Genomic DNA, 144179 nt, shown 5'->3' on the forward strand with positions numbered 1-144179 from the left:
GCGACCTTGGAGGGCTGATTGCAGTGTCAGAAAGAGGGATAACAGGTTCTCATCTAAGCAAGGGAAACACATCTAGAGCAAAACAAACGCAAAGAGAAAAGCAGGCAAAAAGTATCAACAGTTCAGTTCCTAATGATGGCTGCAGGATGTCCTCTGTGGCAAAGGCATGACTTCTGTGGTAAAGGCATGGAAAAGGTTTGACGGGATGATTTCTGAAAATCATCTTCACATCTCTCATGGCAGGAAGACTGTCAATCTGGAAAATATTAAAATCTGGCACACAGCAAAAGATTAAGGTAATGATTAAAGTGAAATTTTTACTTTTTAACCTTGGAGAATCAATTTTACTATACAATTTAATAAAATCAATTTGGATTTGCAAGAAAAAAGCTTGGGAGGGGTTGCCCCAGATGTACCCACCTCTATCAGTAAAAAAAATAAAAGTTCAGAATTCTGTATAAAATTTAGAAAAAGAAATAAAACTGAAGTTTCCTTAAGACAGGAGGGCCGTAGACCTGAAAGGTAAAAACTAGTATACAACAGAATTATTAAAATAACAAATATTGTACAACTGGTAGAATAGCATAGTGCCTCCTAGTGGATGCACTATCATCACTTTATAGATTGCAACCTGGAACAATAAATTCAATCAATAATACTCTGAGCTTAAATTCAATGTGCAATACTAAATAATCAGAATAATGAGAACTTAAATATGCTCCGTTTAAACAAAAGTAACTCTTTTCTCCCTTTTTTTTTTCTTTCTGTTCACTCAGCACTGAACTGACAGAAGCACTTCTCTAAAAGCAGTGCTCTGCCTGCTACCACACGCTATAAAATGTCCTTTCAGATTTTAGTAGCTCAGATTCTAAATTTTTACACTAGTAAATGTCTTTGTCAGTAACCTCAGTTCAGTATTAAAGAAGTTTGAAAGTATTAATGTAATAAAAGTTCAGCATTGGTACCGTATAACATTAACTTACTTAAACTAAAAATCCTTATACTAACAATGTGCCAGCAAATGATAACATAACTAGATGACGTCAACCAGAAACGATAAGACTGGCAAGGATTTGCTGGTCTCTGGTAAACAGATTCTATCTTAACCTACTTTGTTCTAAAACGAATACTGCAGTAAAAATGCAAATTATGTGCACTGGCAATCCAAGCAATAGCTACAAAAATAAATCTCAGAGTAACGGAGTCATCCTAAATCTGGTCCTATTGAGCTTTGTCAAGGAATAGGAATCGTAACTTTTTCAATGGCTCTCTGTACTTTCAAAAAATCTCAATTCTTTGTCTTAAAAAAACTTCTTCAACTCCGCACTTCCTGTACTGGCAAGACACAGAATTTTAATTCACTGTACATGAAATTAACTTTCTTGCTAAATTATTGCTATGGCTATTAAGATTCTTAATATCTTTAAATTCTTCAGAAATCAGTTTCTAAACTTAAAGGATTAATTCATTGAATGGAGTTCTTTCCTCTGTTTATTTGAGAAACGCTGTTCCGCATTCCGGGGAAGGGAGAACTTTTGAAAAAAAAAAAAAACCTGATACTTGGTACTGCTTATAACTTTCTTGTATCTGTGATATAATAAATTTAAATGTAGAATGCTTTATGAAAAAACAATTTACCAACTTAAAACTAACAGCCAGTAATGAAACAAGAATTCTGCGAAACGGAAATGAAAAAAAATAATAAAGGACAGATTACACATGCATATAAAATAAGTATCTCAATTATTGAATTGCGTCATTCATGCAAGCGTTACATTTGCTTCATGCTTTAACTCTACATATAAAATAAGTATCTCAATTATTGAATTGCGTCATTAATGCAAGCGTTACGTTTGCTTCATGCTTTACATAAACTGCCTGTTCTGTTTAAATCAAACGAAACTTAAATTTTTTTTTCTTTCAGCTTACTAGAGAAAGCACTTCTCAGCATTTACCCACACTGGATCGACCCCCCCATTCTCTGATCTTCTGCTGTTAACCCTTAACTGACTTAGCATGTTCAAGTTCCAAACTTTTAACACTAGTAAGTACTTTGTCAATATCAAACAATGCCTGAAATCAAATCTAATTGTTCTTACAATTCCATAGTAGGAAGAAAGCAAAACAGGAACACTAAACAAAATAGGAATAAAGTAGAAAAATTAAAAAGAAATTAACTCATTTCAGAACTCTGCCAAACATCCACTCCATTCAAAAAGAAAGACACTCAGAAATTAAATCTAAACATGGCAAACAAACTAGTATCACTTCTGAATAAACATTCATTAAGTATGCTGAACAATTTGAAAACGAAAATCTTTTACTTCTATAAGAGACAGGCTTCCTTGTGCTAAAGCTTATGCAAGGGTTAAATTCTGAGTCTTGACTCCCCTAAGGAGGATGGGAGCGTAGGACTGATACTGCCGCTTGGGAATCTGATCCTGTACTCATCTCATGCTTTCGTGTGTTATTATAAAATAATGCAAATATTATGTTGGAGATTTTCCTGTCTTTTCATGCTTAACAAACTGTTGTGATTGTTGTATAACTGAAGCTGAAAAAAACTTCCGTTCTCATACCAGCTTGTAAACACATTCCGCTCTGCCCACACAATTCATTCATGCATAAATACTTCACAAATTAATATAAAGGCACTCGCTTCTAATACTGAGCTTATATCACTAAGGCTTGTCTCTTGGGCAGTCATTAGGTCTAATAAAACTGCATCATCAACTTGAAAATCCAAACAATGGCATCTGCAAAAAGGCATATTGATTCGGTATATATGACAATCAATTATCACATGAAAGGTACATACAATCAAGAAAAACTGCATCTGGGTAAGGCATAACAAAACACAAATACAAAGAGAAAATCAGACAAAAGGAGTAAGGATATTATGTTCATTATCAGAGCGCTGCGATACTTTGAGATTTCAAAGGTATCATTACCTGCTTTTTGCAGGGAGTTCAAATCATTATCTGTGGACTGCACGCTCACAGAGAATTCAAAGAAGGCCGGCAGTTAACCTTAATTTACTATAGAAAACACTCGCAGTCTTTATACTTCTCAAGAATACTCTTTATTATAGGAAAGCAAAGGAAAAGTCAGAAGAAGAGTTTCAGGAAAGATAGTTTGCCTAGGAGTTACTTTCTGCTCTGTAATACATTCTGCTTCTAGTTTTTTGTTTTTTTTCTTCTACTACAGAGATAATGGTATTCCTAGGGGCGGGGAATCTTGCTCACCCAGCGTCCCTGTGCATGCAAGAATCGGTTCCTTTGTATGCTTCCCTTCCTGGGGCATTGCATTGTTGTTCAAAATGACCAGGTTGTTTCCAATTGAAACACGTCCCTTTTGCCTTTTGAAATTGACCTGTGTGCAATGCGGCTGCCAGGGCGTCCATTTGGAATGCGTGAGTACCAATGTCCATGCAAGCCGTTAGCATGTCTGCTAAGGTGTAGTTTATTGTATTGACTATGGAATGCAGAGCTGGCCTACAGTCCGCATTTGCATTTTCAAAGACTAATTTCTTTAGTAGGTCAGTGCTAGCCTCTGGGTTGTCTACCTGACGCTGAATGGCTTCTTGCAGCCGATCTATAAATTGTATGTAAGATTCTGTGGCTGCCTGACGGGTCATTGTAAATGATTTTGCAGCTGTACCGGAATCAGGAACAGTCTCAAAGGCCTTGGTCACACAGCGATTGATCGCTGGAAAGGCAGCAGCGGGTGTCCCCACTGCTTGCTGTTCCAGCGTTGCAAATTGTCCCACCCCATAAAGTTGGTCAGGTATATATGCACCCCCCCCCCGAGGCATTCCCAGCTATGAGGGCTTCCCTTTGATATGCTGAATCCCAGATCACATCCTGAGCAGGGTTAAGGATCATACGTGCCAGAGCAATTCCCTGTAACAGCCCTGAAGTATAGGTGGAATGAATGTCTGTGTCTGTGATGTTCTTGCGAAGTTCCCGTAAAATAGTATAAGGCAGTGCTGACCACTGATACTGAATCCCACCCTGGGCATTAGGTACCTCCGTGATGGGAAATGCTTGAAGACCCTCCAATAATTCCTCCCCTGTGAGATTTTCTTTCACCTGTTCTTGTTGAAAGCCCATGCAGACCGCACTATATAAATCATTACTGGGAGCGGTGTTTTGAGATGGTAATTTATCTGGACAAGTCGGAGATGCAGAATCAACGACTGTTGCAGGCAATGGCAGCTGAGGATACAGGGAGGTTGCGGGTGGTGAGGGGGTTGGAGGGGAAGGCGGAGGGAAGTTAGTTTCTTGGATTTCAGGCTCTTTGGTGTCCTGTGATTCTTCCCCCGAGGCAGACTCAGAGGATGCCACTGGAGCCTCAGGTGGGGACGGTGCCTTGTGAGTGTGTGGCCCTAGATATTCTATCGCTTCTGTGCATTTTTGCCAAAGTAATAGATGTTTTATTGAGGCACGCGGGGATGTGTGCAAGGCATTCCCTAGCTTGATCCAGTCCTGGATATCCAAAGTACCAGCCTCCGGATACCACGGGCATCGGCTTGCTATTTCTTTCAACATATGTTTTATATCTCCTAGTCTGACATTAATAGCCTCTCCTTTGGTAATCAAGAAATGATTTCTTACTATTTGCGCCAACTCTTGTGCATGACACATCTGCTGAGCTGACAGTCCCCCCCCCATACTCACGAATGTGAGCAAACTCGCTGAAATATACTTACATCTGTGGGAGCGAGTTTGCTGAGGCGGTGCACCTGAGCTATTCCAACTCGAGTGAGTAGGGGTCTTCACGTCTCAGGGTCACCAGATGTTGCGACGCGGGAGACGCATGGAAAGGAGAGACGTCAGACAGGATTCTAAAGAAGCCAGGAAGCCATCCTGAAGTCACTTCAGACAGGCCTTTTATTGTGCTGCGTTACATATTATTTGTGTATACAATCACATCCTTGATAACAGCAATATTCTCAGAGACATAGCTACTAATTATTATGATTAACTCATGTTACTATCTTTGTGATCGAAAGCAAGCATTCTGTGTTTCTTACTGTGCTAAGAGGCAAGGTCTGTCTGTAAAAACAAGAGCTTGACACAAACAGGCTGTAGATAAGTAAATACTAAGAAGTGTTAATGCAAACAGATTCAGCTTCCGTGGTTTGCCAACAGAAGAGAAAAGTCTTACATCTCCACAGTAATGGGTTAGGAGAAAGATCATTCTGCATGAGGAACTGAACCCTACTTTGTGGCCTAACTTCTAAATACAATATGAGGTAGATTTTAAAAGCTGCACGCGTGCATCCATGTATGCACACTTCCTGGCATGCACACATGGACACACCGATTTTATAGCATGTGCACGCCGGCGTTCACGTTATAAAATCCGTGGGCCACGCGCACATGCGCCAGATTTTATAATCCCTCCAAGTGGGATTTCAGCTCTGTCCCCCTAGCTTTATGAATTTTAGGCATTCCAGAAATAAAGGGGAAGGGAAGAGGAGTAGCAATGGGGGTCATTCAACTGTTGGGTGTACAGATGCAGCTCATTAAACATATGAACAGTGAATACTTGGTAGTAAATTTTGTTTTATTTTGCTGTTGGTATATCATCCTCCTAAGGATCTGAGTGATTGTATCCCAGCACTAATGAATGTGATTGCAGAATTGCTTGTTCAATCTTTGCACTTAAGTTTTGAAGAGATTTTAATTTACATATTGATACAGAAAGAGGAGGGCTTTCAGGGGATTTTATGAAATGCATCTCTGGCTTAGGAACTGGCCATCCACTGGATTGAGTTTTCTCGAGGCAGACTTTTTCCATGACGTTATTGGGGGTGGGGACATTGTAGCTGTGCCATTAGTTTGGACAGATCATTATTTTATTTCCTTTACAGTTGAATGTTGATCAACAAAGACATCTATCCTCCCCCAAGTCAGACAAATTTAATCACAGTTAAAACCCAATTTATTTGCAACGTTGTTTGGAAATTTAATGGCCCAGTTAGAAGACCTGGAATTCTCTGGTTGATACCTGAAACCAAGAAGTAGAAAAGGTTTAGGGAAAAAAGTTGGTAATTCCATTGATTGAGATGGAATGGGGTAACTACTTTTGGTAGGAAGGATGGGTGAGTTCGGAGAACTACCTTCTGGTGATGAAATTGCAAGTATGGAGGATAATGGACCAAAGCCTGTAACTCACTAACTCTTCGTGCTGATGTTACTGCAACCAGGAATACCACTTTCCATGTAAGGTATTTTGTGTGTGCCAAGTCCATGGGTTCAAATGGGAACAGCATGAGCTGTTCCAAGATTATGTTGAGGTTCCATGGAACTGGAGGTTTGGATACCGGAGGACGAATGTGCGTTAACCCCTTCATGAAACGAGTCAGTAATGGGTGATTGGATATAGGGATATCATTGATTGGTCTATGATAGGCGCCTATGGCGCTGAGGTGAACTCTGATGGATGATGTTGCTAGACCAGCTACATATAGTGTATGAAGATAATCAATGAGCAACTCCGGTGAGCAGTCCAATGGTGGTACACCTTTGGAAGTGCACCAGGCAGAGTAACGTTTCCATTTATAGCTATAATTTTTTCTGGTTGAAAGTTTCCTTGATTATAATAAAATGAATTGTGCTGAAGTGGAAACTCCTTGTTCTGTCAGAAGGAGCCTCTCAATCTCCAAGCTGTCAAGTGTAGAGATGAGTGTAGCGGGTGTAGAAGTGTCCCTTGATCTTGGCAGAGAAGATCTTGTCGATTCGGTAATGGAATTGGATCCTTGATGGAAAGTCGAAGCAGGAAACTGTACCATGGTTGCCTTGGCCAGGCCGGGACTATGAGTATCAGTTGAGCTTTGTCCGCTATACACTTCTGAATTGTTCTTTTTATGAGAGGTATGGGAGGAAAGGCATATAGAAGGCCTGTCGTCCACGGAATGAGGAAGGCATCTTGAGCGATCCTGTATTGGCTTGGTCTTATTGAGTAGAATTTGGGAACCTGAGCATTGATCTCTGTTGCAAAGAGATCTATCGAAGGTGTCCCCCACTGCAGAAATATGTCTTGGGCTATTTCTGTATTGAGCGTCCATTCGTGGGGATGAAAGATAAGGCTTAGTCTGTCCGCTCTTGTATTTGCAACTCCCGGTAGGTAAGTTGCTTGCAGATGTATGCAATTTTTGTGAGTGTGTTTGAATATTTGCAGGGTTTCCTTGCAAAGGGACCATGAACTGGACTCTCCTTGTTTGTTGATGTAAAACATCGCTACTTTGTTGTCCGTGTAGATCATGACCCTGCATCCTTTCAGGTGGTCTTGGAATACTCATAATGCATTTCGAATCGCTCTGAGTTCCAATAAATTTATTTGCAGATTCTGTTCCGAGATTGTCCATAACCCTTGTGTTTTGTAAATCTCGAGGTGTGCACCCCAGCCCTTCTGAGATGCATCTGTGGTTAGGACTGCATTGTGAGGAGGGGGCTGAACAATGCTCCTTTGGACAGGGTGTAGTCTAGGAGCCACCATGTTATATCTTTTTTCATTTCGGAGGTCAAGGATACCTTCTGCGTCAATGGTTGTGAATGCTGTTTCCATTGGCGTTTTAGTCCCCACTGTAGGCGCCTCATGTGTAGCCTGGTGTTGGGAACCGTGAAATTCGCTGCCGCCATGTGGCCCAGGACTACCAAGACTTGTCTCGCTGACTGTCTCTGAGTATGGTTCAAGGTATATAGGTGACGGAAGTGTGATATTCTGTCGTCTGGGAGGTATGCTCTGTTGCACGTAGTATCCAGGCATGCTCCAATGAACTGTAACTGTTGTGTTGGTTGTAGGTGTGATTTCTGAAAATTGATCACCAATCCTAGTTCTTGTACACAATGTATCACCCGATGAAGGTGATCCAGTAAGAAGTTTGGAGTTGGTCCGAGTATGAGCCAATCGTCCAGATATGGAATGATGGTTATACCTTGTTTCCAGAGATGAGCCACCACCACTATCATGCATTTGGTGAATACCCTGGGTGCAGCCAATAGTCCAAAGGGAAGAACTTTGTACTGGTAGTGTTGATGTCCGTAGCGAAAACATAGGTAACGCCACGAGGATGGATGGATTGGAATGTGTGTGTAAGCATCCTTCAGGTCGATGGAGCACATCCAATCGTTGGTTTGAATGAGAGGAAGAATTGACTTCAATGACACCATTTTGAATTTCTCCTTGGTGAGAAATTTGTTCAATTCCCTTAGGTCTAGTATGGGGCGAAGGCCCCCCGACTTCTTGGGTATGAGGAAGTACGGGGAATAGAAATGTTAGTGATTTGGAGCCCGGGTGAATTTGTTGAATTGCTTTTTGTTTGCGAAGCAAAGCAATTTCCTCCCCCAGTTGTGGATAGGAATTGTGAATCTTGAGTATGGAAAGAATGAGGCAATATGGGTTTTGTGACAAATTGGAGTTGGTAACTGTGACCTACTATCTCCAAAACCCATTGATCTGATGTTATTCTTTCCCAGGCTTCCAGGCAAGAACGAATTCTGCCTAGAGGAGCTTGATGTGTGGTGGCGGCTGAGTAACTAAAAAGATGAAGTCGCTTTTGTTGCGGTAGTCGGCTGTTGTGCCTGCTGCCTCTGGTTACGTGGTTTACCTCTACGTTGGTTTGACGTATTGTGTTGTGGAGCAGGACGCTGGTAGGAAGGGTATGGTTGGGTACGAAAAGATTGATAAGATCTATAGGGTCTTCTGGCATATGATTGCCTACGAGTAGATCCCATATAATGACGTATAGTCGAATAAGTAGGATGTGATGTTAATGATTGTACTGCTAGAGCTTCTTCTTTCAATTTACTTACTGCATCCTGGAATCTTTCTCCGAACAGGTTATCTCCTGTACATGGGAGGTTTGTTCGTTTCTCGTGCAAGTCTTTACGTATGGAACTTGAACGTAACCATGCTAGTCTGCGGGCTGCAATGGCTGTTGCTGATGCCCTGGGATGATGTTTCATGTGCTTCTTAGATTGACCTCAAAAGGTGTCGAGAGCACTCTTCCATGTCATGAAGAGGCTGAGGTATCTGATCTGCCATTGAGGAATGTATACCCTTCATAGCTTGCATGCACTTATATAGGTATTGTACCATGTAGAATTGATGTTGCATAATTTGTGCAGTCAACATCGAGTTATGGTATATTTTCCTGCCAAACTCATCTAAATATTTGTTGTCTTTCCCTGGTGGGTAAGAGGAATGCGACTTTGTTTTCTTGAATCTCTGCACCGCAGACTCTACTACAATTGAAGCATGAAGTAATTGTGGTAGAGTGTACAGTGATGCTTTTCTCATACGAAATTTTATGTCTGTTTTCCTGGAAACTGCTGGAATTGCATAAGGCGAGTCCCAGGACTTTTGTAAGACTGAATGCAGGATCTCTTGTGGTGGAAGAGATGTTGGTTCCCCTGGAGTATCAAAAATCTTTAGAAGACTAAGGGTTTCTGCTCTAGGGTCTGCTTCTTTTTGGACTCTAGATGCAGTATTGTACCCAATTTTTCTAGGAATTTTGGGTATGTAAGGTCTTCCGGAGGGGAGTACGGTTCCTGAGGTTGTTCCTGCGGATCAGACGGAAATCCTGTAGATGATGATGGGGATGTTTGTATTGAAGGAGAATCAAAAGATGTATCCTGTGTATGAGTTGGCAAGGCTAGTCTGTTTATTATGGGAGATGTCGGCAGTTCTACCGACGGCTTTCTATTAAGCTGTGTTTTGTGTTCCGGAGAACTGTCATCCGCAATATTAGTCATTTTGAATGATGACTGAAGTGTTTCATAAAAACCTGCTAAAGACTGAGACAATTGATAAAATGCCTCTCTTGTATGAGGGGGCATTGTCATATGATCATCTTGTTCTTGTGAGATACCTGCTTTAAGGTGCATTTAGTTATTTTGAGGTGACGTTTTAGGTACCTTTCTGTCTTTTTGTATTTTATTGACTATGTTCCTCGAATCTTCTGAATCTGTAGAAGTGTTAGAGGAAACAACCTGTATTACCTCTCTTTTTGAGAAGGTATTGGAAGGTACTTTATGAGATGATTTAGAAGTAGAAGGACTTATTTCCCATGTAGCACTCCTCTTTGCCAATTTTTTATGGTGAGAGTGTCGTGAGTGCTTATGATAATTGTTAGACGACGAATATGTATGACGTATACGTGATGCAAGTTCTGTGGTATCAGCTCCAGAAGAAGAGCTTTGTGAAGGATAACGTCGTCATTTCAACTCATTCTTTAATACCTGAGGTGAGTAATTATGCCTTTTATGCGCAGATTTAGATCTATGCGCGGATTTATGTTCATGCGCAGATGTAGATGTATGCGCGAGTGTATATTTATGCGCGACTGTATAGTTGTGCGTGGATGTCGATTTATGCGCGGATGTAGATTCTTGTGCATATCTTTCTGATCCTGTGCGCGCAAGGGTTATTGGCGCCGATGTCTTCGGCGCCGTGCGCATAGATTTCACTGGAGTCGGTGCTGTACACGCAGATTTCAACGGCGCCGTGCGCGTATTTGATCTGCGTGGTGGTTTCTTCTGCGCTGTGCGCGCCGGTTCGGTCAGGTTGTGCGCTGATCCCTATCCCGGCGCCGATACTTTTTTATGCGCAGACAGCACTGTAGGTGCAGAAGGTGTCAGCGCCGAGGTTTCTGGCGCCGATATGGTACGTTGCGGCTCTACAGACTCTGTGGATTTCTTAGAATCCATTGGCCTTCGTTTTGCGCTCTCCTTACCTCCAAGAGTGGAGGATTGAGGATCAGACGACAAAGTTCTCTTTTTTGATGGAGCCGATGAAGTTAGTGGGCCAGGTGATGAATGAGCCTCCGATGGGTCTCTTGAGGCAAAATGTTCCTGAAGCCTATAGGCCCTTTGTTTTAGTGCTCTAGGTGACATCTTAGAGCAAAAGCCACAATCTTCTCGATTGTGATCTGGTCCTAGACATCTGTAACATCGGTCGTGTCCGTCCGTGACTGACATTACTTTACCACAACTACAGGGTTTAAACCCCGATTTTGACATTTTAATTTTTTTTTAAAATGCTGAGGAGAAAACAGCTCCGCGTGCGATCCCGCTCGCGGAAAAAACAGACTGAGGAGATTCCGTTACTTTCCAGCGCGGGAACACACACGCAGCCGCAGAGAGCAAAACTCTGTTCTCTGCTTTGACAAGCTACGTCTCCCGGGCCTGATTGACAGATCCCCATGACAGCATGGCTAATTCAGCCCTGCTATCGACGGGAAATATCCCTTACAAGTTATTCTGGACTGTATACCAGTGCTGTAAATATTGTCAATGTTCTAAGAGTCTTCTTGTAGAGTAAAACACTGGCTAGATAGTAAATAGGGGTTGCATTGTACAATTTCTTAAAATTTTGCCTTATAATTATTAATCGTTCTATACATAAGGTTATCACTTAGATTTATCCTCTGTTTGGAACAGGACTTGTATATGAAATAATATTACTTAAGAATCTATAAAAGATGACTATTTATATTCTGATAATATTACTAATGACAAGATCTTTTATTTCCTGTAATTGCAATATTGAAAATTCATAAATGGAGAAATTACTTACCTGATAATTTTATTTTCCTTAGTGTTGACAGATGCACTCAGGACCAATGGGTATAGTGTACTCCTGATAGCAGTTGGAGACTGATCAGATTTCAATCTGACGTCAGCCCTAGTACATATACCCCTGCAGGAAGTGCAGCTCTTCAGTATTCTCCTCGAAAAGCATTGTGGATATATGTATGACTGAATAATTTGAATAACTTAATTAACTTTATAACTTGGATAACTTAATTAATTTGAACCGACTGAATTGGTTATAGCTGGAGACCGCCAGTGCCCTCAACCGAGAAACGTCGACACATGCTAGAATGGGTGTCCTAGCTAGAGGAAAGCATGGCTTACTCATGAATCACTCGTTCTCAGGGATGTCACCCAAGAATTCCATGAGTAACGGCAGCCGTGGGTGGGATGCTGAGTCCATCTGTCTACACTGAGGAAAACGAAATTATCAGGTAAGTAATTTCTCCATTTTCTAGCGTGTAGCAGATGGACTTAGAATCAATGGGATGTATAAAAGCTACTCCCGAACCGGGTGGGAGGCTGCCCGTGACCCAATTAGTACTGCCCTTGCAAATGCTGTATTCCCAAGCCTGAACATCCAGGCGGTAAAACCTGGAGAAGGTGTGGATGGAGGACCATGTCACCACTCGGCAGATCTCGGTGGGTGACAGCATCTTGATTTCTGCCCAGGACACTGCCTGGGCTCTAGTAGAATGGGCCTTGACTTGTAAAGGCGGTGGCTTGCCTGCTTCTACATAAGCCGTCTTGATGACTTATTTGAGCCAGCGGGCTATGGTTGCTCACGAGGCCGCTTCTCCTTGCTTCTTCCCGCTTTGAAGAACGAATAGATGGTCCGTCTTTCGTACGGATTCCAACCTTTCCAGGTATCGGACTAGGAGTCTTATTTATTTATTTATTTATTTAAAATCTCTTTTATACTGATAGCCGTTTGCACATCGTATCGGTTCACATTAAAACAATAACATTAGGGCAGGGCCCTTACAAATAACAATCGAAAAACAAGCAACAAATGAAAAGTATAGGGAAGAGTGAGTTAACAATTTGATATGTAATAGGACTAGGGACTAAATAAATAAATAGGGTATTGTATGTAAATACATTAACAGGAACTATAAGTAATGCTACGAGGCATAACAGAGTAAGACAACTATAATACACGAAAATACAATGTACGAGAGTCAACGTTCTTGATGCATTCTTAATCATAATCGATGGAGGCGGTAACAGGTCAAATACTCAATTTCTACTCGGTTGCTGCTAGGTATTTTAAGGGGGGGGGGGAGGGGAAAGGTGTAGGTTGAGAGACTCTTCCGAATTCTTATGCTCATCTGGTGATGGTAGCAAGATGGTTTGGTTGAGATGGAAGTGAGATACCACTTTGGGGAGGAATGACAAAACTGTGCGTAACTGAATGGTTCCCAGAGTGAGTCTGAGGAACGGCTCCCGGCAAGACAGTTCTTGCAGTTTGGAGATACGACGGGCCGAACAGACTGCCACCAGGAAGGCTGTCTTCAATGTTAATAGTCGGAGAGACAGGCCGCGATGGGTGAGAGGCTATGCTGCCGCTCTTGCTCTTGGTTCCGTAGCACGACAATGCAGCCATCTGTACCTTGATGGAGTTGAGGGACAATCCCTTCTGTAGACCGTTCTGCAGGAATTCCAAAAATCGCAGAAATTTTGACTGAGCGTGGAACGATGTTGCGGTCCTCACACCAGGCTTCGAATATTCTCCAAATCCTTATGTATGTTAGGGATCTGGAGAACTTGCGTGCTCGGAGCAGGGTGTCAATTACTGCCCCCGAGTATTCGCTCTTCCTCAGGTGAGTCCTCTCAATGGCCAGACCATAAGAGAGAATCGAGCTGGATCCTCGTGGAGGATCAGTCCTTGTTGGAGCAGATCCCTGTGTGGAGGTAGCGGGAGGGGGCTCCCTTTCAGCAGCCTTCGCATGTTTGCGTACCACGGTCTTCTTGGCCAGTCCGGGGCCACTAGCAGTACCGGTCACCTGTGGTGTTCTATCTTGTGGATGATTGCGCCCAATAGGGGGAAGGTATATAACAGAGTCTTCTGTGGCCAGATCTGTACCAGGGTATCGATTCCCTGGGACTGGGGTTCCCGCCTGCGGCTTAAGAAGCTGGGCACTTGGGCGTTGGACCGGTTTGCCAGGAGGTCCATGGTTGGTGTTCCCCAATGGTTTACTATCAATTGGAATGCTGTGGTTGACAGCCTCCATTCTCCTGGGTCTAGAGACTTTCTCTGCTGAGGTAATCCGCAGCGACGTTGTCTTTCCCCGCGATGTGGACGGCCAAGATCTCTTGAAGGTTCTCTTACGCCCATGACATTAGGGGGTCTATTTCCAGAGACACCTGTTGGATTCTGGTTCCTCCCTGACGGTTGATGTAGGCCACTGTTGTGGCATTGTCCGACTTGTCTCGGAGTCTGTGATCGAATCGTAAGCAGGTAGTCTGACTGCCCGGGCCTCTAGGCGATTGATGTTCCACTCCGACTCTTCTTCGTTCCATTGCCCCTGAGTGGTTAACTTCTGGCAGTGTGTTCCCCATCCTCGTAGGCTGGCGTCCGTGGTGAGCAGGATCCAGGATGGTGAGGATAGTCTCACTCCTTGGCTCAGATGGCTTTTTTGTAGACACCATCGTAGTTGGGCCTGAACTTTGTCCGTGAGCTGAAGATGTACGGTGTAGTTCTGGGACAGTGGATTCCATCGTGATAGTAGTGAGTGATGTAGGGGTCTCATGTGAGCTCTTGCCCATGGCACCACTTCCAGTGTGGATGCCATGAAGCTGAGGACCTGTAGGTAGTCCCATGCTGTGGGGTGAAGTTCGCTCAACAGGGTTCGCAACTGGGTCATCAATTTTGATCTCCTTGTCTGTGTCAGGATGACCTTGTCTTGTTTGGTGTCGAACCAGACTCCCAAGTATTCTAGAGATTGGGAGGGCTGCAGACTGCTCTTGTTTGTGTTGACCAGTAGAGTTTTGACTCTGTTGGTCGCCTGGTGGCTTTCCTCTGGGGATTTCGCCCTGATCAGCCAATCGTCTCGGTAAGGGTGTATGAGGCTTCCTTCCTTCCTCAGTGTTGCTGCCACTACCACCATGATCTTGGTGAACGTCCGGGGTGCTGGGGCTAACCCAAATGGTAGTGCTTGGAACACTACCATTTGGGTAGTGTTCCAGGCACTACCCAAATGGTAGTGCCTGGAACACAGTGCAGGATCATGAACCATAGAAAATGCTGATGCCCTTGATGGATCGGAATATGTAGGTAGGCTTCCGACAGGTCCAGGGATGTAAGAAACTCTCCCGGTTGTATCGCCCTTATTATCGAGCATAGGGTTTCCATGCGGAAGCAAGGAATCTTCAGGTGGTGGTTGACTGACCTGAGGTCCAGGATGGGCCTGAACGTTCCTTCTTTTTTGGGAACGATAAAATAGATGGAATAATGCCCAGTATTTATTTGTTATGTGGGCACCGGTGTTATAGCCTCTAAGGCTAGCAATCTGGTCAGTGTAGCTTCCACTGCCATCCTCTTGGAAGTGTTGTGGCAGGGGGATTCCACAAACTTGTCCGGAAGGAGATGGTGGAAATCCAGGTAATATCCCTCTCGAATGATGGCTAGGACCCACTTGTCCGAAGTTATCTCGACCCATCTTTGGTAGAATAGGGCAAGTCTGCTCCCTATGGCTTCTTCCTTTGGACAGGTCAGCTGATTTTCATCGTGGGGTGCGGCTAGGGCCTGGGCACGAGCTGGCTCCCCTTTTTTTGTGCTTGTTCCGAAAGGACTGGCTCTGGCCTGCGGGGCGCCATTTGATATGTGCTTCTGTATGGGTGGAAGCGCTGTGATCCTCTGCCCCTGGAAGTTCGGGGGAAGGGTCGCTGGTTTCTCTTATTCCTGTCCTCCGGTAGCCGTGGCAGTGGGGATTCGCCCCATTTGTTGGCTAGTTTCTTTAGTTCGCTTCCGAACAGGAGGGTTCCCTTGAAGGGCATCCTTGTGAGTCTCGATTTGGAAGATGCATCGGCTGACCAGCTTCGGAGCCAGAGTTGTCTTCTAGCTGCCACAGCTGATGACACTGCTCTAGCTGCGGTGCGCACCCTCTCAGAAGCGGTATCCATGAGGAATGATACTGCTGGTTCCAGGGCTTCCCCAGGAGTGTTGTTCCTGGTTTGTGATAAGCAGGCTCGTGTCACCACGGCACAGCAGGCCGCGATCTGTAGAGACATTGCGGAGACGTCAAAAGCCTGTTTGAGGATGGATTCCAGATGTCTGTCTTGAGCATCCTTGAGTGCTGCTCCTTCCTCAACTGGGATAGCAGTGCGCTTCGAGACCACGCAGACCATGGCATCCACTTTCGGACATTTATTTATTTAATGGCTTTTATATACCGACGAACATTGGGAACATCTCATCGGTTTACAGAGAACACAAATTTAGCAACAGGCTTTACAATTAACGCAAGATTATATGAAGAACAGTTAAACCATTAGAACATGCCAGGATTATATGAAGAACAGTTAAACCATTAGGACATGCCAGGAGATCTTTGGCAGCTGGATCCAGAGGGTACATGGCTGCCAGGGCACGCCTCCCTTTGAACGTAGTCTCCTGGACATCCCATTCCAGGTTAATTAGCTGTTGGATGGCTTGTAATAGGGGGAAATGACAGGAGGTCTGACGGAGTCTCTCTAGTAGGGGATTCGTCTTAGGTTCCCTCGAGGTACTTGTGCCCTGTATAGCAAGCTCCTTCAAGCTGTGTGTGACCAGGTCTGGAAGCTCATCCTTGGTGAAGAAGCATCTCATGGTTCGGTGGAGCTCTGTCCCCGGAGGGAGTTCCCCTTCCTCCAGGGGTTCTGAATCCTTATCTGAGTTGTTCGTGTCCCCGAAGGTGGAGCTACTGGGCGGTGGCACCACTTCCCTGGGCATAGAGGGGCCCAGGATGTTGAGGTCCTCTGGTGGAGCTTGTGGCCGTATTATCGGAGGCTCCGGTTGCATGTGGACGAAGGTATGCAGACCTTTGAAGAATTCCACCCAGGAGATAGATGCTGGGTCTAAATTCAGAGGCACTGTGTTCCTGGGGAGCCCCATTTGAGCGAGGGACCCACTGGGAGATACTAGGTCCGGTGTACTGTTTGAGAGGCTGGAACCCAGCAATTGCTGGGGAGGGTCATGGGCTGGATCCCCTAGGGCCTCCTTGTACTGTATACACAGGGCCGTGGTCTCCTCATGCTGTGCAGCTCTAATGTGGCATGCTGGACAAAGGCCCTGAGCTTTGAGTTTCTTTTCCGGTGGGCCATGGTTTGTGCGCGTAGATTTGGTGCGCACTGTTGTGCACACAGATCGAAGTTATGCGTCCGGCACAGTAAGCGCGTGGCTGAGCGTGTCGCTTGTGCACAGGGTACTTGGGCGCATGGCTCGCCTCTGTGCACACGGACTGAAACAGCGGACAGGGTGGCGAACAGATCAAAATGGTGACGGCGACCATGCGGACAATATGGCGATCACCTCGAAGGGTCTCCACGTGGTAGGACCCTCGGATCTAACCGGGGTCTAGCCCTGCTAGGGCAGATCAACCCGGTGGCACTGGTCCCGGTTGGCAACCTGTGCGACTCCTCGAGCTTCGGAGACCGGAGACTTTTAAATAGATTTCTAGCTTACCTTGTCTCGGTGCTTCCGGGTCTCGTTCTGGGCGGTCTCCGGCTGCGGGGGGAGAGGGAAAATACCTTCACCACCAGACCTAGCCCCTCTCCCGATGTCGGGGGCTAGGTCCCCGCTGAGGGTTGGCTGCCGGACCGAGGCTTACCTCAGAGGGATTGCGGAAATCACCTCGGGAATTCTCAACTGGGGGAGGGACCCAATGGGTGTCACCACAGGAGAGCGGGGCTCGTCTGTAGAGGTAAGATTTTTTTCTTATTTCGGTTTTCTTTGGTAAAATTACTCTAACGCTGTGTGAGCGTGCATAGAGTCCCTAACTGCTATGGAGACGGAAAATACTGAAGAGCTGCACTTCCTGCAGGGGTATATATACTAGGGCTGACATCAGATTGAAATCTGATCTGTTTCCAACTGCTATCAGAAGTACACTATACCCATTGGTCCTGAGTTCATCTGCTACATGCTAGGAAATTAAAAAAAAAATAAAAATAGTCAGTTCAGAACTTGTCAGAGCTGTGAACTAGGCAGAGTCCGACTTCTCTTTTGTATACAAAGCTCTTTTTTGCTGTTAATACACTAAGTCTCGTTGGAACTCCTGAAGTGTGAGCCTTGCCTCATAGCAGGGGAGGGGAAAGCAGCCTTGGGATCTGAAGCCCTGCATTAGACAGGAAATCACATCAAGAAGTTCAAATTATCATCAGCAGATGAAGGTTCCACTGGCAGCACTCCCTTTGGACCGAGGTTTACTCTGTTCTTGCTGTGATAGATAGCTAGATAGATCTGTGTGTGTATATATGTGGTGCACTCCCTCACTCATAACCTCCCCCCCATGTTTTCTTGCTTCCTCTCTTTCTCCTTCCCTTCTCTCATCCCTTGCATTCACCCCTTTTACCCCTCCTTATTCCCTTGCGTTCACCCCTTTTACCCCTCCTCTTATTCCCCTCTTGCAACATGTCAGGTTCATGGTATGAGCAAATCAACCCCATCTGCAGTCTCTAATCCAGGGAGAGACGCTTGGATTTAGTATCTCAGTCATAATGAGGAATTCTGCACTCTCCCCTTCCAAAACCTGCATCGTTAGGGAAGGAGGCCCATGCCCTTCCCTCATAGCGGTGGTGTGCTTGGGAGCTACAGCAACCCTCATCCTTACCTGGCTTTTTCTGGCTTGTACCACCCTCAACAGCAAACAAAATCCCCTTATCGCTCTGTTGCAGGCTCTCTCCCAGTCATCGGCCTGAGTGGTTCCACCATCGCAAGCAGCACTAACACCAGCAATGCATAACACAGCCAATCAGTGGTGGCCTTGCACGAGCATGGCCCATCCACATCGCTCTGTCATGCTGCCACTCGTATTTTCAGCTTAAAATATCTGAGCTGGCAGTAGTGGCAGAACGCGCTCCTGCTGTGGTCAGATCAAGCTCCTATCCTTGCTGCTGTAGTCTGGATCAAGCTCCTTCTGTCATAACGACCAGAGCTAGACAAAATTCAGACAAGGGCCATACCAATCCTTGGGCCGTAGTTTAGGGTCAACAACTTCAAACAGAGTTTGGGCTGAGGGAGACAGTCAGATGGATGGGCTTGCTGATCCAGTTCTTTACAGGATTTTCCGTTAGGCTACAAGCTTTACTGTAACTACTACTGTGGAAAGGGTAAGGTCGTGCAGCTCTTCCAAAATGAGGCACTGTAGCACAAAAGAACATGTTTGATGCAATGTCCAGAGTAGCAACTTTTCTGAGGCCAATAATTAAAACAACATACAAAGGATGTTATCAGGCTAAAAGGTAGCTGGATAGGTTTTCAGGGATATTCAGCGGGTTAACCAGCCTGCTGAATATCAAATAAAGTTTTCTGACTATATCGACCCGGATAACTTTCAAACCTAACCAGCTAATTTCGAGCATCGCCAGTTATGATTCAAATTTATCTGGGTACCTGTACTTAGATTACTTCCTCTTTAATTGGCTATATTAAAAAAAATTATAACCAGTGAAGGGCACAGCAGCGTTAAAACAAATTGCACTCAAGTGGGCCTAGATGCCCAATTCCTCACCTGTACATACATGTGCCAAATAATATAGGGCTCGCTGGCCCGATTCTTCCTCCCCTAACCAAGGCTCCCAAAACATTGAATATGTATATATATTTTTTAAAAAAGCAATGGATTGCTTACCCTTCCCCCAACCGTTTAACTATATTGACTTTCCTGTGGCCAGCTCCTCTTCCCTTCTCCCCCCCCTTGCCCCAGCACACCTGAAAATCCTCTGTGGCCCCCGGGATCGCTGTACATTCCTACCGCAATCCTGCTCCCTTCTAATCTTGCTGTGACAGCAATGCTGGAAGCATGAGCTGTTTGTCTGGCCATACATCATAACGTTGCTGGCTGCACTGGGGAAGACGCCAAAGTAACATGACTTCAGTGCCATCCTCCAGGCAGACAGTGCTATTTTTAAAGGACCAGGACCTAGGCAGAAGCAAATGGGCATCACTCCTGCCCTTTTTAACCAGGGCATGGGAAATAGGTAAGTGGAGGCTGGCGTGAGAGCTCCCCAGCTCCGGCATATTTAAATGGAGGGAAGGGGTACAGACAGGCTTCAGCAGCCCGGGGCAGGCTTGATTAGTGTTTTGGGCTAAGAGTAGGAGCCATAGGAGCCCAGGGATGCCAGAGGGCAGGCCCAGGCCCCAGTTCCAATCCCGATAAATTCCATTAGTCCGGACACGCGCAGTGTTTCGAGTGAAGACTCTGCTTCAGGGGATGGTCTTGCAAAAATACCAGAAACATCCATTTAAGCTTAAATGGATTGATGGAATTTATCATACCAACTTTGTTACGAAAAGCATGGAACTGCACAAAAGACATTTAAGATAAGTGGTGCTTTATTTGCACAGAAAAAAATAATAAAAAAAAAATGTTGGAATTTGGAGACCGATGATTAAATATAAAGCAATAAAGGTAGATAGTGCCGGTAGTGCTTAGTATGATGGCCATGTAATAATCACTATCATTTTTTGTTAAGTTTTGGCCAGTTTTTTGTCTACTTGTTCTTTCAACAATTTTTTGTGACTTCATATTATTTATATACACACACACACACACACAATTCCCCTGAAGAAGCCAGAAAGGCGAAACAAGAGCTTTGTTGGGAAAGAGAAATTTGGTATCGGGGCAACACTACAGATGAGGGACTGTGAAAAGACATCCGAGATATTTTTCTGTGATATTGTAGACCACACAATTGTGACATTGTAATGAAGTATTGTTAAATGTATGTATCAAGCATTGGATGAAGGGTAGTGTTTCTCAGTTATTTAAAATCAACAGTGATCAATGTATTGAGTACCAGGTCTCAGGGAGAGATTGAGCTTAGTAAATAGATTAGTGGTAAGGGTCATATGTATTGATGTGAGGAGATATATACGTGTTGAAAAGTTCGTTATGAAGGAAGGGTTTCAATATTTTTAGAAAGGAATGTACATTATGAGTGATTTTATGTAATAAGTTAATACTGGGAAGGGTAGGACGTCTTAAAAGATTTCAAATAAATTTTCTGTTTTTATGTTATAGAAAGACTTGATGTATGATTTTGTTTGCACGATAAAAGTGCTTTTTTCCTTACTCCAAATTGTTGTTTGGAGGTAATTGTGTATAATACATAAGCACAGATCAAGATATATACATTGCCATTTTTTTGGGATATATATATATATATATATATATATATATATATATATATATAAATAATACATTTGCTTTGGCTCATGTGGTGGTCCTATGTTGGTGCTGTTTTGGCAATGGCCACTATAAACTCAATAGGATGCATGGCAAACCAAATTGCACATGCTGAGGTAGATTTTAAAAACATACGCGTGCGCGAACAAAAGTACGCTGGATTTTATAAGATACGCGTGTAGCCGCACGTATCTTATAAAAGCCGGGGTCGGCGCGCGCAAGGGGGTGCACATTTGTGCAACTTGCACGCGCTGAGCCCTGCGCGTGCTGCCCGTTCCCTCCGAGGCCGCTCCGAAATCGGAGCGGCCTCAGAGGGAACTTTTTTCTACCCCCCCCCCGCACCTTCCCTTCCCTTCCCCTACCTAACCCACCCCCCCAGCCCTATCTAGACCCCCCCCTACCTTTATCGGAGAAGTTACTACTGCCTCCGGGCAGTAATAACTTACTCGCGCCGGCGCGGCAGGCCCTGACAGAGGCCGCTGTGTCAGGGCACTCGACCACGCCCCCGGACTGCCCACATGCCTCCCGGACACGCCCCCGATCCCTAACCGCGCCCCCTGGCCACACCCCTGACCGCCCCTTTTTGCAAGGCCCTGGACTTACGCGCATCCCGGGGCTTGCGCGCGCCGCCAAGCCTATGCAAAATAGGCTCGGCGAGCGCAGGGGGAGTTTGGGGTAGGTTTTCGTGGGGTACGCATGTACCCCTTTGAAAATCTACACCACTATTTGTGCATGGCACATGTGGCAGATGTACTGGCCCCTGTGGCTGTAAGGATGCTCAACAATCCAGACACAGCAGCCAGCAGAAGCCAGAAGGAACAGCCCACACGGGCTAGAGAAAGTCGCTATGGTCAGTGGATCGATCTGTGTGGGCTGCCAGTGGGCTAAGCTGACAAACTCACAGGTATGCTAAAGGAAGATAGTGTTGTGGTCAACAAGGGTGAGATGGGGAAGGGGTAGATTAATACATATACTCATTTTGCCACAACTATTTTGCAAGTTGGAACTAATAATACCTCATAACAGCTATTACTGGTTGGGACAAAGGCTTTAGAAAGCAGCCTAAGCACCTTCCACATGCACATAACATCACTCTTTCAAGACTCACATTCAAGAATCACAAAAAGTCATATTCAATGAAGATTTTGCCCACAGGCAGAAAATGGGAGGCACTCTTGAAAACAGGGCATGAAGACTGCAGCCTAGGTTACATTTCTTAATCAGGGTCCATTCAAGAAAGGAGATTTTGCTGGAATATTTCTTATAGCATGATCTACTAAATTTCAAAACTACTACATTTAAAGATGCCCAAGAAAAACGTCAAGATAAATAGTGGAACCGAATGTGAAATGTATTGGGTTATTGTACCAGTAGTGGAAAATGCCCATTGTGTACAACATTTAGAAAAGAGTGTTCTAGCTGTTACTCTATTTATTTAGCAGTGAGAAGATCTGGGCTAGGACATCTCGGCCACTGGTTCCCCATGTCTTCTTAGGAAAGTCAGTGGCAGAGTAGAAGAAAGCATGAGACAAGCACTCTTGGTCATCAGTAATAATTATGATAAGTTCAGTGCTTAGTAACTAGAGGGAGAGGAAGGAATTGTAAAGCTAAGCTGGACACGGGACTAGGCCATATGGTCTTTATCCTCCATCATGTTCTTGTGTTAAGTCATGCTATTAGCCCCTATGTCTCCAATCTTCTAAGCCCATTTGTCTTAAATGGGCTTTCCTAGTCAACAAGTTAAAAAAAAACCCCAAAACTGTTAATTTGCAGAGTTAGAACTTACTAAGGAATTCATACTATTCTTTTATATAAATAAATCTTTAGAGAAAAATGAATACAGCATGGAGCATTTCCACTAAATGAAAACCGTGCTGACATAAGCCAGGAACAGTTTTTTTCCCCCTCTACAGCGCAAACTCTGAAGGAGGAGAGATCGATTAAACAGCTGCAAAGTCACTGCTTTACTGACCACCATCAGAGAAGGACAAAGTAAGCCATGTCCAGCTTTTAACAGGCACTTCTGTTTTCTGTGAAGCCTCAGTGCAAATAATTCAGAGGCTATTGCTGGTGAAAAAGTCCTCATCAGACGGGGGTTTCTCTTTGCTCCCCCTCTAGATCATTTGCAATCCAGGATGCAGGGTGACGGCATAAGCCATCAAGTTTCCATAACCAAATCCTCCCCCCATCCCGTATCATCTTAATTTTTCACAAATATCAATCATAAATAAGCCTGCCTTTTTAGACTGTTTTGTCTCTAATATTATAGTTTCTCATCTAAAAAGCATTTTTATATTATGCAAAGTTCAAGGAAACGAAAATACAGTAATCACCTCACTCTGTAGCCAACTCTGGACGGTGCCAAGTCTCCAACCATCAGTGAATGTGGCTCTATTTACCAATTCCAATTTTGTCTGCTCCATTTCCCCATCCACCTGCTCTCCCGAAGACAACATGGCCACACGTTTTGACAGCATGGCTGATCCACCAGAGAGCAAAATTATCAGCATGTGTTACACAAATCTTACTCTTTAATCCGTGGACCTACAGAGGAGCGGAGGAAGAAAATGTTGAGCGCTCTCAAAAGCGTAACTACTTTTATAATGGATAGCTATTTGACTTGCTCACACCACAAAATGCACACATTATGGATGCTCACGGCGAGCGCAGAGGCAGGGGAACAAATCAGTAAATCACACAGAAAAATACACACTACAAGGATAAAGATATTGCTCACTTCTTGTTTTTATTTGTATTTGTTTTGGACCAGCCATTTAATCCTGCTCCTTTTGTCTTCCCACTTGAAACCTGCCTCTGTTTGGCCTATGGCACCAGAATGCTTATTTACAAATATCTGTGTTTTTCCCTCCCCACACCTCCAATCCTAGCCCAGCCATCGCAGCAACAGTACGCAAGCTTGCAAAGTCTGGCGACGCCGTGCAGAGGGCCACACATCCTGCCGCGGCACCCCCTACCCCGGCCGGCCTGTCGAATTCAGGATTCAGACTGAACACTCCTCACTGGCCGTGCTCCTGTGCCATCGGGTCAGCCGCCGTGGCTCAGTTTTATACAATTTTAAGCTGCGACGGCTGTGATTTGGTCTTCCATTTCATCAATGTTCTGCTCAAGCCACAAGACCCCGCTGCCAAGTCAAGCTGCTTGTTTTCTGCAATCGTTCCTGGAGTTGTTTGTTTGCTTGTTTTTTTTTTGTTTTGTTTTTTTGAGAAGTCAGTAAGCATTAAAATAAAAATTTCACAGGGTTATATTTTTTTTGGTCTAACCAAAGAGGCATTAGTTGATCTATGCTCTGAAATGCTCTTACATTACTGCATACTTTACTTCACGAAGACTTCGTACAAAAAAACAGCTGCTACGGCTGTTAAAACATTTGTTAATAGGTAACAGGTTTACCATGATGCAGCGACAGCGGTGTAGCACATTAGCTCTGCCGCTACGTGTTCCCTCCATGCTACCAACTGCCATGTCAAGATGCTTCTGGGATAAGGCCTTCAGGGCCTTCTTTCAGATAAGCCTGAAATGGGCCAGATCAGACACTTGTTCTATAAATAACTTAACATTTACAATGAGTTTCCATTACGCCGACCCACAAGCTTTCATTTTCCCCAATTCTTAATTTGATTTAATTTAAAAAAAAAATTATCTGCACCACTGGAAAGCAACTTCTGCTAAAATGCAGAGGGGTAGATTTTCAAACCGCGCGAATTGGCGTACTTTTGCTGGCGCATCAGGCGCAAGCAAAAGTACGCGGGATTTTAGTAGATACGCGCATAGCCGCGCGTATCCGCTAAAATCCTGGATCGGCGCGCGCGCAAGGCTATCGATTCTGTATAGCTGGCGCGCGCCGAGCCGCGCAGCCTACCCCCATTCCCTCCGAGGCCGCTCTGAAATCGGAGCGGCCTCGGAGGGAACTTTCTTTTGCCCTCCCCTCACCTTCCCCTCCCTTCCCCTACTTAACCCACCCGCCCGGCCCTGTCTAAACCCCCCCCTTACCTTTGTCGGGGGATTTACGCTTCCCGGAGGGAGATGTAAATCCCCGCGCGCCAGCGGGCCGGGACGCGACCTGGGGGCGGGTACGGAGGGCACGGCCATGCCCCCGGACCGCCCCGGGCCGTAACCATGCCCCCGGGCCCGCCCCCAAAACGCTGCCGACACGCCCCCAAAACGCCGCGCCGACCGGGCCTGCCCCCAACACGCCCCCCTCACCAAACCCCGGGACTTACGCGAGTCCCGGGGTCTGCGCGCGCCGGTAGGCCTATTGAACATAGGCGCACCGGCGCGCAGGGCCCTGCTCGCCTAAATCCGCCCGGATTTAGGCGAGCAGGGCTCTGAAAATCCGCCCCAGAGTGTTTAGAAAGCAAGTGCAGGTTTCAGCTTTAAACACTTGCTATGGCAAATTCATAAACAATAACAAAAATACAAAAACCGCCAATGAAACTGTATTTGATCTCAGAGGTAGGCAAAAAAAGATCCAGCCTCTTTATGTGGAAGAAATTGGTGTACTTGACGTTCCAGAACTTCCTACATTTACCAGTTTGCTAAATTAAGACATCATCCTTTCAGCATGAGGTTATGTATTTTCAAGATGGCAAAACCGTTCAGCCTTGCCATCTGTTTGCTGTCAAGATGGCACGCAAAATATCCCTGTATCACAATAAAAAGGCAAGAGCTTACTTACAAAACACACTGCCCATCGGGAGGAAGGAAAAAAAAAAAAAAGAGTGAGAGCCCCTACTTAACGTGTTGATAACCCAAGAACGTTTGTTCTATCCAGGTGCTAACTTTTCTGCCTTTTTTGGAGTCTTCAAAAGGTATCGCAACGTACAAAAAGGATCAACCGTAAAAACACAGTCACGGCCTGAACTTACGAGAGGACCACTGGTGTTTGCTGGTCCTATAAAAAGGAATCACAGCCTACAAAAAACAAAAAATTCACCAAAACACAACAGCGAGATGGGTAACAGCTAATCATCTCAGAACCTGAACACTATTCCTCGGCGCTGGCTATTTTGTATAACACTGCAGTTAATACTGTTTTGTACAGATACTGGCCTCCACAAAAGCTTTTGATAAAATCAAATGCAATCCAAAGTTGACTGGGTGACAAATATCTCAAAATAAGAGTGACGTCATCTGAAAACAACACTACAGTCAGACATTTTTTTTTTAAACTATGTTTTCCATGCCTTGACATTTCTAGTTGCGAACCGTCCAAGTTCTTTCTCAAGTATTTAATATGAAAAATAACACTCTTGATCATCAGTAATAATTATGATAAGTTCAGTGCTTTGTAACTAGGAGAATTACCATACAGCCACAAAATTAAAAGTGAAAGACCATCCCAACCATGATTTGCTGCAGTGTTAGCTCAGTGCAGCCAAAAGCAACCCAAAGACAGGAAATCTGTAGCCTTGTACCTTTAGATTTGGTCCGATATAGACTGCAATAATTCTTTGGATCAGTTCTGACCTCTGCTTAAGAAACTCTATAAGCAAGTAAAAGCTCCTAGGATTTTAATCCCCAAAAACCCAGTGTATATGAAAAATTCACAGATGTCAGAAAATTAACCTTGATAGAAAAACTGCCACCTTGCAGCTTGTTCTAAAATATACATGTTATATTGCTACATTTCATTGTGTTTCTTCCTTTCCAAATAAATTAAAAAAAAAAAAAATAATAGAGATGATTTGTCGGCCTGGTTTCCCGCTCTCCACCCCTGATTTCTTGCCCAGTTGGAAACTACTCCCACCTCACTGACTAATATTTATGATAGGGGGGGTGAGAAATGGAGGCAGCATGGGCCTCCATTCATAGCTGCCAGGTTAGGTTACGCTCATTAGGACCCCCCCCTTCCTTCCAGAACCAGGGACAATCCTGGATTAGAGGCCCACAGACCTGTATGTGTGCACCAGGAATCCCATATAGGCAATGCTGGGATTCCCCTTCCCCAGGGGCTGCGAACACCGTTCTCAGCCCCCTGCCAAGGAGAAAAGAATCCAAAGGTTCAAGTAATAAAATGTGAATAAAAAACGCAAGTGAAATTTTAGCTCACATTTTCTTTACTTATGTGCTAAAAAATGCACTGGCTCCTGATGCAGCAAACTAAATGGTACGCTAATGCACTGGGAGTATAAAATGTGCACTCATCCAAAAATGGACCTCATTTTCAAAAGCATTTACATTAAAACTGGGTTTTACATGTGTAAATGCACTTTACCAGTGTAAGTGGGCTCTTGAAAATTGCTATAACGAGTCACTGAATTGCCAACAGGTTTTACCTGCATTAAGGGCCTCATTTTCCAATATCGCATTGGATACCAAAAAGGGGCGTACCCTATGCTAATATGCATCGCAAATTGTGATAACAGCTATGCAACACACTCTTAGCGCAAGCTGTGCTATTAACCCAATTTGGGTTACATTGCCAGTATATATTGTGGTTCACAATGTTTCTGGACAGCCTGTTTCAGTATGCTGCAGGCTAGGAGAGAGAGCGAGCGAGAGAGATAGAGACTTGCTATAGTGCCGCCTCCCTAGACAGGTATTTGTATCCCTATGGGAGGCCCACCTAGTAACTCGAGGTGGAGATTAGGTATGAGTGTAGGGGGTTGGGGGCCACTTTGACATTCAACATGAGACGTACGAACAGAACAGTGCTCTCTTGTGAAGATTTGCTGGCCTTCGGAGTGAGGAAACTCACTCCAAGATGAGATTTGGGCAAGGTTCTCTCCACCTAGCTTGATGTTACCCAGGTAGAGACTCCCTTAAGCTAGGCGGAGAGAACACAGCACAAATCTCATCTTGGAGTGAGTTTCCTCACTCCGTAGGTCATCAAATCTTCACAAGAGAGCACTGTTCTGTTCGTACGTCTCATGTTGAATGTCAAAGTGGCCCCCAACCCCCTACACTCATACCTAAACCCCACCACGAGTTACTAGGTGGGCCTCCCATAGGGATACAAATACCTGTCTAGGGAGGCGGCACTATAGCAAGTCTCTCTCTCTCTCTCTCTCTCTCTCTCTCTCTCTCCTAGCCTGCAGCGTACTGAAACAGGCTGTCTGGAAACATCATGAACCGTGATAAACCTTTACCGGCCTCTAGCACACAATGTAACGCAAATGAAAGAGGTGTAGCTATTGGCCGCGGTAACACTGCGGCTGTTTCGGGGCACACAATAACTTTCCTACTTTACATATGCTCCGCCCCAACTCCGCCCCCTGAATACAAAATTAAAAATTCGCAAATCGCGTTAACGGCTGTTAGCGCGATTTGCGGAATTATCACCCGCGGTAACTCCTTGGAAAATGACCCCCTAAGTGTGCTTAATGCAGGTAAATGGCTTTTGAAAATTGTTAACATTTATATGCGTTAACTCCTTTGAAAATTCACCTGAATATGCGTAGAAAACATGCTTAGCGTGCAATCAACGTATGATTTATGCACACAAATCATATTTTGTGCACACAAAACAGAGGGAGGATTAACTTTGAAACAAATGCACGCAGCAGCATATGCATGCGCTTATGGCCACAAGCCGATATGCGCAAGTATTTTATAATCCACTTAACACGAAAATACGCCCATCTCTACCCTGCAACACAAGCAAATATGTATGCTTACGCATGAACGCATGCAATGCATTGAAACCACATATCAATGCACCGAACACACGTACACTTCCTTCCTATTTTAAAAACATATGCACTTAGATTTTACGCGTGAAAGTAAAATAGGACTTACAGGCGTACGCCGGCCAATTTTAAAACATGGGCATGGAAATTAAATTGACCAATTAGGCAACCAGTTTGCCCAGTCTCTCCAGATCATCGAGACCTCCTTCTTCGGTCTGAACTCCCCCCCCCTCCAGTTCACCCAGGCCTCCCACCCAGTCAACCCTGCACAATAAATACCTTAAATATCACTTGCGCCAGAAAGTTAGCAGGTGTAAAAATACACGAGCAAGTTGGAAAATACACATGCACAAGGGTCTTTGAAAATAGAAACTTACGTATGTGGAACTGTTGGCCTCATCTGCCAATGCCCCAGACCGCACCTTTTTTTTTTATGTGCATTCGAAAGGGAAAATACATGTGCATGTTTCACTTTTACAAAATACTTATGCGTGAATTTGCCAAATTTGACATGTGTAAAGTTTTGAAAATTCATCCCAATTTGTGCGCACACAAAATTTTTTTAAAAACATTGTGACTGCATATTCTCCACACACAAAACAAGCTTTATGCGCAGAAAACAAACCATAAACCCACTGTGGTTTGCGCGCATAAACCCTGCGCACAGGAGCGCCAAACCACAAACAGGAGACTATGTACTCCAGCCGTGACCAGGAGTTACAATTTCCATCGTCAAGAAATCAGGGGTTAAGCCGACACGCTTCTCTGCAGCCAAGAGTAACAGCTAATGCCTTCGTTAACGTGGGATTTAAACAGAGGGGTGCACTGCGTATAGTGTTATGCTGCCGTTTGCGCACTTTTTTTTTTTTTTTTGCACGGAGAACTCCTTGCTGCATGGAGAGTAAAAGGTCTACGCACAAAAAACCCCCCCCAAATATGCGCACAAAGCCCAGCGCACCTTATTTCATGGGGATCAAGGTGGTGAAAGCAAACGCTACAGGATCTTGAGTTTATCAATGAAAATAGTCAAACATCACTTGTATAGAAATTAAGGTCAGTAGCTTCGGTCATAGAAAAATATCCAATAACGGAACAAAGTGAAAAAAAAAAATCTGAAAAAGAAAAAACGCAAATGTAATTCTTTACAATGCCGCAGTCTGTACATTTTCCTCCAATTGCCATGGAATACTGATTCACCAGTTTTAAGCATCATTTAAACAAGAACTCTGGCTCCTGATATCCAAAAAGTTTAAAGTCTCCTTCAAACCGTGTGTAGAGGCGTCTTATGTCTCGCTTGGCTACGGCAGAGAAATAGTGTTCGACCTTGGTTTTGTTGTACAAAGTGATTCCAGGAGGAATTATAGGGTATGAAACCAAACGGTCGATGCCTGCTTCCTTCAGAATATACGGAGCATCATCCTCCAGGGTTTCATGGTGGCCAATTACATTGTAATTTAGTTCACAGGGTGCACAAAGTTCCACATATGTAACCCAGTGAATTATATGATCACCAAACTGTAGGTCCAGCCACTTATGATTGGGATCACCCAAGTAACGAACAAAGTCCTCGAACTGCAGCCCTCTGGTCTCTGTTCGGTTCTTTCGATATTTTTTAATAATGACAGGCGCGATCTCATGTTTGTACCATGGCTCGAATCGAGGGTTATGGACAAACTTATCCTTAAATGCAGAAATCAATCTCTCAAATGGATCTCGAACTATAAAAAACTTGAAGTAGGAGTTCAATCTAAAAAGAAAAGAAAGAAAGAAATCAAAGTCAGGGAAAACAAGCAACAAAAAGTGAAGTATGCTTTTGATATAAAAACAAAAAAATTTGGTTCCAAACTCATAAGAAATGCCCTGCTCGCTCAGACCAAGGCCCGTCCAGAACAGCATCCTCTCTCGGACAATGGCCAATCTGGGTCATGAGTACCCGACAGATCCCCAAAACAGATCTATTTCTTGTTGCTTACTCCCAGGCAGGGCCGGTGCAAGGGTATTAGGTGCCCTAGGCAAACCTTCTGCCTTGCGCCCACCCCCCCTTCCTGGTCCCGGCCCTGACTCCTACCTCATTCACTAAAATGCCGCACACAGCCTGCCGAGTCTCTAATCCTACCTGCCGCGAGTGGAATAAGCTCCACTCGCGGCCCCACATGGCTGCTCTTCGTCGCGCACTCTAATGGTTGGCGTCCTAAGCGACCGCCTAGCTCGCCTAATGGGACGCACCGGCTCTGCTCCCAGGGATAGCAACGGCTTTTCCCTGGTCTTCCTAATAATGCTCCTGAAGGAAAAAAAAGTCCATAAATCTTGTCCAAATCTCTTTTAAATCCCACTGTTTGTCATCTTAATCACATCCTCTAGCAAAAGATCAAAAATCCATGTGAAATATTTAAGCCTTAGGATGCATTAGGAAAGATTAACTTTAATTCATATGCAAGGAAAGTGTACCTGGATTTGTAGGATTTTACCTCTGAAATTAAAGTTCGGGATTGCTTTTCTTAATGTTATCTGCTTTTAAAACGTTAGATTTATACACGGCTTCAAAGTGATTTATTTTATTGCTTTTCATATTTATTTATTTATTTGTTTTATATACCGAAGATCGTCAGGAACATCACATCGGTTTACAATGGAGAAATTACTTACCTGATAATTTCGTTTTCCTTAGTGTAGACAGATGGACTCAGGACAAATGGGTAAAGTGTGCTCCTGATAGCAGTTGGAGACGGAGTCAGATTTCAATCCGACGTCAGCACCAGTACATATACCCGTGCAGGAAGCTCTGCTCTTCAGTATTCTCCTCGAAAAGCAATTGTGGATATATATGTGTCTGGATAACTAGATTAACTTGAATAACTTGATAAACGTGATTAACTTGAACTGGTTGACGTGGACTATAGCTGGAGACCGCCAGTGCCTCAACCGATAAATGCTGACACCCGGTAACTATGGGTGTCCTAGCTGAAAGGAAGCGTGGCTTATCCGTGCTTGTCTTGCTCTCGGAAATTGTCTTCCGTGTATTGCGGCAGCCGTGGGCGGGATAATGAGTCCATCTGCCTACACTAAGGAAAACAAAATTATCAAGTAAGTAATTTCTCCATTTCCTAGCGTGTAGCAGAAGGCCTCAGGACCAATGGGATGTACAAAAGGTACTCCCGAACCGGGTGGGAGGCTGCCCATGGCCCACTTAGTATTGCCCTTGCGAATGCTGTGTCCTCCCGAGCCTGGAAATCCAGGCAGTAGAACCTGGAGAAGATGTGAATGGAGGACCATGTCGCCGCCCGACAGATCTCGGTGGGTGACAGCATCCTAGTTTCCGCCCAGGACATTGCCTGGGCTCTAGTGGAATGGGCCTTGACTTGTAGAGGTGGAAGCTTGCCTGTCTCTACGTAGGCTGCCTTGATTACTTCTTTGATCCAGCGGGCTATGGTTGCCCGCGAGGCCGCTTCCCCTTGTTTCTTCCCGCTGTGGTCCGTCTTTCATACGGATTCCGACCTTTCTAGGTATCGGACCAGGATTCTGCCGACCTTAAGGTGGCGAAGACGGCGAGATTCTTCTGAGTCCTTATGGCTCGTTTGGAGATGGCAGCGAGATGGTTTGGTTTAGATGGAAGTGAGAAACCACTTTTGGGAGGAAGGAGGGGGCCGTGCGTAAATGTATGGATCCCGGTGTGAACCTGAGGAACGGTTCTCGGCAGGATAGTGCTTGAAGTTCGGAGGTGCAGCGGGCCGAACATATTGCCACTAGGAATGCAGTCTTCAAGGTTAGGAGTCAAAGGGACAGACCGTGGATAGGTCTGAAGGAGGCTCCCGCTAGGAAGTCTAGTACCAGACTGAGGTTCCATAGGGATACCGTCCACTTTAGGGGTGGTCGGATCTGCTTGATCCCTCTCAGGAAGTGGGAGACGTCCGGATGCGATGCTAGGCTAATGCCTTCCACTTTGGCTCCGAAGCAGGCCAATGCGGCCACCTGAACCTTGATGGAGTTGAGGGACAACCCCTTCTGTAAGCCGTCCTGCAGAAATTCCAGGATCGTGGGAATTTTGACTGTCCGCAGAAGGATGTCGCTGTCTTCGCACCAGGCTTCGAACATTCTCCATATGTAGGTTAGCGATGTGGAAAACTTGCGTGCTCGGAGCAGGGTGTCAATCACCGCCCTCGAGTATCTGCTCTTCTTCAGGAGTGTCCTCTCAATGGCCAGACCATAAGAGAGAATAGAGTTGGGTCTTCGTGGAGGATCGGGCCTTCCTGGAGCAGATCCCTGTGTGGAGGTAGAGGGAGTCTTCGCATGTCTGCGTACCATGGCCTTCTTGGCCAATCCATGGCCACTAGAAGTACTAGCCCCCTATGGTGTTCTATCTTGCTGATGATCCCACCCAGTAGTGGCCACAGGGGGAAGGTGTATAGCAGGTCTTCCTGTGGCCATGTCTGGACGAGGGCATCGGTCCCTTGGGATTGTGATTCTTGTCTGCGACTGAAGAAATTGGAAACTTGGGCATTGGACCGGGTTGCCAGGAGATCCATGGCTGGGGTTCCCCAGCGGTTTACTATCAACTGGAAGGCTGTGGTCTACAGCATCCATTCCCCTGGGTCTAGACTTTCTCTGCTGAGGTAGTCCGCAGTGACGTTGTCTTTTCCCGCGATGTGGGCGGCTGATATCCCTTGTAGGTTTGCTTCCGCCCACGCCATTAGGGGATCTATTTCCAGGGACACTTGTTGGCTTCTGGTTCCTCCCTGGCGGTTGATGTAGGCAACTGTCGTGGCATTATCTGACATGACTGACAGATTTGCCTCGGAGTCTGTGACTGAACCGTATGCAGGATAGTCTGACCGCCTAGGCTTCCAGTCAGCTGATGTTCCATCCAGACTCTTCCTTGTCCCATTGCCCCTGGGCCGTCAGTTCCTGGCAGTGGGCTCCCCACCCTAATAGACTTGCGTCCGTGGTGAGCAAGATCCAGGTCGGTGGAGATAGTCTTACTCCCTTGCTCAGATGGTCTTCTTGTAGCCACCATTAGAGCTGGTTCTGCACCTCCTCCGGGAGCTGAAGGCAATCGGAGTAGTTCTGGGACATTGGGTTCCACCGTGACAGTAGGGAGCGCTGTAGCGGTCGCATGTGAGTTCTTGCCCATGGGACCACGTCCAGGGTTGATGTCATGAGGCCGAGGACTTGGAGGTAATCCCATACTTTGGGGCGAAGACTTGTTAGCAGGTTTCGCAATTGGTTCATCAGTTTTCTACTCCTTGTAGGAGGAAGAATGACCTTGTCTTGTCTGGTGTCGAACCGGACTCCCAGGTATTCTAGAGATTGGGAGGGCTGTAGACAGCTCTGGCTTGTGTTGACAACCCACCCGAGGTTCTCCAGTAGAGCCTTGACTCTGGTGGTCACCCGATGATTTTCCTCTGGAGATTTTGCCCTGATCAGCCAATCGTCCAGATATGGGTGTATGAGGATTCCCTCTTTCCTCAGTGTCGCCGTTACTACCACCATAATTTTGGTAAACGTCCGAGGGGCTGTGGCGAGCCCGAAGGGTAGCGCCCGGAACTGGTAGTGGTGGTCCAGGATCGCGAAGCGCAGGAAACGCTGGTGCTCATGATGGACCGGGATGTGCAGGTATGCTTCTGACAGGTCCAGCGATGTAAGGAATTCTCCCAGCTGTATCGCCTTTATGACCGAGTGCAGGGTTTTCATGTGGAAGTGTGGTACCCTCAGGTAACGGTTGACCAACTTGAGGTCCAGTATGGGCCGGAATGTTCCCTCTTTCTCAGGGTCGATAAAATAGATGGAATAGTGCCCAGTATTTTGTTGATGCGTGGGCACCGGCGTTATGGCCTTTAGGGCGAGCAATTTGGCCAGTGTGGTTTCCACTGTCGTCCTCTTGGAAGGTGCGTGGCAAGGAGATTTCACGAACTTGTCCGGAGGAATGTTGTGGAAGTCCAGATGATATCCCTCTCGAATGATGGTTAGGACCCACTTGTCCATTGTTATCTCGACCCATCTTTGGTAGAATAGGGCAAGCCTGCCCCCTATGGCTTCTTCCTGTGGATGGGTCGGCCGATTCTCATTGTGGAGTGCGGCTGGGGACTGTGCCAGAGCTGGCTCCCCCTCTTGTTGTGTTTGTTCCGAAAGGACTGGCCCCTGCCTGCGGGGCGAGGTACTTGATATGTACTCTTGTAGGGTCTGAATGCTGTGATTCTCTGCCCTTAGGTAATCGGGGAGAGGGGCGTTGGCTTCTTTTATTCTTGTCCTCCGGTAGCCGAGGTACTGGGGATTCGCCCCATTTGTCGGCTAACTTCTCCAGTTCGCTTCCGAACAGGAGGGCTCCTTTAAAGGGCATTCTCGTGAGTTTCGTCTTGGAAGTCGCGTCGGCTGACCAACTTCGGAGCCAGAGTTGCCTTCTGGCTGCCACTATGGATGAGACACCCCTGGCTGAGGTGTGTACCAGGTCAGAGGTCGCATCCGTGAGGAAGGATACTGCTGGTTCTAGTGCTTAGACGGGCATGGCGGCGTTCCTGGTCATGGATAAGCAGGCGCGTGTCACCATGGCACAGCAGGCAGCAATCTGTAGTGATATAGCTGATACGTCAAATGACTGTTTAAGGATGGATTCCAGACGTCTGTCCTGGGCATCCTTGAGTGCCGCTCCTCCCTCGACTGGGATGGAAGTGCGCTGTGTGACCGCTCAGACCATGGCGTCCACCTTAGGAAATACCAGGAGATCTTTGGCTGAGGGTTCCAGTGGGTAGAGGGCTTCTAGGGCCCGTCTGCCTTTGAAACTGGCCTCCAGGGCATCCCATTCTAGGTCGATCAGCTGTTGTACGGCTTACAGCAATGGGAAGTGGTGGGAGGCCTGATGGAGCCCTTCTAGGAGAGGGTTCATCTTCGGTTCCCCTGTGGCACTTGTGTCTGGGAGGGCGAGCTCCTTCAAGCAGAGAGACACGAGGTCTGGTAGCTCGTCCTTGGAGAAGAAACACCTCATGGTTCGGTAAGGTTCTGTTCCTGGAGGGATTTCCCCTTCCTCTGAGGTGTCAGTTGCCCCTATGGTGAGGCTTTTGGGCGGGGGGGGGGGGGTTTCATGTCTCTGGGGGGCCCTGGGAGGCTAGGGTCCTCTGCTGGAGGAAGTGTCTGTGTTATCAGTGGTGCTGGTTGCATGTGGACGAAGGTGTGTAGACCCTTAAAGAATTCTACCCAGGAGAAGGATCCTGGGTCCAGGTTGAAAGCCGCTGCATTCCCCGAGGACCCCGTTTGAGGGAGGGTCTTGCTGGGGATAGAGAGGTCCGGTGTACTATCTGTGGATCCAGATTCCTGTACTGGCTGGGGAGGGCCTTGTCCTGGTTCTCCCAGAGCCTCCTCGCACTGTAGACACAGGGCCGTGGCCTCCTCGTGCTGCACCGCTCTTATGTGGCAGGCTGGGCAGAGGGCTTGTGCCTTGGTTTTCTTGGCCGGTGGTGCCATGGTTTGTGCGCGTAGGTTGTTGAAACCCCGGTCTATGCATTTAATGTGCGCGCCGGGAGGCTTAGTTATGCGCTCCGGGTGTGCCGACAATGTGCGTGTATGCTGAGATGCGCGCTCACTAAGATGCGTGCACCGCTGTGGGCACAGCCTTAACTTATGCACCCGACAGTTGAGCGGGTAGCTATACGCCCGGCACCCTCGTGCGCGTAGCTGTGCGTACGGAACCTATGCGTGCGCTGCTGTGTGCATAAGTAATTTGTGCGCCCAGCTTGTCTCTGAGCGCACGGTTCAGATAGGTGGACAGAGCGGCGATCAAGGGGAAATGGCGCCGGCGACCACGCAAGTAAGATGGCGACCACCCTGGAGGGTCTTCACGTGGGAGGGCCCTTGTATCCGATCGGGGTCTAGCCTGGCCTGGGCTGATCAACCCGATAGCACAGACGCCGACTGGTCATCTGTGCGGCTATCCGTATCTCGGAGACCAGAGACTTAGAAAAAGTTTTCTACCTTACCTTATCTCGGCGTTTCCCAGTTTCATTCCCCAGTTTCGTTCACCGCTGCGCTTGGTATTGCACCCACTGCCTCTCAGCCGCTCCCGTTGTCGGGGGTTAAGTCCACGCCGGGAACCGGCTACTGGACCGAGGCCTACCTCTGAGGGATCTCAGAAATCACCTGAGGAATTCTCAACTGGGGGAGGGACCCTTAGGTATCACCGCAGGAGAGCAGGGCTCGTTTGGAGATAAGATTTCTTTTCTTCTTTGGTATGAATACTCTAACACTATGCAATAGTGTAGAGAGTCTTGAACTGCTATAGAGACGGAAAGTACTGAAGAGCAGAGCTTCCATTGGTCCTGAGTCCATCTGCTACACACTAGGAAATGTAATACATAAGTGAAACAGTTAAAAGACAAACAATCAGTTACATCAACAATTAAAAAAAATTCAACTAAAATATATAATAAAAATTTCTAAAAGGTAAATGCTAAAATCAAAAAAATTAAAAATGTGAGCTGTGTAGAAAGGTACTCTGCTTTTGTGAATAGTATAAAATTTAGATATTTACTCTGTTGGTCTGTCTGTGGGTTTAGGGTTAGAAAGATCGACATAAGGATGTGTTCGAGCAAAGATGTTGTGGGGAATACCCAAGCTGAGAACACCATGAAATTGATCATAGGGAGAGGTAAATAGGGCCTTAAAGGACATCTTTAAGGTATATAAGAAACCCCTAAATAAATAAATAAATAAATCTGCAATTTAGGAAAAGGATAGCGTGACGGTGTCCTGATTTTACCCACTAGAAGTTCTTTGGTTTTTGGTGAAGGCAAGCGACCAAGCCCTATGCCACTTGGCGAGTTGAATTTTGGTCAGGTTAATGCCAGATCAGATAATATTTCTGACTTAATGGTAGAAGATTCAGATGTGCTACATATCATGGAATTCTGGGTTGAAGAAATCGCATGAGTACTATTCATAACCAATTCTGCCCCTGCCTGGTTATTTAACCAAACATCTGCTAAGTACTGGTAAAACAGGAGGAGTGGCGGTAGAAGCTTTTCTAGATTCCATAACCCTAAACTGCCATTTGTCTAATTTAAGCAGAGTTGCTTACCTGTAACAGGAGTTCTCTTAGGACAGCAGAATGTTCGTCCTCACACGTGTGACATCATTAGATGGAGCCTGGCACGGAAAACTTCTGAACTTTGACTGGTACACTGAGCATGCCACTATTCACGCATCCATGTGAGGTCCCTCTTCAGTCTTGCATCATAGAATTCCCAAAAATAAAATAACAAACACCGACAAAAACCAACTCCGTGGGGTGGCAGCGGGTTTCATGAGGACTAACATCCTGCTGTCCTAGGAGAACACATTTAACAGGTAAGCAACTCTGCTTTCTCCTAGGACAAGCAGGATGGTAGTCCTCACACATGGGTGAATATGTAGCTACAGGATGCTCCCAACTATAGGGAGACAGCACTTAACAGGTGCCAACGTGCACAACAACCCATGCTGCGACAACCTGGGACACAGCCTGAATCCAACCCAGGACCTAAGGTAGGCAGAATTGGGTTTCACGAGCGAAAAAGACTATGGAGGAGCGATTGACCAAAATTACTGTCACGTCGACTGTCTTTATTCATGCAGTACTGTGTGGCGAAAGTATGGAGAGAATTCCAGGCTGCAGCCTGCAGATCTCCCCCACCGGCACAGCACGCAGGTGGGCAACAGACACTGCCATGGCTTGTACCTAATGAGCCTTAACATGGCCGCCAAGCTGCAGTCCCGCTTGTGCGTAGCAGAACGCAATACAATCTGCTAGCCAGTTCAATACAATCTGCTTGGACACTGCAACTCCGAGTCGATTTTTGTCCAACGAGACAGAGTTGTATGGATTGCCTATCGCCTGCTGTACGCTCTAGATAAAAAACTAGGGCCCTTTTGCATTCCAGGGTGTGCAGAGCCTGCTCGTCCTGGTGCAAATGCAGTTTTAGAAAAAGTTGGGTAGGTCTATAGATTGATTGAGATGGAAGAATGTCACCACCTTAGGAAGGAACGTAGGATGCATAAGTAGAACCACCTTAAGAAAAAATGTTTATGTAAGGCGAGAACGACACCAGAGCCTGAAGCTCGCTGACCCTGCGTGCAGAGGTGATTGCGACCACGAAGATAACCTTCCAGAATAGATACTTCAGGTTACAACATTGCAGTTGCTCAAATGGAAGTCTCAAGTGGGCCAAAACCACACTGAGGTCCCACAACACCACCGGTGGCCTAATTGGAGGCTTTATCTGTAGTAAGTCTCGCAGGAAATGCCCCACCAGCAGTTGTATTGAGATTGGTGAGCCATCCACCCTGTGGTGGTAGGCCCCAATAGCACTGAGGTGGACTCTCACAGGGGTGGTCTTCAGGCCAGTGTCAGAGAGATGCAATAGGTAGTCCAGGAGGTTCATGGTGGAAAAGGAGTACGAGTCCAACATGTGTCTCTCACACCAGATCAAGAACATCTTCCACTTCAGACTGTAAGACTTTCTAGTGGAAGGTTTCCTGGACTCCACCAGGATCAGAGATACTCCTTCTGAAAGATCTAGGTCCTGAAAAGTCATCTTTTCTACATCCAAGCCATTAGAGCTAAGGCCTGGAGGTTGGGATGGCGCAGCCTGCCCTGATCCTGCGTGATCAGGTCTGGGGAGGTCCCCAAGCTGATATGTGTCTGGAAAGAGAGATCCTGCAGAAGGGGAAACCAGATCTGCCGCGGCCAATAGGGCGCAATTAGGATCATGGTTCCCTGATCCTGTTGGAGCTTCAGTAGAGTCTTTGTCACTAGTGGAAGCTGTGGGTATTCATACAGGGGGCCGATGCCACAATGGTGGGCGAAAGCACCCGATGGTCCACTGTCCCATTGATCAGGGAGCAAAAAAATCGATCCACTTTCGCGTTGCAAGGGGAAGCAAAGAGATCGAGGTCTGGGGTCCCCCAGAGGCGGAAGATTCGATCTGTGATCTCCTGTTTGAGGGACTATTCGAGGGGCAGAACGAGTGACTCAGAAAGTCTGCCATCACATTCTTTGCTCCCAGCAAGTACATGGCACGAAGTGTTATGCCCTGGGATAGTGCCCAGGACCAGATCTGGACCACTTCCTGACAGAAGAGGAATGATCCCGTGCCTCCTTGCTTGTTCATTGCCACCTGGTTGTCAGTCTGAATCAAAACTACTTTGTTGGTGAGATGATCCCAGAAGGCCCACAGAGCATACTGGATCGCACAGAGCTCCAGGAGGTTTATCAGACATCGCTCTTCCTGCATGGACCACCGGCCTTGGGTGCAGAGATCCACAACATGAGCTCCCAAACCCAGGTGGGAGGCATCGTATTGAGGGTGATCTGTGGGTATGGAACCTGAAAAGGTATCCCCACTTCCAGATTGGATTGGGTCTCCCACCACAATAAGAACTCTCGAAGTGGCGGTGTGACACCGATACATACCCAAAAGTCCTGGGTGGCCTGACACTACTGGGACTGTAAGGTCCACTGCGCTGAACGCAGAGATTGCCCCCACAAGGGACACCAGAGTCAGTGCCCAGTACCGGAGCAAAAAGGCCCTGGCTTGGTCCATGTCGAGCCTGGCCCCAATGATGTCCAGCTGTGGTGATGGTACCAGTTGGCACTTTGGGTAGTTGATCAGAAAACCTATGGTCTCTAGAATCCAGATGGAGGATCGGAGAGACTGCAAGGCCCGTGTCTTCCAGACAGGGGAAAACCTGTACCAGTTGCTTCCTAAGGTAGGCATTCACCACTGCTAGGCACTTTGTGAAAACACAGGGTACAGACGCTAGGCCGAAGGGCAGTATCCAATACTGGAAGTGTTAGTCTCCCATCAAGAATTGGAGGTATTTCTGATGGTTGGGAGAAATGGAAATGTGGGCGTAGGCATCTTTTTAAATCGAGGGAACAAAACCAGTCCCTCTTCCGAAGGAGAGGGGCTCAGGTCCCCCAGTGAAACCATTTTGAACTGTTCCCTTGCAAGGACTTTGTTCAAAGCCCTCAGGTCCAGGATAGGATGGAGGCCTCCTGTTTTCTTGGGAATCAGAAAATACCTGGAGTAGAACCCGATGCCTCGTGGATTTAGAGGTACAGGCTCGACAGTTCGAGCCATTATAAAGGCGAAGAGCTCTACTCGCAATATCTGTTGATTTGAAAACGGGAACAATGCCCGTTTTCATTCAGAAAGAAACTAAAAACGTGGCTGTTCACCCAAGCCTTCCCTTAATGGACACCCTCCTAACAGCACAGCTATGCACTCCATTTTCACAGATCCGCCCCCTCCTCCTCCCTCATTCGTGCCTGAAGTTTTATAGACCTAAAGATTAAGCTATTGTCTAAGCTTGCTACATTCGTTCCTTATGTTAAACTTTGTTATGTTAACATATTAAATTATAACATAAGTTTAATCGTATGCTTTTGCTCTCTACTCTCCCACTCTGTAAACCCCTGTTCATTGTAACTTTATCTTCCTAGTTAACTGGTTACCCCTTGTTTCAATGTAAACCGGTACGATAAGACACTAGTCTTGAGTATCGGTATATCAAAAGAATTTTAAATAAATAAATAAATAAATACATTTGTTGAAAACTCCCATGAGGGGCACGGAGGGGATTTCAGGGGGACCCTGTGGAAGTTTAGTCTGTACCCCCGACGAACGATGGATAGGACTCACTGGTCCGAGGAGTTTGCCCACCAGTGGTGAGCAAAAATCTACAGGCAGCCTCCAACCAGAGGGTCATTCATTGTGTGGACAGGATGCTGGTTTAAACTGCTTTCTTGATTTTATCTCCATGATGGACATGGTCCGAGGTCACTGGGGGCCTCGGCGAAAAACAGACGCCAAGGGAAAAAGAATCCAGTGTGCGGTCGATGGCCGGCAGATACCAGGGAACAGGCCTGTCTGTAATCGACCATTAACAATGTGAAAAAAAAAACAACTTACCACTATGCCTAGTCGCGAACTACAGGAGACAGAGGGACCCGGCCCAACCGGGAAGGAGGAACAAGAAATTGTTTTCCCACACAAAGAACCACGAGCTCAACAATAGCAATGCAAAACCCTCGCGGAAAAAGAGACTGAAGAGAGACCCTGCATGGATGCGTGGATAGTGGCATGCTGGGCACACTCAGTGTGCCAGTCAAAGTTCTAGAAACTTTGACAGAAGTTTTCTGTGCTGGGCTCCATCTGGTGATGTCACCCATGTGTGAGGTCTACCATCCTGCTTGTCCTAGGAGAAACTGTAGATTCAGGTGGTTCATAAGTGAAAGGAAAAAATTGGGTCTTAGGACTCATCTGTCGTGTGCCTAGAGTTTCAGATACCCTCCCCACATGTATCTGGTGGATATTTATTTTGTTTGCTTTTTTTTTTTAAACAGATATTAAGGTAGAGTCCTCTAATCTTATTGCTGTGGGAGATTTTAATACTCATATTGATCTGCCTCAAAATTTCCAATCAGAAGATTTTATCACTACAATGTTAATTTGGGGTTTCTCTTGGGCTATTGAGGAGTTTCTGCGGAACACAGAAAACTGCCTAAGCTTCCATTCAAAACTATGTCATTATAAAATGGGTTGTCAATTATTGCCTTTCCATGGTCCAATCATACTTTAGTGAAATCTGTTTTGACAGGTATGATTTTCTTTGGTAATGGGGAGATGTTAGGTTGGAGAGTAGCACAGGGTAAAATTCCCCCTGTTAAGTATGAAGAACAGGTTCAGTCATTAGACAAGGAGTTGAGTCAGCAAAATGTAAACACTTCGACTGAAAGCTGGAATACTTTATTAAGTAAGGTTTTAGATACCATTGCCCCTCTCAAGAATCGAGAATACAGAAAAATAGCTCTGTCCCTTGGTTCATGGGAGATGTGCCTACTAAAAAGGAGGTAGAGACAGAGCATTGTTGGTGGAAATCAAATTTAGAAGAATATAAATCTGCGTTGGACATGCGTTGTGAAGGCGTTAATCCCCCTCGGCTAAGCACTCTGTATTGCATCAGCCCCTATGTGGGGAACATATGAGAGTCTACAAGTAAGAAATTTACTCAGCAAAAAAATGAATTAATTTTTCTGCTAGGATAAGCTCTGCCATTAATTCATAAGAATTGTTACAGGTAGTTAATGATCTACTTCATCATGCATATAAGAGGTGTCAAAATCCAGACACTGACAGATATTTTTGCTAGTTTTTTTCTTCTCACAATATAAAAACCATCTATGACGCCTTGGAAAATGCTGACAAGACAAAGGCCGAGAAGTCAAGTTAGTCTTAGCTGACTTATTTTGGCCAACTTTCAGCCCTGGCCACCAACGTTCTTAGAGGAAACAGATCATATATAGGTCAGACCCTTGCACGTTCCACTTTTTGCACCCAGATTTCATGACGATCACTCACTCGGCTCTTACCGTTTTTGAATTTCAGATTCGCTGAAAGAGGATAAACGGGGCAGGCCATTCTTCTCAGGGTCATGCACCACATTCTCTGGGATTTGCTCAATGGAAGGAAACGCTCCTGGGAAAAAGCAAAAGCCATCATAAGTGATATCAAGACAGCCAAACACTGAAACTATTCAACCCCTCCTTTTTTTTTTAAACTATTATTGCTTTTCTGAAGCTGGATCCAGAGGCCTCACATCTCTCTCTTTCAGTCATATGCACCTTATCCAAGAGTCACCTTAGCAGCAGAGTTGATCTTCTTGGGTGTACCTTCACCCGAATGTTATTCTGACAATTGAACTGAACAAATAACCTCTTGAATAGATCAAATGTAATATTACAAAGAAGGCCTAAGATTTTACATACTTTTCTTTTCAAAATGATAATCTATGCCCTGGATCTTTTCTCAAAGTTACTGAGACCTTTTTATTCTTAGCTTCCCCATGTTCCACCTTGACCTTCTGCAAATCAGGGGTGGCTCATGGCAATCTGCTGCCTGAGGAAAAGGATGTCATGGCACACCTTTCCCCCCCCTTGGCACGGTGCAGGTGCAATCACTGAGGGCCAGGGCAGGGGGGAGGCAATGGAGGGTGAAGTGACTTGCCCAAGGTCACAAGGAATGGCAACAGGATTTGAACCCTGGCTTCCCCTGTTTGCAGCCCTCAGCTTTTGGGCCTGTTAATTTCTTGTCCTCAGTCTTCAGTATCCCCCATTAGGGGGTGCAGGGGAAATGTTTAATGGGGTGGGGTGGCCCCACCTCCTGGGTATAAAAATAGGACTCCTCCGTTCCCTATTGCCTGCCTCCCAACCTTCTCCAGGATCTGCCCCCTGGGGGTGAGAGAGGTTGGTGAATGGTGGGGGGTCTGTGTGTGTGACACACTCTCTCTTAGGGCTCATACAAGGGTATTAGATGTCCTAGACAAACCTTACAGCCTTTCATTCCCTCTTCCCTCCTCTCCCCACATAATTAAAACTTCTACATTCTTTTCCATTTTAAAATGTATTAACCAATTCCCCAACCTAAAAAGGTAGATCGCATATGGAAAATAGACATTCAAAGTACAATCTTCTGAAGTAAAAATATCACTTACAACATATTTATTATATAGGCATACACTTAAAAAAAAAAATCCAACACAAAACATTTTCAATAATAGTTTAATAGACTTAATAAACTACCTTTCTCATAGTAATCAAGGTAGTTTACTGGATCCCATATGGTATTAGGCCTATGATAAAGTGCACTGGGTGTGGCCCACAGAAAGTCAGCTTATTCCTGACTTTCTGTGGGCCACACCCAATGCATATCACAACTGCGAGCACTTCCATATCATAATTGTGAGCACTCAACTTATGAAAAAGCTATAATGCAAATATTACATCAGGCCCTAAACACCAATACACCTCCTATTAGGAAAACAGATTAAAGCCAGGTTGTTGTAAATCCCTACACAGAAACTACATGCTAGCAAAACACCTAAAGCCTCAGTCACAAGCAGAACACGGATAGACTCTCACCAAATACAGAATAAAAAGATCATAAAATATAAACAAACCTGCAGACAAAAACTGGAAATCACAAGAAGTCAAACTCTGAATGCAATGCAAATACAATCAAGAAATATAAAACATCAATAAAAAGAATGTCAAATCAGCTGATAAATTCAGACAATTAAAAACACATATAAAAATGTTTAAAATATTACCAAACACTAACAAAATATTTCAAAACAGCAGACACATCACATCCAATAATTAAAACTAAACAAGAATAATTATAAAAAATAAATAAATAAATAAATAAATAAAAATTGCCTACACTCCATACCTGGGAACTTTAATTTCCAGTCCTCCTGAGATTGTTATAGATTGGAGGAGGGCGCACAAACTTTAACCTCTCTCACACACACATATATACAGGTACTCTCACACACAAACACAGACAACCACCCACAGCCACCCTCTCACACACACAAACATAGAAACATAGAAATGACAGCAGAAAAAGACCAAACGGCCCATCCAGTCTGCCCAGCAAGCTCCGACACTTATTTTCCCATACTTATCTGTTTCACCGATCACCAAGTTCAGGGCCCTTGTTGGTAACTGTTTGATTCGAATTTCCTGCCTCCCCCTGCCGTTGATGCAGAGAGTAATCATAAGGTTAAGGGTAGTATCCGCCACACACACACACACACACACACACACCCTCACCCACCTACCCTCTCATGTACATATACACCCTCACATACATACAGACATGCTCATATATATATATATATATATATTACTTATCTCCCATTTACCTCGCCTATCCTCCATGAATGCTAGCCTGACATTTCATTTACTGATGCACTGTGTATCTCGAGACCTAATGTGTGTTATTTTAGTGATGTACTCTTTTGCCTATTGTAATCTCCACACTACATGGTAACCTATTGTTAACACGGACCTCTACTTTCGCTGCTGTAACTTTTCTGCTTGCTTAAACATGCTCTGAACTTATCTGCTGGAAGAGTGTGTGAGATAAATAAACAGTGATGATGCTCTCTCAGGTCTTGATTTCCCTACCCAATATGATGGGCCTCTTTCAGCTGCCACTTTTTCCAGACACACTCACAGGCCGATGCAATACCGTGCGCTCAGGCTGGCGCATGGGTTGACCCGCGGTCATAACCCTTTATGCAACAAGGGGATTAGCACGTCCAAAACAGCGCGTAGCTAATACACACACAACCACCATGATGATGAGACTTATTAGCTATCACCCCCTTATCTACAAAATAACCGCTAGGAAAACAGACACGCAGTTTATGAGCATCCATTTTCCTAACCTGCACACAGCCTCTTCTCCTGGGTGCCTGATGCCATGGACGTGCTAGGGACGTACGGTTAGGGCATCCTTTTTAGCGTGGTAGTTCGTTTGCTTATTGCATCGAGTGCCCAGGAGAGGTGATCGTGCACACGTTAAAAAAAAAAAAAGTGCATGCGCTTTGGACGCACGTTTTTAGCATTTCTATTAGACTTCAGGAAATTCACAGTCTCTGCTGTAACCATCAGAATAAATAGCCTGTTCACTATGTAATCTCTATATTAAAGACCTTATGCAAGCTGGGCATGAATAAGGATGCTAGCTCAAGCAAGCAAGTTAATAATTCTAACACAAAATAGCCTTTAAAAATTCCCCATTATCTCACACTCTGAGGTCAATATACTAAGCATTTTCCACACAGAAAATGAGAAAAATCTTAATTCATTAGGCCCTTTATTAGAAAACAGGAAAAACAAACTTCTGTTTTGTATATCCCTTATTAAATATCTCTAAAGCATCTAGAGGAATAAAAAACAAACAAAAAAATACTTTAAGAATAAATATTTCATACATTCTTCTTCTCCTGTGCGCATACAGCAAAATGATTTATTGTCCAATTATTACATATGGCAATCCTTATTAGGCATTTAAAAGCTGGGAGCGTAGACAAGTTACACCAAGGGACATTAATTTGGCGAGTGTTTAACCACATACATACAAGGACACAGATCACTAAAAAGAAAATCAAAAAGGGTCTGACAATTGGTTTTTAGTACTTTTCAGTTAGGGTATATTGGCTATTAAGTATAATTCAGTAAAAAAAAAAAAAAAAAAAATTCCAGAGACACTGGGGCGGATTTTAAGAGCCCTGCTCGCCTAAATCCGCCCGGATTTGGGCGAGCAGGTGAGCCTATTTTACATAGGCCTACCGGCGCGCGCAGAGCCCCGGGACTCGCGCAAGTCCCAGGGTTTTCGGAGGGGGCGTGTCGGGGGCGGGGCCGAGCGCCGTGCCGTTTTCGGGGCGTGTCAGCAGCGTTTTGGGGGCGGGCCCGGGGGCGTGGCCGCACCCTCCGTACCCACCCCCAGGTCGCGTCCCTCTGGGAGGCGTAAATCCCCCGACAAAGGTAAGGATGGGGTTTAGACAGGGCCGGGCGGGTGGGTTAGGTAGGGGAAGGGAGGGGAAGGTGAGGGGAGGGCAAAAGAAAGTTCCCTCCGAGGCCGCTCCGATTTCGGAGCGGCCTCGGAGGGAACGGGGGTAGGCTGTGCGGCTCGGCGCGCGCCGGCTATACAGAATCCATAGCCTTGCGCGCTCCGATCCCGGATTTGCGCGGCTCCGCGCGTAGCTACTAAAATCCAGCGTACTTTTGCTGGCGCCTGTTGCGCCAGCAAAAGTAGGCCAAATCGCGCGGTTTGAAAATCTACCCCACTATGTTCAACAATACTTAGGAATACCTAGGGGCCCAGCATTTTTGTAGTCAGAATTCATTTAGTTTCGTGATTTATCATGGGTTTCTTTGGTCACATACTACAATTTATAACTTATTTATTCCTTGTTTATATAATATATATTTGAAGGTGAATTTTAAGAGAGATATGTGTGCCAAAAAGCACAGATACGTACCCATCTAGCTCATGCATGTCTCCGACTGATTTTATAAACGTGGCACATATACCCACAAGCACCAAAGCACAAATATCTCACATGTAGTAAACAAGGGGTGGAATGGGGGCGGGTCATAGGTGTTCTGGGATGGGGGCCAAGAGATTTGCACGTACATAGTGAAGCTGATGTGACCTGCTTCTGGTGCACATTCTTGCACAAATTTACTTCTGCTGTAGATCAAGTGTAAATTTGATTAAAATATTTTTAGCCACGTATGAAGTGCCTGAGGGGCTGACTACAGGAGCATTGGATGGCCCACGCCATTTTTAAAGATGGCGCCGGTCATCCAGTGCTCCCTCCATGTGACAGGGGCCGGCCAATGGCACGCATACCCTGTCACATGGTAAGGGCAAAGGGCCATCGGCGCCATTTTGATTAGTGCCAGCTGACGGCCCGGGACAGATTAGTGGCAGATCGCTCCCGGGACCCCCACTGGACCACCAGGTAACTGTAAAAAGGTGTTTTTTTTTTTGGGGGGGGGGGGGGGGGGGGGTCGGGAGGGTGGGGGAAGCTAAGGGATTAGTTTTAAAGGGTCGGGATGGGTTTAGGGGTTGTTTTTGTGCCATTTTCCCCGCCCTGCCCCAAAACGATGAGAACCCCCACGAACAATTTCGTGGGGTTTCCCTATCGTTTTGGGGGAGCCCCCAATTTCTGACGATATTTTCAATCGTCCGAAGCCCGATTCACATCCCTATAATTGGCATGGTTAAAAGGTGAGGTGAAAGAGGCTATTTTAGCCAAAAGATCTTCATTGAAAAATTGGAAGAAGGATCCAACAGAAGAAAATAGGATAAAGCATAAGCGTTGGCATGTGAAATTTAAGACATTGATAAGACAGGCTAAGAGAGAATTTGAAAAGAAGTTGGCCGTAGAGGCAAAAACTCACAGTAAAAACTTTTAAAAATATATCTGAAGCAGAAAGCCTGTAAGAGAGTCAGTTGGAATGATCGAGGGGTTAAAGGGGCTCTTAGAGAAGATAAGGCCATCGCGGAAAGATTACACAATTTCTTTGCTTCGGTGTTTACTGAAGAGTATGTTGGGGAGATACCCGTTCCAGAGAAGGTTTTCATGGGTAATGATTCAGATGGACTGAACTAAATCACAGTGAACCTAGAAGATGTGGTAGGCCTGATTGACAAACTGAAGAGTAGTAAATCACCTGGACCGGATGGTATACACCCCAGGGTTCTGAAGGAACTCAAAAATGAAATTTCAGATCTATTAGTAAAAATTTGTAACCTATCATTAAAATCATCCATTGTACCTGAAGACTGGAGGTGGCCAATGTAACCCCAATATTTAAAAAGGGCTCCAGGGGCGATCCGGGAAACTACAGATCAGTTTGCCTGACTTCAGTGCCAGGAAAAATAGTGGAAAGTGTTCTAAATATCAAAATCACAGAAAATATAGAAAGACATGGTTTAATGGAACAAAGTTAGCATGGCTTGCCTCACAAATGTGCTTCACTTTTTTGAAGGTATAAAAGGTATAGATAAAAGGTGAACCGGTAGATGTTGTGTATTTGGATTTTCAGAAGGCATTTGATAAAGCTTCTAGGAAAAGTAAAAAGTCATGGGATAGGTGGCGATGTCCTTTTGTGGATTACAAACTGGTTAAAAGACAGGAAACAGAGAGTAGGATTAAATGGACAATTTTCTCAGTGGAGGGGAGTGGGCAGTGGAGTGCTTCAGGGATCTGTACTGGGACTCGTGCTTTTCAATATATTTATAAATGTTCTGGAAAGGAATACAACGAGTGAGGTAATCACATTTGCAAATGATACAAAATTATTCAGAGTAGTTAAAATCACAAGCGGATTGTGATAAATTGCAGGAAGACCTTGTGAGGCTGGAAAACTGGGCATCCAAATGACAGATGAAATTTAATGTGGATAAGTGCAAGGTGATGCATATAGGGAAAAATAACCCATACTATAGTTACATAAATGTTAGGTTCCATATTAGGAGCTACCACCCAGGAAAAAGATCTAGGCATCATAGTAGATAATACATTGAAACCATCTGCTCAGTGTGTTGTGGCAGTCAAAAAAGCAAACAGAATGTTAGAAATTATTAGGAAGGGAATGGTGAATAAAACAGAAAATGTCTTGTATCGCTCCATGGTGAGACCACACCGTGAATACTGTGTACAATTCTGGTCACCGCATCTAAAAAAAAAAAAAGATATAGTTGCAATGGAGAAGGTTCAGAGAAGGGTGACCAAAGTGGTAAGGGGATGGAACAGCTCCCCTATGAGGAAAGACTAAAGAGGTTAGGACTGTTCAGCTTGGAGAAGAGAAGGTTGAGGGGGAATATGATAGAGGTCTTTAAGATCATGAGAGGTCTTGACGGAGTAGATGTGAATCGGTTATTTACTCTTTCAGATAATAGAAGGACTGGGGGCACTCCATGAAGTCAGCAAGTAGCACATTTTAAACTAATTGGAGAAAGTTCTTTTTCACTCAACGCACAATTAAACTCTGCAACTTGTTGCCAGGGGATCTGGTTAGTGCTTGCCCCACCTGGAACTGAGAGTCATTGCCTCCTTAGACAGCTCCCATTCTCCGGGATCCAGCTGTTGACGGCTAAGAAAATCCACCTGCGCATTGTTGGTCCCGGCTCTGTGAGAAGCCACTATCAATGTCAGCTGCTGCTCTGCCCAGTGAATCAGCTCCCAAGCTTCCTGAGTCACCGCATAACTCTTGGTACCATTGTTGTCACATTGTTGGACAAGATTCTGACCAAATAGCCGCACACGAGGGGGAGAAATGCCTTCAGCACCAAACGCGCCGCTCTCGTCTCTAGGCGACTGATAGACCACAACGCCTCTTCCGCCGACCACTGGTTTTGCACCATCCGATCTCGACAGACAGCTCCCCAACTGGAGAGACTGGCATCGGTGGTGACCACTGTCCACTCTGGGACCTCCAAGTCTACCTCTTGACACAACTGGTCCCCGACCAAGCTACCAAGAGAGACTGGATCTGACTAATTCCATAAGTGGCAAAGGAAGCTGGAATTGTTCAGACAACGGATCCCACCGGGAAAATAACACCGCCTGCAGAGGCCTCGTATGAGCAAATGCCCAAGTTATGAGCTCCAACGTGGACGCCATGGAGCCAAGAACCTGTAGGTAATCCCATACCCTGAGCACCTGACTCTCCAATCTGTGAACTTGCAACTGCAACTTGGCAATATGCTTCTCTGCCAGATAAACCTTCCCTATTCTGGTATCGAAGTGTACCCCCAGAAATTCCAACGCTTGAGATGTGACGAGATGACTCTTGGTCCAACTTACTATCCAGCTGAGCGACTGTAAGCACAGCAGAACCAGATTCACTGCTTGGCTGCAGAGGGCCTCTGACTTTGCCCGAATGAGCCAGTCATCTAGATATGGGTACACTAGCATCGCCTCCTTCCTCGCTGCCACCACTACCATCACCTTGGTGAAAGTTTATTGGAGCCATCGCCAGCCCGAATGGCAGGGTGCAAATTTGAAAATGCATGCAGAGGATTTGAATCACAGAAATCTCTGATGATTGAGCTGGATGTCTATGTGCACGTATACCTTGTTCAGATCCAGGGATGCCAAGAAATTTTCCTTACGCTGCAATGACTGAGTGGAGAGTTTCTGTGAGAAAACATGGAACCTTGAGAGCCACATTTACTCTCTTCAAATCCAAAATTGGACGAAAAGTCCCTTCCTTCTTTGGAACCATGAAGTAAATGGAGTAACGTCCCGTCCCTCCATGGGAATGGGGACAATGGCTCCAAGCATCCACAGACTGTCTAGAGTCTGTGTACCACCTGTCTCTTTTCCACAAAGGTGCAAGAGGAGATCATGAACAGGTCCCGAAGTATACGAGAAAATTCTAAAGTGTTACCTTGTTTTATCACACTTAAGACCCATTGGTCCGTAGTGATTTTGGCTCACTCCTTGTAAAAAGAGTCAACCAACCCCCTAAAACAGAGATGGAGAAGTGGACTGGCCTTGCTTCTTTGGGCTGATTTGGCACCAATGCCTCCCTGGTCAGAGCTATCACTGTTCGGCTTTCATCCACAAAAGGGCTGGTTCCAGGACTGCTCCCTCCCCAAGGCTTGCCTCTGAACCCCTGTGTCGAAGGCCTTCCTCGGAACCTAAAGCATCCAGAAGAGGAATTCCTCGTCCCTTTAGGCCTGTCTTCAGGTAACTTGTGAATCTTATTCTTTCCCACATGCTTTAATCAGCTTCTCCAAATCTTCTCCAAAAAACAGCTTTCCCTTAAAAGGTAACGCTCCTAACAAACTTGTATGAAACATCCGCAGACCAGTTCCTTAACCAAAGCAGTCTCCTCGCTGAGACAACCGACATCATAGTCCTAGAGGACATCCTGATGAAGTCATACAGCACATCAGCGCCATAGGCTACCATAGCTTCCAGCCGCTCAGCCTGCTTCACCTCCTGGAAGGACAGACTTGTCAGGCTGCAGCTGCTGCACCCAACGCAGCCCAGCTCGAAGCATGAAACTGCTACACATCACAGCCCGTATGCAGGGTACTGACATCTCAAAAATCTTCTTCAAATGGACTTTGGGCTTCCTATCCTGCAGATCTTTTAAAGCTGCCGCACTGGCCACCAGAATAGTCTGCTTAGTCACAGCTGACACTGAGGTATCCACCTTCGGGACTCGCAAAAGTTCCAGCGTGCCCTCAGGTAAAGGATATAATTTATCCATCACCCAGCCAATCTTCAGGCTGGTCTCTGGAGTATCTCACTCCCTGACCACCAACTTCATGACAGACATATGAAAAGGAAAAGCCATTGTGGACTCCGTAACTGGGGTCCACATCCTCCTGATCTGACTCTTCGTCTGGAATCTTTATTCCTAGTTCCGTCGAAACATAGGGGGATCAGGGGTTCCAACCCTTCCCTGTGAAAGATGCAGCACCTTGGGATCATCCCCATCCACGAGGGGGGTGGGGGGGGGGGCGTTCTCCCTGCCCCTCCTTGGGATCCTGCCCCCCCACCCCAGGGAAGGATCCACCTGGGGAGGATCTGAACGCGCTGGAATGCAGATATCGGAATCCTCTGACAGATTGTCCATCTTGGCACTCTGCGAGACTTCCCCAAAATCTCTCCGAACCCTGGCAGCCTCCAGCCTCCCTGTGGTTCTGGATCTCTTCTTGGGCCATGGACCAGAGGAAGTCTCAGATTTGGGCCCCCTGCCACCCCATGGTTTTCGGGGCCAGATAAGCCTTGTGCATTAAAAGCACAAAATCTGTTGAAAATGAAGAAGAACTATCTGAATCCTCCCCCCAGGAGGTCATCTTCCATCATTGCCTGGCCCTCCCCAGGCCCCCTCGATTTGCATGGGGCTCAGATCGTCTAGGGACAGTAGAGGAGGGAAATCCCCCTCCCCCGGCCTCTGTAGCAGCCTTGAATGTGGCCAAGATGGTTGCCGTTCCCGCACTATCTGTGAATGGGTCCAACTCTTCCCACAGCATCAGCAAGGGCCTCCCAGACCTGCATTGCCGCTCAGACCCCCTTGTGGACAACCCCAAACTGCCCTCTCCCTCTGGGAGGCAGCGGCCATTTCATGAGAGCTGCCCACGCGCCCCCTCACTCAGAGCATTTATTGCCTTGCGGCATGCCTTTGAACTGCCCCGACTGCGGGAGGCCGTCGGCTGAGGGAAGAAGATAGAAGCAGAGCCTGCTAATGCTGAGCCCTGACCGGCGTCAGCCCCGCACTGCTGACAGGTCACAGAATCTCTCTCTCTCACCTGAAAGTTTCTTTTTTTTTTTTTAAAAAAAACAACCAGACAAAGAATTAGAAAAGCCTCAGTTCCCTGCACTGAAGGGAGTGGCAACAGGCTCCGCTGTCCCTTCTGGAGGAGAGGGAGCTGGGTCTACTAGCTTTCAACCTCCAGCAACTAAGGACCGAGCAAACTAAGGGTCCCCAACCCACCGCTCGTCCACCTCAAAGCCAGGAGGGATGGCCCCTCTAGGACCAACAAACCTCCTGAGAGGAATTAGCAATGTCTCCTATTATTTATTTATTTTTTAACTAAGTATACACTACAGGTTTTGCACATCCACCATCTGCTGGAGACAGAGAAATACTGAGGGACTGTAAGTGGTACACTAAGTAAAACGTTTTCTGTCTCTATCTGCTGGAAGGGAGGCAAACCCAGGAGTCTGGACTAATCTAGGTACGTACAGGGAACTTTGCATCTTTGGAACAATTAGGTTGTTTTTTCAAACTCCTTTTGTGATTTACTGACTGACATATTGAAATTGAACAAGCTAAGTTTGTGTGTGCTATATTTGAAAAGGAAAAAAAAACTTTAACAACACAGCAGATGATAAAAGAACAGGGCACTTACCCTGGGGAAATGTTTTACCAGAGTTGCCAGTTTGACACTGAATATTTCTAATATATGAACTTGATGTGGAGTAAATAAAGTGGTTTAGAAGAATGTGTGCTTTTCCAGTTATGAATCTGTAATTTCTTAAACAAGAATAGCCACTCTACTGAATCACAGGCCTTTTCATTTCCAGGCAGGTAAAAATCAAGGGTGAATATTCTTAATATATGGACTGAGACCGAGGTATACACATATGTAGTACTGGGAATTTTCTCTCAATACTGAAAAAACTATTTTAATTGTGCCTCACAAATATATCAACAACTAACTGGCTTTTTGGCTATGAATTATATTTAAATGAACAAGTATTGATGAAGTGATAGTGTCTTTTTTATATAAGCTGGTAATGCTTGAATTAAAAGGTTTATGTACTAATAGAAGTGTCCCTTGCATTTAAGAAATATAATTTCAAATGAATTTGTCATGGTTATCCTCATAAAGGAGTTTATAATGGATTTCAGTCTAGTTTGAGGGACTTTGTTCTGATGAAGTGTCTCTTTTTGTGATACGCACTATTATAAATTAAATACAATAATAAACTGAAGGTTTTCTTACAGAAAATTATCTGAAACTCTGGTTATGTCATTTTTTTTTTTATTAACTCCATTGTTTAGTTACTGAATCACTGCACTGATGTACTGCCATTTTAAACAATTTAGTAGCGTTAGTAATGGGCTTTGTCAGTTTCTGGCCTCTGTTTATCAAGGTTTCAAGCTTGACTTTATTCAAACAATAATGTAACTGGCAACAGTGATATCCCAGTTTACATATAGAGGGTTCTAACAATGTACAGGATCTTCCATGATTTCTTATTAAGTCCATAGATTAAACAGCAGCTCACTCAAGCATGGTTTCTTAACGCACAAAGTCCAATTACTTCAAAGGATTTACCACAGGGCAGTTCCAGACAGATATAAGCAGATGCAGTTCACAGCACTCCAAAAAGGTCCAGTGTAAAGCTAAAATAGCCAGTTAATCACAACAGCTCAATTACTTTGCTTCAACAAGCTTATGTACAACTTACTTCAGTACCAAAACGGCAGGCCTCTAACTGCTGGAAGCAACTTCCTTATTTCCAGCAATCCCCTTTCCAAAGTCTGAGGCCTAGTCTACTTCCTCAAGGGTTAGATCACCGAGCCTAACATCAGGCTCAAGTCCAAGATTTCCCCCCTTTGACACAGCCAATAGCAAACTTGTAGCAGGGTCGATATGCGTCTGCAATTTGCTACCAAACACTTCTGCAAAACAAAAGCTCTCTGGAGTTTAACAATGCTATCAGTGTCAAAAGGTATTAGCTTCTGTAATCCATCATTTATCTTCTATAGACAAATTTTAATAGCATTTTAATAGCATATTAACACAAATCTAGAAAATAAATGTGTTCACTTGGTGAATACATTTCTCCCATCCAAACAAAAATGTTGAACGAAAGGCCAAGGTGATGATTTATAAAAATATTTTTAAATGCCATAAGTGCATAATTACTTGAAATAATGTATCATGCAGTATTAGATAACAGTAGCCCAAAAGGAAGAAAAAAAAAAGTATATTTTATATATAGCCATATAAATCCCATTAAATACAATTGCTGAAGCAGCAATTACAGATCGTTTACGCTGTGAATAATTTGCTGAGAGCAGGCATCTTCTTCGTGAAACTTCAGAGGTCCGAGAGGATTTTAATTAAATGGCGATTTGCTGTCTGATGCAGCGTGGCCACGCAGGATTACAATTCTTTTTTTAATTGTCTAGAAATGAAATGCGAAAGAAGCAGTACATGGCTAGGCCCACTGGCCTTGTTCCCACTAAAATATCTACAGACTTTCTTTCTTCCATTCATTTTAGTACTCAAGGACAGGATCTGAATTCCACTGATTGAAAACAGACAGCAGCAATCCCCCACTCCTTAGGCTGAAAACTTGATCTGGGTGGGAGAAATAAACCCCTACAGGTCAATGTTCACGAGCAGACAGCCCATCTAAAGGACAAAGGACGCCTGTTCTCATAGCCTGCCTAGGTTTAAATGTAATGCTGTGAATTTAAATCTGGAACGCATCCCCCAAGCCCTTTAAAGATTTGCAGACAGTTGAAAAGGCAACAACTGACACCTTGTCAATCTCAGGAGAGACTTTTCCCAAGTTGTTTTTCAGTACCTGCTTGGTAAATATTTTAGCGAGGATATAGTGTTGTATGCCTTCCATCTCACTTTGTTGCTTTTAAAAGTAGCTTAAAGGAAGTAATTAATTATTTCCCCCCACAGTAGATGCAACAGTTCGAGAACTATTTTAAGCTGATAAAGGGGGCATTTTCACATGCAGTGAAGCTAAAAATCAAGCTGCAAAGTTCCGTTCTGGCAAAGCAAACCATAAGGAGTAAGTCTTACTCTATATGACACATGAACTTAATACATACCTTATAAAAATACAAACATTGAAAAGTTTGGCATTTTAGCTATTCAGATAACTGAAGTGTTATTTGAATAATTCACCATAATACTCCGTTCATAATACTGCTAGCACCTCCTAGAGCTTTCACTAAGGAATGCTTATCCATCTCACATTACAACCCCCTGAAGACTTGGATTGTGGGAATTCCCACCCCACAGCAATCTTAAATATTAATGCTTCCTTCCTTCAGCCTTGCAGGTGTATTTGAAGACAGGCACTACATGGTTTTTAAGAAGTTCATATACTAATTCATCTATATAAAATTTAATCACACACCAGAAAGAATCAAGATCTCACAGGACTAAATACCACTCGTAGAGTTCTGCATTATGATTATTCATAGGCAATTTCTCACTCTCCCTTATTTATTTATACAGTAAGAATAAGCAATATTGACCATTTTGCACAAAATACGTCATTACAAGGTATCTTACTGTGAGAGCTGGATTATATGCAATAGGTTTTTAGGGAAAAAACAGCAAAGTACCTTGTGATATATATATATATATCCTGTCAAGTGCAGGCATAACAAGTGTCTTATCTGTATGTTGAATAATAGCCTACACCACTCTGAGCTGTTGCTGAGCAATTTGCATACGAGTCAGTAAGTGCACAGACAGATACTAAAAACATCACAAGAAAACCTTGAATAGAACTAGTTATGTAATAGTATGCACTTTTTTTTGGTAACTTATTTAATGTAGAAGCAGAAATAGATTCATATAACAAAATCCAGCATATACATTAATCCAAGAATTAAAACAAATTACAGTGAAATATCAATAATGCCTAGGAAGATGAATATAAATCAAATAAATACTTTGCTTTTTCAGGCACTTCAAAGTGGATTGCATATAAACACTGTAGTTTTTTCCCCCAAAAGAAGAAATAGATAAATAGATGAATGGCAGCATACTGAAAACCCCTCATTTACTAAAACCACAAATGTAGACTGACATCTAGGGGTGGCCGGAGCAATATAACCAGAAGCCACTCCAAATGGAGTTGTAAAGCCTGAGGGTTCCAGTAAGAGAGAGTGTCAGTCTCTCAAGTAGTGCAATCTCCAAAGGCTGAGATTTCTAGCTTTCCAATGAGCCCGATTGTTTCCAGAACTGGGCAACAAGCAACAACTGATTTATCAAAGATTCAGACGTGTCTGAGACCAAACAGAAGCCCTGATATCTTAAATAGGCCCTGAAGTTCCTGACTGCAACCCAAAACTCTTGCACAACGAGGATAGGTCCACCACATGTGCAAGTATAAACCTCTTTACCCACACTGCCTCCAACAGGTGGCAGAATGCAAGGGATTATATCTGTGGGGCAGTGTAGGGTATGTGTATGTTTGATAAAGAAGCCAAAACACGATATCAGCTTTTCATCTACAACTTGACTTACAATGGGCCTTCTCCCACAATATCATGGCACCTTACAATCATCAACTAGGAATGCCACCAGACACTGGATATAATACTAAAATCGTCTTGAGTGCCCCTGCTGGTTTACATAGAGCATACGCTACTGAGTTCAGGGGTCTAGGAGTCCCCCCTAAGTTTGATAAAGGACTTAAGCAGCTGCTCATAAGTGGATAGAGTGCTTCAGCGATGTGAAATTAGCACAGTAGGTGTTCAAAAGGGACCATGTGGTCAGAGGCCCAAATCTGCCCAATAAATGCTAAACCTTCAGGTGCCTATGTTGTCAAAAAGGGGGTGCACAGACACAAATGGACTGTGGTGAATAAGGGAGAGAGGCAACATTCTTTCCTCCCCAATCTAGAGAGTTTCTTGCAAACCTGGCCCCGGATAGATAATGTGAGCTATGCTCAGATGTCCTCTGCAAACCTTCTAAACTCTAGGATGAGAGAAGGCCTAGTTATTAAATGCCAAAGCTCCCTGTCCGGAGAAAAAGCCTTTTAATAGAAAGCCAACCCCTCTCCCCGCAACCAGTCCCACAGTGACCCTAGCCTGGCCGCACAGTAGTAGAAGTGGAGATTGGGGAAGATCATTCCCCCCTTAAATTTCGGTAACGAAAAGCTATTTGAGCCCAACCCATGCTGGCTTTTGAGCCCAAATAAAAACTGGAAATTAGCCTATTCTATTAAAAGCCCTCCCTGGGACCTGAGAGGGTACAAATACATTAGTCTAGGCAGGATGTTCATTTTAAGTATATTAATCTGACCAAACCATACCGCTGGTAAGTCGCTCCAGATTTTAAAACAGATTTAATTTTGGAAGAAAGTGGTTGAATAGACATAGCCTTAAAGTCTCTGGTGACTCCAATTCAAGTATTTTAACTTAGAAGTTTGCAATCTAAACCCCACTAAACAGAGAGGAATGATTTATTTAGGTCCCACAGGAAAAATCTTCTATTTATTAAGATTCAGCTGACCCGGACATTGTACCAAACTTGCTCAATATAGACAAGATATGGGGAAGAGAATGTCCAGGCTTAGTGACAAAGAGCAGCACACCATTTGCATTCAAGGATCTCTTGTGATGGCTACACTTGATCTTGAACTCGGAAACCAAATGGGATTGTCTAAGAAGCTGAGCCATGGGGGTCAACCACTAAATTAAATAGGGGAGACAAAGGACACCCCTGACAAGTGCCCCACCGAACAGAAACAAAGTGGAGAATACCCATTGACACCATGCTGCCTGTGCCTTAATCCAATTCACAAATTTCAGTGGAAATCTGTATTTTTTCAGCACACTAAATACAAAAAGCCAAGAATCTTAGCTGAAGGCCTTTTAAGAATCTCGTGACACTATAACTCCCAGAACTTTATGCTTCTGGACCCAACCTATTCAATTAACTCTCTGGTGTTAGCAGTGGATATTCTGCCTTTAACAAAGCTCAACTGATCTGGATGTATGAAAACGGATAACAGACTTCAGCCTCAACTAAGTTTTTATTTCTACTTTTTCAGTTTTAGCTGTATGAGGTAGTGTGCAACAGATCAGTGTCTTCCTTTGGAAGGATTATGATAGTAGCATCTAGGACAGTGATGGCTAACCTATGACACGCGTGTCAGAGGTGACACGCCGAGACGTGTTTGCTGACACGCGCAGCATTTCATGGACTATCGGGATTTATTTTTTTTGGCTGTGCCGAGCCTTTATTTTTTTTTTTTTAGCGGCTGCGCCGACCCTTTAAAATTAGTTTAGTATCTCTCCCCCCCCCCCCCCCATGTCCTCGGGTGCAGAGAGGCTCATGCGGCGCAACGACAGGCAGGATAGGGATCGCATTTACACGCGCTGATGCCCCTCCTCCTTCCTGCCTGTGCGGCCCAGAAGTAAACGTTGCCGGAGCCGCGTGGGCAGGAAGGAGAGAAGCATCAGCACGCGCAGAAGAGGAGCAGCACTTGAGCTTACAGGCCGCCGCGAATCCCACCCAAGTCGCAGCGGCCTGAGAAGAGGAAGAAGCCCGGTAGCAGGGCCGCCGCGGCCCGAGAAGATCAGGGCCGCTGCAGAGCCCATCCTGCGGCGACCCGCGAAGAGGCGGCCCAGAGGTGAGAGAGAGGCTGAGGGTCTGTAGAGGGTGGGGGTGTGTGTGTGTGTGTATATGTGTATGAGATGAGTTGAGAGATTGTGTGTGAGAGTGAATGTTTGCAGAGACAGCATGAGACAGCATGTGCTTGAGCAAGACAGCATATGGGAGTGAGAGAGAGCCTGTGTGTGTGAAAGTCAGACAGCATGTGGGAGTGAGAGAGAGCCTGTGTGTGTGAGAGTTAGACAGCATGTGCCAGTGAGAGACTGTGTGTGTGTGTGTGTGTGTGTGTGTGTGTGTGAGAGAGAGAGAGAAATGCATGTGAGAATGAGAACCTGACTGTGTTTGAGGGAAGAAGATGGAGAGAAAAGTAACAGAAAAAAAGACAATATAAAAGGAATTGGCAAAAAAAAAAATAAGAAAGGGAAGGTGGAAAAAATAAGAAAGGGAAGGTGGAAAAAAAAAAGCCTGTGACCAATCAATTAGAAAACTAAGATCAGACAGCAAAGGTTAAAAAAAATATATATATTTTTAGTGATTGGCACATGTAATCTTTGGGAATGTGCAAGAATAGTAACATCCCCAATAGTCATGTGGCAGCAGTGACAGTGGCAGCAGAGGAATGAGAGAGGTTCCGAGGTTGCTGGCAAAAGAGAGGGGGGTCTGCCTTTAGTGTGTGAATGGGACTCTGCCTGGGGGTGTATGTGTGTGAGAATGAATTGGTGCCTGCCTGGGGGTGTATGTGTGTGAGAATGAATTGGTGCCTGCCTGGGGGTCTGTGTGTGTGAGAATGAATTGGTGCCTGCCTGGGGGGGTCTGTGTGTGTGAGAATGAATTGGTGCCTGCCTGGAGGATGGAGCGGGAGTGGTGTGAAAATGAATGGGAGCCTGCCTGGGTGTGTGTGTTTGTGTGTATGTGAGGGAGCCAGGGAGTGTGAGAGCATGAGTGTGTATGAGAAAATCCAGGGGAGTAAGAGTTTGTGTGGGAGGGGGGGGTGGGGGGTGGAGGGGGAGAGAGTGTTTTAATTGAAGATTTAGCTGACGAAATTCAGCAACAAAAAAGTCACTAAGCAGGCAAGGTAAAGAATTATTTGTTTTTGCTTTATTAATAAATACAGTACATATATTAAAATTATAACTTGTTATTAATTAGAGCTACAAATATCACAATTATGGATTTTTCTAGAAGTGACACACCACCCGAGTTATGCTCGGTTTTTTTATGAATTTTGACACACTGAGCTCAAAAGGTTGGCCATCACTGATCTAGGAGATGCTACTATCATAATCTAGGCAATCCGGGAAACTACAGACAGGTTAGCCTGACTTCAGTGCTAGGAAAAATAGTGGAAAGTGTTCTAAACATCAAAATCACAGAACATATAGAAAGACATGGTTTAATGGAACAAAGTCAGCATGGCTTTACCCAGGGCAAGTCTTGCCTCACAAATCTGCTTCACTTTTTTGAAGGAGTTAATAAACATGTGGATAAAGGTGAACCGGTAGATATAGTATACTTGGATTTTCAGAAGGCGTTTGACAAAGTTCCTCATGAGAGGCTTCTAGGAAAAGTAAAAAGTCATGGGATAGGTGGCGATGTCCTTTCATGGATTGCAAACTGGCTAAAAGACAGGAAACAGAGAGTAGGATTAAATGGGCAATTTTCTCAGTGGAAGGGAGTGGACAGTGGAGTGCCTCAGGGATCTGTATTGGGACCCTTACTTTTCAATATATTTATAAATGATCTGGAAAGAAATACAACGAGTGAGATAATCAAATTTGCAGATGACACAAAATTGTTCAGAGTAGTTAAATCACAAGCAGATTGTGATAAATTGCAGGAAGACCTTGTGAGACTGGAAAATTGGGCATCCAAATGGCAGATGAAATTTAATGTGGATAAGTGCAAGGTGATGCATATAGGAAAAAATAACCCATGCTATAATTACACAATGTTGAGTTCCATATTAGGTGCTACAACCCAAGAAAGAGATCTAGGTGTCATAGTGGATAACACATTGAAATCATCGGTTCAGTGTGCTGCGGCAGTCAAAAAAGCAAACAGAATGTTGGGAATTATTAGAAAGGGAATGGTGAATAAAACGGAAAATGTCATAATGCCTCTGTATCGCTCCATGGTGAGACCGCACCTTGAATACTGTGTACAATTCTGGTCGCCGCATCTCAAAAAAGATATAATTGCGATGGAGAAGGTACAGAGAAGGGCTACCAAAATGATAAGGGGAATGGAACAACTCCCCTATGGGGAAAGACTAAAGAGGTTAGGACTTTTCAGCTTGGAGAAGAGAAGACTGAGGGGGGATATGATAGAGGTGTTTAAAATCATGAGAAGTCTAGAACGGGTAGATGTGAATCTGTTATTTACTCTTTCGGATAGTAGAAAGACTAGGGGGCACTCCATGAAGTTAGCATGGGGCACATTTAAACTAATCGTAGAAAGTTCTTTTTTACTCAACGCACAATTAAACTCTGGAATTTGTTGCCAGAGGATGTGGTTAGTGCAGTTAGTATAGCTGTGTTTAAAAAAGGATTGGATAAGTTCTTGGAGGAGAAGTCCATTACCTGCTATTAAGTTCACTTAGAGAATAGCCACTGCCATTAGCAATGGTAACATGGAATAGACTTAGTTTTTGGGTACTTGCCAAGTTCTTTTGGCCTGGATTGGCCACTGTTGGAAACAGTGGATGGACCCTTGGTCTGACCCAGTATGGCATTTTCTTATGTTCTTACCCACTGAAGTGGGAGCTTGTTTATAATTAAAGAGATTAATTAACATAGGAAACAACAGAGGCAAGAATCGCTTAAATCATTGAATTGGGTACCCATCTGGTCCAGGACTCTTGCCCGAGAAGAGTCCTGTAAATCTCCTGGCCCTGAATGAGAGTAGACTGACACTTTTCTTGATCCTCAGTTAATGATGGCAATTGAATGAAACTTAAGAAAGCCGCAATATGTTCTGGAGCAGCGACCTGATCTGGGAGTATAAGGGTTCATAGTAAGCTTAAAGGCTTCAATGGTGAATAAACTCTCCCCAAGGAATGGTGAACTCTCTACAAAGGCCTTCTGTTTCTTTTGCTGTATTAACTGAGCAAGCAACTTGCCAGCCTTGTTCCCACATACACAGAACCAAAGTTGGAAGAATCTGAGTGCTCTCGCAACCTCTTCAATTTGCAAAATTTTAATTCCTCTCTTGCTAAGTTTAGATCTGTATAAAGATTCCTGCTACCATACTGTTTGTTGTCTAAGTTCCCAAGTGTAGCTTCAAGGTCTTTTTGCTTCTGACTCCGCTGATTAGAAACATGACTTGCATATGCAATAATGCAGCCCTTAGCAACTAATTAAAAAAATTCCTAGACGAAAATTGGAATGAATGCTTCCAACGGATGAGAATATAAGAAGTCTGTTACCATCTCAGTGACCAACTCTTGAAACTCGGCTCATCCTAGCAGAGAAGTATTCAATCTCCACAATCCACGGGGAGCAGAAGTCCGAAATGGAAAATAAAAATGAAATGGGGTGATGATCTAAGATGGAGTTCAAAAGAATATCACAGAAGCAAATCTCGTCTAGCAGGGTAGCAGAGCAAAGAAAATAGTCAAGTCTACTGTAAGACTGAAATCATAGAGTAGCAATCTCTCCCTAATGGGTTCTGCACTCTCCAAACATTGAGTAAATTGTGCTTGGCTATGAAAGCCAGGGCACTATTTTAGCCATATGTTTGAAAGTGACCACATGATCTATCCTTAGAGGACTCAAGCAAAGAATTCCATTCTCTTTCCACAAACATGGGGAGTCCAGCATACCTGTCGAAGGACTGGATAGATGGAGGTGAAAAGAAGTTTGAATGATGTTTTAACCATATATGTTCACCAGGACAAGTCAGGAAGAAAAGAACTCGCAGTGCAAGATCAACCACCTTCCGTCAGGGTCTCTCATTTGTTCTTTTACGAAAACAGGTAGACCCTTACGGATTGGGATGCATAACCACCCTGCTCTTCGAGTTATGAAAAGACCAGTAAACATGACCCATCCAATCGGTTTTCAGTTTTGAGTGGGTTGTGTGTCAGTGAGGTGAGTCTCTTGGTGCAAGACAATTTGGGATCCATTCTTCTTGAGAAGCAGTAACACTCTTGTTTGGTGGGTCTCTCTATTCCTCAAACGCTGAGCGAGAGAACTTTAATCCTCGAGTCACCCATTAAATAATACACCAATCAGGCTTAAACAAGACATCAACCCGAGAAATAAGGAAAACAGTTGAAACATCATATCCTCTAGCCATTTGTTACTAAGACATATAAGTGATGCGCTAAAACAAAGGATATCTACAGTCTGCCTCTTAACCAATTTTGTCTTTTTAACTAAAACCCCAACAACTAACTGAAGCTTCCTGAAACCAACCCCTCCAATAAGCACCGAGTGGTAATAAGAGAAATGCCTCCTCTGTAAATGAACAAATAAAGTAAAAGGCAGCCATGAAGAGGAGCTGCACAGTAATGATAAAAAGTAAGGTATAAATCACTCTGTGCACTATATGATTCCCCTTGAGCTCCCCCAGACATGTAAGGAAAAGGGGACCCAATACCTACAATCAAAATCTGAACAAACAACTGCCCTCCCACCAACCTTTCCAACCGAACGACCCTTCTCCTTTCCCCCCTAAAACCAAACTCTCCTCTCACCAAATGCAGCTGCAATTTAAAAGAATCCTCCAGTGACAGACGATAAATATGTAAAATAAAAAGATGAAAGAAACCGTGGACAGCAAATAGAAATCCACCTCCCACTCACCCCCAAACCCTAACCAAGAACATAACCCCCCCCCCTACTCTGAAAGACTCCTTCCATACCCTTCTCCTCCAAATGATTGCAATACATACGAATAGGGCCCTCTGCTAATGAAGACTTCATCAAAACGCCTGGAAGGAAAAATAGCAGGTTTCACTTGCTCAGCAGAAGAATCCCCTCCGCGATGAGACAAAGAAAGCCGAGAGCAGTCTTCTCGTACCACTTATCAAGACTTCCCAAACAGCCACATTTATCCAACAACTTAATCCCCGGGGGCTGGACCCTCAACACCTCTCTTTCCTGAGAATTAATAGTGAATAAAGACACATGCAAGTACCTAGGAAAAAGATGACAAACATCAAAATGTAAGTCCCAGCTGTGAAAAAAAGAATGAAAATTAAATGATTACAGAGTCCCTTTAAGTGCGTTGCTCACTCGTGCCTACCCCCACCTCAAAGGGCCAAAGTCGGATACGGGAGTGGATTGAACAACCATTGCCATTCTGCTGGTGAGCTTGATAATGTCGCAGCTAGCAGACTCTGAGAACCATCCCCTGAAGAGCTTGTGCGCGGATGACAGGATCTCACAATGCTTGCTGAGAGTGGCAAGAGATTCCATGGGGTCACATGACAAAGATCGGCGAGGTAACTCTCTCTTATGGCACAATCCTTCCTCCCTTGTTCTGTCAGCGCCCTGACCAATATTCCATAATGGCCCTTCCGAAGTGCACATGGCAAGGCCTCAGTTGTTGGAATCTAAATCAGACTCACCATCTTGCTTTAGGAATGCCTCCATATCCCAAACTGTCTTAAACATCTGTGGTTTACTGCTGGTAAAGACCTTCAGTTTAATGGGATATACGAGCGTCTAGGAAGGCCCTTGTTTTTGCAGCTGGGCCTTTATTTCCACATATTCCCGCCTCCAACATTGCAGATCCACAGAAATGTCCTGAAAGATAAAGGACTCCAGTCTTTGAGGCCACCGCCATAATTTTTATTTTATCATCAAAATAGTGCAATCCAAGAATAAATGCTTAAGGGCGCTTACCCTCCCTTCGGAGATGGGCCCAGTGCTCTGTGAGCCTTATCAACAATAAAGGTCTCCATGATACAAGTAAACTGAAGCAGTTTAGGCAGCCAAGTGGTGAAAATGCACTGGATCGTCACCCTCCATGTTTTCAGGCAGCCTTATCAATCTTATTATTTTGGCAGCTCCTATTCTCCAGTTGCTTTTATCAAAGTTTTTGACAACCCTTTCCAGTTTTTTTGAGAGACTACTGCCAGGGAAGTACCTATCTCATCCACTTTCTCCTCCACCTCATCAATCTGAGTGTAAGCTTCGTTAAATGTAGAGGCAAGCTGGGTGACCCTGCTTACAATAATTTCAAGGCTAACATCTAAACTGGTATGGATTTGCGTTGATAATTTATGCAGCACTTTTTTTCATTGCAGATATCATCTCTTCAAGAAGCTGTGAAAGAGAAATCTCAGCCTCCTCAGTCACTATCTTGACAGAGTTCCTGCCCACAGATTTCTTCACTTTTGTGGTTTGATTCAACCACAAAACAGATAAGGAAGAACTGTTACCATCCTTCATAAATGGATTGTGGACATTTTGTGGGCGAAAAAAAAACATTTCAGAAGTTAAAATGATATACAGAAGTGCGGCTCGTGTGCACCCTGCCACTACAGCAGCATCACATGACCCCTTATATTATGTACTTTATAATATAGTAAAGCAAACAGCCTGATCTACACTCAAGTTGTATTGTAAACCGACATGATTTGTATATCATACAAGAATATCGGTATATAAGAATCCAAAATAAATAAATAAATAAATAAATACATGGTAGAAAAAGCTGGATTGACCTCTGAAGCCAATACTTTTTCCAGCACACCTCTTCCTTCCTTCGGCAACCAAATTGACACAAAAACTATTAAATGAAACATTAAGAGGGTAATATCCAAAAGAATTAACATGTGGAAATGTAACTACTATTGTAGCAATTTTCAAAAGCAATTAAGTGCCTAAAATACGCTTACGCAGGTGAAGCCTATGGATGATTAAATGGCACATATTGTAACAATTTTCAAAAGCCCACTTACATGGGTAAAAGTGCATTTACACGTGTAAAATCCAAAGATGTAAATGCTTTTGAAAATCAGGCCCTAAGAGTATATAATCAAGAGCCAAAAGGCAAGTAGAGTCAAAAAAGACATTTTTCAAAATTTCACTGCTAGGTTATAATACTGTAAACAATCCAAAACCATCGGAGGGAGGGTCACAGACTGTCATTACATCACGATTACCTTTTTGTTACAAAACATACAAAAAACCCCCAAAAATCAAAACAGAAAAATAAAGTACCGTTTAAAACCATCAAGACTTTCTTCCACTGAGTATTGCCCACTTTTGGAGTCTGGCAGAAAAGAATCTTGTGCTTGTCGCAGACAAATATTCGATCCAAGACAAACTTGGAGAGAACCGTGTGCGACAAGTTGTTTAAGGAGGCATCTCTACACATGTTCCTGAGCAGCTCCAGACGATCCATCTGGACCAGGACGCTACGGAGGGCATCTTCAGACAGAAGTCTCCCAGTCGCCTGAAAGAAACACATAGCAGGCGACAATTTAAAAGGGCTATTTGCACGCAGAGTCAAATACAGAAACAGCCAAGGGAGCATTTGGGACCAACCCACGTCGCCCCATTTGATTTGTAGGCGTTCTACTTTATTTAGCTTTGGGTGGAAGACAAAAGTATAGGGAACGGTGCTGCATCAGATTAAACATTTTCTTCTTAAAATGTTGGAAAACAAAATTTCAGACGGACTGCTGGGATTTCCTCACCATCAGTCCTCAGGAAGGCATTCTTACATGCAGCTGTGCATTCTGGGAAGTGAAACAACTTGCCTCATATTTTGCAGCGGATAAGAAAACAATCGCTTTCTGAATCCTGTTTCTAGTTTTCCTGAGCTGCAAACCTTGGGTTTCTACATGAAACCCAATGTTTTTGTTTTTTTTATAAATTTAAGAAGTAGTATTCTTAGTTAATTACTTTAAATCCTGTTGCCATTATTGGTCTTACTTGTGTAAGTCCTACCAAATATTGTATTGTTTTTCCTTTTCCTATTCGTCATTCAATCTGCCAGTGTTTCAAGATATTGTAAGTCTTGATATAATTGAAAAATAATAAAATTATTGAACATAAAGAGGGCAATAATCAAAGCAATTAACACAGGTAAACCTGTGGGATGATTATTGCTCCCCTACCCCATTCTCTGTGGGTAAAAAGTAATTTTACCCACCCAAAAAAATGGACAGACACGGGTCAAGGGATGGAAATTACATGCAGAAATTGTACACATCAACTCTCTGAGCGTAATTGTCGACACATTATTTGTATTTGCTTTGTGTGCGCCTATGAGGACCTGTTGGGCAAGTCTTCCTCATGCCAGCAATGGTCATCAGTGGACCTTGTAAGCTACTTACGTAGTCCTCCCAGTACTATGGTCTGCTGCTTGTAGCCCGTGAGGCCTCCTGGCTCTATGGCTTGGAGGGTCCTGCTAGCAGCCCTATTGTTCCTGTGCTGCCTCAGATATATTTCAGCTGGACCAGATAGGAGGTCCAGTCACAGTCCTGGTCCTAGTCCTAGTCAGGTTCTTGGGTTTTTAAGACTCTAAATAGGGCCAAACAGGACCAGAGGCCTTGCATTTGTAAGGATGCTTTCACAGGGTTTTCTAGGACAGAACTTCTTTGCTTAGAAACAAAGATGTTAAGTGATATACAAGATAAAACAATGAAAGAATAAATCTTTATTTTTTTTAAATGTAATTACTCTCAACGTCATTTGCACACTGCAGCATATGCATCTGTTCAAAAGCTTATTTAAAAAAAAAAATTATAGAAGTTATTTTCTTAAGTGGATTTTAAGAGGTGAATTGTAAAAGCCCAGCGCATGCCAAAAATCGGGAGGATACGCACACGAGTCGGGCTTGTGTGTGCCACCAAGTTTTAAAAACCGCCCAGATGTGCGCACATCCCCTGTGGCATGCACATTTCAAAAAGGGGCGAAGCGTGGGCATTTTAGGGCGTGGCCAAAAGATGTGCCAGTAAATACTTACATTACCTGGGCACGCACCCAGATCCCCTGCCGCATTCGTTTACTTCTGCTAGGGATGAGGTTCAAGTTAAAAAAAAAAAAAGAATAAGCCATTTCTCTAGGATAACTGGGGGCAGTATAAAACTATCAAACCAGGGGCGTTTTGGAGAACCTAGGTGTTAACTGGGTTAACTGGTGAACAAACTGGTAAAATTGGCAATGGTGTGGATGCACGCCCTTTTAAAATTCCTTGACTTACGTGGCAGAAGCGGGATTTAGGCACATAGGTGCATGCCCACTTAAAATTAGGTGCGCATATCCACAGGGTCAGGTTATTTTATAACATGAACGCGTACACGCGTATAAATAGTCACATATCTGGGCGCGTGCTGATGCACTCTGTCTTCAGAGACTTACAGTCCACTTAAGAAAATAATGTATATACATTTATCTTGTATATAACGATATTAAAAATCTTCAAGTTTGTTTCTAAACCATGAAGCTCTGTCCTGGATTTGAGATAACAGGGATGGTAACTTTCAAAGCAGCGTGGGCGCACACGTACGTTGGCCTAATTTTATAACAGATGCACGCATGTTATAAAATAGCCTGGCCATGCACGCGTGCGCCAAATTTTAAGCGGGCACCCGCATGGGTGTGCAAATCCCGCTTCTACTGCGTAAATCGAGGAATTTAAAAAAGGAGTCACGCTGACGCCATTCCCAGTTTTACTGGGTAGTCCCCAGTTCGCCCAGTTGGGAGCAGTCCACCAACCCCCCCTGATTTGATAGCCTTCACTCCCACCAGTTAGCCCTGACCCTGCCTAGTTTTCTTAAAGTTATAGGAAGGATTTTCGGTGTGTGAACATCTTAGGTTCACGCCCCGAACACCCATGCCTCATCCAGACCATGCTCCACCCATTTTTGAAAACTTTCGAGATGTGTGCGCTGTGGGAGATACGCGCATAACTTGGCGGCTTTTAAAATCCGCTCGGCGCGCAAGCCCAACTTCTTTGCACATCCCCCAATTAACAAGCGTGTCGGGCTTTTAAAATTCACCTCTAAATGAAGGAGCCATGAAACAATTGATTGCCCAAGGTGGATATTAACAGATAAGAGTTGATATCTGGAAAAAGTAACACCGAGTTTTCTGTACACTGAGGTAGATTTGAAAAACGTGTGCATGCGCGCGCACATGGACGCACGCGTGTTATAAAATCCAGGGCAGCGCATGCAAGGGGGGGGGGGGTTTGAAAATGCAATTTACATGCAGCGACGAGATCGGGCATCCCCCCCAGTTCCCTTCCAGTCCGCTCCAATTAAGGAGCAAACTGGGAGGGAACTTTCCTACGCCCCCTACCTACCTTCTCTCCCTCTTCCCCTCTCCTCCCCGACCCCTTAAAATGCCCTTTTTTTTTTTTGTTGTAGAACTTCTCTCAACATACTTTCCCTGATTTGAAGTTTCGACTGAGGAAAGAAAATTCATGTCCGCATAAGAAGCGGAAAAAACCCCCCACAACTGAAGGCTAACAACTGTGCCTATTAAGGTAACTGCGCGAGAACTTCTGCACATGGGCGGACCCCGCAAAGCTCTGAGACAGGAGAAGGTTCCGAGCTGCTCGCCGCTTGAGGACGTCACAACCAATCACCATGGCTAATTCACTCGTTTATAGACGGAAAAATTAAAAAAAAGTTTATGCAAAACAAAAGCATGAATGAATGACAAACTCCATCTGGTTCTCTTCACAGTGTACTAATGCTTGGGATTTAATCAAGAATTAATCAAGTTTTAGCCATTTAGGCAAGAAGATGGGGGATTATGGAAGAATATTTGACAGTTCATGGGGTTTCTTATGTGTTTGAGCTCTTCTTAGTCATTCACATTACCCCACACCAAAAAAAATGCAATGCCCCTTCCCTCATCTTCCTCATGCCAAATGCAAGGTTCCTATTGAAATTCAAATATACTATCATATAAACAAAAAAAGCAATAGCTCCCTTTAAAACAGTCTCCAATTGCAGTGGCTTAGCTTCTGTGCTGGTAAGCTGGATGTGGGGCCTGAATTTGTATTAGAGGATCTTTGGCAATACACTATGGATACATTCACTTAAAAGACAATTAAATTTTCTTTGATCTGTCTTTAGGAAAAAAAAACCCAAAACATTACTCAGCTTAGGATATTCACTACATTTATTTCCTTTGTCTTTCCATAAAATCTTTACTCCTCTGTGCAAGACAATCATATGGACATTAGAATGCATGCCTTTTACAACAAATAAACTAAATAAGGTTAGGAATGCATAGCAAAGCTAGATTTGTGTATATTCTCAAGCACATCACTGTACTCTCTCTGAGCTGTATCTATTTGTCAAATAACTTGTTTTTGTTGTTGCCACCATACTGAATCCCCATTTCCAACCATAGCAACATATCCCGAGCTCAAATTACAAGCCCTTCAAGTCAAGCACCTTGCAAGTGGCTCATCTTCTTTTGAATTGTTTATTTTTATAAAAAATATCTGATGACTTTAGTGCATGTAAAAATGACTGGATGACATTTCAGTTCTTACATTTGATTTCCTGCCAATCCAGCAGCCTGGAAAATAATGCAAAAAATACATTTCTACACTGAAAGTACTGTAAACAAGCATCTGATGAGCAGGCATAGCACAGACCGTAACAGTGGAGGCCTCCCCAGACTGCTCTGCCAATGTGCTCCTACCTTGCTCTGGAGGGCCCATCTCTAAGGGAGGGACAGCAATTAAGTCTCCATGCCCATGCAAGGTTGGCCTTGATCAGTGATTTTATTTTTTTTTAAATGATGCAGACACCTTTCCACTAGGAACTGAACTGAGACCACCAACTCATTGCACATAAGCCACCAAATGGCTTTCAGATGGTAACGTGTTTCAGTCATACCTGATCTAAGCCAGTTTTGAATGGATATTGTGTTAAAAAAATAAAAAGAAGGTAGAAGATTTTCAAAAGATTTAGGTGCCTAACTTTGAGAGTCAGGCTCCTACATTAGCCCTTAGGAAAAATATACTGTGTCAGAGTTCTTAACTCGACTCTTAAATATAGGAGCCGAAAAAGTGACCGAAGGGGTGGAATTAGAGCAGGAAGGAACAATTAGATGCTTAGCTTTGATTTTCAGCACCAACTGAGGGGCCTAAATCTAGGAAAATCAACAGCAAGCATAAAATTAGGACTCCTTAAGTTTTGCTCAATTTTCAGTTGAAAACTTAGGGGTAGATTTTAAAAGGTGCGAACGGGAGTAGATTTGTTCGTGCAACCTGGCGCGAACAAATCTACTGCCAATTTTATAACACGCGCGTGCTACTGCGTGCTTGTTATAAAATACAGGGTCGGCGCGTGCAAAGCTGTGCAAAAATCGGCAGCCTGCGCACACCGAGCCGCCCAGCAATCCTCTGTTCCCTCCGGCCCCACCCCCCTGCCCTAACTAATTCCCCCCCTACCTTTATTTTACAAGTTTCGCCTGCCTGAGGCAGGCGAAACTTGCGTGCGCTGGCCAGCTGCCGGCGTGCCATGTTCCGGTCCGGAGGCCGCGGCCACGCCCCGGAATGCCCCCTGATGATGCGCTGGCCGCGACACCCCCCCCCCCCCAGGAAAGCCCCAGGACTTGTGCGCGTCCCGGGGCTTGCTCGCGCCGCCGAGCCTATGCAAGATCGGCATGGCGCGCGCAGGGGGTGGAAGGGGCAGCTTTTCGGGGGTTACGCGTGTAACCCTTTGAAAATCTGCCCCTTAGGGGTCCTAAATTCAGTTGGAACTGGGCACCCAACTCCAGCGACTAAATTTAGGAGCTCAGTTTGTTTCAAATATTTGCCTCCGTGAATTTTAAAAGCCCAGTGCACACCAAAACCAGGAGATACGCGCACAAGATGGGCAGATGTGCGCCGCACGGATTTTAAAAGCTGCCCATGTACGCAAACCTTCCGCTACGCACAAATAAACATTTTAAAGAAAGGGGCGGGGCCTGAGCGTTCCTAGATTTCACATTGAAACCAGTGCTTAAATAGTTATGCAGGAAGGGATAAAAGGGGCAGGGGAGCTAAAAGTTGATTGAACAAAGCTGAGCTGAACACAGAAAATCCACTCTGCTCCCTAATCCATCCCCTCCCCCTCCTGCTGTACAGGAAGAAAGGCTAGAGGGGGACAGAGCAAAGCAAGAGTCAATTCCGCATCCTAAGCCAGCCCTTTCCTTCCTGTTTTCCCTTCTCTCCTGTCCTGCAGGAAATGGGAGGAGCAGGGGTGAATCCGGAGTACATAAGAGTTCAGTTTTTGTTTGCATATGTCTATATCATATGTTTGGTGAGGGTTTTTCTCTGTTCTGTATGTGTGTGGCACCAACATGAGGTATGTGTAGTTTCTAAGTAGCCCAGCTTGTTCTGTTTTCCTAATAGGAAGTATATTGCTGATAATTTTGGATTTTTAGTGTGCCTTTCCAAGCAATTTTTATTTTAGATTTTATTTTCTGTATTTAGCACATGCCTTTTCATTGGTAGCTCAAGGCGTGTTACATTCAGGTACAATAAGTATTTTGCTCAAGGACTCTTACCGTATTTTTAGAATACAGATATTGAAGTCCCTGCCCCAAAACACTAACATTTTAAGGGGGAAGTTTTCAAAAGGGTTTACGGCCATAAAAGTAACATAACATATCGCAAATTTCAAAAGCCCATTTATATGCTTAAAATGATTTTGTGCACATAAAACCTACTGACAATATATATCTAGGGACATATTTATTTCAAAAACCCACTTATGCGCTTAAACAGCCAGATTTTAAGAGGTACACGTGGGTGTACATTTGTGTGCGCAATCCGGCGCGCACAAATATACGCCCGATTTTATAACATGCGCACGCAGCTGCGTGCATGTAATAAAATCCAGAGTCGGCGCCTGCAAGGGGTGCACAATTGTGCGACTTGTATGCGCCGAGCCGCGCAGCTTTCCTCCGTTCCCTCCGACCCCCCACCCCCCACCTTCCCCTCCCTTCATTCAGCAAGTTTAAACTTAAGACAGGGCTTCCAAAACCTGTCCTGGGGACCCCACAGCCAGTCAGGTTTTTAGGATATCCACAATGAATATGCATGAGATAAATTTGCATATCATGGAGACTCAGTATATATAAAGACATAAGATATTCCATACTGGGTCAGACCAAGGGTCCATCAAGCCCAGCATCCTGTTTCCAACAGTGGCCAATCCAGGCCACAAGTATCTGGCAAGTGCCCAAACACTAAATAAGTCTCAAGCTACTACTACTTAATAATTAACAGCAGTTTATGGATGTTTCCCCTAAGAAACTATCCAACCCTTTTTTAAACCCAGCTACACTAACTGCTGTAACTACATCCTCTGGCAATGAATTCCAGAGCTTAACTATGCGCAGAGTGAAAACAATTTTCTTCAAATTACTTTCAAACTTCATGGAGTGCTCCCTGGTCCTTCTATTATCTGAGAGAGAAGTCGAGCATTAGCCCTGGTTAACAGAGTACACCATCTGTTTGGAGGCTTGGTAGGACTGGATAAATTTAACATCCACAAGCAAAGCTGGTGAAAAGTTTTCCATTAATTACCCTACCCTACATAGATGGGGGGATTTTTCCCAATTTCAATGTCTCAAACTATTTGTTTCCATATTTTGCATTAAAATTATGTATACAATATAACACTTGCCTTTGAAGCCATAACACAATCTGAGATGCTTTATATGCATGTTGTCTCCCTAGTTTTACTTTGTCTTACTGAGAAAGCACAACATGCCTTCTCTGCACCTGGTGGTTTACCTGCAATCTCTTCTCCTCTGGCAATTTTATTTCAGCCAGAGCAGTCAACTTTGATGGCTCTTGTTTGATGCCATAACCTAGAGAGAGACAGCAAGGGTTAGAAAATGAAGTGCAAGTTACCATTCTCAAATGCATTCTCAAATGCATGGTTATTTTCACAGAAAAATGAAATGTAAATGTTAGCATTCTATCCTAGCAATTTTTAAAAGCCTTTGAAATTCATACAATATAGGCTACTGAATTGTCAAATGCACTCAACATAGGTAAAACCTGAATGTGGGCAAATGGACTCTGGAAAATTGCTATTTCATTTTCCTTTGAAAATTACTCCGTAAGTGTGCAAAAGTATATAGAGCTGGTTTCTGAATAAAGGTTATTGCTCAAGAATAGAGACTGTACAGTACAGAAAGTGACACTACAAGCTTCCCAATGCTGCCTTGCCTTTTGTCTCAACCCAGTTCTGAAGGAAATATCTCTATGAGTGAAATGGCAAGTTAATCTTCTTATGTATACATTTCTTGATTGTAATGATGAGATGTCAACAAGGGTGACCATTTGAGATGGTGTTTTTCCGTAATGTGAACTAATGGCACCAATTAATTTCACACAGGTCAAAACACAAAATGATGGTTCATCACTGTCAAGCTGAGCTATGTTTGAAGCAATAAAATAATTCAAAAAAACATATGGATGCTTTTTGCATTTTCAGAAAACAGAAGGTAGGTCAGAGGCCAACTGCACGTGTAGAATAATTTACTCAAGAGGCAAACGAGCAACGGACGCTCAAGCTTCAACCTCAGTTTGGCTCTACATTTTTAAAAAGGAATATGTCGAAGCAAATATCAGAGCTTAAGAGACCAAGCAACGGAAAAAACTGAAGCAGTCAGCATTTGTAAGCTTCACCATGGCTTAAAGCAACATTTCAGTCCAGCTGACCAAAGAGTTGTCTATGTTAAAAAAAAAAAAAAAAAAGTGCCAAAACATTACATGGTGCTGTACACACTTTATAAAACAAACAAAAAAAAACAAAACACTAAAGCTGATACTATTACTTGATGTACTCTGAATTATAGGTTTTCCTTGAAAGTATAGCTAACTGAATTAAACCAAATGGCACTGTAAGTCAGGGCTAGCAAAGGCCATTATTATAATGAAATGCACTATCAGAGGTACTTGCCAAGCCCTTCTGCTAATAATCTGCTTAATTCTAATTTTGTTCATTATCTCCTATTTTCATTCATTTCACTTTCAAGCTTTTTAAGAGGCAGATGGTTTAGATAACATAGGTATCCCCTAACTTTGATAAGGAGGTGTTTTGGGGATCACACAAAATCGATGGATTATAGTTGTACCTTTATTTGTGACTGTGTTAATAAAGCAAAAAAAGTCTCCCCACTCTGAGGTGCAGAATTTTGATCCCTCCATCAGGGGCATGTGGTTGCTATTCGCATGTGAGTTTCCTGGTATATATGAGATGCTACATCCCATAGACCTTTCAGGACATTTAGCAGCTATAAAGAACTACATTCAAACCCCTAAACCAAGTTGGATTTTATCTCCCCTGGTTGGTCCCTTGAACATTACAAAATGCTGAATAGGAAGAATCTTGCAGGTGTTACTGTTTTAAAAACTTCCTCTGAAGCAGGTATTATTTGCTAAAACATGGCCACATCAGGACTTCAGTTTAGTTTTGAAGCAGTTCCAATTTTAGCTAACCATTTTTTTTTATATTAATCTCTTACTGGCACAGTGTTTTCTTGTGTACACAATGATTTATAATATCAAAAGGTTTCCAGTGCTTTAGTCTCTTCTGTTTAAACCTGTAGCTATGGCTCTCTTTCATCAAGCGTCACCACTTTGTCCCTTTTGAGTTTTCTATTTTGAGTTCTATTAACTCATGAACTCAACAGCCCAATCGCAGAACACAAGAGAGAAGGGAAACAATCACTAATGAAAACTGGCAGGTTCCTGAATGGAAACATTATAATAAAAAAAAAAAAACCCTGCACACATCACCTTATTCCCACTTCCTCTATTCAGAAGGAACAGCCTTACAGAGGGCAATTCTCTAACAATTCTCTTAAACCAATAAACCAAATTGTTGCCTCAAAATCCAAAAATTCTCTTTAATCCACATATATTTTGGACCAGGTGAAATGAGTTAGTTATACCCCAAAATGCTAAATTCAGCACCATCCACTGCACTATAAAATCACCTAACAGTTAAAACAAAAACAAAACAAATGAAATGTGAAGGAAGAGGGCAGTAGCAAATCCACTCATACAGGCCCGATCCCAGACGCTATGGCAATTACCTCATGGTGCCTGGGCTCTGCCGCTGCTCCCTACCTTGATACACTCACCCGCTATGGTGCTAAGGTGCACTCTTATGGAGGAAACTGCTAGCCTAGAAATGTACAGTAAATGTAGGTATTTAAGTAACTGTTCCGGTGAAGAATGAAAGGGGTCAAGCGCTACAGACATACACCAGTAATGATACTTATAACATTTAGCTGCATAATTTTTTCTCGTGGACAGTTTTCTTGAAGAGATAAGGATGTCCTGAATTTCCATCAGAATAGGAATAAGGCTTAGTACTTCCCTTTCAATCTCCATGCTGTCACGTGTGAAAGCAGAGCTAGGTGCAGTAATCGAGGAACTGTATGAAAATTTAGGCAATAACTATTCTTTAAGATGTTGAGGAAATAACGATCTGAGGTGATCCGATCCCATTCCTGAAGAAAGAAGGCATCCACCCACGGGTATTTGTAGCTGAGGCCTGTTCAGTCTCAAAAAGACTGCTGACGTTTTGATTAGCAGGCTGTGGTGGCTTTGACATTTGCAGAGTATGATTCCATCCTTGAGATTGGGTCTGCTGCGCCTGCGGTCTTTTTGATATGGCGGAGGCCTGTATGAGGAGAGTGGCCTATAGGAGAACAATGTCGTCCGTCTGTTTGGAAGATCCGATCTGTTTGGAAAAAGGTCTGGTTGTTGTATGGAGAAGTGCATGGAGGTAAGCATACCAGGGCTGTCTGGGCCATGCTGGCGTTATGAGGATGAGGTCGGACTCGTCCACGATGCATTTCTGCATCACTCGAATTATTAGTGGGATTGGAAGGACTCTGTACAATAGTTTCCCCACCCACTTGAGCAGAAAAGTGTTCTGAGTCAGTCTTCGTTTGCTTGGATACAGAAAGCAAAACTCCTAAAGCTTTGTGTTGTACTCAGTGGCAGAGCTCTATGCAGGGCGTTCCTCCATCTTTGGAACAGGGAGGACGCCACGTCCCGATGCAGTTCCCATTTGTGGGGGTGAAAGATTCTGCTGAGGTGGTCAGCCTCCATATTTCTTATTCCTGGCAGGTAGGTTGCCTGCAGTCGTATCAAGTGAACTAGCGCCCATTCCAGTGCCAATACTGATTCCTTGCATAGTATCTTGGAACCAGAACCGCCTTCCTTGTTTATGTAGAACATGGTCACCTGATTGTCCGTGTATACCATCACCATTTTGTGTTGAAGAATGCACAAGAAGGTGCGGATGGTATATCGTATGGCATGTAGTTCTAGTAGGTTGATCTGGAATGTTTTCTCGCTGGGGGACCATCCCTTCATGGAGGCATCTGTAGTTACACTATCTGATGAGACGGGATTCGGAAAGGTGCGCCCAACTAAGACAACGTGACTCAGCCACCAATCCACATCAGATATCATTGGCCGAGTCAAGGTTAATGGTCTCGACATGTGGTGGAAACGTTGTGACCACTGGGACTTCAGACCCCACTGCATACGGCACATGTGAAAGTGTGTGTGAGGGACTACATTCATCGCCGCTGCCTTGTGACCAAATATGGTGAGAACTTGCCGAGCTGTGGGATGTAGACGGAGTTTTAGTGTTGAGGCCAGATTCTGAAAAGTGCGAATCCTGTCCTCCAGAAGAAAAGCTTTGCAAAGGAGCGTGTTTATGATTGCACCTATAAATTGTAACATTTGAGAAAGATCAGGATGTGACTTTCATAATTTATGATAAAGCCTAAGCTTTCCAAGCAAGTTATTGTCTGAATTTGGTAGGCACGGATCAGTTCTGGATTTTGTACCACAAGTAACCAATCGTCCAGGTATGGAAAAAGCTTTATTCCTTGTTTCCGAAGGGGGACCACAGCTACCGCTAGACATTTTGTGAATACTCTGGGATGCCGAAGAGAGGCCAAATGGTAGGATCTTGCATTGGTAGTGCTGGGTGCTGACTTGAAACAAGGGTAGCGCCAGTAAGAGGGGTGCATCGGTAGGTGAGCATATGCATCCTTTAGGTCTAAAGGAGCACATCCAGTATTGGAATGTAGAAAAAGGTAAAGTAGTTTTCAGAGAAGTCATCATGAATTTCTCCCGCCAATGTATCGATTCAAGGCCCAGAGGTCCAGAAACAGATGCAAGCCTCCACTTTTTTTGGGAATGAGGAAGTATTGGGAATAAAATCCCTGGAGCTGTCAATGACGTGGCAGCACGTGAAATGTCTGATGAGGCAGCGATTGTATTTCTTGAAGGAGGAGGGAAACATCCCCTTCCCTTTGTGAAAGCAGAGCTAGGTGCAGTAATCGAGGAACTGTATGAAAATTTAGGCAATAACTATTCTTTAAGATGTTGAGGAAATAACGATCTGAGGTGATCCGATCCCATTCCTGAAGAAAGAAGGCATCCACCCACGGGTATTTGTAGCTGAGGCCTGTTCAGTCTCAAAAAGACTGCTGACGTTTTGATTAGCAGGCTGTGGTGGCTTTGACATTTGCAGAGTATGATTCCATCCTTGAGATTGGGTCTGCTGCGCCTGCGGTCTTTTTGATATGGCGGAGGCCTGTATGAGGAGAGTGGCCTATAGGAGAACCTAGGATAAAATGTTTTTCAATAGGCTGGGTAACAACGCTTTGTCATTGCTTGGTCAGTGGGCGATATGAGTGACGAAATCGCCACACTCTGTTCTTTGAGCTGGGATACAGTTGCTCGAAGCATCTCCCTTACATGGATGGTCTGCTAGTTTGTCGTGGACTTCCTCGCGAATTGTGCTTGCCCTGAGCCATGTCATGGTTCTGGCCGCAATGGCTGTGACGAAGCATGGGCTTAAGTATCAAACCCTTCGTAAATTGTGCAGAGTAGATGCCACAATCCTTCTTCCATGTCCGCTATACCTTGACTCTACAGAGCATCACTGCAGACTGTCGTGCATCAGACTTCATTTTTTGAAGATATTTGTACAAATATTGCGTTTTGTAGAACTGGTACTGCTAGATCTCAGTGTACAGCATTGCTCCCTGGAATACCTTGTTTCCAAAATCATCCAGATATCGACTATCTTTCCCCGGAGGAGTGTTTGAATACAGCCTGGGCTTTCTTCATCACAGTCAGCTACAACTGATGTGTTAGTAAAAGGCCTTTACTAAACGCCCAGCACTTGCCTCCGGGGCTCCAACGCCGGCCACATGGCCGGTCCCTCCACTCCGCCCCCTCCGAGACGCAGCAGCCGATTGGACAGCACCTCACCTCCACGTCAGCGGTAAGCGGGGGTTTTAAATCACAGACGCCCCGCTCGGCGTCCTTTCTGCCACGATCTCCTCCTCTACGCCGCTCCCAAACGAGTCTGCAGCTAGGCCTGCGCATCCGGCGCTGAAGCCCGTCGGGGCAAGGCCTTTACTAAACGCCCAGCACTCGCCTCCGGGGCTCCAACGCCGGCCACGCGGCCGGTCCCTCCACTCCGCCCCCTCCGAGACGCAGCAGCCGATTGGACAGCACCTCACCTCCACGTCAGCGGTAAGCGGGGGTTTTAAATCACAGATGCCCTGCTTGGCGTCGCGCGCCGAAGGTGCGCGACAAAGGGGCAGGCCCCTTTGTGCACACCTTCATGCACCCCTGAAGTACAACACCTAACCAGAGAAAGTGCAAATCGCAACGCTTAATCAAATAAATAACAACCTCTTCACGCCATCATATCTCCTAATCGCTCACATCCACTGGAACTCGCACAGCCTACAACACTCAACCAAACTTCTTACAGCTCTCATCTTACCATTCATTCCTCCACCGTTCAATCTACAAGCAAACATCAACCAATACTTCACCATTCACTCTCCCTTCAGTCTTACAAACTTCTTTGAGGCACTCCTCCCACAGCCTTCAATACCTACCTGAACAGGCTCTAGCTCTTATTCGACCGCATCCAGCATTCTTCCTACACTCACCTCAGAAATCAAACTCTGCTCTTCAACAAACAGTTATCTGGTCACAACTGGCCACCATGCTTCGTGGTCTCCCTATTCCAACTCTCCATCATAGGAGAACCATTTTTACTGGTAAACCTCTCATGACTACCCGACCACACTCCTATAAAGCCCTCATTCCCTTCATGGTCTCCCCCATTACTCAATTGCTAGGCCTAACTCTATTCTCGCTACTTCTATTTAACGCCCAATCCCTCACCAAGAAAACCCTGATACTCAACGACCTTCTTCTTGATGCAAACCCAGACCTCTGCGCCATAACTGAAACTTGGCTTAAACCTACAGACACTGCACTAATTAATCAATTACCAACGCATACCTACAATTTCTTCTCTATTCCCCGACAGAAAAGAAGAGGAGGGGGTATACTTCTTGCTGCCAAAAAACATCTGAATCTCACTCAATACCCAGTCAACTCACCTACCAAACTTGAAACAGGCCTCTTCAAATCAGACGATCTTCAAATCCTTCTTGTCTATGCCCCCCCAGGCCTTCTCGACTCGGACGCATCACCCTTTCTAGAACTAACAGCCTCTTACTTAAATTTGGATTCCCCAGCAATAGTACTTGGAGATTTCAACTTACATGTCGACGACCCCTCTCTTTCTACCAACGGCGAAACACTCCTTACTGCCATGGCAGCCTTAGGCTTCAAGCAGATTATCAATAAACCCACCCACAGAGCAGGTCATACCTTAGACCTCATCTTCATTAACTCAGGCATCTCTAACTCTACACAACCGGTCTGCGAACCAGTACCCTGGTCAGACCACGCCCTAATCTCGACCACCATCTCGCTGACACAAAGAAACAGCAATCAAGCCCCTCAACAACAATTCACTTACAGGAAATCATGCACCTCCGATGACCTCCATAATCACCTAGTATTAGAACTCTCCCTCATAGACATCTCCACTCCGAATTCAACCTTTCATTCATGGCATAATATAACAAAAGCGGCAGCAAACAAACTCTGTCCTCTGACAACTAAAAAACTCAAACACAACCATCCTAAAAGACAACCTTGGTTTAATGAAGAACTTCAAAATCTAAAACTCTCCCTCTTGGGACTACTTGTACTCAGCTGCTGCAGAACTCTGGGCAGGGCTTAGTTCAGGACCATAGAAGAGTATTACGGGCAGGGACTAATGGTAGGCCTTAGATATGTGTTTAAAGGCTTCCAAATTGTTTCAACATCTAATCTACGTTTAGCCGAGGATTGTCTGGCGCTGAAGAATTCTAAAGTATAAAGCTTAATAAGCAATGTAAACCAATGATCATGTCTGGGTGCGTCCTCACCCACCCACCCCGTAAGAATCACCTTCTTGGCTATCAGCCCAGCTTTACAAATAAAATGGTGCTCAGCCACCTGTATCTTAGGTAGAAGTATCGGCGCCACCCCAAACAACCACCACATAGGGTTCGTCGGAAGGTCCCTCTTTAGTAGCTGTCCGTACGTTTGAATGATCTGCGACCAAAAAGCATAGATCACTGGGCAAGACCAAAAACAATGAGGATAAGAGCCTTCTCCCAGTTTACACTTCTTGCACATAGGGGAAGTACAGACCTTAGCTTGAAAAGCCCGAGCTGGGGTCATAAAGTAATACCTCATGCTCATGGCTGTTACATTTGTCTCCTTTCCCTGTATCATTTGCCATGTCTAAGATGTTTATGAAAATGCAATAAACATATTATACAAAAATAAAACTCTCCCTTAGACAGAATGAAAGCAAATGGCGCAAAGCACCTACAGTGTCCTCCCTCTCCGCCTACAAACTTGCCCTCCACCGCTACAAAAGCACCATGTTAAAAACAAAAAGAGACTTCTACGCTTATAAGGTCCATCACATGATTTTTGACGCTAAAGCCCTGTTCGCCTACGTCTCCAACTTAACACAAATCCAAGCACCGGATATACCGCTTAACAAAGCCCAAGAAAAAGCAGAGGAGCTGGCCCTCTTCTTCAGCAACAAAATCACTAACCTTCTAATAAAGCTGACGCCCAATACCTCTTCTCCTCACAATACTTATCTACACCCCAACATAAACATCTCTCTCAACTCTTTCGAACTTACCACAACTTCAGAGATCCTAAGAGTACTGAAAAAAATGAAACCCTCGTCTCACCCTTTTGACCATATCCCGTCCAAACTACTACTTCTTATTCCAGACACCATCTCCAAAGCCATGGCAGACATCAACTGCTCCTTATCCCAAGGAATCTATCCAGACGACCTTAAAATGGCTTCCATTAAACCGCTCCTGAAAAAACCAAACCTAGATCCAGAAGACCCCACCAACTTTCGCCCAATCTCCAACCTCCCTTTCATCGCCAAGGTCATGGAAAAACTAGTTAACACTAGATTATCAGACTACCTTGAGGATCACAAAATTCTTTTCCCCTCTCAATATGGCTTCAGGAAATCATTAAGCACCGAATCACTTCTTATTTCCTTGACAGATTACCTCATCATGGGCCTTGACAAAGGCCAGGCCTATTTATTGATTCTCTTGGACCTCTCAGCCGCCTTTGACACGGTAAACCATGCAATACTCCTTAACCAACTATCAAACATCGGCATAGCTGGCACCGCATTGGCCTGGTTCAATACATTCTTGAAAAACAGAGGCTACAAGGTCAAAATACACAACAAAGAATCTAAGCGCCACCCTTCACCTCTAGGAGTCCCACAAGGCTCATCCCTCTCACCTACTCTCTTTAACATCTACCTTCTCCCTCTCTGCCAATTACTAACCAACCTGAACCTAAAATACTATCTTTACGCTGACGATGTTCAGATTGTGATCCCCATCAAAGAATCCATCAAAAAAAACCCTAGATCTATGGGAAACTTGCCTCTGAGAAATTAACTCCCTCCTCTCCAGCCTGAATTTAATCCTAAATTCCTCAAAAACGGAACTCCTTCTCATATCCACGGAGAACAGCTACATCCCCACAAACCTTTCAGCAAACCTACAAACAGCCCAAGTGAGAGATCTGGGAGCGATCATTGATAATCAGCTAAACCTAAAAGCGTTTATAAACCAAACCACCAAGGACTGCTTTTATAAACTGCACGTCCTAAAAAGAATAAAACCACTGTTCCACAACCATGACTACAGGACAATCCTACAAGCAATAATCTTCTCCAAGTTAGACTATTGCAACGCTTTACTATTAGGTCTCCCATCATCGCATACCAAACCTCTTCAGATGGTGCAAAACACAGCAGCCAGAATACTTACAAATACAAGGAGAAGAGATCACATCTCCCCGAACCTCAAAGACCTACACTGGTTGCCGATTCATTATAGAATATTATACAAGTCCATCACCACAATATACAAGGCTATCCAACAAATCTCTCCGCTCAACCTTCAAATCCCTTTCAAAAAACACACATCCTCCAGACCTATAAGAGAGTACTATAAGGAATCTCTTCAGGTACCTCATTCCAAAACCTCCCTTCATATAACCTTCAGAGACGGGGCTTTCTCCACAGCAGGACCTCCTCTCTGGAACTCCATCCCACCGGAGCTACGGCAGGAACCTTGCCTCCCAACTTTCAGGAAAAGACTCAAAACGTGGCTATTCAAAAAAGCCTTCCCAGACTCGGATTAAACCATAACTCACCTCTAACCATCTTCCAATAACTACCCATATGCAGAAAACCAATACTTCCTATCACTACACTCACGTAATAAATCCTACAATTAGTTCAAATGGACAATACCTAGCAAATACCATAATCTCCTGTTAATGTACCTCGTCAAATCTTTGTAAAATGTACCTCGTCAAAGTTGGGTTAATATATTATGTTAATTTTCCTATCACTTCTCTGCTCCAAGTTGTACTTATCCCTGTTTTATTGTAACTGCAACTGTTTTTTGGTTCAGCACCTGTTATTTACTTCGTTCTCTATACCTTTCATCACTCCCCTGTTTATTGTAAACCGGCATGATGTGACACTCTCACGAATGCCGGTATAGAAAAAACGAAAATAAATAAATAAATAAATTATACAGACTTCTGCATCCTGAATTTTAAGTCTTTCTTCTTGGAAGTAGGGGGCACTTAGAAAGGCGACTCCCATGTCCTGTCCATTACTCCATCCAAGACTGAATGTGATGGCAAGGCTGTTGGTTCTGCGGGTACATCAAAAATCTTGAGTAACCCGTGCATGTCTGCCCTAGGATCTGGGAGTTTTTTGGTTTCTAGGTTCAATGAGGTTCCCACCTTCTCTATAAATCTGGGGTATGAGAGATCCTCCAGGGGCGATGATGGTTCTGGTGGCTCCTCCGGAAGGTCTGATGGCATACTCAGTGAAGATTCGGGGGAGGGTGGAGAGGAGTAACTGGCTCTCCACTTGGTCTGGGTCCCGATGGGCTGGCTCCAGTACTGATTCCTCATCATCTGATTGTATGCAGGGAGGGGAAAGATATAATAGAATGCTCTGACGGGCTAGAGGGAGTTTGTGGATTCTGAGAGGACACTAACGTGTCAAAGATGGTTTGAAGAAGCTCCGTAATCTGGGACAGTAATTGAGAGGCTGCAGCTTGTAACCATTGGGTAGTAGATACAGATTACTTTTTCTCCTTAGCTGGTGGAGAGCTGTCTTGACCCCTCCTAGGGGAAGTTGATTTCCCAGCCCGCTTTAAAAGGGCGGTCTGAAGATTCCCTGGCCTGTGACCCTAGCAGTGTGACATCTGTCCGGAGTCGATGAAGAGGAGCGCTTCGGAATGTGAGGGGTGTCGGCAGATCAAAGATGGTAGATACCATAGGTAGGATCTTTATCCTGGTGCAACTGTCCCTGGGCCAAACCCTCAGACACGTAGTGATTTTGCGTCGAATGTGTCAATGTTTTCTTAGTTTTCATCAGCTTCGACACATGCGGAGTTGGACGCCGATTTTGACGTACTTCTCGCTGTTTGTCCAGTCGATGCAGTTCATCGGCCGATTTGCATTGGCCTTGAAGGCTCGGTCCAACTCCAGTCCTCACGACATGTGTTGGGTGACGCATTCGACGCATTGGCGCTTGTTTGATTGCGCTTCAGTGCGTCCAGGCTCTTACAGGAATGCCCATGCTTCATTGTACCGCTTTGGCCTTCAGAAGTGTTATCGACTTACTGGGAACGGGTTCCAAGTAGGACGCCTGCTTCTGTTTTTCTAATCTGATGGGTTCTCGCCCCGGTGAAGACTGGAAGTGATGTGCAGTGGGGTGCGCAGGAAGAAGAAAGAGCCATACTGCTCAAAAAATTAGCGGCGGCAGCGGCGGCCCCGAAGCAAAATCAGAAGCAGCCAGAAATCGGCACAGGAGACAGCAGAATTAGCCTCCCATGGCCGATGGGATTCTTCTTTCTTGGCCTGCGGGGGCTAGAGGAGGAAACTGCTGCAGCTACCATTTGTGCTAGGGGGGAGGGGGGGGCAGGAAATGAGAGAGAGACAGCCAGCCTGTCTGTGAGAGAATGTATGTGTGATTGAGAGTGTGCATGTGTAACTGTGATTGAGAGCCTGTGTGTAAGTGAGAGCATTTGATTGAGATCATCTATGTAAAGTGTGTGAGAGAGAGCACTTGCATGATTGACAGAAACTGGTCAGAGAGGTGATGTGTGTGTATATAGGAGAGACAATGGTAGTGACTGGTCAGGGAGATGACTGGAGTGTGTGTGTGAAAGAGATAAAGTGATTGTGAGAATGAGAAGCCTTTGCATGTGGAGAGAGCTAGCATAGGAGTGAGAAACATGGGTGTATGTGAGACACAGCATGGGAGTGAGAAGCCTGTATATGTAAGATAGAACATGGGAGTGGGAAGCCTGTGTGTGTGCATGAGACAGAGAGACTGGTCGGGAGATGATTGGTGTGTGAAAGACCGAAACTGGTCATGGGGGTGTAACTGGTATGCGTGTGTGTGAGAGACAGAGAGACTGGTCGACGGCACTAAGGAAGAGGACCATGAGTACAGAACTTCAGCCACTACTGCTTCTGGTGTGTGCTACTGGCTTGCATGGAAGAGGAGTAGGAGAGCTGCTGGAGGGGGGCTAGTAAAGGTGGCTTTTTAAGTTTATTTTTCTTGACTGACTGCCATTTTAATTACTGAATATTATGTGATGTGTCTGCTGTTTTGAAATATTTTATTGGTGATTGGAGAATTTTAAATAATTTTTATGAGTTTTTAATTGTTGGATATTATTCTGTTCATAGTTGTTGTGAAACATTTATTCTGCTTATTAGTATAGTTATACAATTATTTCTGTGTTGGGATCTATAGCTGCTTGGCTAGTTCTGTTTTCCTAATAGGAGGTGTATTGGTGTTTAGGGCCTGATTTAATATTTGTAGTGCTGTCTTTTCATACGTAGGGTTGTTACTGTTTGAGTGCACTCCATAATACAAATGTACCTGTGTGCCAATTAGTTTATGTGCATTACTGCAGATCCTGGGAGTATGTTAGGTCAGTTCTGTGTATGTGACCGAGGTGAGGTATTTTATTATATCAGTCTTATTTGTTGTATTTTCTCAAGAGCACATGCATTAGTGATAAACTGCTGTCTTTTCATAAGTAGGGCTATTGAGCCTGGTAGTTGGAGTTTGTGTTGCTGTTACTGAGATGACACCAGAACCAGAATATATTTTTTGTAAGGTGAGTTGTATGGGGAATGTCATAATTCTGCTTTACATCCATAATTGTGGGTCAGGGAGGTTCCTGTGGATGCAAACTGTACTTTTACATTTAGCCCTATGATGATCATGTGTTCAGTGTGTCACACATGTGAGAACCATCTGTCAGGTGTGTCCTGACAGAAAAAAGGTTGAGAACTACTGGTCTAGTCTATCAAATCTATCTCCACAGAAAGGATCCAGTTTATTTCCCTAATTAAATGAACTTTAGATGAAAAGCGCTATATAAATGAACACATAATTCAGTGCCACTCTGGAACAAAATGTTATTTAAATATATGTCTTGCTATGCCAAGTTTGACTTCAAAAGGGGACTTACCATCAGCATCTTTAAAAGTCAAAGTGATGAACTTGCTAGCAACTATGACCATGAAGAGCACCCAAAAGCACGCAGCTAAGAGCAGCCACTGTTGGCGCATGTTGTCAATAATAAGCCACAGAACTCTCATGACCTCCTGCCGAGACAAAAAAAACCCAAAAATCATAAAGGAACCATAACTTTAAAAAAAAAAAAAAAAAAGTGTGAATTTTTCATCTTTTTAAAATGTTTTAGGAAAATTATATTTAAGTCCGGCCAAGAACGATTTTTTTTTTTGCTTTGTCAAACACCTGATTGTCTACATACAGAAACTGAATTCAACCTTCACAAAGTGAAACGTGCTATGGAGCTTTAGTCATGCCATTTCATTTCTGTACATCCTCAGGAAAAAAAAGAAAGTACACATTTTTTCTGAAAAGCAAGTTTACTTACCGTAAACGGTGTTTCCGAGATAGCAGGATGAATTAGCCATGCTGTCATGGGATCTGTCATTTAGACCTTGGAGGCGGAGCTTTTCCAAGCAGAGGCCAGAGTTTTGCTCTCTGCTGCTGCGCGTGTGTTCCCGCGCAAGAAAGTAACAGATTCTCCTCAGTCTGTGATTAATAGAATAGAGATTGCAGGATTACTTGCCCTATCTTCGGATCAGTGGCTGTTTGTTGATCAAGGCAGTAGTGGGATGTGAAGGTATGGAGCGATGACCATGTAGCTGCCTTGCAAATGTCTATAGGTTGTACATTTTTGCGGTGCACCAAAGAGGCCACCACTGCTCTAACTTGGTGAGCTTTGGGAACAGAATGTAGATGTAATTTCTGTTTGTCGTAGCAGAATTTGATGCACTGCGCTATCCGGCTGGAGATGGTGCGTTTAGCCACTGGAAGTCCACGTGCTTTCGGGTCGAAAGAGACAAATAGTTGAGAAACACGGGAATCAGAGTGTGTTCTCTCTTTGTAGTACGCTAACGCTCTTTTGCAGTCCAGTGTATGCAGTAGTTTTTCCCTATCATTAGAGTGAGGTTTAGGGAAAAAGATGGGAGGTTCTATGGCTTGATTTAGATGGAATTGAGAAACCACCTTTGGGAGGAAGGATGGGTGAGTCCTGAGAACTACCTTTTGGTGATAAAACTGTAAATATGGAGCATAGTGGACTAAGGATTGCAATTCACTGACTCGGCGTGCTGATGTTACCGCTACCAGGAATGCTACCTTCCATGTAAGGTATTTCATGTGTGCCGAGTCCTTAGGTTCAAACGGGGAAAGCATGAGCTGTTCAAGAACTATGTTGAGTTTCCATGGAACTGGAGGCTTAGAGATCGGGGGACGAAGGTGAGTTAGCCCTTTAATGAAACGAGAGAGCAAGGGGTGATTGGAGATAGGAATATTCCTAACTGGCCTATGATATGCCCCTATGGCACCAAGATGAACCCTAATGGATGATGTTGCTAGACCAGCTGTGAATAGTGTATGAAGGTAGTCCATGAGTAGTTCAGGTGAGCAGTCCAATGGTGTTATGCCCTTGGAAGTACACCAGGTAGAGTAGCGCTTCCATTTATAGCTATAATTTTTCCTAGTTGATAGTTTCCTGGATTCTAACAAGATGAACTGCGTTGAAGTAGAAACTCCTTGTTCTGTTAGGAGAGATGAGTGTAGCGGGTGCAGGAGTGTCCTCTGTTCTTGGAACAGTAGATCCGGGCGATTCGGTAGTCGAATTGGGTCTTTGATAGACAGTCGTAGAAGGAAACTGTACCACGGCTGTCTGGGCCAGGCTGGGGCTACGAGTATCAGTTGAGCCCTGTCTGTTATGCACTTTTGAATTGTCCAGGTAATGAGTTGTATGGGAGGAAAGGCATACAGGAGGCCTGTTGTCCACAGGATGAGGAAGGCAACCTGAGCGGGCTGGGTCTTAATGAACAGAAGTTGGAAACTTGAGTGTTGATTTCCTTTGCAAAGAGATCTATTGAGGGTGTCCCCCATTATATGAAGATGCTGTGGGCTACATCTGAATTGAGTGCCCATTCATGAGGATGAAAGATGAGACTTAGCCTGTCCGCTCTTGTATTTGCTACTCCTGGTAGGTAAGTTACTTGCAAATGTATGCAATGTCGGTGAGCATGTTCGAAGATCATCAGGGTCTCCTTGTTTGTTGATGTAAAACAGCGCCACTTGATTGTCCGTGTAGATCATGACCCTGTGGCCCTTCAGGTGATCTTGAAACACTTGTAGTGCATTTCGAATCGCTCTGAGTTCCAATAAATTTATTTGCACAGACTGCTCGGACATTGTCCATAAACCTTGTGTTTCGAAAATCTCGAGATGTGCTCCCCATCCCTTGCGAGACGCATCAGTGGTTAAGACTGCATTGTAAGGAGGGGGGCTGAATAATGCTCCCTTGGAAGAGGTGGAGTCCAGGAGCCACCATGCTATGTCCTTTCTCATCTTGGATGTTAACGATAGTCTTTGTGTCAATGGTTGCGAGTGCTGTTTCCACTGACGTTTTAAACCCCATTGCAGGCATCGCATGTGTAGTCTGGTGTTTGGGACCGTGAAAATAGCTGCTGCCATATGACCTAGGACAATTAAAACTTGTCTCGCCGAAGGTCTTCGAATTTGGTTCAACAAATGGAGGAGTTGACATTTGTATTGCCCTGTCTTTTGGTAGGTATGCCCGGTTGCGAGTGGTGTCCAGACATGCTCCTATGAATTGCAGCTTTTGTGTTGGCTGTAGATGTGATTTCTGAAAATTGATCACCATCCCCAATTCCTGTAAGCACTCTATCACCCGTCAGAGGAGATCGATCAAAATGTTCGGAGTCGAGGCTATTATCAATCAATCGTCCAGATATGGAAAGATGGTCATACCCTGTTGTCTGAGATGAGCCACCACTACCATGCATTTGGTGAAAACCCTAGGTACAGCCGATAGTCCAAAAGGGAAGAACCTTGTACTGGTAATGTTGATGCCTGTAGTGAAAGCATAGGTAACGCCAAGAGGATGGATGGATTGGAATGTGTGTGAGCACATCCTTCAGATCGATGGAACACATCCAATCGGGTTGAATCAAAGGTAGGATTGATTTCAACAACACCATCTTGAACTTGTTCAACTCTCAAAGATCCAGTATGGGATGAAGGCCACCCGACTTCTTGGGAATGAGGAAATAAAACCCTGTTTCGGGTTTTCTGAGAAATCAGTTGTATGGCTTGTTGTTTGTGCAGTAAAGCAATCTCCTCCCCTAGTTGTGTTTGGGACCCTTGAGGCCTTTGAATTGCAAGGTGGGGTAATGTGGGTTTTGTGGTAAATTGGAGTTGGTAACAGTGTCGTACAATCTCTAAAACCCATTGATCGGATGTTATCATCTCCCAGGCGAGAATGGATTCTGCCGGATGGTGCTTGATGCTGTGGTGGTGGCTGAGGTATTAAAAAGATGGTGTTGATTTTACCGGGGTTTGCCGGTTGTTGGGTCGGCTGCCTCTGGTTTTGTGACTTACACCTCCGTTGATGCGTTTGAAGACGCTGGTAAGATGGGTAAGACTGTGTATGGAATGACTGGAAAGACCGGTAGGGTCTTCGGGTATACGATTGTCGACGATTAGAGCATTAGTAATGGCGTGTAGACGAGTATTGTGGCTGCGATGTCAAGGATTGAACCACTAGAGCTTCATCTTTTAATTTGCCTACTGTTTCCTGAAAGCGCTCTCCAAATAAATTGTTTCCTGTACACGGGAGGTTAGCTAGTTTTTCATGAAGATCTTCCCCTATAGCACTGGAACGCAGCCATGCCATTCTGTGAGCTGCAATGGCTGTAGCAGACGCCCTGGAAGATGTCTCAAATCCTTCATATATCGCCCTCAAAAGATGTCTAGAACACTCTTCCATATCATGGAGAGGTGGTGGTACCTGGTCTCCAGTCGATGTAAGCATACCTTTTGTGGCTTGTATGCACTCATATAGATATTGTACCATATAGAATTGATGGTGCATAATGCGGGCGTTTAACATTGCATTCTGGTACATTTTCCTTCCAAACTCATCTAAACATCGGTTGTCTTTGCCTGGTGGATAGGAGGTATGTGTCTTTGCCTTCTTAAATCTTTGCATCGCAGATTCGACCACAATTGATGAATGTGGTAATTGTGGTATAGTGTAGTGTGATGTTTCCGGCATTCGGAATTTTATATCAGTCTTTCTTGAAACCGCTGACAAAGAGTATGGCGTTTCCCAGGATTTCTGTAAGACACTACGTATGACTTCTTGCGGTGGGAGAGACGTGGGTTCCCCTAGAGCATCAAAAATCTTCAGGAGACCCATAGTTTCCATTCTAAGATCTGTCTCCTTTTGGACCTCTAGGTGTAATATCGTACCCAATTTTTCTAAAACTTTTGGGTAAGTGAGGTCCTCTGAAGGGGAATACGGTTCCTGCGGCTGTTCTGGTGGGTCAGATGGGTACCCAGTAGACAAGGATGGTGACGTTTGTGGAGACATGGAGTCCATTAGCGTTTCTGGGTTTTGAACTGGCGAAGTTGGGTGACATCTTACGTGAGATAACGGAAGCTCCACCGATGGTTCCCTGGAAGTGTGTATACTCGGTTCCGGGGAATTTGCAGAGGCATCGTTAGACATTTTAAAGGATGATTCAAGGATTTCAAAAATTCCTGCTAACAATTGAGATAACTGAAAAAACACCTCTTTTGTTTGCGGAGGCATTGCTTAACTACCGGTCTGTTTAGGTACATCACTTGTACTAGGCTCCACAGGATATGGTGGAGGTAGATTATGTGGGACATCATGAGTCTTCCCGGACATCTTATTTGGTCTATTGTCTTCTGTAGTCTTAATGGAATTATGTGAGGATGTAGAGGCACTGGAGAAAGGAACTTGTATTACGTCCCTGTTTGATCTGTGTAAAGGTTTCGAACCTTGTGTATGAGAAGAAATAGAAGTAGAAGGGCTTACGTCCCCTTACTTTTTTGTGTAGCCTTTTTATGGTGCGAGTGATGCGAATGCCTATGGTGATGGCCCGACAAGGTTTCTGTACAGGTTCTCTTTTCTGACGGTGACTGTCTCCTATGCTTTGGTCTGTATCCTTTAGAAGTGGATTTTAGGACTATGAACTAAAAGAATGGTTTGGGGTTGAATCTTTAGAGGTTGAATGAGATACCCCTGGAGACTCATGCTGTCTTTTTAAAGTATGTTGTACTTGATGGATGACTGTTGTGGCTTATGTGTTGTCTTTGCGCAGTGTGTGCCGTTGGCGCCGGTCCTTGCGCTGCATCTTTTGGCGCCGTACTTTTCTGCGTCGTCGGCGCCATAGTGTGTTTTTTTGGCGCCATGCATCTCGGCGCAGTGTGCATCACTTGCTTCGTGGCGTGTTTCGGCGTCGCCTGTGCCGCTCCCGGCATCTTATACATCGTAGTATATTTCGACACGCGGTGCTTAGAGGACAGCGTCATCTTTGATAGCGAGGCCGAATTCTTGTCTCAGTCCCCCGGATCAGGTCCCTGATCAGATAGCCTAGGGCGTCGTGAAAAGTCCTTACCTCCAGGCCTGGAGGGTCTAGGATCCCACGACGCTTCTCTTTTTAGTGGTGGGGCCGGCTTTTTCGAGGGCCCTGGTGAAGAGTGAATCTCGGAAGGCTCCGAAAAATTCAGCTCTCTCATCCTGTAGGCCCCGCTGTCTTTGGGCCCTCGGTGACATTTGGGCACAAAATTCACAATCGCTTTGACTGTGATTTGGCCCAAGGCACCGGTAACATCGATCATGGCCATCCATGACCGACATTACCTTCCCGCATCTGCAGGGTTTAAATCCTGATTTTTATTTTTTTTTTTAGACATTTTGAGAACCAAAATGCTGCGGAGAAAACCAGCTCCGCGTGCGATCCCGCGCGTGGAAAGAATAGACTGAGGAGAATCTGTTACTTTCCTGCGCGGGAACACAAGCGCAGCCGCAGAGAGCAAAACTCTGGCCTCTGCTTGGAAAAGCTCCGCCTCCTGGGCCTGAATGACATTTCCCATGACAGCATGGCTAATTCAGCCCTGCTAGCAACGGGAAAAGGAGGGAACAAGGCCATCATCATCAATTTAAAAACTACCTTTTCATTGCAACCAGGCTCAATGCAAATTAAGAGCAAAAAAATACAGGTTTACAAACTAGTATAGTCAATAAAAAAATATATACAATTTTCATACACATCCATGAAATCAAATTATTAGCCATAACCAACCCCTATTAAATAAAAATAAATGCCCAAAAAATGGACCATAATCAGTGATCGCTGATCAATTGAAATAAGCAGTCACATTTTTAATAAAAACTGGTTATGCGTACACAAAAAGCAATGTACAGTATAACATTCCTAAATAAACACACAAAAAAAAGAAACTAACCACACATTTTTTAGATTATGATTCTGACTGTTGCAACTGCCAAAGGAATTAAAAGACTGCTTTTTCACAAAAGGACTCAAAGACCTAGATTTCTCACACTTTATTAGCCAGAAGAATGCTGAGCAGTAGAGGAGGACCGGAAGGCTCATCTGCATACTGCCCCCAGCATCCCCCAGGAGAGGCATCCAGAGGTCATTGCAAGTGATCCACAGCCCCAGCTTCCAGCGGCCCCACACCTATTGCAGTAGAGGAGGACCGGAAGCGCGCGCCTAACGGCACGCGAATCTCAAACCCTTCCATTAACTGAGTGAAGATTAATTTAACGGTGGATAAAGAGGATTGGTAAGTATAGCTTTCAGAAATTTTTGGGCTTATAAAAGTTTGGTGAAAGGTGAAATTAAGGGATATATTCTTTAGAGTTTGTGTGTGTCTGAGGTAATAAGCAAGCCAGAAATAGTTAATTCTAGTGTCTATCTTTCCCACCCACTCAACCCCTGATTTTTAGGCATGAGACACTTTCTCATTAGAAATCAATCAGGGTCTTATCTAAATCATACTATTGTACCAGCCCTTATTGAAAGTTTAATCATCCCCTTGTAGGACACTAGCTGATTAATTAGTAAATTCACCTGTAAATTTAAAGTACTCTCATTCCAACTCCCTTAGTATCATAAACTTAACTAGGAACTGAATAAAACTAAGATGAAGGCAGCAGTCCAGCAGCAGCAAGGGGGGGGAGGGGAGGGGGGAAAGCTTTCCAGTCTTTTGCATTGAGTGTCACATGTATGATTTTTTACTCACTGGTGAGAGATTGTATGTGTGCACTTGGTGCAAAAGAGCTCCTGGCTCTCAGGGAACGAGTCCGATCTCTGGAGGCTAGAGAGCAGACTTGGAGAAGCTGAGGCAGAAGGTACATTGATGAGACCTTCAGGGACATAGTAGCAAAATCCCAAATCCAGTCTGGCAGCCCCAGTGCTGCCTTGGATCAGAAAGGTCTCCCAGTAGGAGAACATCACCCTGGTGTAGCAGGAAGTGATCCTGTAGCAAGGACCTGCTCTCCAGGTGACGTATTGTCCTCTCGCACTGAGGACAAGTCTCCCAAGGCTACTGCCCAGGAGGGAAGAGTTAGACCAGCCATCATAGTTGGTGATTCGATTATTAGAAATGTAGATAGCAGGGTGGCTGGTGGACGTGAGGACTGCCTGGTAATTTGCCTGCCTGGTGCAAAGGTGGCGGACCTAACGTGTCACCTAGATAGGATTATAGACAGTGCTGGGGAGGAGCCGGCTGTCGTGGTACACGTGGGCACCAACGACATAGGAAAATGTGGGGGAGAGGTTCTGGAAGCCAAATTTAGGATTTTAGGTAGGAAACTGAAATCCAGAACCTCCAGGGTGGCATTCTCTGAAATTCTTCCTGTTCCACGTGCAGGTCCCCAGAGGCAGGCAGAGCTCCAGAATTTCAATGCATGGATGAGACTATGATGCAGGGAAGAGGGATTCAGTTTTGTAAGGAACTGGGGAAACTTTTGGGGAAAGGGGAGACTTTTCCGAAAGGATGGGCTCCACCTTAACCAGAGTGGAACCAAGCTGCTGGCACTAACTTTCAAAAAATGAGATAGAGCAGTTTTTAAACTAGAACAAGGGGGAAAGCAGACAGTCACTCAGCAGTGCATGGTTCGGAGAAATGTATCCTTGAAGGATACTAATGAAACAGGAGAGTTAGGGCATTCCAACAGAGAGGTTCCATTAAAAGCAAACATAGTCCATGTGCCTATATGTAAAAAAAAATCACCGAAGCTAATGATTTCCAAATTATCCCTAACAACTGAAAAGCAAGTGGTTAATACAAACAAAAAACAAACTTTGAAATGTCTGTATGCCAATGCCAGAAGTCTAAGAAGTAAGACGGAAGAGTTAGCGTGTATAGCAGCAAATAATGAGATTGACATAATTGGCATCACAGAGACTTGGTGGAAGGAGATAACCAATGGGACAGTGCTATATCAGGGTACAAATATTGCAATGATAGGGAGGATCAACTTGGTGGGGGTGTGGCACTTTATGTCCAGGAAGTTATAGAGTCCAACAGGATAAAGATCATACAAGAGACTAAATGCTCAGTAGATTCTATATGGGTAGTAATCCCATGTGTGTTGGGTAAGAGTATAATGATAGGAGTATACTACCATCCACCTGGACAAAATGGTCAGGCAGATGATGAAATGCTAAGAGAAATCAGGGAAGCTAACCAATTTGCCAGTGCACTAATAATGGGAAATTTCAATTACCCCAATATTGACTGGGTAAATGTAACATCAGGACTTGCTAGAGACAAAGTTCCTGGATGTAATAAATGACTACTTCATGGAGCAATTGGTTCAGGAACCAACAAGAGAGGGAGCTATTTTAGATTTAATTCTTAGTGGAACGCAGGATTTGGTGAGAGAGGTAACTGTGGTGGGGCCACTTGGCAACAGTGATCAAACATGATCAAATTTAAACTAATAACTGGAAGGGGGACAATAAGTAAATCTGCAGCTCTAACACTAAACTTTCAAAAGGGAAACTTTGATAAAATGAGGAAAATAGTTAGAAAAAAAACTGAAAGATGCAGCTACAAAGGTTAAAAGTGTTCAACAGGGATGGACATTGTTTAAAAATACAATCCTAGAGGCACAGTCCAGATATATTCCACATATTAAGAAAGGTGGAATGAAGGCAAAACGATTCCCGTCATGGTTAAAAGATGAGGTGAAAGAGGCTATTTTAGCCAAAAAACATCCTTCAAAAATTGGAAGAAGGATCCATCTGAAGAAAATAGCATAAAACATAAGCATTGTCAAGTTAAGTGTAAAAAAATTGATAAGAGAGGCGAAAAAAGAATTTGAAATGAAGTTGGCCACAGAGGCAAAAACGCATAATAAAAAACTTTTTAAAATATATCCGAAGCAAGAAATCATTAGATGATCGAAGGGTTAAAGGGGCTCTTAGGGAAGATAAAGCCATTGCAGAAAGACTAAATGAATTCTTTGCTTCCGTGTTTACTAATAAGGATGTTGGGGAGATACCAGTTCCGGAGATGGTTTTCAGGGGTGATGAGTCAGACAAACTGAATGAAATCACTGTGAACCTGGAAGATGTAGTAGGCCAGATTGACAAACTAAAGAGTAGCAAATCACCTGGACCAGATGGTATGTATTCTAGGGTAGTGAAGGAACTAAAAAATGAAATTTCTGATCTATTAGTTAAAATTTGTAACCTATCATTAAAATCATCTATTGTACCTGAAGACTGGAGGGTGGCCAATGTAACCCCAATATTTAAAAAAGGCTCCAGGAGCGATCCGGGTAACTATAGTCCAGTGAGCCTGACTTCAGTGCCGGGAAAAATAGTGGAAACTATTCTCAAGATCAAAATCGTAGAGCATATAGAAAGACATGATTTAATGGAACACAGTCAACATGGATTTACCCAAGGGAAGCCTTGCCTAACAAATCTGTTTCATTTTTTGAAGGGGTTAATAAACATGTGGATAAAGGTGAACCGGTAGATGTAGTGTATTTGGATTTTCCAAAGGTGTTTTACAAAGTCCCTCATGAGAGGCTTCTAAGAAAACTAAAAAGTCATGGGATAGGAGGCGATGTCCTTTCGTGGATTACAAACTGGTTAAAAGACAGGAAACAGTAGGATTAAATGGTCAATTTTCTCAGTGGAAAAGGGTAAACAGTGAAGTGTCTCAGGGATCTGTACTTGGACTGGTGCTTTTTCAATATATATACCGTATTTTTCGCTCCATAAGACGCACCTGACCATAAGACGCACCTAGGATTCAGAGGGGGAAAATTTAAAAAAAAAAAAAAAATTGTGCTAAACCGGCTCTGCGTCTGGGCGTCTTATGGAGCAAATTAGGGGAGTGCATAGCTTTTTTTTTTCTCCCCATTTTGTTTTCGGGTCTGGGGAGGGCCATTTCGGTCCACTCCCCAGATCAGAAAACTTTTTTCTCTGGGAACCCCTCCCCCCCCCAAAAAACCCCCATCCCAACCCTTTAAATTAACAACCCCCACCCTCCTGACCCCCCCAAGACCTGCCAAACGTCCCTGGTGGTCCAGCGGGGGTCCAGGAGCGGTCCGGGAACGATCTCCTGGGCGTGGGCCGTCGGCTGCCAGTAATCAAAATGGCGCCGACGGCCCTTTGCCCTTACTATGTCACTGAGTCTCAGTGACATAGTAAGGGCAAAGGGCCGTCGGCGCCATTTTGATTACTGGCAGCCGACGGCCCACGCCCAGGAGATCGTTCCCGGACCGCTCCTGGACCCCCGCTGGACCACCAGGGACATTTCGCAGGTCTTGGGGGGGGGTCAGGAGGGTGGGGGGTTGCGGTAAACTAAGTCGGCAGGTCTTGGGGGGGTCAGGAGGGTGGGGGGTTGCGGTAAACTAAGTCGGCAGGTCTTGGGGGGGTCAGGAGGGTGGGGGGTTGCGGTAAATTAAGTCGGCAGGTCTTGGGGGGGGTCAGGAGGGTGGGGGGTTGCGGTAAACTAAGTCGGCAGGTCTTGGGGGGGTTGTGGTAAATTAAGTCGGCAGGTCTTGGGGGGGGTCAGGAGGGTGAGGGGTTGCGGTAAACTAAGTCGGCAGGTCTTGGGGGGGTCAGGAGGGTGGGGGGTTGCGGTAAATTAAGTCGGCAGGTCTTGGGGGAGTCAGGAGGGGGGGTTGTTAGATTTTTGTTTGTTTTTTTTATATTCGCTCCATAAGACGCACATACATTTTCCCCCCACTTTTGGGGGGAAAAAAGTGCGTCTTATGGAGCGAAAAATACGGTATCTATCTATATATTATTCGAAAGTGTAAATAACCGATTCACATCTACTCGTTCAAGACCTCTCATGATCTTAAAGACCTCTATGATATCCCCCCTCAGCCATCTCTTCTCCAAGCGGATATATATATAAATAATATGGAAAGGAATACGACGAGTGAGGTTATCAAATTTGCGGACGATACAAAATTATTCAGAGTAGTTAAATCACAAGCAGACTGTGATACATTACAGGAGGACCATGCAAGACTGGAAGATTGGGCATCCAAATGGCAGATAAAACCTATTATGGACAAGTGCAAGGTGTTGCATATAGGGAAAAATAACCCTTGCTGTAATTACACGATGATAGGTTCCATATTAGGAGCTACCACCCATGAAAAAGATCTCGGCATCATAGTGGATAATACTTAAAATCGTCGGCTCAGTGTGCTGCAGCAGTCAAAAAAGCAAACAATGTAGGGAATTATTAGGAAGGGAATGGTTAATAAAATGGAAAATGTCATAATGCCTCTATAATCGCTCCATGGTGAGACCACACCTTAAATACTGTGTACAATTCTGGTCGCCGCATCTCAAAAAAGATATAGTTGCGATGGAGAAGGTACAGAGAAGAGCAACCAAAATGATAAAGGGGATGGAACAGCTCCCCTATGAGGAAAGGCTGAAGAGGTTAGGGCTGATCAGCTTGGAGAAAAGACGGCTGAGGGGGGATATGATAGAGGTCTTTAAGATCATGAGAGGTCTTGAACAAGTAGATGTGAATCGGTTATTTTCACTTTCGAATAATAGAAGGACTAGGGGGCATTCCATGAAGTTAGCAAGTAGCACATTTAAGACTAATCAGAGAAAATTCTTTTTCACTCAACACACAATTAAGCTCTGGAATTTGTTACCAGAGGATGTGGTTAGTACAGCTAGGGGCGGATTTTAAGAGCCCTGCTTGCCGGTGCGCCTATGTTCAATAGGCCTACCGGCGCGCGCAGACCCCGGGACTCGCGTAAGTCCCGGGGTTTGGTGAGGGGGGCGGGCCCGAGCCGCGCGGCGTTTAGGGGCGTGTCGGCAGCGTTTTGGGGGCGGGCCCGGGGGCATGGTTACGGCCCGGGGCGGTCCGGGGGCGTGGCCGCGCCCTCCAGACCCGCCCCCAGGTTGCGTCCCGCTGGCGCGCGGGGATTTACGCCTCCCTCTGGGAGGCGTAAATCCCCCGACAAAGGTAAGGAGGGGGTTTAGACAGGGCTGGGCGGGTGGGTTAGGTAGAGGAAGGGAGGGGAAGGTGAGGGGAGGGCGTTAGAGGATTCCCTCCGAGGCCGCTCCGATTTCGGAGCGGCCTCGGAGGGAACGGGGGTAGGCTGCGCGGCTCGGTGCGCGCCGGCTATACAGAATCGATAGCCTTGCGCGCGCCAATCCAGGATTTTTGCGGCTACGCGCGTATCTACTAAAATCCTGCGTACTTTTGCTGGCACCTGATGCGCCAGCAAAAGTACGCCTATTCGCGCGATCTGAAAATCTACCCCTTAGTGTAGCTGGGTTCAAAAAAGGTTTGGATAAATTCTTTAAGGAGAAGTCCATTAACTGCTATTAATCAAGTTGACTTAGGGAATAGCCACTGCTTTAACTGCATCAGTAGCATGGGATCTTCTTAGTGTTTGAGTAATTGCCAGGTTCTTGTGGCCTGGTTTGGCCTCTGTTGGAAACAGGATGCTGGGCTTGATGGACCTTTGGTCCGACCCAGCATGGCAATTTCTTATGTTCTGTATAGACAGAGGAATAACCGGTAAGAAAAAGGAAGTGATGATGCACTTGTACACATCCTTGGTGAGGCCTTACCTGGAGTACTGTGTTCAGTTATGGAGCCATATCTCAAAAAGGATAGGGACAAGAAAGAGGCAGACCAGAGAAGGGTGACCATACAGTGTGGGGTATGAATCGGAAGACTTATTAGGAGATGCTGAAGGATATAAATATGTATACCCTGGAAGAGAAGAAGTGTAGGGGAGATATGATGCAGACCCTCAGATGCCTGAAAGGTTTTAAAGATGCACGAACTTAAAACCTTTTCCACTGGAAAGGAATCAGCCTAGGGGACATGAAATTAAACTTGGGTGGGGGGTGGGGGACACACACACACACACATGTCTGAACCAATGTCAGGAAATATTTTTTCACAGAGCGGGTGATGTATGTCTGGAATATCCTTCCAGAGGAGGTGGTGAACACAAAGGGGCATGGGATAAACACTGTGGATCCCTAAAGGCTAGAGGATGGAAATGAAGATAAGAGCGCATGGGGGTAACTTGCTGGTGTGGCAGTTACCACTCTTAATCAATAAGTCTTTATGCTTTTAATGCAACATCGCTCTCCACCTCAAGGGCAGGGAGAAAAGGGGAACTGGATTTAGGTAACAACCAAGGGTCCCAATTTTTATGGTGCGGGGTACTGATAAGCATGGGGTTAACCTGTACGGAGCAACAATTACTACTCTTAATAAAAATGCATGAGGATTACTACCCTTATCCAATAAGCCTTGATGTTTTTGACACAACTGCAACATTGCTCTCCGCTTTGATGGTGGGGGGGGGGGGGATTGGATTCAGATGACCATCATCATGGGCTCTGACTTTTATGGCCCTAGGTACTGATATGCAGTTACAAGGGAAAAAGCACAGGACTGTTTCTATGGCCAAACACAGGACTGTTTCTATGGCCAAGTCCATAAGAAAAGCACTTTCTGAATTTTCCAGATGGCTCATCATCCATTAAAAATTTGCTATCAGTAAATTTTATAGGTTATCATAAGGCTTGGGGATAACCTGCACAGAGTGGCAGTTTTTACCTTAAGAAGCTTGCTGGGCACATTGGATAGAAACAAAAGAAAAAAGAAGTTGTTATACTGGGTCAGATCGAGAGTCTATCAAGCCCAGCATCCCGTTTCCAACAGTAGCCAATCCAGGTTACAAGTACCTGGCAAGTACCCAAACACTAAGAAGATCCCATGCTACTGATGCCAGTAATAGACATGGCTATTCCCTAAGTCAATTTAATTAATACCAGTTAATTGACTTCTCCTCCAAGAACTTGTCCAAAACTTTTTTGAACCCAGCTACACTAATTGCACTAACCACATCCTCTGGCAACAAATTCCAGAGCTTAATTATGCATTCAGTGAAAAAGAATTTTCTCCAATTTAAATGTACTACTTGCTAACTTCATGGAGTGCCCCCTAGTCCTTCTCTTATCTAAAGGTGTAAATTACCAATTTAGATCTATTCGTTCAAGACCTCTCATGATTTTAAAGACCTCTATCATATGCCCCTCAGCCATCTCTTCTCCAAGCTGAACAGCCCTAACCTCTTTAGCCTTCCTCATAGGGGAGCTGTTCCATCCCCTTTATCATTCTGGTCACCCTTCTCTGTACCTTCTACAGTGCATTTGTATCTTTTTCAAGATGTTGCAATTAGAATTATGCACAATACTCAAGGTGTATAATTCTCACCATGGAGTGATACAAAGGCATTATGACATTTTCCGTTTTATTCACCATTCCCTTCCTAATAATTCCTAACATTCTGTTTGCTTTTTTGACTGCTGCAGCACACTGAGCCAATGATTTAAATGTGTTATCCACTATGACATCTAGATCTCTTTCCTGGGTGGAGCTCCTAATATGGAACCTAACATCGTGTAACTACGGCATAGGTTATTTTTCCCTAAGTGCAACACCTTGCACTTGTCCACATTAAATTTCATCTGCCATTTGGATGCCCGATCTTTCAGTCTCGCAAGGTTCTCCTGCAATTTATTACAATCCACATGTGCTTTAACTACTCTGAATAATTTTGTATCGTCTGCAAATTTGATCACTTCACTCGTCACTTTCCAGATCATTTATAAATATATTAAAAAGGCCGGTCCAAGATCCCTGAGGCACTCCACTGTTTACCCTTTTCCACTAAGAAAATTAACCATTTAATCCTACTCTCAGTTTCCTGTTTTTTAACCAGTTTGTAATCCCCGAAAGGACATCGCCTCCTATCCCATGACTTTTTAGTTTTCTTAGAAGTCTCTCATGAGGTACTCTGTCAAATGCCTTCAGAAAATCCAAATACACTACCATCTACCAAGTCATCTTTATCCACATGTTTATTAACCCATTCCAAAAAAATGAAGCAGATTTGTGAGGCAAGACTTCCCTTGGGTAAATCCATGCTGGCTGTGTTCCATTAAACCATGTCTTTCTATATGCTCTGTAATTTTGATCTTTAGAATACTTTCCACTATTTTTCCTGTCACTGAAACCAGGCACACCGGTTTATAATTTCCTGGATCACCCCTGGAGCCCTTTTTAAACATTGGGATTACAATGGCCACCCTCCAGTCTTCAGGTACAATGGATGATTTTAATGATAGGTTACAAATGTTTACTATAGATCTGAAGTTTCATTTTTAAGTTCCTTCAGAATCCTGAGGTGCATACCATCTGGTCCAAGTGATTTGCTACTCTTTAGTTTGTCAATCTGGCCTATTACATCTTCCAGGGTGACTGTGATTTGGATCAGTTCATCTGACTCATCACCTTTGAAAACCATCTCCAGAGCTGGTATTCACCCAACATCCTCATTAGTAAACACAGAAGCAATAAATTCATTTAGCCTTTCTGCAATGGCTTTAAATTCCCTAAGAACCCCTTTGACCCATCGGTCATTTAATGGTCCAACCGACTCTCTTGTAGGTTTTCTTTTCTGCCATTACTACTATGTTACGATGTTTTTTACTCTCTATCACTTATCAACCTGCCCCCCACCCTGTCTCCCCCATCATTGGAATGCCTTTATGATTCGCTTATATTTCCAGGTAATGTCATCTTTTTCTCATTCTATTCTGACCTGAGGAAGAGCATTAGCTCTCAAAAGCTAGTCAAGAAATGTATTGTTAATCCAATAAAAAGGTATTTAATAATTTTTATTAACATGTATTCCCTTTTCATGAGTATTTAGTTTTATTGATCTAATACAAAGCAATCAATGTATAACACAAATTGCTCAGGACATATTTGCTTCCTTTCAAGAGATATAAATGAAAATGTTAAATACCGACTGGAGTTTTTCCAAAATAATTCTAGGACCATTGAAAATATAATTACCGTTCACTCAGCAGTAGTAACAGCCAATGCAGGAACACACACTGGAATAATTAAACTAAAACGGGCTCCCAAAACTCCACAGAAAACATAACAAGGAAAATCTATGATAACACACAAGCAAAACACAACACTCTCATCCCCAATAAATTCCAGAAGTTCAATAGTAGCATAAAAAAAAAAATCTGCACCGTTGGTATACACAAATCTGAGTCTTTTCTCTCAACTCGATTGCCAGTGAAAGGAACTGAAGCATTTTTAATGAGTTAAGTATTCAGAGGTCCATATTTAAAAGGCTTTGTCTGGGTAACGTTTTGAATTACTTGGTCAAAAGCCATGATTTGAATATTTTTGCCCCTCTAATCAACTAGGTTTTTTTTAAGAACATAAGAAAATGCCATACTGGGTCAGACCAAGGGTCCATCAAGCCCAGCATCCTGTTTCCAACAGTGGCCAATCCAGGCCACTGTTGGAATTTAACCTGGCAAGGTATTTAACCTGGCAAGTACCCAAAAACTAAGTCTATTCCATGTTACCATTGCTAATGTCAATGGCTATTCTCTAAGTGAACTTCATAGCAGGTAATGGACTTCTCCTCCAAGAAATTATCCAATCCTTTTTTAAACACAGCTATACTAACTGCACTAACCACATCCTCTGGTAACAAATTCCAGAGTTTAATTGTGCGTTGAGTAAAAAAGAACTTTCTCCGATTAGTTTTAAATGTGCCCCATGCTAACTTCATGGAGTGCACCCTAGTCTTTCTACTATCCGAAAGAGTAAATAACCGATTCACATCTACCCGTTCTAGACCTCTCATGATTTTAAACACCTCTATCATATCCCCCCTCAGTCGTCTCTTCTCCAAGCTGAAAAGTCCTAACCTTTTTAGTCTTTCCTCATAGGGAAGTTGTTCCATTCCCCTTATCATTTTGGTAGCCCTTCTCTGTACCTTCTCCATCGCAATTATATCTTTTTTGAGATGCGGCGACCAGAATTGTACACAGTATTCAAGGTGCGGTCTCACCATGGAGCGATACAGAGGCATTATGACATTTTCCGTTTTATTCACCATTCCCTTTCTAATAATTCCCAACATTCTGTTTGCTTTTTCGACTGCTGCAGCACACTGAACCGACGATTTCAATGTGTTATCCACTATGACACCTAAATCTCTTTCTTGGGTTGTAGCACCTAATATGGAACCCAACATTGTGTAATTATAGCATGGGTTATTTTTCCCTATATGCATCACCTTGCACTTATCCACATTAAATTTCATCTGCCATTTGGATGCCCAATTTTCCAGTCTCACAAGGTCTTCCTGCAATTTATCACAATCTGCTTGTGATTTAACTACTCTGAACAATTTTGTGTCATCTGCAAATTTGATTATCTCACTCGTATTTCTTTCCAGATCATTTATAAATATATTGAAAAGTAAGGGTCCCAATACAGATCCCTGAGGCACTCCACTGTCCACTCCCTTCCACTGAGAAAATTGTCCATTTAATCCTACTCTCTGTTTCCTGTCTTTTAGCCAGTTTGCAATCCACGAAAGGACATCGCCACCTATCCCATGATTTTTTACTTTTCCTAGAAGCCTCTCATGAGGAACTTTGTCAAACGCCTTCTGAAAATCCAAGTATACTATATCTACCGGTTCACCTTTATCCACATGTTTATTAACTCCTTCAAAAAAGTGAAGCAGATTTGTGAGGCAAGACTTGACCTGGGTAAAGCCATGCTGACTTTGTTCCATTAAACCACAAAGCTTACCCAGGTTAAAAAAAAAAAAAGGGTGGTGTTGAGAGCCTTTCAGGGCTTAGCTTTAGCCGGTAAGCACTATCTAGCTAAAGTTAGATAAGTCTGGTTAAAAAAAACAAAACACAATTTATTGGGGTATATTCAGCTGAATGCATACCCAGGTATGATCTTCTGAATGTCCGAATAAAGCTACCTGTGTAATGTTCCTGCTCCTTGCCCTGCTGAATATGTACTTCAAAGTCTGCTTACCATTCCACAAAACAGTCCGCGCTTACAACTATTTTAAGAAATGAACAAAACACGAGTTTCCAAACCATTCATGCTTACTACAGACTTAAAATAAGTAGAATTTCAATCTGATTGCTAAATATCATTAAACTCTGCTGTGAGAAAACTCCAGACCTTAGGGGTATTTTTGCTGGTTTGCAAAATATTCATGCCTTGCATCTTGCCTGTGTGCACTAAGGAGCAACTGCCCCACTAAAATTCAGACAGGTCAATTCATTAAAAAGAGCAGGAGAGCTGGCGTGCCGTGTTGAGCACCCAGTCTCCCGATGTGCGCCCAGGCACCTCTCCTGGGCGTGGGATTCTCTATTTAAATAAAGGCTGTGCGCTAATAAGAAGGTGCTAGCGACAACAGCGCTGCCCTAGCGCCTCCTTATTAGCGTTAGGGATGGCTGTCAGCGGGTCCGACAACCGGCGCTCAATTTTACTGGCGTCTGTTTTCGAACCCGCTGACAGCCACAAGCTCTGAAAATGGACGCCAGCAAAATTGAGAGTCTGTTTTCTAACCCGCTGAGTGGCAAGCAGATTTTTTTTTTAAATTTTTGGTTCCTCCGACTTAATATCACTAGGATATTAAGTCGGAGGGAGTACAGAAAAGCAGTATTTTCTGCTTTTCTGTACACTATTCAGGGTTGTTTAGAACATAATGCCTGCCCTTGGGCAGGGGTTAATTTCTGAGAGTGCTTTCTGAAAGTGCTTGGCTGCACATTTTACTTTCAGTATTCCGGGCAATTACTTAATAGGCTCATCAACATGCATTTGCATGTGATGAGCGCTATTAATTTCAGGGGGGGGGGGGGGTTTGGCCGTGCGTTTTCCACACACTATTACCCGTTACAGTATAAGGGGTAATAGACGCCGGTGGGAAATGTGCGGCCAATCGCGTGTTAAATGGTAAACGGTGTGCTCGGCAGAGTGCTTCATTTTGTATCGGCCCGAGAGTGAAAGCTGCACAAACCTCTCATTTTCACTTCCTGTCTGGGGAGCTGTTAAGGACTAAAGTGTTTAAAAGACCCTCCCGGAATCAGGAAGTTAAGCAGGATACAATTGTGCTAATGTTCATCACAATCCCATGTAGACATCATAATGATATAGGAAAATTAGGTTCTTACCTTTGCTAATTTTCGTTCCTGTAGTACCATGGATCAGTCCAGACAGCTGGGTTATGCCTCCCCTCCAGCAGATGGAGTCAGAGAGAAAACTGAAAGCACCCCCTAGATATACTCGTGTGCCACCTGCGGTCCTTCAGTATATGTGATATCAAAGCAGACAGGAATCCAACTATGATAAATGCCACCCCCAAAATTTTCCAAAAACTCAGAGTGTATGCCAACCTAGAGGCCAGATCAAACAGGAACCTCCAGAAACACAGACAAACAAATAGAACATCAAAAATGTACAGGTAACATGCAATAACCGAACAGGGTACCGCGAAAACACGCGTCATCTGTGGCGTGGACACGAACCGGAAAGAAAACACGAGCGGACTCCCAGAAGAAGAGGGCGGGCGTCTGGACTGATCCATGGTACTACAGGAACGAAAATTAGCAAAGGTAAGAACCTAATTTTCCTTTCCCTGTACGTACCAGGATCAGTCCAGACAGCTGGGATGTACCCAAGCCGCCTTAACTGGGGTGGGACCCTGAGAGTCCCGCTCGAATCACGCTGCTACCAAACGACTGTGAGGACGGCCCCCTGACATCCAGGCGATAGTGCTTGGCAAACGTATGCCAAGATTTCCAAGTGGCCGCCCTACATATCTCTTGGGAAGAGACCAATCGATTCTCCGCCCACGAAGTCGCCTGAGCACGCAACGAATGAGCCTTGAGCCCATCCGGAACAGCTTTACCGCAGCCAATGTATGTGGACGCAATGGCCCCCTTCAACCACCGAGCAATCGTAGCCTTAGATGCCGGCAGCCCCTTCTTGGGCCCATTCCACAACACGAAGAGATGATCCGACTTTCGAAATTCGTTGGTAACCTCCAAATATCGCAGGAGAACTCGCCGGACGTCCAGACGTCGCAAGTCCTTACCTGGAGGAGACCGCAAGTCCTCCGCCGAGAAGGAGGGTAGCTCAACCGTCTGGTTGACATGAAACGCCGAGACCACCTTAGGTAAAAAGGACGGCACGGTTCGCAAGGTAACACCCGAATCAGAAATACGCAAGAACGGTTCCCTGCAAGAAAGAGCCTGGAGCTCCGACACTCTCCGAGCCGAGGAAATAGCCACAAGAAAAACCGTCTTGAGGGTCAGATCCTTCAACGAAGCCGAGTGTAGAGGCTCAAACGGAGCCACACACAAACCACGTAGAACCAAATTCAAGTTCCAGGAAGGACAGGGAAGCCGAAGAGGAGGACGTAAGTTCCTAACCCCTCGCAAGAACCGAGCTACATCGGGATGACACGCAAGGGAAGACCCGTCCAACCGACCTCTTAAGCATCCCAGAGCCGCCACCTGGACACGAAGCGAATTATAGGCCAACCCTTTCGTCAGGCCCTCCTGCAAGAACATGAGGATCTGAGGGACCGTCGAACGCTTAGGTGTGATACCCAATCCGGCGCACCAAGCATGGAAGACCTTCCAAACCCTAGCGTAAGCAAGAGTAGTAGAAGACCGACGCGCTCGAAGCAGGGTAGACACCACCGCGTCCGAGTAACCACGTTTCCTCAACTGTTTCCGCTCATAAGCCAGGCCGCCAGACAAAATCGATCCGCCAGCTCGAAAACCACTGGACCCTGACTCAGAAGGTTGGGAAGATGACCTAACCTTAGAGGGCCGTCCACCGCCAGGTTGACTAGATCCGCGAACCATGGACGACGTGGCCATTCCGGAGCCACGAGAATCACCGGACCTTGATGGGACTCTATGCGGCGTAACACCTTCCCCACCAGGGGCCACGGTGGAAACACGTACAGAAGGATGTGACGGGGCCACGGCAGTACCAGCGCATCCACTCCTTCCGACGCGTGCTCTCTTCTTCGACTGAAAAACCGCGCCGCCTTCGCATTTGCTCGAGTCGCCATGAGATCGAGGTGCGGAATCCCCCAGCGCTGCACGATGAGCATCATTGCCTCCGGCGAAAGCTCCCATTCGCCGGGATCCAGATGTCGTCGACTGAGGTAGTCTGCCTGCACGTTGTCTACGCCGGCAATGTGGGAGGCCGCTAGACGCGAAAGGTGGCGTTCCGCCCAAGTCATCAGCAGCGCGGCCTCTATCGCTACCGCACGACTTTTCGTGCCCCCCCTGCCGATTTATGTACGCCACTGTAGTCGCGTTGTCTGACAGAATTCGGACCGCCCGGCCGCTTACCAGTGGAAGGAGGCGACGCAAGGCTAGACGCACCGCTCTGGTTTCCAGGCGGTTGATGGACCACGTGGACTGGCGTGCTGTCCAGGTGCCCTGAACAGCTCGGGATTGGCAGACCGCCCCCCAACCAGACAGACTGGCATCCGTAGTCACCACCAGCCAAGATGGGGGTTCTAGGGTCACTCCTTGGAGCAGGTTGTTCGGATTGAGCCACCAGGCGAAACTGGAGCGGGCCTCCTCCAGTAGAGGGAGTTCCAGACCGAAATCCTCTGATCTGGGATCCCATCGAGAAAGCAGAGATCTCTGTAAGGGCCGCATATGCGCGAAGGCCCATTGTACCATCTCCATAGTAGATACCATATGACCAATAAGCTGTAAATGATCCCACACCGTGGGAGATGGGAGATCCCGCAAACGTCGGACCAGGGTCATGAGATTGAACATGCGCTGACGAGGAAGAAAAACCTTGCCCACCGAGGTATCGAAGCGCGCGCCCAAAAACTCCAGTTGTTGTGTCGGTTCGAGTCTGCTTTACGCGAAGTTGACTACCCAACCCAACGACTGAAGTTGAGTCACTACCAGGGAAACCGCCCGTTTGCAAGCCGCGTGCGACTTTGCTCTGATGAGCCAATCGTCGAGGTAAGGGTGCACAAGTACCCCCTGCCGACGAAGAGAAGCCGCGACCACGACGAGCACCTTGGTGAACACGCGCGGCGCGGTGGCCAGACCGAAAGGAAGGGCGCAGAACTGGTAATGGGACCCTAGCACCATGAAGCGTAGAAACCGTTGATGACGCTCTCGGATACCGATATGGAGATAAGCCTCCGTCAAGTCCAAAGAAGCCAAATATTCTCCCTTGTGGACGGCCGCAATAACAGACCGTAGAGTCTCCATCCGAAAGCGAGGCACTCGCAGGGCCTTGTTTACCCCTTTGAGATCCAGGATGGGTCGGAAAGTACCCTCCTTTTTGGGAACCAGAAAATAAATGGAATACCGACCTGTTCGCAACTGGTCCGGTGGAACCGGAGTCACCGCCCCCAGAGCCTGTAAGTGATCGAGCGTCTGAGCTATAGCCAGCCTCTTTTCCATCGGACCGCACGGCGATACCAGAAAAAGATCCCGGAGGGGACGTACAAAATCCAACTCGTAACCGTACCAGACCACATCGAGGACCCATTGATCCGAAGTTATCTTGACCCATTCCTCCCAAAACCGGGACAGCCGTCCTCCGATAACGGGAATGGAGGAATGGGCCTGCGCACCTTCATTGCGCGGGCTTAATAGCAGCAAAACTTTGCGAGGAGCCTCCACGCTGAGGCCTCCTGCCCCGAAAGGAAGGAGACCAAGATTGGGTTCTCGTGGTCTGTTGCCGCTGGGAAAAGGAACCGCCTCGTCCCGCACGAAAACGTCGTTGACCACGAAAGCGAGCCCTTGCATTCCCAAACGCCCGAGCTTGGCGCGGCTTATCCTCCGGCAACTTATACACTTTGTTGTCGCCTAGGTCCTTAATGAGCTGATCCAGCTCCTCACCAAAAAGCAGCTTGCCCTTAAAGGGAAAGGAGCCCAATCTTGCCTTTGAGGTGGCGTCCGCCGACCAACGACGGAGCCACAGCAACCGCCGAGCCGAGACAGCCGAGGACATGATGCGTGCCGACGTACACAACAAATCATATAAGGCATCTGCGTTATAAGCGACTGCAGCCTCCACACAATTGGCCTGCTCAGCCTCGCCCGGAGGAAGCTCCTGCGTGGTCAGCAACTGCTGGACCCATCGCAGGTTGCGGGACCCATCTGTACGAGGCTGCTGCACGCCGCTGCCCGGACACCTAGAGCCGCCACATCAAAAATACGCTTCAGTAAGACCTCCAGCTTACGGTCCTGAAGATCTTTCAAGGCTATCCCACCCGTGACGGGGATAGTCGTATGCTTAACCACTGCCGTGACCGCCAAATCCACCGCCGGTGTCTTTAGGAGTTCCAAGGAATCTTTAGGCAAGGGATATAGCTTTTCCATAGCCCGAGTGACCCGCAGAGAGGATTCAGGCAGCTCCCACTCCTTGGAAACAATCTGTAAAACCTTATGATGGAACGGAAAGGTTTGAGGAGGGGCCCAGATCCCTGCCATCGCGATATCCCCCGTCGAGGTGTCAGCGTCCTGGGGGGGCGCCGTGAGCTCAAGCTCCTGGAGGACATGCAGAATTAGTGAGCTTAATTCCTCCTTACCGAATAAACGCAGCATCTGGGGGTCGTCCCCCTCCACGGGCAACTGGTCGTCAGCCAACAGCAAGTCTGACTGATCCTGAGAAGCCAGAGCAGGATCCGCGGCCTCTGTGCCCTCAAGCCCCCCCCGTGGGCGGGGAACACTGGCCCCTGCGGACCCCATTCCCAGTGGCTGTCCCTGAGGTAAGGAAGGTTTAGAAACCTTAGGGGGAGAAGGGGCTTCTGGCTGCCAACCCGCTTCAGCCTGCAAAAAGGCTTTGTGCATAAGCAGCACAAAATCAGAAGAAAAAGGGACCGACCGTTTTAAATTTGCCCGAAGGGATCCAGAGGGAAGAGGGACTTGAGGGCTATCCGAAACGGCTGGAGACCGCGTGTTTCGCCCGCCAGGGGAGGGGGGGAGGGAAGCCTCATCCTCCGAAAGCTCCGGGTCCGATTGCCGCGTGGCCAAGATGGCCGCCGCACTCCTCCCCGAGGGAGGAGGGGCCGGAGAACAGCTAGCAGGAGCGCTGCGATGCCGCGACGGGGAATGCAGCCCCGAATCGCTGCGGGCAGCGCTCGGCCCCCGGGAGGGTCCCTCGTCCCCGGGAAGACATCGGGGACAAAGGCCCTCCCGCGAGAGTCGCGCCCCCGTTCCAGCACAGGCCACACAGGCCGAAGATCGCGGCATTGCAGGGACAAAAAACGGCACCAGGAGAAAAAAGGCGCGAAAATCGAGGTGAGTGAATTCCTCACACTAGCACAGCTCGTCGGGTGGCCGAGCCACCCCCTCCGGGGTCTGAAGAGGCTCTGGCAGGCCGGGGTAAACACAGAAAACCACCGCCTGTGCCCGACAGGACTAAGGTGGAGAAAAAATCAAAATCTTTTTTTTTTTTTATTTATTTTAAAACCCCCTTCAGGGTTGGGACCCCTGGAAGTGGGGGGAGGGTGACCGGCCCACCGGTAAGCTCTCCCCCAGCCTCAAAGACACCTATCCCGGGAACTGTCACAGGGCAGAGCCCTATGTGCCTGCCCTAAAGAGCTGAAAACCGCGCTGCGCTGAAGGAGAAAAAACACCAACACGAACAGACAGGAGTGAGGACAGAAAGATACCCGATGATCTTGTCCCTCTGTCAAAAATTCCCCTTATTTAATTAACTTTACGGTACAAATAACCTGACCAGACCAGGACCGCAGGTTATGCCTCTCAATCTGCTGGAGTCAGAGAATATACTGAAGGACCGCAGGTGGCACACCAGTATATCTAGGGGGTGCTTTCAGTTTTCTCTCTGACTCCATCTGCTGGAGGGGAGGCATAACCCAGCTGTCTGGACTGATCCTGGTACGTACAGGGAACTGTAAGATACGATGCATGAACGACTGAACTGAAGAAAGGGGGAAAAAAAATACATTTTAAAAAAGGGTATGGGGCCATAACAAAAAGTTGCACATCTCTTTAAAAAAAAAAAAAAAAAAAAAGGAAAAGGAAAGAAACTCCATAGACGAGTACAAAAAATGCGCCACAGGATACAAAAATAAGAGAGACTAAGGAATGGGACTAGAAGTGGAAGACTCACAGCTTAAAAAGCAAACAATCAAACTGATATCCTAGAAAACTTTTCTAGTACTGCTGCTCGAAAAACAAATCTACAAACTTTATTCTTGCCCACAGAGGTCACAGAGAAACAGGATGATGTTTGAAACTGTTTATCATCTAGCACTGCCGGAATAAAGGGACAGCAAATGTCAATATGTCCTTTTTATTGCACAAACTGTAATGGAGTGTAGCTTTATTAAACGAGACTTATTGGGTAATCATTCTTACCCACCTGCTATCTCTCCAACACAAGAGAAAAAAAATGGACGTAAAAGGAATACATAACATTTCTGATGCCCTGAAGCAATCTTTTCCCCCTATGATTTAAAAGGCATAGTGCAACACAGCACCACTATACCTTCAGGAGAGCAGGCCATAATGGATAAAAGATGTTCCAGTTAATCAAGAGACTATCATTTTATCGGTCTTGCGTTCCAAAGCCCACATCCCAACTACAGACAAATGGATTTTTCTTTACAAAAACCCTGCCACCTCTTGTAACGCATATTGGGTCCGATTTTAAAAAGCATCTAATTGCGCAAGACTGGGTTTTACGGGTGTAAGTGGGCTTTTGAAAATTGCTACAATATATTTATTTACTTTATTTAGCATTTTTCTATACCGACCTTCAAAGTTAAATACCTTATCAGGTCGGTTTACATCGAACAGGGACATAAACAGTAAACATAAACAACTTATTATAATCAGGAGAAAAACAAAGTTACATTTAACAAGGACTGCAAAACTTGGAAGCTTAGAACATCTGGAAAGAAGGCTTAAAAGGGTAGTAAGTTAAGAAACTAAGACCTAAAAGTCCGTGCTAGTGCTAGTTGAGCTGTTATGAAAGTACTGATGCTTGTGAAGTATTTAGAGAGGATCTGGGTTCCATTGCTCATGAGCCGGTTCATCGTCTAATGTGTGTCTAATATATGCTATTGAACTGGCCATAGGATTATTTGCGCAAGTGCACTTTGCTCAAGTACATGGTTTTTGAAAATTGCTATGGTGGTATGTTATATTTACGGCGTAGCTCCTTTGAAAATTACATCCTTTATGTCTATATACATACACATATTGTATACAATTATTATACACAGATATATACACACACATGTACATATGGGCATGTCTATAAATTCTTATTAAAAAAGGTGGCAGTGTAAATGTAGTTGGGAGAACTATACCATCTATGAAGATCATTTGAATAAACCTGTTGGCTACACCATTTTGGAAACTGAACCTCAAGAGACTGATTATTTTTCTTTTGACTTAAGAACAATTACCTAGTGTCATACATTCCTCTTATCTACTTTCAATGCCTGGTGTGTGATTGCATTACTCCATCTTTTATTTTGCAGTGTAAATTTAGCACACGTAAAAACATTTTAGACACTGGGAATCCACACTGGGCTTACTAATATCGCACTATTGAATGTTATGTAGTTAAATTTACAAAAGGATTTATCGATGTAACTCATTTGTACACCACCTTGACAAGATTCAAAGAGGTTCACAATCCCTGATCCCTTTAAGCTGTATAGATGTGCACACGCACACAGCTCGTGAACCTCACGCACACAACAAAAACACAAGAAATCCCAATATTGATTGCACTGTACTGGCTTATAGCGCACAAATTTTAACTTAGCTTCATAGAAAACTGCACAAAAGAAAAATGTCTGCATTCATAACCTATCAAAAATTAGAGGTAGCATTGTTCACAATGGAGGAGAACTGGGTTCTACACATGTAAATGCACTTTGTGCACGGAAGTGGACTTTTAAAAATTGCTTCGATATAGGATATTTTTATGTGGATAAATCCTTTGGAAAATTAACCCTTTGTTTCTAATGCTTATTTTATTATGGTCGATGTTGTTTTCAAATATCGTAATTTTATGTTGCATGTCTTATATTTCACTTTGGGGAAGTGGCTGATAAATAATCGATCCTTCTTGCAGTTAAGTCATACCCTGACCTCACCCGGCCCTCGCTTTCTGTTGACCTCTTCGGCTTCCCTGTGCACCGTACACAAACAGGCATGGTTGCATTGCCACCATTCGACCACCAGTGCAAGAGTTACAGGGCTAGAAGAGTGCAGCGCATGACTCACATGCGCTTGTGCTCAGAGGCATCCACACCACCCGTTTAGCAAAGCAGCATCGTTTCTTCCATGACCCTTTCAGGACATCCTGAAACTCTCAGCTTCCCCCTTCCTTATTTTCAAGATTTCCCTGGATTGCACGCATCCCTGTGTCATGCTATTTGATGTCTTTCACTATTATGGGAAGCTTGCCCATGATCTAACTTTTAGCAGATTTTAAATCAACAGACCCATTGCCAAATGGACAGAAACCACAGCAGAAACACTCCAAAAATGCCAACTGGTACAGTACCTTAGGTGCCCGGACCATTGTTGGAAGCGTAAAGTCTGTCTTGCAAAGTTACAGCGACAAAAGGAATTTGTAGGGAAAGAAGCTGGCCAGATTGTTTTGGGATGCCATGAGCACACAGAACCACTGGGAAAAAGCTAAAAACCACAAAAAAACACAGAAGAAAAAAGAAAGAAGGTCAGCAAAACGGACACCGTGAACAGCTACAGAAGCCGCACCATAAACTGCACGTCGTGCACAAGGAAAGCAGCAGCACAGGTCAAAGCCATCAGTCCAAGTCGGTGACACGCACGGAAGGAAGAATTAGATATACTGCAATCAAGTCTCAACCCAGAAAGAAATGCCACCTTAGCAAAACAATTCAGCTTGAAAAACGTATCTGTATCCCATCAACAGAGGGGAAAAAAAAAAGGTAGAGACCAAGCTCAACATTCAAGCTGGCTTACTCGGTGAAAAATAAAAAAAAAAGTTTTAAACCTAAGCAGTCTGTGGGCTTCTTTATCTAAAAAAAAAAAAGGGCTGCATGAATGCAAGGAGCATCCGGGCAGTCTGTTCTACCACGAAGCCCCTTTGTCCGACAAGTGGCGCTTTGCCACATCCTTGGGAGGCTATGGCTGGTTCACAGGGGCTGAGCCCAGCCGCAGGGCACCCTTTCAAGCCTTAGGCCCGCGCAACCCATTTTACTGTATGGAGCGCCTGTACAGTAACCTGGCTGCGCGGGCCTAACGCTTCACGGCCGCGCTGGTACCTGTCATTTCAAATGCCAGGCACCAGCCAGCGGACAGCTCTCCGATGCTCGGGCCTGCCGGTCCATTCGCCCCTCCTCCCGAAGCAGGGCGCGAAAAGCAGCCTTGGCTCCGGGAGGGGGAGGGGCCTGGCAGTGTAAGGCGACGAAGCGACTCACCTTTTGCAGCCTCCTCCCCCCCCCTCCGGACATCGGCGACGACGACCGCGGCTCCTGCCTCCAGCTGTCCGCATCGCACGAGGGAAAGCGGCCCCTGTGCGTGAAATTGGCTGCTCGAGACGTGACGTCACATGCCGTGACGCCAAACGTCGTGACGTCACGTGCCGCCAAACGTCGTGACGTCACGTCTCGAGCAGCCAATTGCACGCACAGGAGGGGGGGGGGGCCGCTTTCCCTCGTGCGATGCGTCTGTCTTCGCGGACAGCTGGAGGCAGGAGCCGCGGTCGTCGTCGCTGATGGGGGGGGGGGGGAGGCTGCAAAGGTAAGTCCCCTCCCCCGCGGTTGCACTTTACTGTATATCGAGCTCCCAAAGCACGACAGGGTAAAGCCAGGGCGTTCTCACCCGGCCGAACAAAAAAAAGCTCTCGCCTCCAGTTCTGAGAAACAGAGCTCCCTTTCAAGGGATTCAAGCTCGATGAAAAACGAAACGAGGTGAAGAAAAAAAAAAATCCCCAAAGGATCGTACTTTCAAGGAGCTCAAACAGGCACAAGCTGCTGCAGGGTGTGGGACTTCTGCTAATCAGAAGATGGAAAAGAGAACTTGCACCGGAATAAACAGGAATGCCAGGAGAGAGCTGTGCCCCAGTCCTTGCTTAAATCTCATTTTGGCTCAGATCGCATTAATCTTTTAAAACTATGGGCATTTGTTGCCGTCTTGCATACCTGCCTGGGATCTGTCCCGGTTTTCACTTCGGGAGCCAATGGAGGGAAGCAAAACTAAACCAGAAATAAGACAGATAAAAAAAATCAATACAAAATAGGGAGGACTTACAATCGGTTACGGTGTGTGTGTGCAGATTTGTTTTATATATTGCAATATCATGCTGAAAGTGTTGTGATGCCACCTGGAGTCTGGTGGGCTGATGGGGTAAAAAAAAAATAATCTGGACAAATGAAACAGTTAAAAGAAAAAAAACTGCGTTTTTATCTTGGCTCACACAGCTCTTGCTAATCTCGCTCCTGCACACTGCTCCCTTGGGTCCCTTTGTCTGCTCTTCTCCGTCTAGCCTCCGGCTCATTATTTGCTTTGCTCTGTATCTCTGAAAGGGCCTCTCCCCCGCCCTCCCCCTTCCTTACTTGAGGTTTCCTTTTCAACAAGGAGTGGAGAGGAGCTCAGAAGGTCATCATGGGGGGGGGGGGAGAAGAGGTAAAGCAACTGCAACTTAGCTGAAAAAAATATTTTCCATCTTCAAGATTAAAAAAATTACTACTTACCTAATAAATTACCTTTTCTTTAGTGAAGACAGGTTAATTCACACCAGTGGTTTATGCACCTCTACCAGCAGATGGAGACAGAGAAAAGTTGACATCACAGTGTATATACCCCTGCACAGAAGACATCAGCCCACCAGTATTCTCTGCAAAAGCCAACTGGACAGATTAACAAAATTTGATTATAACTAGCAATAGACAACTACTTAAGCACTCATAAAAGGGATCACTGAGCTCTAACAAAGAGTGTAACATCACTAATCTAGAGGTTGAAACTAACACTTACCAGTCATCCCCGCAAACATAGCTACTCAGGAGGCCAACAGCACCATCATCTGGCAGCAAAGGCCGGGAAGATGGATTAACCTGTTTTCACTAAAGAAAAGGAAATGTATCAGGAAAGTAGTAATTTCTCCTCTCTTAGCATTCAGACAGGTTAATCTACGACTAATGGGATGTACCAAATCTACTCCCAAACAGGGGGGGGGGGGAGGCTGCCCTCAGTCCAACTACACCGCACGGCTGCATCCTCCCGGGACTGCACATCTGAGCAGCAATACCTGGAAAAGTATTCAATAGAGAATCACGTCGCAGCTTAGCAAAACTTGATGGGAGACAACAACTGAAGCTCCGGCCATGACACTGCTCAAGCCTTAATGGAATGAGCCCTAAATCCTCTAGGTAACAGCTGCGTAGTATTCACATATGCGACTGAAGTAACTTCCTTAATCCAGCAGGCTATGAAAGCCCGCAACGCTGACTCATCCTGTTTACTGTCACCATGGATTACAATCAGGTGTCTGTGTTCTTCAGAGGTTTTAAAACCTCCAAATTCTTCATCAGATGCCTCTTGACATCCAAAGTCCGTAACAGAGAATATTTGTTTATCTCTCTCTCTCTCTCTCTCTCTCTCTCTGTCTGTGTCCAGGATCGATAGGGAAACTAAATGATCCAAGAGAAAGTCTGAGACCACTTTTGGCAAAAGACCGAAGCTGGACCGCCCCTGGAGACACCCACAGGAACAGTCCCCAGCTGAAGAGCCTGCAGCACAAAACTCCACGCGCAGAACAAACTGCCGGGAGAACATCATCCTCAAACTCAGTAAACTCAAGGAAGATTACACAGTGGTCAAAAAAGACAAACCTGCCCAAAAGTAACAGAACCAGATTAAGGTTCCATAACAGCACTGGCAACCATGAGAACAAAGATGCTTAACCCCCTTCAAAAATGAACCACATCTGATTGGGCTAACAATAGTCTACCATTCACTTGACCCTGGAACAGGGCAAGATCTTCCACCTGCATCTTCAAGGAATTATGGGCCAAGTCCTTAAATTGTTAAATACCATTCTAGAAGCACAGTCCAGATGTAATCCACACATTAAGAAAGGTGGAAAGAAGGCAAAACGATTACCGGCATGGTTAAAAGGGGAGGTGAAAGAAGCTATTTTAGCCAAAAGATCTTCATTCAAAAATTGGAAGAAGGATCCAACAGAAGAAAATAGGATAAAGCATAAATGTTAGCAAGTTAAATGTAAGAATGATAAGACAGGCTAAAGCTCCAGGCGCCGCTCATTCCACATCCGAGCCACCGCCGCCGCTTATCTGAAGAGGGGGAGGCCTGCGCGATCGGCACCCAGACCCGTCGGGGTAAGGCCTTTCAATTCCCTTACCCATGGCGAGCCCAGACGCCGAAAATGCGACCAGCTAACCGCGGCGTCCCTCCGCACAGCCCTCTGACCCCCCCCCCCAACAGCATGACCAAATCAACCACTCAGGGTTCAGAGAGGGAAATTTAAAAAAAATACCAAAGCTTCAGGCACCGCGCGCCGAAGGAGCGTGACAAAGCGGCAGGCCCCTTTGTGCGCCCCTTCTTGCAGCCACTGAGACAGAAAAGAAGATAAAAAATTTCTGAATTCTGAATCTCAAAATTCACCCTTCTCCTCCAACCAAAACTCGAACTGAACCCTACCATACAGATCTCAATTTTTTCAACTTAACTAACATCACTTATTATCCTCCATACTAACAGGTCGATATTCTAAGGCCGCAGTAGAAACAGTGCGGCAGCACTAACATCACTTATTATCCTCCATACTAACAGGTCGATACTCTAAGGCCGCGGTAGAAACAGTGCGGCAGTGCCGGGCGCACCCGCGGTTGCCGCACACACAGTGCAGCTCGCCTACCGCTCGATCCCGTATGCAAATAGCTTGCAAATGCAAGCTGCTTCTAGGAAGCGTCCGTGAAGCATTAGGCCCGCGCAACCTATTTTACTGTGTAGAGCGCTATACAGCGCCTATACAGTAACCTGGGTGCTCGGGCCTAACGCTTCATGGCCACGCTGGTATCTGTCATTTCAAATGTCATTTCAAATGACATTTGAAATGACAGGTACCAGGAAGTGGACAGTTCTCCGATGCTTGGGCCTGCCAGTCCATTCTCCCCTCCTCCCGAAGCAGGGCGCGAAAAGCAGCCTTGCTCCGGGAGGGGACTGGCAGTGTAAAGCGACGAAGCGACTTACCTTTTGCAGCCCCCCTCCGGACATCAGCGACGACGACTGCGGCTCCTGCCTCCAGCTGTCCACGAAGACAGACGCATCGCACGAGGGAAAGCGGCCTCTGTGCGTGCAATTGGCTGCTCAAGACGTGACGTCACATGCCGTGACGCCAAACGTCGTGACGTCACGTCTTGAGCAGCCAATTGCACGCACAGGGGCCGCTTTCCCTCGTGCGATGGTGTCTTCGCGGACAGCTGGAGGCAGGAGCCGCGGTCGTTGTCGCTGATGTCCGGAGGGGGGCTGCAAAAGGTAAGTCGCTTCGTCGCTTTACACTGCCAGTCCCCTCCTCCCGGAGCAAGGCTGCTTTTCGCGCCCCGCTTCGGGAGGAGGGGAGAATGGACTGGCAGGCCCGAGCGTAGGACATAAATATGTGAAAGTTATTGTAGAAGGTGGGCTCCTTTTTTTTTTTCTTCAACACTTCTTGGAGTGAGAGAGTTCATTAGTACTATCAGGCAATATTTTTGGGTGGAAGTAAAAGGATATTGCAAGTTCCTGGTGTTTCCTGGTGTTTTACTGCAAAGAGATTAACAGGTGATATCACACAAAGAGGCAGATTAGAAAAAATAATCCTAGAGATTTGGGATTATAGCATGTTCATGTGCCACAATTTTCAGACCTGAGACCCTCTGAGGCAGTTGTACTGAATGTCATTTATTTAAAATGTGCACTTTTTATGAATTGTATTTAGTTTTCTGTAAAGTATGGTAGGGTTCAAATTGTATGGCACACTACAGCTCAGGTTTGCATTAAACATAGAGCCTGACATATTTGAGTTGGACCGACTGACCCAGCATTCTCTCTCTCTGTTTTTTTTGTTTTTTTTTGCTTCGGGAGGAGGGGACAGGACTGGGGCTGCTCCGGAGACCAGCACCGATGGATGCGGCCAGGGCAGGCGAGCGGGGGCTGGGGGAAAGTTTGCCGCCTACCCTTACCCCTGCCTCTAACGCTGGGGTAAGGGTAGGCGGTAAGTTAGCAGGTTAAACGCACGGCAAAACGGCAGGGTAGAAAAGCGATAGTTGGGGCGTGCGTCACTGTATGGAAGGGAATAGCTAATTCGCTCGTTTAAATTTAATCTACATGCCGCGTGCGGAAGGGGTTACCCGGGGATTTTAAGAGGCGGTAGGGATGAGTTAAAGGGGATAGTGTATAGCAGGAAGGGCTAACGCGGCCGGAAAGTGAGTAGAAGGCGAGTTAGGAGCAGGGTAACTGCAGTTGCACTTTACTGTATCGAACTGCCAGTGAATTCTAAAATTCCCTGATAAGCTATCCTTAAACACCATTATGACTCACCCCACTATGAACAATCAGACAAGAAACAGCCATCTGATTAAAATCCCTCTTCTCAAACATGCAAGAAACCTTCTCTACCTCACCTTCTTTTTGATAAATGCCCAATCTCTGTCTAAGAAACTCATGATTATTTCAGACCTAATCCTAGCAAAAAATCCTGACTTCTTTGCTATAACAGAAACTTGGCTCAAAGACACTGACTCTGTACTTACAAATCAGCTAACCAACAACGATTACAACATATTCTCAATCCCACGAAAATCCCGCAGAGGAGGAGGACTACTTCTCCTCATAAAAAAAACATTTCTCTATGAAGCTGATCCCGCACAACCTTCCTAAGAAATTCAAGATTGCTTTACTCGAATGAATTCTTACAAATATGCATTGTATACTGTCCTCCCAAACTTCTCGACAATGAGATCTCCCCCCTACTAGAATTTTTAATAACCAACATTAACACAAATAAATCTTCCATAATACTCTGTGATTTCAACCTTCATACTGACGCCCTACCTAGATCTCAAAACTGCCAAACCTTACTCGACATGCTCTCCAGCCTAAACCTGTTCCAAATTGTAAACAACCCCACTCACAAAGCAGGTCATACGCTGGATCTGATTTTCACCAACCAATACCTAGTCGATACTACATTATCTATTAAACCCATTCCCTGGTCAGATCACTATCTAATTAAATGCTGTACACAAATCAATTCCAACAAAATGACAAAAAATAACAAACCAATTTCATTCAAATACAGACCCCCCCCTTCCAAATCGACTCACTCAAACAAGAACTGGGAAAACAGCTGATGAATCTGGACCTATCCAACATACATAACGCCACCCAGTCCTGGTTCAACCTTACAAAGCAAACAGCAAACATAAATCCTGATAAAACAAAACAGAACAAAAAACAATCCTTGGTTCAACTCACACCTCAGAACTCTGAAATCCAATCTCAGAAAATTGGAAAAAGAATGGCGCAAATCCAAATGTCAACAAACCATTCAAAGATACCGAACACAACTTGCCGACTACAAGAAAGCAATCTTGAATGCTAAACGTGAATACTATAGCCTAAAAATAAAAAACTCTACAAATAAATCAAACTCCCTCTTCAACATTGTAAAAAACCTAATTGAAAACAACAAAAACATACCAACTACTGATGCAATTAACCTAAGCCAAGACCTCGCTAATTTTTTTAAGAACAAAATAGATAAAATAACTGAATCCTTCATCATCCCTTCTACTGACAAAGAACCTTATGATCTACCTTCTTTAACTTCATGGTCGAATTTCGAACCACTTTCATCTATTGAAATAGAAAAGATGCTTCAAAAAATAAACCCTGCTAGACATGACCTCAATACTATCCCAACCCGAGTATTAAAGGAAATAAAACATATCATTGCACCAACATTAGCTGCAATCATAAACAAATCACTTGAAGAAGGTCATCTACCAGCCAATCTGAAAACTGCAACAATCACTCCCATCGTAAAAAAAAAAGAATCTAGACCCAAAAGACCTGAACAATTACCGTCCCATCTCCAACCTTCCCCTTCTTGCCAAATTGACTGAAAAAGCAGCTTTGAATCAACTCAACGAACATCTAGAGATCAACAAGATTCTTCACCCTGCCCGACATGGTTTCAGAAAGAACCGCAGCACTGAAACCCTATTGATCAATTTATCTAACAAAATAATAAGAGGCTTTGACAAACTAAGTCACTTATTAATACTACTTGATCTATCTGTAGCATTTGACACTGTAGATCACAAAAAACTAATTTCAAGTCTTGCCAGTATAGGTCTTTCTGGAAAAACACTTGACTGGTTCACTTCATTCCTAAAAGACAGATTCTTCAAAGTCACCTTTAATAACATTTATTTTATTTTATTTTTTTTAAGAACATATCATCTGATCCCTGTCCCCTCGAAACCGTAGTACCTCAAGGGTCCGCCCTCTCGGCCACCCTCTTCAATATCTACCTACTCCCACTCTATCATTTCATTTCCAATCTAGGCATCACTTTCTTTCTATATGCCGATGACATTCAACTACTCATCCCTATTACATCTACCATCCAAGATGCTATACACCTCACAGTTAACCACCTCAACTCAATCAGAAAATTCCTGAACCAACTAAAGTTATGCCTCAATATGAACAAAACTGAATGCATCCTCATAAAAAGAAACAACCCAGAGCAAATATCCCAAATGCCCTCCATCCAAATCGACAACATCAATATCCAACTAAAGAATCCAGTAAAAGACCTCTGTATCTGGTAAGACAATGAACTAAACCTCAAAAAATGCATCGTAACAAAAACAAGAGAGGGCTTTCACAAACTTCATGTACTCAAACATCTTAAACCTCTATTACACCCGTATGACTTCAGAACAGTTTTACAATCACTCATATTCTCAAGTCTGGATTATTGCAATGCGATTTTCATCGGCCTCCCCAAATCAACACTAAAACCTTTACAATTACTGCAAAATGCCGCAGCACGAGTTCTTACTGGCAAGAAGAAATATGAACACATCTCCCCAATTTTGATGAATCTCCATTGGCTACCAATCATACAAAGGATCAAATATAAAACATTAACTACTCTACATAATGAAATCTACAAAGTTGACAACTCCTCCCTTGATCACATGATCCAACTGCACAAAACTCCACGCACTACAAGAATCACGAGCAAAGTGCAACTAATCATACCTCCCCTTACCTCTGCCAAACTATCCATCACCAGAAATAGAGCCTTCTCTATTGCCGGACCTAATGAATGGAACTCTCTACCAATCTACCTAAGCTCAATCAGGGACTCCAAATCTTTCAAAAAAGAACTTAAAACATGGTTATTTAGACAATCTTTCTCAAACGAAATTGGATAACCATATATATTATCTTAAGACTCACTCCCAGAAACCACCATGCTTCTAAATCCTCCTCACCCCTTCTTACCTAATATACCATTTCTTTCTCATCCATTCCTTTCTTATTTATTTTTTCTCCCTATTTTCCCTTGAACCTCTCCTTTTCCTTTTACTCCTTCCCTGCTCCCTTGAATAATTTGCTCTCACACCATGCAATGTTATTCCTAAATTATTCCCATAATCAACTAACATCATTTGTTAAATCTCAGCAAGTCCGTTTCTTATGTTTTTCTATTTAAATCTGTTTTTAAATCTGTTTCTTTATGCTAATGCCGAAATGTTAATTGTTATCCACATCTTTATGCGTTATGAACACGTTTCATGTATATTGTTGTTCTTCTATGTAAACCGGAGTGAAGGCATTCTGCTAAACTTCGGTATAAAAAAGAAACCAAATAAAATTAAATAAATAAGAGAGAATTTGAAAAGTTGGCAGTAGAGGCAAAAACTCACAGTAAAAACGTTTTAAAATATATCCGAAGCAGAAAGCCTGTGAGGGAGTCAGTTGGACCATTAGATGAACGAGGGGTTAAAGGAGCACTTAGAGAAGATAAGGCCATCGCAGAAAGATTAAATGGTTTCTTTGCTTCGGTGTTTACTGAGGAGGATGTTGGGGAGGTACCCGTAATGGAGAGGGTTTTCATGGGTGGTGATGCAGATGGACTGAATCAAGTCACGGTGAACCTAGAAGATGTGGTAGGCCTGATTGACAAACTGAGGAGTAGTAAATCACCTGGACCAGATGGTATACACCCCGGAGTTCTGAAGGAACTAAAAAATGAAATTTCAGACCTATTGGTAGGGATTTGTAACCTATCATTGAAATCATCCATTGTGCCTGAGGACTGGAGGATAGCAAATGTAACCCCAGTACATTTGACTTCGGTGCCAGGAGAAATAGTGAAAAGTGTTCTGAATGTCAAAATCACAGAACATATGGAAAGACATGGTTTAGTGGAGCAAGGTCTGCATGGCAAGGCAAGTCTTGCCTCACAAGCCTGCTTCACTTTTTTGAAGGAGTTAATAAACATGTGGATAAAGGTGAACCGGTAGATGTAGTGTACTTGGATTTTCAGAGGGCGTTTTGACAGGGTTCCTCATGAGAGGCTTCTAGGAAGAGTAGAGAGTCATGGGATAGGTGGTGATGTCCTTTCGTTGATTGCAGATTGGCTGAAGGACAGGAAACAGAGTAGGATTGGATGGACAGCTTTCTCAGTGGAGGGGAGTGGACAGTGGAGTGCCTCAGGGATCTGTATTGGGACTCTTACTTTTCAATGTATTTGTAAATGATCTGGAGAGAAATACGACGAGTGAGATGATCGAATTTGCAAATGACACAAAATTGTTCAGAGTGGTTAGATCACAAGCGGATTGTGATGAATTGCAGGGAGACCTTGTGGGACTGGAAAATTTGATGTGGATAAGTGCAAGGTGATACATATAGGGAAAAATAACCCATGCTATAGTTACACAATGTTGGGTTCCATATTGGGTGCTATAACCCAGGAAAGAGATCTAGGCGTCATAGTGGATAACACATTGAAATCTTCCGTTCAGTGTGCTGCACCAGTCAAGGAAGCAAACAGAATGTTGGGAATTGTTGGAAAGGGAATGGTGAATAAAACGGAGGATGTTGTGGTGCCTCTGTATCGCTCCATGGTGAGACCGCGCCTTGAATACTGTGTAAGGTTCTGGTCGCTGCATCTCAGGAAAGATATAGTTGCGATGGAGAAGGTGCAGAGAAGAGCTACCAAAATGATGGGGGGAATAGAGCAGCTCCCCCATGAGGAAAGACTGAGGAGGTTTGGGACTTTTCGGCTTGGAGAGGAGACGGCTGAGGGGGGATATGATGGAGATGTTTGAAATCATGAGAGGTCTAGAACGGGTGGACGTGAATCGGTTGTTTGCTTTTTCGGATAGTGGAGGGACTGGGGGGCACTCCATGAGGTTAGCGTGGGGCACATTTAGGACTAATCAGAGAGAGTTCTTTTTTATTCAACGCACAATTGAATTCTGGAATTTGTTGCCAGAGGATGCGGTTAGTTCAGTTAGTATAGCTGTGTTTAAAAAAGGATTGGATAAGTTCTTGGAGGAGAAGTCCATTACCTGCTATTAGGTTCACTTAGAGCAGAGCTTTCCAAACTTTTCATGTTGGTGACAAACTTTTTAGACAAACATAATTTCGTGACACAGTAATTCAGTCTACTAGCAAACCAGAGGTTAAAGGTTAAATGAACGAAATGTATTTGGGCAATTTATGTATGTTTCCTTAAATATATACATAATAAAATGTTTCACGACACAACCTATCTTGTGAAAACCTTTCATTATATTAAAAATATATAATATTCCAAGATTAATGTTATTGTTATAATTTATGAGTAGCAATAATAAAACAAAGTTATTGTGTTATTCAATTTACCTCTTTAATGAGATATATGAGCTTGATGGGATGAACACAGCTTTTGAATATTTGGTGTTAAAAAAAAGTCCAAAGGGTCTTCTGTGTAATTTTAAAAAGCTGGCCAGTTTCACACTATAAAATTATTTGATAGCCTCATTCAACTAATTCTATATGGCTTTGAGAGTGAAGTCCGGAATTTATAGGAAAGGACGGAATGTCCATATAAATCCTGCACCTCCAGTTCTGTAATTCTGTGCATCCACTGAAATTCTCCCAAACAATGGATCTTGGATGTTTCCCTTACAGCTCATCATACTAAAAAATATTTTCAAATTCTGGTGTCACCTCACAGTAACAGCAGCACAAACACCTTCCACTGCCAGGCACATTGTGAACAAACCCTCGCAAAAAAGACACTCAAAATCTATACTGCAATCCCATTGTAACACAACAGTAATAACATCAAGGACTCAAACAACAATAACCCTACCTGTGAAAAAGCAAGGGTAAATATTACACTGGGTCCTAGAATACCAATACACCACCTACTGAGGAAACAAAACAAACCAGATTACTATAGATCCCTATGCTAGAAGAGTCTCTCATCGTGGTCACACACACAGAGCAGAGACAGACCCTCACCAAATACAGAATACAAAATAAAGGAGCACAAATTAGACAAAAACTGAAATGGAAACCCCAAGAAGCCAGTCTCTGTGTATTAAAAATGGAAAAACAGAACCACCATTCCTCATAAAACAAATAAAATCAAGAAACATAAAGCATCAGTTATAATAGTAAAACCATACTAATAAAATAATATTTTAAAACTACTGATAAATAGAATTTCTATTAATTAAAATCATATACATTTTTTACAATTTCCCAAACACCAATAAAATATTTCAAAACAGCACATATATCAAATAACACGCAATAATTAAAACTAATAAGGATTTTAAAAAGCCCCTGCTGTCCATACGTGGGAGCTCTTGATTTCCAGTCATCCTGATATTGTCAAGGATTAGGAGGTTATCCTCTGTCTCACATATACTCACATGTCCATTCTCTCTCACACATACACATTCATGCTCTTATACCCACCATAACCTCTCGCTCTCACAGACACTAACACACTCTCAGGCTCTAAGACACTCTCTCCCCCTCCACACCCCCCCCCCCCCCACAAACTCTTACTCCCCTGGATTTTCTCATACACACTCATGCTCTCACTCTCTCTGGTTCCCTCACATACACACAAAAACACACACCCCCAGGCAAGCTCCCAGTCATTCTCACACACTGAAACTGACCTCCAGGCAGGCTCCCATTCATTTTCAAACCACTCCCTCACCATCCCCCATGCATGCACATATTCATTCTCCCACACACAGACCCCCAGGCAGGCACCAATTCATTCTCACACACACATACACCACACACAGGCAGGCACCTATTCTCACACATACAGACCCCAGGAAGACACCCATTCATTCTCATACACAGACACACCCTCAGGCAGGCACCCATGCATTCACACACATACACCCCCAGGCAGACTCCCATTCATACACATGCACACAATAAAGGCAGACCCCCTCTCTTTCTTTTGCCAGCAACCTCAGAATCTCTCTCATTCCTCTGCTGCCACTGTCACTTATGCTGCATGGCTATTGGGGAGGCGCTGATTGCTGCTACTGGCACTGAAGCCCATTCTGCTGCCTCTGTGCAGGCCCCATGGGTTTCCACTTCCTCCATGTTGATCTCATACATTGTGAGATCCGCATAGAGAAAGTGCTACTCTTGCACATTACCAAAGATTATATGTGCCAATCAGTAAGAAGTAATTTTGTTTTTTTTACCTTTGCTGTCTGATCTTAGTTTTCTAATCAGTTGGTCACAGGCTTTTTTGTTCCACCTTCCCATTCTTATTTTTTTGCCAATTCCTTTCTTATTGTCTTTTTTTCTATTTATTTCCTCTCCATCTATCTTCTTCCCTCAAACACAGTCAGGTTCTCATTCTCACTTGCTTTCTCTCTCTCTCACACACACACCCAGGCTCTCTCTCACTCCCACATGCTGTCTTGCTCAAGCACAGGCTCTCACTGTCACATGCTCTCTCTCATACAATCATTCATACACACAGGCTCTCACTGTCACATGCTGTCTCTCTCACACACACACAGGCTCTCACATGCTGTCTCTGCAAACATTCAGGTCCTCACTCCCACACACAGTCTCTCAACTCATCTCATACATGCACACAATCTCTCAAGTCATCTCATACAGACATGCTACGGGCCCTCAGCCTCTCTCTTACCTCTGGGCCTCCTCTTCACGGGTCACTGCAGGATGCGCTCTGCAGCAGCTCTGATCTTCTCGGGCCGATCCGCGACGGCGGGGACCCTGATCTTCTCGGGCCGATCCGAAGTGGCGGCCCTGCTACCGGGCCGCCTCCTCTTCTCAGCCCGCTGCAACCTTCTGCACGTGGCTGATGCTCCTCCTCCTTCCTGCCCACGCGGCTCCTGCAACATTTTTCTTCCGGGGCCGCATGGGCAGGAAGGAGGAGGAGCACCTGCACGTTTAGACGTGACCTTGTTCTTCGGGCCATGGTGACATGAGCTCCACCACGGCCCTGCCGATCTTCCTGCTGTGCGTCTTCGGCACAGCACAGCAATATTTCACTATTCAGCCGCCAGTGAGATGAGGTCCACCAGCAGCTGCATTGGCTCCCCCTGAACTCTCCTTGCTCCGCCCCGTCACGTGCACCGGGCTTGCGCGACACACCGGCACACTGCAGGCGACACACTAAAGTGTCGTGACACACACTTTGGAAAGCTCTGATTTAGAGAATAGCAACTGCCATTAGCAATGGTAGCATGGAATAGACTTAGTTTTTGGGTACTTGCCAGGTTCTTATGGCCTGGATTGGCCACTGTTGGAGACAGGATGCTGGGCTTGATGGACCCTTGGTCTGACCCAGTATGGCATTTTCTTATGTTCTTATGTAACCCATTCTGAAAGAATTGCAAAATGAGCGGCAACTTAATCAAAGCATGCCTTGTTCCACACACCAAGCCTCAAAACACTCCAAACTCTAATGTAAGATAAGGAAGTGAATCGGTTATTTACACTTTCAAATAATAGACGGACTAGGGGGCATTCCATGAAGTTAGTAAGTAGCACATTTAAGACTAATCGGAGAAAATTCTTTTTCACTCAATGCACAATAAAGCTCTGGAATTTGTTGCCAGAGGATGTGGGTTGTGCAGTTAGTGTAGCTGGGTTCAAAAAAGATTTGGATATGTTCTTGGAGGAGAAGTCCATTAACGGCTATTAATGAAGTTTACCTAGGGAACAGCCACTGCTATTAATTGCATCAGTAGCATGGGATCTTCTTAGTGTTTGGTTAATTGCCATGTTCTTGTGGCCTGGTTTGGCCTCTGTTGGAAACAGGATGCTAGGCTTATTGGATGCTTGGTCTGACCCAGCATGGCAATTTCTTATGTTCTTAAACATGCCAGCCAAATGGCAAGTGTTTCCAGATAAGAGATGCCCCAGAGAGTCCTCTGCACTGCAGAGCCTCTGCGCTATCAACTCCTGACAGTGAACTCCGTAACTCCGGAGGCTTGCATCCATTGTGTGTACCAGCTAGTCCGGGGTCTGCAGGGAACGCCCTTCCTTAGATCATCCGCTTTCAACCCCTTCTGCAGTTGGATGCTGATCTACTCTGGTAACTGAAGCCGCATTGAGAAGTCCTGAAACTTTGTGCAAACAGAATGCGCTGAAGAGGACGCATAATCATCCTTGTCCATGGAACCACCTCCGGGGGGCTACCATTAAAACTAGCAGTTGTTGGTAAGACAACCCTGTTGGGAGGAATCCCTTTGTCAATGGCCGCACCTGCGCCAGCAGTTTCTGAATGTGGCCTTCTGGCAGGAACGTTCCGCTTGCTTCGTGTTGAATCGAACACCGAGATAGTGCAACATCTGAGATGGCTGGAGACTGTTCTTGGGAAGGAAATCACTTTACACGAGACCTGAAGACTTTCCCCCAGTTAGCCAAGCTAGGTACAGGAGAACCAGAATGCTGTTCTCTCTCAAACCTGCCGCTAAGAGCACCCTGACCTTGACAAGGCTATGGATGCGGTGGCTAAACCAAAAAGTAGCACTCAAACTGACAATACCCCAAAACGGCAAGCTGCGGAAACCGCTGACGCTCCAGCCAGACGGGCATACGTGGATACATCTCTGACAAATCCAGAAACGTCAGAAATTCCCAACTATATTGCCAATATCACCAAACTTAAGATTTCCATATGGAATTAAGTCACTTGCCAATGATGATTGTCTTCCTTTTTGGTCCAGGATGAAGCGAGAGAAGCCTTCCTTCTTGGGAATAATGAAATAAATAGAATAAATGGCCCGTACCTCTCGTGATTTTGGCAAAGGAACCACTGCCCATCTGCTCAAGAGCCTCGACAACAAACTCCCCTGCCTAAGAGACACAGAGACATGCCATGAAGTCATCCCTAGGGACGCAGAGAAAGCTCCAGAGCATAGTCTTCCTGTATCACTCCAGAACCCTCTAGTCTGATGTGAACTTGACCCACCTCCAATTAAAAACAGATAGGTGACCCTTTATCTCCTGCTCTGTGAGATGGGTCACAAACCTTCACTGAGGGGGGCCAGGAGACACCCTCATCCGAGCCTGCACCCTGTCTGGGCGGAAAGGACTGAGTCCTACTCAAGGGCCGTCCTCTAAGAAACTGCCCCTCTAGCAATCGAGGAACAGGGACTCATTTTTTGGGCATCTTTCTTCGTTTTTTTGTTTTTGTTTTTTTTAACTCACTCCCAAACAAAAGTGACCATTTAAAGGGGCAAGTCTATAAGATTAAACTTTGAAATTGTATCGAGTGAACAATGGTTCAGCCACAGCTGCCACCTGACTGCTATCTCCAAAGCCTTTCCTCTGGCAGATGTACGAACCAGATCTAGCTTGGAGCAGCCAAAAAGACAGCGGCCGGTTCCATCACTGCCCCGGTATTCAAACCAGACTCGTCAACTTCCCCGAGATCGGAACAGACAAGAGCAAGTCACCAGGGAGCAGCAAGAGACTATCTACATCCTTCAGTGCTGTTCCACTTTCCACAGGAACGATCATCCGCTTGTGGCAGAACACACAGGCACATTCCCATTTTAGAAAAATCCAACTGCTCTCTCTCTCTGCCGGATCCAGGAGGTACAACCCTACCAAGGCTCATCCCCCTCTGAAATCAGCTTTCAGAGCATCCCATTCAAAACCATCAGGCCTTGAATGGCATCCATAACGGGGAAGTAAAACGTTTTTGGCTCAGAAATGGAATCAACACCCAGCGCTCCCAATATCTTCAGTACTTGCCAGGTTCTTATGGCCTGGATTGGCCTCTGTTGGAAACAGGATGCTGGGCTTGATGGACCCTTGGTCTGACCCAGTATGGCATGATCTTATGTTAGGGCAAGAAGAGCAGGGAATTTATCTCCAAGTCCTTTGTCTAATACACAAGTCACTAAATAATGAGAAAACAGAATGGTTAAATGCATCTTTGCAGATTCATACCCCACAGCCTAACCTATGATCAGCGAACAAAGTTTGGTTTTGTTTTTTTTTTTGTTTTTTTTAACTATTCCTTTGGTTAGGTTGGCCCATTTGAGCAAAGTCAGGGAAAGAGCAGTATCTTTAGCTGGGCCTAAATTATGGAATTCCCTTCCAATTGAGTTAAGACTACAGTCAAATTATCAAACTTTTAAAAAAGTTGTAGAAACCTGGCTATTTAGACGAGCATTTGGAGAAGAAGCAATTTAAAGGAGTTGTATTTTTTATTAGAGCTGTTTTAAAATGAGAAAGTGAGGCTTTTGCATTGATGTCTTTTACAAACTTTTATGGTATATTTTTGTTTTATTAAATTATTAGTACTTTTATTTTTAGGTTATGATTATTTTAATTGTAATATTTACATGGTTTTGTAGTTTTTACGTTTTTGTTTCATTTTTATTTATATATTGATGCTGTAAACCGTTATGATTGTTAGTCAGAATATCAGTATACAAAATAATATAAATAAATATACTCTATGACAGAACGCTCTGTAAGGATCGCTTTCACCATCCGTGCCACCTAGATCAGCAGGCCAAGGTGTGCTCTGACGCTTACTCTCAGCAGAAGACCTGCGGGATTCCGTAGCCTGCGATCCACTTTTTGTTGTTGTTGTTGTTGTTGTTGTCTGGCTCCGCTGAACATACCTGTAAAAGGGACTGCCACTCTTGAAACAATTCTACTCAGTGGGCACCGGAATGGTGCCCACTGAGTTCTCCTCCCCTGCTGAAATCCAGTTGGGGGGGGGGGGGTTCCTCAACATCAAGGGAAAACTCTGATAGATCCCTTCTGAACCCATTCCCGCAGCCTGCTGGGAAGGACTGGGCTCTGCAAAAACCAGCCAGAGACAACTCCCTGAGCCTCTGAACAGCACTGACAAAATAAAAGGGAGCCCAGACTGTAATGCAGCAGGGTAAATCGTACGCATGCCAGCAGTGTAAATCACAAGGCGCATAGGCTTCTTTACTACCGGCGCCAGGGATGAAATGTCCACTAGCAGCATGCTTACAACAAGCAACTAACAATTGTACATCCAACTGTGCGTCTATACAAGGCGAACCAGTACAGTACGCCCAAATTTAGGGAATCCAAATTTTTAGGACATCCAAGCACGGGACACCCACAAGAAAAACGACGTACTTCGGAAGCTCAAAACATATACATCCAACCATATGGACACCCAGCCTGGATGCACAGGTGTGAACCGACGTCAGGCACTATTTTGCGGCAGACCTGTGCAGAAAAAAAGTGCGTGAATGCCATTGTGGCCTACCATGGGGCAACTCAGAAAGTTTGAGAGTGGAGCCTAGCTCAAATGGCCGCTCAACCTGCCAGAACTGCCGCGACTCCCTATTCCCTCAAGGAGGTGGAGGCGAATGTCGGATCAGTCTTCTTCTTCTTCTTAAGGGAAATGTACATCCAGCATTTGCTGGAGGTGGAGAATACTGGCGGGCTGATGTCAGTGCGGGGATATACATACTACGACGTCAGCTTTACTCCGTCTCCATTTGCTGGTAAAGGTGCATAACCCACTGGTGTAGATTAACCTGTCTGAATGCTGAGAAATGATCTTTTTGACGGGGTTGGAAACATATTCACAATTCCTAGCCACCAGTCAAAATTTAGAGGAGCCAGGGGTAAAAAAAAAAAAAAAAGTTTAAAAACTTCATCTCCCCACCCATTTCTCCCTCTCTCAGGGCATGGGAGGAACAGGGTCAGGGGGATGGGGCAAACGGGGAGAGGGGTTCCCAGACCCCGCGTCTCCTCCCCTCCTCTACACACTTTCTTTTCAGACAGAAAGCGGGAGGCAAGCGCACCACCACTGGGACGGAGCAGTTCTGCACTCACTCTCTCTCTATTTGAACCACATCCCTGGAATTATTTCTCACCTATTAACCCTAGACTTTATTCCAAGTCTCATCTTAAAAATACACGGACTTCTAAATCACACTTCCAGATGCTTAAAAAAAACCAAACCAAACAACATCTGCTCTTCATGACTTTGTCGTTCATTGCATGTAGCATCTACGCTGGTCAGGGTGCTGTAGGTAGGGTGATTTCCAAAGCAGCGCACAAGTCTGATCTGCACCGGCATCGTGCCCGAAGTTACACTTGCTCCTGAGCACGTGCGACTCTGCGCTTGGAGATTTCTACACAATACTTTCCAAAAATTCCCAAGTAGGCGTGGAAATCTTTCCCCCACCGCACAGTGAATGTAAGCAAGCTATATTCGTACTTTTACGCACACTGTGATGCATTGAGTTACAGGCACTAAAAATGTATACTCTTTGGGATTTGTAATTTTCACACCTCACATAGACGGCAACTTTTAAACAGCCGCACGTGTGCGCGAACAGATACAACCATTTTATAACATTCGCACATATATGCGCGCATGGTATAAAATTAGGCTGTACGTGTGCATACACGCGCACACAATTTTATACGTGCACGCAAATGCCGCCTCTACCACGTAAAGTGTGTGTGTGTGGGGGGGGATTTTAAGAGACGCGCGCCAACGCAATTACCAGTTTCCCCAGTTCATTCCCACTTTGCCCAGGACTTCCTAACCCCAATACCCAAATAGTCTCCCTTTTACTGTTAGCTCAGGCCCTTAAAACCCCACTGACTAACCTAGATTTGTTGTTTATTTTACAACTTACACACCATCCACAGCAGACGTTATGAGGTAGGGGACCCCGACGCGCGCACGAGTATTTTACGCACAGATTTCATTTAAAAATCCTGCCCCTTTTATAAGAAAACGTTTTTGTGCGCGTACCGGAGAAACACGCGTATTCACTCGCCTTTTACGATCTGCATGGTACGTGCGGGCACAACTTCTGTGCGTATCCCCCAGCTTTGGTGCGGGCAGGGCTTTTAAAATTCATCTTAGGGCACAAAAATATCTATATCGCCGATCTAGTTGAATGATTTGGGTTTGCTTTTTAAAATCTGTGCACAAAATCCTAATGGCCCTTAAATTTTCATGTTACGAGGTGTAGTGCAGTTCTACTTAATTACAAAACCCGAACTCTTACATTTTTTAATAGCTGCCTCTACCTCATCGGCGACCAGGTCTCTTCTTCCACACATCCCTATGCTTCATGGGCTTAGCTGCCATTATCGTCAGACTATTTGGATTTCTAAATAGAGGAGAAAAATACAGCTTTAGGGAACTGGCAAGTCTTGCACATAATCTGCCAAAGGGTTTGAGGGCACGGATTCTAGTTAGACTGAAAGCACATGCCAAGAATTTATTGACAGACTGCTTTAAAACTTCTTCGGGAAAAGCAAGGAAACTCAGACAGATGTGGGCCACTGGTTTATGCTGAAAATAGGTCCAAGACTGTCGTCAACCCCTACAGCAGCTGATTCATTTCTGACATCATGACAGCTATTTTAAAAGCACAAATTTCTTGCCTCACTTACTGTAAAACAGGAAAGAGTAAATGCACGGACAAAGCAGACTGCAAGATTTTTTTCTCCCACCAATATATTCCCTGTAGCCAGCCTTTACACTATCAAAAGAAAATGAACCAATTATGGACAGAGAATCCTATTTTGTCTGATTATCATCAACAGACATTAAAGCATTAATTGACAAGATCAAGAACCATGAAGTTCAGTTTGGAGGTAGACCGCCTGCCACTTACATTTGGAAGGCTGTTCCAAAAAGCCACATTTTTTTCAATTTTCCAAAGACAGATTTTATTCTGTTCTGATCTTTCGTGGCAAAGAGACCCAATGGAATGGAACTGATCCAAAGGTCTTTTCTCCGATGGCTGCAAGTTGCAGCTCTTTAGGGTGATGGAACAGTTAACTGCCTTTGTAGCACTGAATGTAAGGAGCGGGAGGGCACATACAGGCACAGGTTTACTTGGCAGCTTGGGTACCTTACAGTTTAACCTTTGAAGGCTAAGACCAAGATTTTACAGTTGAGCTCAGTAGTTTACAGGGAGCCAGTGCAGGGATTTTAGAATAGGTGTGATCCTCTCCAGTATTTTTTGCACTTAGCAGCATTTGCACTGCAGCAATCTATATGTTCTAGTTCTTTTTTTCTGTACAATTCTGTTTCAAACAATAAAACTAGAATACACCTTGTGCTTCCAGGGACATTTAAATATTAAGTGGAATAAAATAAATAAGACGTGTAAGAGATTGCAGTCAGCCCTTTGATGTAACACATGCTTCTCTTTTTCGTACAACCCCCCCCCCCCCCCACTCCCAAAAAAACAAACAAAAAAAAAACTTGTCAAAGAATGTTTCTGATGTTTGGCAGGTAACTAAATTCATTGCTTCCTGGAAGCAAATGAAAACACTCTGGTTGTAATTAATGCATAACGGAAGGCATGTAATATGTTCTTCCCCCCCCCCCCCCCCAAGCATGAAGTCTTTTTTTATGGGGAGAAATTCAGGGCAGGTAGTTATAGTTATTTATAATCCACATCATTGCAAAAAAAAAAACCAACTCATTGTTTCAAACAATAATTTAGTCACGTCTGTAACCTCGAGGAGGAGATAGTCATCTAACATTAAGCTAAGCACAATATAAAACATCGCAAAGTTAATGCTCATTAAGCCCTCCGGAAACGTATGTGTCATACATGATCTAAAGTACAAGATGTCCCATAAGGACTCTGACGATATCCCAGATTGGGTCGTGTGGCAACTACAACTAACTTGGACCTTTCCAACGCCGATTCGGCCATGACCTCTTGGCTAAACATCACGCGCTCAGTAGCAAACAAAATCTGCCCCATGTCAGCCAAAGTTATCAACCCAGCCAATCCCAACAAAAAACCCTGGTTCTCTATAGAATTAAAAAAGCTCAAACAAGACCTTCAAGATAAAGATCAACCTGGCATAAGGATCCCTCCCCTGCCTCCCAGGCGTCTTATAAAACCGGTATGAACCATTACAGGATCACCATTCTCCGTACTAAGCGAGATTTCTATGCCAAAAAAATTCACAGCTTCCTATACGACCCAAAAACATTATTTTCATATGTTGCAACCCTTACCACTCCTGTTCCTCCAATCATCCCGGAAGAAGAAGCCCAAGAAAAAGCTACGGAACTGGCAGCATTCTTTGACAAAAAAATCAAAAATTTACTTGCACCTCTGACAACATCAAACACCCAACCCCCACCCAGCCAAAACCCTTCACCAGCTATCTATAAACCGACTCTAGAATCATTGGAACTCACATCCTCCTTGGAAATCGAATCTATAATCAAGAAAATGAAGCCTTCGTCACATCCAACAGACCAAATACCTACCAAACTCTTACTTACCATTCCTAACACCATAGCCAAACCACTGGCCAACATCATTAATTGCTCCCTCGCACAAGGATCGGTTCCAGACTCTTTGAAAACTGCTTCCCTGAAACCCTTACTAAAAAAAACCCAACCTGGATCCAGCCAATCCCGTAAACTACCGCCCCATTGCCAACTTACCTTTTATAGCCAAGTTAATGGAAAAACTGGTCAGCAACCGACTCACAGATTACCTGGACACTCATAATATTCTTTACCCTTCTCAATTCGGTTTCCGGAAACGCTTAAACACAGAATCTCTCCTACTCTTATTAACCAACAACATCCTGATGGGTCTCGACAAAGGCCAACCTTATCTTCTAGCTCTTCTCGACATCTCTGCAGCATTCGACACAGTAAACCATACAACTCTCATCAATCGTCTGACGGAAATCGGCATCACTGGCTCTGCACTCATCTGGTTCAAATCCTTCCTCACCAACAAGCACTATAAAGTGAGAATAAACGACAAAGAATCCCTCCCCGTCCCTTCTAATCAAGGATTACCCCAGGGCTCATCACTATCCCCTACCCTGTTTAATATCTGCTCCCCTTATGACAGTTACTTGAAAGCCTCAACCTTACCCACTTTATATACGCTGACGACGTGCAGATCCTAATCCCCATCATGGATCCCATCGCCAGCACCCTAAACTTCTGGAACAGCTGCCTTCACTCCATCAACCTCCTTCTGTCGAGTCTTAATCTGGTTCTTAACACCTCCAAAACAGAGCTCCTTGTCATCGCCCCCAACGATAACAACCCACTCGTCAGCAACCCAATCATTCCACTAGTAAGCCAGGTGAGAGACCTTGGTGCCACTCTAGACTCTAGAATGCACCTCAAAATGTTCATTAACACCACCACTAAGGAATGCTTCTTTAAGCTACTGGTTCTAAAACAGCTGAGACCTCTCCTACACTTTCATGATTACCGTTCTGTCCTTCAAGCCATACTGTTTTCAAAGATAGACTACTGCAACGCACTACTACTAGGCCTACCCGCCTCCTCAACTAAACCACTACAGATGCTGCAAAATGCCGCAGCCAGGATTCTTACTAACACGCGCCGCAAGGACCACATCACACCGATACTAAAAAACCTCCACTGGCTACCCATCCACTGTAGAATACTGTTCAAGACTTTGACCATCGTTCACAAAACTATTTTTATCAGCAATCTTCACTCCAGCTCACCATCCCACTCGAACTCCATTCTTCCTCAAGACCGATCAGATCCGCATACAAAGGATCCCTCCAAGCTCCCTCAATCAAATCCTCCGTTCACAACTCGATTCAAAAACGAGCACTGTCTAACGCTGGACCGCATCATTGGAATTCACTACCCCTGGATCTTCGCCAGGAACAATGCCATCTGTCCTTCAGAAAGAATCTGAAAACCTGGCTGTTCTCTCAAGCCTACCCATAAAGGGTCACTCCCCAATGAGCTCGTTCTCTCTTACCTTTTCCCTTTCACCTTCCCCCATCCCCTGCCATCCTTAGCCCACCTCGAAAGCCTCCTTCGGTTTGGCTCAAACTGCTCATCTAAATCAGCTGCTAAATCAGCACCCTATGCAGATCAACTGTTCTTTGCTATTGTACATTACCTCTTTAGTTAAGTTACGTTAAACTAATCCTTCTCTTAAAGATCCTGAATTTTATGCTCCCTGTTTTATTGTAAATTTCTTTCTACTAGTTAAATGGTTTCCCCTGGTTCTGCTGTAAACCGGTATGATAAGACTTCGTCTTGAGCATCGGTATATTAAAAGAAGTTAAATAAAATAAAAGGCCGCTACAGGAGCCCATCCCCGTAGCGGTGAAGAAGAAAACCCAACCCCTAGCAGCGAAGAGGAAACCCGACCCCAGGCTGAGGCGCCCATTCCTGTGGCACCAAAAAAAGAAGGCCCGCCGGATTAAAGCCATGCCGGAACTGGAGCCCATCCCTGCAGTGAAGGAAGCTGGTGTGTCTGTGTGTGAATGGATGCGTGGGTGAGAGCTTTAGTCTGAGGGTGTGAATGGGTGCCTGGGTGAGAGCTTTAGTCTGTGGGTGTGAATGGATGCATGGGTGAGAGCTTGTGTCTGTGAATGGATGCCTGGGTGAGAGCTTGTGTCTGTGAATGGATGCATGGTTGAGAGCTTGTGTCTGAGGTTGTGAATGGGTGCCTAAGTGAGAGCTTATGTCTGTGTCTGTGAATGGATGCATGGGTGAGAGCTTGTGTCGGTGGGTGTGAATGGGTGAGAGCTTGTGTGTGTGGGTGTGAATGGAAGCCTGGATGAGAGCTGGTGTGAATGGGTGCTTGGGTGAGAGCTTGTGGGTATGACTGGAAGCCTGGATGAGAGCTGGTGTGAATGGGTGGTTGGGTGAGAGCTAGTGTATGTGTGTGTGTGTAGGTGTAAATGGAAGCCTGGATGAGAGTTGGTGTGAATGGGTGCCTGGGTGAAAGCTTGTATCTGAGGTTGTGAATGGGTGCATGGGTGGGAGCTTGTGTCTGTGGGTGTGAATGGGTGAGAGCTTGTGTGTGTGTGGGTGTGAATGGAAGCCTGGATGAGAGCTGGTGTGAATGGGTGCTTGGGTGAGAGCTTGTGGGTATGAATGGAAGCTTGGATGAGAGCTGGTGTGAATGGGTGCTTGGGTGAGAGCTTGTGGGTGTGAATGGAAGCCTGGGTGAGAGCTTGTGTGTGGGGGTGTGAATGGGTGAGAGCTTGTGTGTGAGGGTGTGGGTGTGAATGGGTGCTTGGGTGAGAGCTTGTGGGTGTGGGTGTGAATGGGTGCCTGGGTGAGAGCTTGTATCTGAGGTTGTGAATGGGTGCATGGGTGAGAACTTGTGTCTGTGGGTGTGAATGGATGAGAGCTTGTGTGGGTGTGAATGGAAAGCCTGGTTGAGAGCTGATGTGAATGGTTGTTTGGGTGAGAGCTTGTGTGTGTGGGTCCGAATGGTTGCTTGGGTGAGAGCTTGTGGGTGTGAATGGAAGCCTGGGTGAAAGCTTGTGTCTGTAGGTGTGAATGGAAGCCTAGGTGAGAGCTTGTGTCTGTAGGTGTGAATGGAAGCCTGGGTGAGAGCTTGTGTGTGGGGGTGTGAATGGGTGAGAGCTTGTGTGTGAGGGTGTGAGAGCTTTTGTGTGTGATTGAGAGAGCGAGACTGGTCAGGAAGGTGATGTGTTTCTGTGTGAGAGAGCGAGACTGGTCAGGAAGGTGATGTGTTTCTGTGTGAGAGAGAGAGACTGATCAGGAAGATGACTGGTGTGAAAGAGACTGAGGCTGGTCGTGGGTCACTCACACCACCCCCACCCATTGGGGGTGGGGGTGGTGTGAGTGACCTGTTGTGGGCGCTAAGGAAGAGGACTGTGAGGACAGCTTCAGCAGCCCTTGCTGCTTCTGGTGAGTGCTATTGGCCTGGAAGGGAAAGGAGTAGGAGAGTTGCTGGAGAGGGTAAGTAAAGGTGGCTTTTTAAATTTATTTTTCTTGATTGACTGCCATTTTAATTATTGGGTACTATGCGATGTTTGCTGTTTTGAAATATTTTATTGATATTTGGACATGTTTTAATAATTTGAGTGTTTAATTGAATATTATTCGGTTCAGCAGCTGTTTTGTAACATTTTTGGTATAACTTTACAATTATTTCTGTGTGGGGCTCTGTAGCAGCTTGGCTTATTCTGTTTTCCCAATAGGAAATGTATTAGTGTTTAGGGCCTGGTTTAATAGTTGTGTTTCTTAGATCGGGTTGTTACTGTTTGCGTGTGTTCCATAATACAGGTGTAACTTTGTGCGGGTTAGTTTGTGTGCATTATTGCAGATTCTGGGATTATGTTAGGTGCTATATTTCTCTTTCCATTTCTCCATGTTCGCACTGCATGTAGAGTGGCTTTTTTGGTTTTCCATTCCAGTTTCTGTCTCCATATTTATAATTTGTGTTTTTTCTGTACTTGGTGAAGGTCAGTTCTGGGTGTGTGACCGAGGTGAGGTATTTTACTAGCATGTAGGCATTTGTATCAATCTTATTTGTTGTGTTTTCTCAATAGGATATGCATTAGTGGTAAATTACTGTCTTTTCATAGGGAAGGCTATTGTGCCATGTAGTAAAGGGAGTTTGTTTTGCTTTTACTGAGATGTCATCAGAACCAGAATATCTTTTTTGTATGGCGAGTTGTACAGGGTAATGCCCTAGATCTGCTCTGCACTCATTGCTGGGGGTTGAGGGGATTCCTGTGGATGCAGAGTGCATGTTTACATTTAGCCCCGTGATGGTCACATGTTCAGTGTGTCATGCATGTGAGAACCATTTGTCAGGTGTGTCCCGGCCAAAAAAAGGTTGAGAACCACTGCTCTAATATACATGTTCATTCTTACACAACAACCCCCCTTATATTCTCTCACACATATGCTGACTGGCTTACAAACTCTGGCTCATACACATATTCACTGACTCACTCTTGCTCACACACATGCTCACTGATTTATATAGTCTTCTTGTTCACACACATGCTCACTGGATCTCTTCCTCTGTCACACTCACACACATGCTCACTGGATTACTCACTGTCGCTCACACACATGCTCTGGAAACCACAGCAAACCTGTCTGTATTATGCAGTGCAACTATGAAAAAACAGAAACATCATCATTCCTCATAAAACCAGAAGCAATAAAGTCAAGAAATCTAAAACATCATTCATAATATTAAAATTATACTAAGAAAAATAAATAAATAAATAAATAAATAATAAATAAGCAGGCAATAAATAAATAAATAATAAATAAATAGGCAATAGCCAACATCCAGTAATTAAACTGACTCAAATTTTTTCTAATATTTCCCAAACACCAAATATTTCAAACTGCAGACACATGAAATAACATCCCCAAATTTAAAATGATAGGATTAAAAATCTCCAGATCTCCATACCTGGTATCTTTTGATTTCCAGTCACCCACAGATTATTGTGGATTGGAGGAGGGGGGCCTCACAATCTTTATCCTCTCTCTCCCCCCTCACACTCACTCATGCTGTTACACACACAGGCACTCTATCACTCAGATATATGCTGTCACATACTCTGGCTCTCTCGCTGTCATTCACCCACACAGTCTCTCTTGGTTTTCCATACACACAGACCCTCACAGACACATACAGGCTCTCTCACTCTCTCATACATACACAGTCTCTCACACATATGCAGGTCTCTTATTCTCATACACATGTAGTTTCTCACACACATGCAAGCTCTTTTGCTCTCATACACATGCAAGTCTGACACACACATGCAGGCTTGCTCACTCATGCACACGCAGGCTCTCATACACACACACACATGCAGGATGCTTCATACATAAATGTAGGCTGTCTCTCTCTCACATATACACAAGCATACACAAATACAGCTTTTAGGCCTCGCCCTTTTTTCCAGGCCTCATTTTTGGAAGCTGTTGGATTGCAGCACTGCTTCATACTGCTGGAAGCAGGCCCGGTGTGACTGGGTGTGCATACCATGCATCTGTATGGGGCGGCACACCCGGGGGAGGCAGCAAGTCAGCGGTAGCAGGAGAGACTGTAGGGCCACTAGCAGCTGAAGAAGGAGAAAGGCTGCAAGCCGCTGGTGGTCTAACCACCAGCAATCGGTGGCAGCCAGCGGAGAGGCCGCCTTCCGTTTGCGTGTGCGCATGTGCAAAGCTTATGCTCTCTCCCCTCAATCAGGAAGGCCTAAGGAGCTGTGGTGGAGCTCATTGTACCATGGCTTGAAGACATCAGGAGGCCCATCCCACCACAATCCAAAGACAACAGGAGGCCATGTGTGTGAGTGACTGTGTGTGTATGTCTGTGAGTGTCTGTGTGTTTTTGCATGTGTATGTCTGGGTGTTTGAGAGCCTGTGTGTTTGTACATGTGTGTGTGTCTGTGTGAGAGCCTGTGTGTATTTTTGTGTGCGTGTGAGAGCCCATGTTTCACATATAGGCTCTCACAGGCACACACACATAGGGCCGGATTTTAAAAGGGTTACGAGTGTTGGGCCTATTTTAAAAAGGCCCGGCGATGCGCATAAAGCCCCAGGACGCGTGTAAATCCCAGGGCTTGCAAAAAGGAGCGGGACGAGGGCAGGGAGGTCCGGGACGG

At 44.8% G+C, this 144179-nt stretch overlaps 1 protein-coding gene across 2 annotated transcripts; it reads right to left on the minus strand.

Annotated features, from left to right (window-relative positions):
• Positions 1-29498: 29498 nt before the first annotated feature.
• CHST10 (carbohydrate sulfotransferase 10) lies at positions 29499-116700 on the minus strand. 2 transcript variants are annotated; one of them, XM_029604793.1, is made up of 7 exons: positions 116636-116700; positions 115735-115868; positions 87854-87989; positions 74595-74671; positions 67055-67289; positions 43037-43142; positions 29499-30388 (listed from the first exon to the last, which is right to left on the minus strand). In XM_029604793.1, the coding sequence occupies exons 2-7, from the start codon at positions 115750-115752 to the stop codon at positions 29851-29853; spliced, it is 1110 nt and encodes a 369-aa protein (XP_029460653.1). In that variant the 5' UTR covers positions 115753-115868; positions 116636-116700; the 3' UTR covers positions 29499-29850. The 2 variants fall into 2 exon arrangements, with proteins under 2 accessions (XP_029460653.1, XP_029460654.1); XM_029604794.1 differs by lacking the exon at positions 116636-116700 and adding an exon at positions 116480-116558.
• Between the last annotated feature and the right edge of the window lie 27479 nt (positions 116701-144179).

The sequence above is a fragment of the Rhinatrema bivittatum genome, chromosome 5 (assembly GCF_901001135.1).
Source record: "Rhinatrema bivittatum chromosome 5, aRhiBiv1.1, whole genome shotgun sequence".
Taxonomy (NCBI): Eukaryota; Metazoa; Chordata; class Amphibia; order Gymnophiona; family Rhinatrematidae; genus Rhinatrema; species Rhinatrema bivittatum.

Coding starts and splice junctions, on each gene's coding strand:
- CHST10 (XM_029604793.1), bottom strand. Junction 74,672..87,853: donor GACTTTTAAAGATGCTGATG/GTAAGTCCCCTT, acceptor GTCTCTCTCTAG/GTTATGGCATCAAACAAGAG. Junction 43,143..67,054: donor AGTCTTGATGGTTTTAAACG/GTACTTTATTTT, acceptor GCTTTTTCCCAG/GAGCGTTTCCTTCCATTGAG.